Source organism: Sardina pilchardus, chromosome 13 (genome assembly GCF_963854185.1).
Source record: "Sardina pilchardus chromosome 13, fSarPil1.1, whole genome shotgun sequence".
Taxonomy (NCBI): Eukaryota; Metazoa; Chordata; class Actinopteri; order Clupeiformes; family Clupeidae; genus Sardina; species Sardina pilchardus.
Genome location: NC_085006.1, coordinates 7,232,424 through 7,367,423, shown reverse-complemented (window position 1 = coordinate 7,367,423; position 135,000 = coordinate 7,232,424). Strand labels below are relative to the sequence as shown.

At 42.9% G+C, this 135,000-nt stretch overlaps 9 protein-coding genes across 15 annotated transcripts in view; 8 read left to right on the top strand and 1 right to left on the bottom strand.

Moving 5' to 3' along the window:
• The window catches only part of lrrc75a (leucine rich repeat containing 75A), a 19,646-nt gene extending 7,216 nt beyond the window's left edge, over positions 1 to 12,430 (top strand). The window contains exons 4-5 of the mRNA XM_062553030.1: positions 1,265 to 1,377; positions 9,608 to 12,430. Coding sequence (XP_062409014.1) covers positions 1,265 to 1,377; positions 9,608 to 10,460 — 966 coding nt within the window. The 3' untranslated portion in view covers positions 10,461 to 12,430. The remainder of the gene's footprint in view (positions 1 to 1,264; positions 1,378 to 9,607) is intronic.
• A 1,078-nt stretch (positions 12,431 to 13,508) lies between these two features.
• On the top strand, positions 13,509 to 20,109 carry crk (v-crk avian sarcoma virus CT10 oncogene homolog). Its single transcript, XM_062552400.1, has 3 exons — positions 13,509 to 14,030; positions 15,261 to 15,835; positions 17,379 to 20,109. The coding sequence occupies exons 1-3, from the start codon at positions 13,811 to 13,813 to the stop codon at positions 17,514 to 17,516; spliced, it is 933 nt and encodes a 310-aa protein (XP_062408384.1). The 5' UTR covers positions 13,509 to 13,810; the 3' UTR covers positions 17,517 to 20,109.
• Positions 20,110 to 27,238: 7,129 nt separating this feature from the next.
• On the top strand, positions 27,239 to 39,457 carry LOC134099751 (von Willebrand factor A domain-containing protein 5A-like). Of its 2 annotated transcripts, XM_062552738.1 has the most exons (20): positions 27,239 to 27,276; positions 27,433 to 27,503; positions 28,577 to 28,779; positions 29,082 to 29,304; positions 29,481 to 29,650; positions 29,749 to 29,863; positions 30,454 to 30,629; positions 30,804 to 30,892; positions 31,013 to 31,157; positions 31,498 to 31,577; positions 31,706 to 31,820; positions 33,249 to 33,407; positions 34,226 to 34,329; positions 35,106 to 35,323; positions 35,431 to 35,586; positions 36,632 to 36,676; positions 37,170 to 37,199; positions 37,331 to 37,470; positions 38,713 to 38,836; positions 39,153 to 39,457. In XM_062552738.1, exons 2-20 carry the CDS (start codon positions 27,461 to 27,463, stop codon positions 39,230 to 39,232), a joined length of 2,415 nt encoding a protein of 804 aa, XP_062408722.1. In that variant the 5' UTR covers positions 27,239 to 27,276; positions 27,433 to 27,460; the 3' UTR covers positions 39,233 to 39,457. The 2 variants fall into 2 exon arrangements, with proteins under 2 accessions (XP_062408722.1, XP_062408723.1); XM_062552739.1 differs by lacking the exons at positions 27,239 to 27,276; positions 37,170 to 37,199.
• A 20,701-nt stretch (positions 39,458 to 60,158) lies between these two features.
• Positions 60,159 to 74,528, top strand: LOC134099611 (von Willebrand factor A domain-containing protein 5A-like). Its single transcript, XM_062552547.1, has 21 exons — positions 60,159 to 61,451; positions 61,826 to 62,028; positions 62,539 to 62,761; positions 63,308 to 63,477; positions 63,576 to 63,690; positions 63,853 to 64,028; positions 64,225 to 64,313; positions 64,500 to 64,644; positions 64,805 to 64,884; positions 65,453 to 65,567; positions 65,700 to 66,002; positions 66,227 to 66,330; positions 67,835 to 68,052; positions 68,156 to 68,239; positions 68,960 to 69,001; positions 69,232 to 69,339; positions 70,571 to 70,678; positions 70,867 to 70,935; positions 73,541 to 73,674; positions 73,890 to 74,013; positions 74,203 to 74,528. Exons 1-21 carry the CDS (start codon positions 61,409 to 61,411, stop codon positions 74,280 to 74,282), a joined length of 2,733 nt encoding a protein of 910 aa, XP_062408531.1. The 5' UTR covers positions 60,159 to 61,408; the 3' UTR covers positions 74,283 to 74,528.
• A 1,438-nt stretch (positions 74,529 to 75,966) lies between these two features.
• On the top strand, positions 75,967 to 93,542 carry LOC134099609 (von Willebrand factor A domain-containing protein 5A-like). Of its 4 annotated transcripts, none has more exons than XM_062552545.1 (22): positions 75,967 to 76,065; positions 76,611 to 76,681; positions 78,142 to 78,344; positions 81,094 to 81,316; positions 81,499 to 81,668; positions 81,770 to 81,884; positions 82,042 to 82,217; positions 82,414 to 82,502; positions 82,960 to 83,104; positions 83,260 to 83,339; positions 83,882 to 83,996; positions 84,136 to 84,435; positions 84,704 to 84,807; positions 85,766 to 86,010; positions 86,936 to 87,016; positions 89,036 to 89,155; positions 89,730 to 89,852; positions 90,363 to 90,455; positions 91,331 to 91,420; positions 92,445 to 92,581; positions 92,827 to 92,950; positions 93,045 to 93,542. In XM_062552545.1, exons 2-22 carry the CDS (start codon positions 76,639 to 76,641, stop codon positions 93,122 to 93,124), a joined length of 2,856 nt encoding a protein of 951 aa, XP_062408529.1. In that variant the 5' UTR covers positions 75,967 to 76,065; positions 76,611 to 76,638; the 3' UTR covers positions 93,125 to 93,542. The 4 variants fall into 4 exon arrangements, with proteins under 4 accessions (XP_062408529.1, XP_062408528.1, XP_062408527.1 ...); XM_062552544.1 differs by having other exon boundaries at positions 81,094 to 81,355; positions 85,793 to 86,010; XM_062552543.1 differs by having other exon boundaries at positions 81,094 to 81,355.
• Positions 93,543 to 96,718: 3,176 nt separating this feature from the next.
• On the top strand, positions 96,719 to 113,665 carry itpkcb (inositol-trisphosphate 3-kinase Cb). The gene is made up of 7 exons (XM_062551801.1): positions 96,719 to 97,809; positions 105,660 to 105,759; positions 106,798 to 107,011; positions 108,325 to 108,529; positions 109,785 to 109,886; positions 110,242 to 110,313; positions 111,114 to 113,665. Exons 1-7 carry the CDS (start codon positions 96,745 to 96,747, stop codon positions 111,330 to 111,332), a joined length of 1,977 nt encoding a protein of 658 aa, XP_062407785.1. The 5' UTR covers positions 96,719 to 96,744; the 3' UTR covers positions 111,333 to 113,665.
• Positions 113,666 to 115,446: 1,781 nt separating this feature from the next.
• Positions 115,447 to 119,201, bottom strand: actmap (actin maturation protease). 2 transcript variants are annotated; one of them, XM_062551802.1, is made up of 7 exons: positions 118,916 to 119,201; positions 118,445 to 118,636; positions 117,932 to 118,000; positions 117,180 to 117,304; positions 116,595 to 116,724; positions 116,428 to 116,498; positions 115,447 to 116,070 (listed from the first exon to the last, which is right to left on the bottom strand). In XM_062551802.1, exons 2-7 carry the CDS (start codon positions 118,633 to 118,635, stop codon positions 115,736 to 115,738), a joined length of 921 nt encoding a protein of 306 aa, XP_062407786.1. In that variant the 5' UTR covers position 118,636; positions 118,916 to 119,201; the 3' UTR covers positions 115,447 to 115,735. The 2 variants fall into 2 exon arrangements, with proteins under 2 accessions (XP_062407786.1, XP_062407787.1); XM_062551803.1 differs by having other exon boundaries at positions 118,925 to 119,201.
• Positions 119,202 to 119,320: 119 nt separating this feature from the next.
• On the top strand, positions 119,321 to 122,684 carry snrpa (small nuclear ribonucleoprotein polypeptide A). The gene is made up of 7 exons (XM_062552251.1): positions 119,321 to 119,431; positions 119,960 to 120,035; positions 120,149 to 120,321; positions 120,828 to 121,013; positions 121,396 to 121,578; positions 121,664 to 121,752; positions 122,065 to 122,684. Exons 1-7 carry the CDS (start codon positions 119,333 to 119,335, stop codon positions 122,222 to 122,224), a joined length of 966 nt encoding a protein of 321 aa, XP_062408235.1. The 5' UTR covers positions 119,321 to 119,332; the 3' UTR covers positions 122,225 to 122,684.
• Positions 122,685 to 126,066: 3,382 nt separating this feature from the next.
• Positions 126,067 to 135,000, top strand: part of LOC134099858 (protein jagged-1b) — a 35,795-nt gene continuing 26,861 nt past the window's right edge. For both annotated transcript variants that reach the window (XM_062552880.1, XM_062552879.1), the window contains exons 1-2: positions 126,067 to 126,695; positions 130,908 to 131,225. In XM_062552880.1, the coding sequence (XP_062408864.1) occupies positions 126,474 to 126,695; positions 130,908 to 131,225 (540 nt within the window). In that variant the 5' untranslated portion in view covers positions 126,067 to 126,473. The remainder of the gene's footprint in view (positions 126,696 to 130,907; positions 131,226 to 135,000) is intronic.

Genomic DNA, 135,000 nt, shown 5'->3' with positions numbered 1-135,000 from the left:
TGTGTATGTGTGTGTGTGTGTGTGTGTGTGTGTGTGTGTGTGTGTATGTGTGTGTGTGTGTGTGTGTGTGTGTGTGTGTGTGCGTGCGTGTGTGTGTGTATGTGTGTGTGTGTGTGTGTGTGTGTGTGGTGTGTTGTGTTGTGTTGTGTTGTGTTGTGTTGTGTTGTGTTGTGTTGTGGTGTGGTGTGGTGTGGTGTGGTGTGGTGTGGTGTTGTGTGTGTGTGTGTGTGCGTGTGTGTGATGAGCCTTCCTGTTAAGCATGCAGGATTGATTTGTTGTTTGGCCAGCGATGAATGGGGAGTGGGAATTAATGGAGATCTCAGTGCAGGGACTGGCAGCACAGCACACAGCTGCCCACATGCATTCTAATATGGGTGAGGGGGGGTGGAGGTGGGTTGGTGGGGGGCACATTCAGATGTCTTGGCAAGGGCCAGCGTGTCTTATGTGGAGAAGTAGAGAGAGGAGGGGGGGGGGGGGTAGAGGGGTGGCCAGGAACAGAGACTTTGACGTTGTGCGGCACAACACCTCTCACAGATCATTGTGTGACTGTCATGTCGTTTGCGGGGGAAATGAAGTGTTTGTGCTGCGGGGCTCGTCCTGTCATTTGATCTCTTGTCAGTGCTCATTAACCTGCTGTGTCTGCAGTATGATGGACACACACTGACTCCCCCCACACACACTGAGACACACACACACTGCCTCTGTTTGTGGCCTTTGCCTTTCTCGCTTTCTCCTCCTCTCCCCCTCCCCTCTCCTCTCTTTCTGTAGTTTGTGTTTTTGTTACTTGGTCTCTCTGCATCTGTTTGGGTCTCTGAGCTGTTTGATTTGCTGTTTGTCCCTCTCCCACGCCCCCTCTTTTTCCCTTGTGTGTGAGTGTGTGTTTGTGTGTTCCATTTGTAGCCTACATGCTGACGGCTTGTGACCACTCGTAACTTGTGAAATGACGTAACTTTCTTGTCATAGCAACACGCGGTTAACGGGGGGTCCTTTGACGTTTAGAGGGCGTGCCGTCGCATCATTATGCATAACTGCTGTTATTTCAGACAGCTTAATGCTCGTAAGACAAGCACATTGGACAAATAGATCACACCGTATATGTGTGTGTGTGTGTGTGTGTGTGTGTGTGTGTGTGTGTGTGCGAGCGCGCTATTGTGTGTCTGTGAGGGGTGTGTGTGTGGGGGGGTCACAGTGTTTGAGTTAAAGTCTCATCGCTTCTCTGTCTTTCTCTGTCTCTCTCTCTCTCTCTGTTTCTCTTAACACGTAGGAGGGTGACTCGCTGGGTGCCATGGAGAAGGTTTGCCGGCAGCTGACGTACCACCTGAGCCCGCATTCCCACTGGAGGCGGCAGGGTCTGCTGAAGAGGAAGCCTCAGGCCTGGTGAGGATTGTAAGCGGGCTGATGGGATAGGGGTGGTGGTGGTGGCGGTGGTTGTGGTGGAGAGGGGGGACACCAGCGTGCAACGTGGCCAGGGCACAGCACCACGGCGTGGGCATCTGCTGCCTCCTACTCCCATGGAGCCTGGAGCCGGGCAGGAGCGCCATCCGTGTCCTTCACACGCCAGCAGAGCGCTGGCGAGTGCCAGCCAGAGCCCCAGTCACCTGCTGCCAGGGTCACCGTCCAATCAAACTGGCCAAAAAAGAAAAAAGAAAAAGAGAAAAAGTCCGAGTCACTGCTCTTGTGGCGCGTGAGCACTCACTTCTCTTTCACCATCAAAATCCCTTTAATGGACATGACTGCGTAGGGGAAAAAAGATCACTAATCCCACATAATTGAATTGACGTGAGCTTTTTGCACACACAGGGATTGGGGCCTTCTTTCATTAATTAAAGTGATTAGTTCCTCTGAAATAAAAGAGTGTTTTTGCTTCTCCGGGGGAGCAGTCGCACTGAATCATCAGTCTCCCAGCTGTCCCTCCCCTCCCTTCCCTCCCAGGACTGTCAGTGCAGTCAGCACTGGGGAACTAATGAACAAGTAAAAAAGCCACGGCATCACTACTGATTCTGACTCGCCAGACTCCCGAGTGGTGGTGGTGGTGGCGGCGGTTGGTGTTTTTATGAGTCAGGCTTAGTCGGCTGTGTCAGTGCCACTTCCGTATACAGAGCCGCCTTATTTCATTTTTTTCTGAACGCCTGCCATCTCTCACTCCTATCGATGAATAAGAGCTGTGTTTACTCAACTAAATGAATCAGGCCGCACTGGTGGCTTCCCAAGGCCTGGGCTCTCCTCCTCATGATAGCGGCTGCTGCTTGTGTGGTATTTCAGTGACTGCTATGCACTGCCTGCCTTTTGTGGCTTTTTTCTGTGGCCTTTGTTAATAATTGTGTGTGTGTGTCAGTGAGGGAAAGGGAATGTGTGTGTTTTGTGTGTGTGTGTGTGTGTGTGTGTGTGTGTGCGTGTCAGTGTATTGATGCATATGATGGCAATGTGCAGCATGCAAAGCCTATTTATAGACAGCTGTGGTAGTCTGACAGTCTGGAGTGGGAGCGGAGTGCTTCGAGCTGGTTTCCGTGGTGCTGAAGCCCCGTTGCTGCCACTGAAGCCCCCATAGCCGTGTTGGGGAATGTAGGGATCAGAACCCCCGAATGTTCCAGAACGTTCCCCTCTCATCCCCCCCTGCATTCCTCCCGTAGCCAGAGATTGTTTCCACCATGTAATCAAGCTGGAATGTCAGGACATCATCGTTCCTATTGTAATGCTGCACGGACCTGGTTTATTGTTGTCTTTTTTTCCAGGGTGGTTGCATTGTTTTTTTGTTTTTTTTTGCCTAGTCAGACTTGGTTCTCGATAGTGGCTTTAATGATGTGAATTTGTGTTTTTGCTTTGGCCTGATTTTACTCACTCATCAAGAACAGGGTGTTCTGATGTGGAAAGCAGCACTGTTACGGTGTCTTGCTGTGAGAAACTCTGGCTCTGTTCTTTATTGCCACCCTTATCTGGAAACCCCTTGTTGCTTTTGATTGGCTGTAATCCCCAGTCCCCAAGCAACCAAGGATCTAATAATGAATAAAGATGTAATGCTGAATGTTGGGCTAACAGCAGTAACTCATTTTAATTCACGACACAGTACGGCTCTTTAATGAAACAGTGTGTGGAGATTACTGCTAATAAGTGTTTGTTTAGAGGAAAGGGGAGGGGTATCATTATGATCATCTTGGACAGGCATTTTGCGATTTACACTAAGGCCAGAGATATTTGTGTTACAAGATGCATTTCAAGATAAAGCTTGTAAGCACATCATATCAGAGGATAGCAAGGCCTCACTGTTTTACATTTGCTAGTTGCATGTGCTCACATTCCAGAGTCTCTGTGTAACAGATAGGGAGTGGCCCAGTCCGACATCAGGGCTGAAGCCACACACGCTCACTCGTGTCCTCATCCTCTCCCACTAGCAGCCTCTTCACCGACAATGACTCACTTCCATTAATCTGTTTTGGCACTGTTTCAGCAGAGGAGCTAATTAGCGAGGGGACAGAGCCACTAGAGAGGAGGGCTCTCCTGGCCGTCGTCTGCGCCGCATCAAGCGCTTGCTTCTCGGTGACCTTTGTGCACTCCGTGCTGTGCTGGTACTCGTGGGACGCTCGCACGTCAGGCAGAAGTGCCCCATTTTCCTCTCAGGCTATAGCCCGCGATGAATCAACGTGCTGCGGCTGCTTTAGGAGTTGGAAACTCCTCTAAATCCACTGGATGAGTTTTGTCAAACCAAAACAAACAAAAAACAAGCCAATGTGACCCAGTTTCATATTTGTTTATGAACCGGGTGAATTCTCTCTTTGACATTCTTTGATTTCAAATTGAAAGGCTGTTGTTTTTTCTGGGTAATGTCTGTGGATTGGGGTTGGTGTGGATTTGTCATTTTTATGTGCATATTTCAGCTGCCATTAGAGCCGAGGCTGTCCAAGAGGGAAATGTCTCAAAGTCAGTATTTCCTGAGAGTATTGCAAGCCTGGGGTGTATTTAATTTCCACTAAGAGAGGAGAAAGTGAATCTCTTTGCAGTTTAGAGGCTTGAGCCATGCCTTCTCCCATGCATTTGCATTAGGAAATTGTGTAACTTTTAAAAGCTCTGGTAATAAGGTAATGGGTAATAAAAGCGCTGTAGGGTTTATAGAAATATTTACATTTTTTCACAGGTCCGGAGCCTCAGTCCTTTTTGATATTCATTAAAAAGCTACAATGCAAAAGCAACAATGCTTGCTAGTTTGCTACAGTACATTAGTAAATGAATTTGATGAAAATGATTTACTGTGTTAGTTGGCAGAATGAATTCATAACATTTAGCAATGGACATTATGTGAAGGGGCTTTGTGACCTTAACCTTAGAGTAATCCCACAATGGATAATGGTAGCCCATAAAGAGAACTGTCTGAACTTAAGAGACCTTTAGCAGAACCCAGATGAGAGGGGGTTGGGGGCAGCCTAGAAAGAGAAGATTGCTAAATTTGAACTAAACAGCCTAGCTGCCGTGTACAGCAGCAGATGTTACATAGATAAGATGTACTGTAGCTCCAGATAAAGGTACAGTAACTTGGCGTGCACTCTAGTTATGCGGCATGGCCGTTATAGAGGTGTGAACCTACGGTTTGTTTACACAATGCAGATTGTTTTCCCATGGTAACGACTGCAGCGTTGTACATATCGTTCATGGGTATTTGACGTAAAATGACACTAAGTGGCTAATGCGAAACACAGCGCTGCGCGTCCAGACGGTGGTGGTGTGAGAGCCGGTGTGTGTGTGTGTGTGGGAGGGAGCAGGTGAGCGCCGTGCTGTTTTGGAGGACATGGCGTTTGGTTCCTGTCTGTCTGCTCCCGCTCGGCTGCACTGGGATTTGGTTTCCCGTCTCAGCAGCTGCCTGCTCAGCCCCATCTGCCGTCAGCTCAGCTGGGCTCAGGCAGGAGACGAGCAGGACGGGAGATCTGCTGCCGTCAGTGACGGCCCAGGAGGGCCCGGCAGCTCCAGCTCAGGTCTCTCAGTGCCAGATGACTTGCCGGTGGCAAGACACACACACACACACACACACACACACACACACACACACACACACACACACACACACACACACACACACACACCTTGATCGAATGTCTTGTCCTTCAGTGCACCTCCGATGTTTTCCCCTTTTATTGTCTGCATTCAGACGTTACTAGTTTGAGTCATTCAAAAGGCCCAATTTTTTTTCTCTCTCGCTCGCTCTCTGTGTGTGTGAATGACTTAATGTGAAAAATATTTTATAACTGTGGGTGGAGAACAGACCATGCACACTGGAGGATGACATAAGGCGTAACATATACATCCTCTTGTCCTGAACCCATAAAGGGTAACCTAATGTAAAGGAATTTTATGTGTGTGTGTGTGTGTGTGAATATGAGAGAGAGAGAGAGAGAAAGAGGATAGGAGAAATTTGCAGGAGGGTGGGTATGTGTTTGTCTGTGTCTGTGTCTGTATGTGTGTGTGTGTGTGTGTGTGTGTGTGTGTGTGTGTGTGTGTCAGGATGAAGTAGTAGGAATCAGAAGGAGGGTGTGTGTGTGGGTTGTGTGTGTGGGTTGCATTATGGGGCTGTGATGGCGTCATCTCTGAGGCATGTCTCAGGATTCTCTCACGTGCGTTCCCTCTCCAGACGCTCCAGACTCCCGCGTCCAAACCCTGCTCCCGCGTCCACACGCTCTCCCCGCGCCCAAACCGTCCGCCCTGTCTTCCACCCGCGTCTTCCAACGCCAGTACCTTTATTTGCTCCGAGATAGAGAACCCCTGTGTCTCTCGATCCATTCTCTGCTGTGTCTCTCTCTGTTCTCTGTCTGAACTCCGATGCCGGGTCAAACTGTGAGATTGATGCGGCACGTCTGAATCAATAGTCTTCGTTCTCACCTGCTGTTGTGTTTTCCAGCTGCTGCGCAGACGTGCTCAGTCTACGCACGGCGTCCTCTTCCATCTGAACTCTATCACACTCACTCCAAAACCAGGGTCTGGTTAGTGTGCGTGCGTGTGTGTGTGTGTGAGTGTGTGCGTGCGTGCGTGCGTGCGTGCGTGCGTGCGTGCGCGCGTGTGCGTGTGTGGAGATGTGTGTGTGTGGAGATGTGTGATTCTTATCATCAGACACCAGTTATAGCGCCTGCAGCACTTTGCACCTCTGTGTGACTGAAGTAATATTTCATGAAATGAGGATTCTGAGTTGAATTTCAAATCAATTAACATGTGGACTGAATACAGCTGGGAGGCCAGCCTTGCTTGCATGTTTGCAGTATTTATAAAAACAGTGTTGCCTGTACTCACATCAGAGCTATACACTGTTAATATATAGCTTTGATATACTGATGTACTACAAGACAAGTGTGTATCCTGTCAAATCATTCACTCTAAACATATGCATACTTACTGGTCTGAATGTTTAATCCACCAATCAAATCAAATACTGACATGTCTTTCATGTCTTTTCTCGTTATGTATGTGCAGAGGACAAGTCTGACAGTGATTGGATTGCAGCAGTTATTAATATCCAAACCTGACTCTTTTTCACCGCCCCCCCCTCCTCCCCGAAAAGATGGCAAAAAAGGGGGAAAGTGAGAAAAGACTTTCATTTGTCATCTAGCGTGCGCTCTCCTGCTGCCTGGGTGATAATTGATCTCAAGAGGAGGAGTGAGTGAGAGAGAGAGCGAGAGAGAGGGAGAGAGAGAGAGAGAGGAAGGGAGGGAGAGAGATGCAAAACAGAAAAGTGTAGCAGTGGAGAGCATAACTGTAGAAATTGTGACACAAGAAGGATGAGACAAGAGGGTGAAAAAAGGAGCTGTGGCCAAAGCCCAGGATTATGCTGAGTTTGAGAATGACAGGGGGGCCTTGAATGCATGTTTGCTGTAATTAACAGACACAAGGTCGAGAGTGCCTTTCTGTCAGTGTGACTTCCACGAACCCGTCTCATTACTCCATGTTGTTACGCTGCTTCCCTGAAGAATGGCCTGATGACCCTGGAATTTGACAATCTCAGAAGTGGCCTGTCCCTCACGGACACTGGTCTATGTCAGTTCTCTGGCAGACTTATACAGTCGGTCAATTACACACTTAGTTAGCCAAGCCACTGCCGAAAGCAGAAGAAAGAGGCATGCAGTGTATATTGTCATCACTGTCAGATGATGAACAGATCTGAGATAAAAAAAAAGAGACTGTCTCTCAGTGCAGACTGCAGAGCTCTCAAGCCCTGCGGAGTGCCATTAGCCACCAGACAGACACCGGTGGCTGATCTTGATATCACCAACGAGCCTTTTTAGAGAAACACTCTCCTGTTGGCCAACACAGAGGAGGGGGCTGAAACTTGAGTCCAAACAACAGGAGATGATTCACAAGGCAGACAATGGCCCAGCTTTCAGAGGTTGCTCATCAGTAACCTATACAATCACATTATCACCAAGAGCCCACAGATGCACTGTATGCAGTTTCTTTCACATTGTAGATTAGCCTCTAATTCGAGGGTTCTGTATCACATTTTAAACAGGATGCTTGCTTGTTGAAAAAAAAAAGATACTGAAATACTGCCTTTGCTCTAAATAGCTTTCGTTACTGTCATTTGTTTGGGAAATAGTATTTTTGGAAGTTTCCACTTTCTCATACCGTTTCATGTTTACGTCTTTTCAACATTTTTAAAAACTAGTATGGCAGAGAAGCAATGGTCATGTATCCAGTCCATTAACAAGCATGGGTGACTGAGGTGGTCTCGTGTTTTAAAGGAAGTGGGTTGTGAGGCCGTAGTGCATAGAGGCCCCCAGAGGGGCCGAGGAACGTGGGATTTTGAGCGCAAGCCAATGGGAGAGTGCAGAATCGATATCCTGTGCTCTGTTTTATTCATTTCCACTTGCCTTCTGCGGCTGTTTATGTTTGATAGTTCACTGGAAGGGGCGGAGGACGCAAGGGGTGAGTCCACCGAGGGAGAGGCGAGTGTGAGATCATACTCACATGACCGCTGATTGTTTAAATATGGGGCTCCAAATAAAACCCAACTGCTGCAACTCTCCCCAAGTGGAATATATTGCCACTTAAGCCCAGCTATTAACTGTTATGAACAGCCTGTACTGACAGTGCTGCTGGCTCACTAGCATATTTGGCCATGTCATTACGAGATGATCTTTCCTTTAGAGTTGATTTGCCTGTTTTTTTTTTCACCGCTTTGCTTGAGGGTTCTCTCTGTGTTTTGTGCTATAATATTGGCCATTTTGAGCCAATTCAGTGCCCGGTTCTTTTCTTTTTCCTCCCTCTTTTGTTTTTGAAGGAAAGAAAAGCAGGAGAGAGGGAGGAGTATTCAGTAAGAATACTTAACAATAGTTTTTTTCTGCCCTGCGTTGTTTTCTGTTTTCATTTGCACCTGGACAATATTCAAGTCTGATCCAAGCTTTGCTTTTTATGGCGTTAAATGCAGTGCAGACTCTCTGTGCTCATTCACTGCCAATTCCATCTTCCTACTAGGTTTATTTTTAGCGTAGTATACCATGTGTATGAACTGCCTAGTTTCAACTCTTTTTTTTTTCATTTTGTGCTCATTTCCCCCTCCCAGATATGTAGGTCTAGACATGCATCTGCACGATCAGCCTTCAGCAATCTTTAGCTGACTTGTTGATGAAGGGTTTCATATTTGAGTCCATCTATTCTATATAAATGTCTTGGATTGGACCTCTCATGGTGGATAGAGCAAGGAAAGTATACAGCTTTTGTATCTGATGATGGCAGTAAGAATAATGTATGAATGCAAAATACAAGTTATCTCATTTGTGGTTGTTTGTTTGTTATGTTTTCATTTCTGTTACAACATATACAGTAGAACATATAAATATGTTTTTACTTTCAGCTTGACCCTCACTAAGTGACAGACTACTGTACACTTATAAAACACACTAGAACAGATGCCCAGTCCTGTTGCGGTGAGCACGGCACATGAGGATTTCAGAAAGACCCTGGTTCAAAGCCATCAACAACCAGAAAACTAGATGATGCTGGAACATTAAGTGGCTGATGCCTAGCTCAACACATTTTGTTAATAGTGGGGAAGATAAGCAAAAGTGGGGTCATGGCCCAAACATCTTAAGAGTCATCTCTGGAAGACAGGGATCAGGCATTTGTCCAGAAAGTTATTCATCAGCAGCACTGTGGATAGTCCAAAGAACTCTGCCTTATGTAGTTTGCTGTTTAGAAAAGATTTAGCTGAAATAATGAATGGTCTGCACATTACTCTAATAGTACTTTAATTTCTTTAGGGCATAATTTACATAGCCCATAAAAGCAGAGAACTTGTAATGCTGTTCAGAATTATGGTTATTATAAGAGCTGTGTCTGGCTGAAGGCTTCTTCCTTTTTACATCCAGACCTCAACACAATTAGTTAATCATATTTTCTTCTCTCTCTCTCTCTGTCTCTCTGTAGTCAAACACTGCCTGCTAGGAGCTAAGATCCTTTAGTCTCAGAATGGTCTTATCATTACTTCCCATCCTTTAATTGGTGTTATCTCTGCAAGGAGTTAAAATAAATTCAATGTCATGACTCACTCCCCCTCTCCTCTGTTTATTGCCTTTTCTTTTCTTTTTGTTCTGCATTTCCCTAACATGTCCGCCTGTCTTTTTCTCTTATTCTCCAGCTTGAAGTCTGTTTTGTCCGCCCCCCCGGCCAGCGGGGCCTTGGACCTGTCGGGCATTCCTCTGGCCGTGCGGGACATGGAGCGCCTGTGCGCTCACCTCCAGCGCCACGCCTCGCGCATCTGCAGCCTGGAGCTGGGCTTCACCGAGCTCACGGACGACGCCTTCCTGCTGCTGCTGCCCACGCTGGCCGTGCTGCCGCGCCTCGAGACGCTGGCCCTCAACGGCAACCGCCTGACGCGCGCCGTCCTCAAGGAGCTCACAGACACCCTGAAGGACCCGGACAGCTTCCCCAGTGTCACGTGGATCGACCTGGGCAACAACGTGGACATCTTCTCCCTGCCGCAGCCCTTCCTGGTGAGCCTGCGCAAGCGCTGCCCCAAGCAAGGCAACCTGCCCACCATCTTGGAGTTCGGAGAGAGCCAGGCCAGTGAGCCCGAGTACAGGGTGGACGGCGACGACGAGGGCGACGACACCAACCGGACAGAGAGCACGGGCGAGCTGCGGTCCGAAGTTGAGGGAGAGCTGGAGGGGGAGATGGACGGAGAGATGGAGATTGAGGAGATGATGGAAGAACTGCTGGATTTTGACCGAGAGGTGCAGGGCAAGGAGGACGAGGATGAGAGCATGTGGACCATGGAAGACCAACGAGTCGGTCGAAAAGTGGCACAGGAGAAGCCGAGCAAAGGGAAGAGGGGAAAGGAGGCGGTGAAAGCGGAGGAAGAGGACGACACCCAGAGTCAGTCCTCACATTTGTCTGGCTCCAGTCCGTCCCACAATTCCTCTGGGGCCTTTGAACTACACAAAGAGGACAGTGGGAATGGGGCAGCACCTGCCTCAGACAGCCTCACTTGAGATCCACGTGTCGATTATCTGTGCCATTCTCTGTAATGGGTGTGTCGTTTAGAGAGAGAACGACAGAGAGAGAGAGAGAGAACACGACAAACCTTGTCATCTCCAGTTGTAGCTTTGGTTGGGAGATTGCCTAAACCAAAAAGACTGGGAGTGGTCATTGATGGTTCATTCTGAGGAAATGACAATCAGCAAATGACAGCAACATGTATGATTTCATTAGCCCTAACATATAACCTAACGTGTAATATAGCACTGCAGTCTGAACCACTCGTTAAATACAAAGATTATATTTTACCGTAAACTGGTATGTTTTTAATATATCATTCAGGTGTCTCTCCCCTTTATCCTGTCCAGCTGTGGACATATGCCTATGTGCCTGTGACATTGCTACCTTGCTGTTGAATGGATTGTGTACTTGCAGAGTTGGAAAGTGAGGATGAGACAGAGCGAGGCAGACATGTCTTCACCCCCCCCCCCCCCCTCTAATTCTCTGCCTTCAAATCTATGCACCCAGCTCTTAGAAATAACCAGCACTCCCCAGGCCATGTGCTCCTGCCCAGTATTTCCTAATCAATAAATACCGCCCAGAGCTTTTGCTTGACAGCAGGCGGATGTGCTGAGAGCAGCTTTAATGAAGTGTTACCTTTTGAAGAGGGGACAAACCAAAAAAGAAAAAAGAGAGAAAGAAAACACACTGAAAAGGAACAGACTAGTGAGAGAGGACGTCCCTCTTTGACAGAATTTAAGAGCTGTACAAAAGCAAGCTGTCACTGTGATGGGAAACAGTGCCTGAGGAAGGGAAGGGAATGAACTAAAGAGACTCCTCTCCATAGCTGTCTTAAGAGGCACAGCTTTTGGGCAACAGACTGACGAGGGGAGTTTCAGCTTAAAGGTGCAGTACGTGGGATTTAGTGGCATCTAGTGGGGAGGCTGCAGATTGGCTTCTTTCGAGCATGTGGCAGAAGCTATGGTAGCCACCAGGTGTCATAAAGAAATGTGAAAGGGCCTCTTGAGTTTCAGCGGTTCTGTGCTACTTTATAAACATGTCCGTGCAACATGATGGAGTCTATGTTGATACGGACCACTTATTGTAAGCTAAAGAAAACAACGATTAGTCATAGGTGATTATACACTGATGAAAACATAGTTATGATTATTATATTTCGATTTCTACTAACCAATCTCCCTACATCCTACATTCTGCACTGTTGCAAATTAGGACATTTTGATATGTAATTACCAGAGCCATCCTAGCCTCGCTTGCCCCTTTATTCATACATAACCTCTCACAAATAGTATTTCTTTTCATTTCTAGGAATATTTACACATACTTAAATGTACCTTATATAATTGAATATCTTTCATAATTGTACAGTTATGAAGGAAGCGTGTTGTTCAATTACTTTAGAGTGGGATAAGAATCTGCTTTAAACACATGTAAATGTATTTTGCTAATTAGATGCTGCTATCTCTGTTTGCTTAGAGGTTGTACAACTACCAAAATCGTATTGTGAATATAATTATATCCCTTACAAGCTAAATTACAGTATTTGTGTCAATCTTTCCCCTTATATTGGAGCCTCTTTTAAATGAATTAAACAGATACCCAGTGTGCACTTTAATGAAATATGTTTTTCATTCTCAGGTCCTCATATCATAAGGAGTGCTTTCATCTCAGAGAAAGACATTCTGATAATGTCATTGTGGGTTTGTCAAATAATCATTAGTTAACCTCAATTAATCATTAGTTTAAATGTTCAATGAATCTGTGATTCCAGATTTAGTGTAGCTGACTGATAATAATGATCTACTTCCGACATGTTTGCACCATGCCTATAGTCGGTCTGGACCTATCTGCATCTAAAATGAGTTGACACGAAGTAAAACTACAAATGTAATGTGAAGTAACATGAACCTGATGCAAACAATTTTCAAAATTGTTAATTAACATAATAAAAAGACTACATTTACCCTCTTTAGTCTCTATTTCTGGGAACAACTGTTAAAACTATGCATTGCATTTCTCCAAATAATGGTCACACATGTTAGCCTCAAAGATGATCAGGCTCATTAAAAAAAATAAAAAAAAAGGCCTACGTTGTGATTGGACTGTATAAGACACCAGATGCCATGTTTACTTTGCTCTTCATCCTCTGGTCAAATGAGCATGATTAGGGAGGTTGTTTAAGACACCTTTTATCCAAAAAGAACAACTCTATATCATTACCCTGTACAAATGTATAACGTCTTGCCAAAAAAAGAATGAATGTCATGTCTAACAATGATTTAAAAAAGAAAATGAATTCATATATTTTTGGTGATGTGTAAAGTGGACAAATTCGGGGGAAGTTCAAATAGGCCTAAATGCATCTGGCTGGGACAACCAATGAACTTTCATTTGCCAACTGTTGATATCTGAACAAGTGAATGCTTGATGGTATGGTCTGGCTGCCAATGGTTCACAAATGATTTCAAATACGGCCTATCACCTGCAAGATTGACAGCCCATACATAGGCCTACTCCTTCAGGTTAAGTGAATCAATTGCTAGGTTATGAGTTGGCTAGGCCTACCTATTATTGATCATTTCAAATTAGTCAATGTAACAATTTAATAAAGAAAGGACAATAGGTAGTAGGATACCTTTCTTGGAAGGAAAGACGTTTGTTTGTTCTATATTCATGGTCATATTTTATCTCATGGTAGTATATTGGCATCTAGTGGCAACAGATAGACCCTACCATAAATCCCGCGCCATTGAAGCGTTAGAACTGCCTTGCCTACTTTGAGAAGGAATGCAGGACACAGCAAAACATAAATAAATAAAACCGACCCCTCAATGAATAGGCTATGTTGTGTTTAAAATGTTTTAGGTAATGTGAAATAGAATGTAATTTAATTCTACAATGATTTTACATTTGTATCATCAAACTTAAGCCCCTGACCGTCTCAACATGGATACCGCACTTGCTGCTATCCCATCAATCCACAAAGCATGAATTTACGTCATATCCGGTTAGTAAGGTCGTTTTGTTTCTCGGGTCCGCCATTTCAATTTTTTGAACTTACTTGTGCCAACTTCCAGGATTTGATTCAAAATTACGTAGAGGAATTGTGCGATAGTTGGGGGATTTACTGTGTTACTTCGTCAAATTTGATTCTGCAACACTAATACGGACACATTGGCTGCAAATCTGAAGTTAGCACGTCGAAACGCGATTCAGATGCCGTACAATTTCTGAACGTGTTCATCGGGAACGCGGTAAAGTTTTTTGTATGAGTTGAATGCTGGTTGCGGATAAGGGGAGGCGAAGGGAAGGCCCGTGAAGCCTCGGCTGTGGAGTGGCAATCATGGCCGGAAATTTTGACGCTGAAGACCGTGGAAGCTGGTTTTGGGGTAGATTAAGTCGACAAGAGGCTGTTTCTCTGTTGCAAGGACAAAGGCATGGGGTTTTCTTGGTGAGAGACTCAATTACATGCCCTGGCGACTACGTGCTGTCCGTTTCAGAGAATTCAAAAGTCTCGCATTATATAATCAACAGCATCAACAACAATCGTCAGTCTGGTCCAGGTAAGGCATGCAGGGGCGTTCTAACAGACGTGCCACCGGGGAGGGATGCAATGAGACTGGCTAACGTTACAGTAACCCGGCTGTAGTGTGACTTGCTAGCTAGTTAGCTAACGTAAAGCATTGCTAGTACGCTATATCGTTTCTAAATCACGCCCTCATGAAATCACACTGCCATACATTCATCATCAGGTGTGCCTAACAGTGTCAGTGTCGCCTCCTCAGTCTCCATTTACTGCATTATCTATAGTACAGTTGAAATAATGGCACCATTTAATATTGAAAAAGTTCTATCTGCCAGTCGAATAGAGCAGGTTTTGCTAAGCCTAGCGATACGACTAGCTAGCGTTAGCTGTTTAGTATTGGCTATAAAGCTCCTTGACAGTGTTGTTATTTTAGTTTTTTATTGTCTGTTTCTAGCCTTTCGTTTTCACAATCAAGATTGGAAATGTGTGGCAGCTGTATGTTAACAGTGCTTGTCTCTTGCATTTAGAAGTCGATCACTCTAACCTCCAGTCCTTAATGACATCCTTCTAGAGCCTAGGATAGTGCTGCAGAGGCATTTTATAGTGAAATTTGCATGGATTCCTTGAAACCCCTCTCGCTGTAATATCTAGGTTGAGCAGTTGTAGTTTGTGAAATAACAGCATTTGCCATTGCCATTGTGATATCACTGGCCACATAAATTGAAGCGATCAGTTCTGTACAAGTCTTCCCCTCAAGTCATTATGTGTTGTATGTATTCAATATGGAAGCAGTTTGAGTCGAGACAGAAATGTTGCGCAAATCAAATTCACCAGCATATTGAAAGACTAAACTCTGTTTTCTTACTGAGATGTCAGTAAGTTTGCCTCTTCACCAAGAAGGCCTAATTGTTTTGGACCCGCTTGTTAAATTACTCTGGTACAAGTTGGACATGTGAGTCATAATCAGTGGCTTAGACTGTATATCACACCGATCCTTTAAATGTGAAAAGACTCTGTCAGTGTAGAGCAGTATAAGATTGTTGGTGTCAAGAGGGCAACATCTCTAGTGTCCCACTGTGATGTTGGTTGGCTGAGAAAAGAACTGGGCTGCTTGCAGCGGAAACAAACAAAAAATACAGTGAAATGATGCCATGTATCCTATAACAATGACTTCAAGCCCTCACAAACTCCGATAATTCACTTGTGCACATTGTAGAGAGCAGAACCATGGATGTCTGTGTGATTCTGTGTTCTTCCATGCTCTCAGGTCTGGCACCTCCTCGCTTTCGCATCGGGGACCAGGAGTTCGATGCCCTGCCTGCTCTCCTGGAGTTTTATAAGATCCACTACCTTGATACCACCACACTAATTGAGCCCATCAACAAGGCCAAGCACTCGTCTTACATCAGCAGCGCTGGGTGTGGGCCGCCCCTTCGCCAAGAGGAGGAGCTGGTGCGGGCGCTCTTCGACTTCCCCGGCAATGACGAGGAGGATCTTCCATTCCGTAAGGGGGACATTTTGCGGGTGCTAGAGAAGCCCGAGGAGCAGTGGTGGAATGCCTCCAACAGCGAGGGCCGTGTGGGCATGATCCCCGTGCCGTACGTGGAAAAGTACCGCTCCGCTTCGCCCACCTCGGCCGCGCTGGGCGGAGGGGGACCGGGTGGGGTGCCAAACACGGGCACCAACGATGGCCAAAACAGCCAGGCCCCTCCTCTGCTTGGCGAACCTGGTCCCTATGCCCAGCCCACGCCCCTACCCAACCTCCAGAACGGGCCGGTCTTTGCCAGGGCCATCCAGAAGAGAGTGCCCAATGCCTATGACAAGACTGCCCTGGCTCTTGAGGTAAATGTGTGGCCTGTTAACTCTGTGATGTTTTCTCTGTGCACGTCTCTCTTGAGCTCCACACACTGCTCATTTTCCATTCCGTACCTCCTCATTTGGCCATAATGTTTCCCTTGGTGAGGCTCTATTCTCCTCTACTTCTGTGCTGATATTTAGAATCGCAACAAGATTAACCAGATACACAAATTATATATTGACAAGGATATTAGTTCCAAGTAAGTAATATGTAGAATTAGTTTTAAGCGCATAAATATATTATGAAAGTGTACACTACTCATAAAAAGTCAGTAATATTCGGCTTTTGGGTGAAATTTCAGGATGAACTTCAAATACACTATAACCTTTACATGTGACCTGCTCTAAACTTTTGAATGTGCATGTCCAGCAGTTCAATGTTTCAGTACTCTCTCTACTGAAACATTTAAATTTCACCCAAAACTAGATATCCCCAACTTTTTGTGAGCAGTAAAAAATCCCTGTGAGAAATTGGATGGTGGACTTTTGGTGGTCTGGGTGGACTTTGACCTGTTATATCTCTAAAATATGACCTACTATGCTTCTACCAGTGAAAAGCACCAAAGTACAAAGCATGGCTCTTACATCATTTGTTACAAGGCAAGCAGAAGTTAAACTAAACATATCGATCACAGAAGGGTTCAGTTGCCACAGTCAGTTAGAAACAATACAAGCATCCTATTTGACCTCTAGACATCAAGCCCTGGGGGTCATGCCAGTTAACCTAGCTATGGACTACCCTTGCTATCTCTAGTTTGAATTACCACCTTAACAGTTAGTGCTTAGCAGCCTGAGGATCCCTGACTTTTCCTATTATAACTGTGTAACATTTGATCAGGTTATTTAAGACCTCTGGTGGAAATGTACCATCTCACAATCCGCTTCCAAACCCACACGCCAATAACAGTAAAACTGCGAAAAAAATGTCTTTCAGTATGAGTGGGGATGACTTGCCTCTCTCGTCCTCCTCCCTCACCCTCCTTCTTGCTCTCCCTTCACCTGTGGAGTCCTGTGGCAGGGTAGTCAGTGTGGTCTTTGGGGACGCCCCTTTCTAGGGCTAGCCAGGCAGCAAAATGGCCTTTCTGCGAGCGGAAGGGGAAGAGGGCTTCCGAAACGGAGGTCGTTGAGGGGAGGAAATGCTTCATGTGGAGGAACATTTCCTCTCATTTCCATGTGGATGCGACCCTGAGCCAAAGCCAAAGAGGGACCAGGGACTTTAGCAGACGTCCACCCCCCAAACATTCTCTCTTCTATCAAAGACTGATCATAACTGCTCCCCAGCATTAGGATTATTTATGCATTATTACCCTCCTTTCTCTGTTTGTAATCACCAGACCGGCTTCTGGGGCTAGTCTTGCTGAGGTTTGCTGCCTCCCAGTGGACATAGAAGTTGGTTGCAGTTAGTTCAGGAAAAGGAGCCAGCATTTGAACCTAAATAAAACGGATGCATCTGTGCATATTTGGCCAATATAAGTGTATCCCAGTGTGCAAGTTGTCTGTCACTCATAGCTGGCTTCTCTCCTTGCAGGTGGGTGACATGGTTAAGGTGACCAAGATCAATGTGAACGGCCAGTGGGAGGGTGAGTGCAAGGGCAAGCGTGGCCACTTCCCCTTCACACACGTCCGGCTGCTGGACCAGCACAACCCCGAAGATGAACTAAGCTGAGGCTACTGCGTGGACCCTTCCCCTTTCCTGTGACACCCCCCCTCCCCCCTTCTTCCCCACCCCTCCCCCCTCATGCTCCCACTCCTCCACTGTCACTCCCCACCATCCTCCTTGCCCCCCTCCCTCATGGCCCACACTCACTGCCTTCTCCCCCGCACCACGCACTCACTGCGTCACACGTGTGCGCCCTCACCTTAACGTCCGCCGCCTCACATGTGTTTTATCTGCTTCGGGTCTGCGCTCTAGCCTGGCCCCCATAACTCACACACTTTGCGTAGAAGCTTAGGCGTCCACTTAGGCGTGTTTTGGAGCCCCCTGATGGATTGATGTATTATCCAATGAGAGGTAAGAGAAACATAAGAGGGGTGGAGTGTGGAGTGCACCTCAAGACTGGGGACGAGTGCGGCTGGGGACTGAGGTAAGCCGTTCCTCCTGTGACTGTAAACGCTGAAGAAACGCCACACACTACATGTGCCGGCCTACTGGAAGGAGACATTACAACCAGAGGCTTTGTCCTACACTACAAGCTCACAACCAAGTTCAGACAAGGTTCTAATGATCTTGCGCAAAAAAGAAGTAACACAAGGATGTACTGTCATGAAACATTAGGTATTAATATGTTTACCATTGAGCTAAAGAAGAGTCCCATTTCCTTCATTCTGACTTGTTCACTCTAAAAGTGTTCAGTTTTGATGCACTGCTCTGTGTTTTTTTTCTTTTCTTTTAATCTTGTGGATAAAAATTGAGCCCTGAACAATGAGAAATACCTGGGGGGTGGGGGGGAAGAGCTGTTTATGATTCAGCGTTGGACAATACTGGGAAAGATAATTCTGAAGTCGTATTGCGGTCGCAAATGTGCTGCAATGAAAAGTGCACACAAGTCATATTAAAAGATCTCGGAACTGATTGCCTGGCAGATACGGAAGGCTATTGCTCAGGTTGAATGTAAGGCAATGAGGTTTTGTTTTGTGTGAACTTCCTTCCCTTGGCGTTGGCTTTCCTGGACTCATTTGTACACGTTATAGGAAATAATCTTCCCAACTCACAATACATGATGTAGGATTTCATGAAGTTTGAAAATAACAACTGTTATGTCACTCATACACTACTTAACCCCTCACTCCCTTTTTATTTGCACATATAACATTTCTTTTGAGTGATACAAAGCACCCTGTGGTCTGACCAATCACATTTGTTTCTGCCATGGTGTTCTTTCACGCCTGTCAAGTGCAGTAGTGGCTCGTCATTGTAAGTGCCAGCTTGTGGAAGCCGGACATTTTGTGGTTTGTCCTGGTACATGTTAGAAGATCTCAGCGGTCCTAGATTTGCGGCATGGCTAAATTCATCCGACATAAAATCATTAAATGTGCTTGTTCTACAATTTGAAAAATAAATTAGACAATCACTTGGTTGTAATCACAGAAACAAATGTGATATAATCTGATAGACCGCGTAGATTATCTGCCCTTTTTTTTTGCCTTTTTAATGATATAGTATGGATATTTGGAACTTAAATGTCAAAGGTTAATATTAAGTTTAAGGTTGATGTTAATATGAACACTATCTGATGAAAAGTCTTTCAGAAACCAATTATGGACGTCCTCATCAGTCATTTGTAGCGTTTTGCCTACCCCCAATCTTGGCAAATTATTTGTAATTGAATTTTGAGTGAGAATCTTGCCCTGAGAGTAATGTGTGCTGCTTTGTTTATCGTGACATGAAGATCGAAAGGGCTTGAGAGACTGCTTTATCAAGTGAATCTTTCCACTGAACTTAGTTGTGTTGTCTGTCAATTAATCTGAAGGAAACAGAATGAAAAACGCTTTTTTTTTGTCCTCACAGTTTACAACCTTTTTGTTTTCACTTAAATATGTCACCTATTTGTGCCAATGTCTTTATGGTAGACATCTTTTTGTTGCCATATACCCTGAACTTATGTGACCTTGGTGTTGTCAATGATCATCTAACCCTTATCACCGCAGATTCTTTCTCTTGCTAGTGGCAGCCTGAATCTCCTTAGTGCTGAACCATGCTACATTTTTGTAAAGAAATTGTGCCTAATATTTTATTTTTTATTTTCCATTCCTAAAGAAAGCAGTCACAACCTGCTTTATGGCACAGTACCTTTAACATAATTAATTTATCTGAGAATTATGGAACATACAGTAATACATTAATTCCAGTTTCTGGTGACAAGGATTCACTTGTGACAAAGAACACAGAAGGCACAGACCAGAGAGTCCTAAATTCAGCAGCAACTGACCAAGAACAGTTACGTTGACTCCTTTTATTTGTGGCGGACACATTTTCATGCATGCCCATGTTTCTTGTAATCATTTTATTCCTTCTGTACCTGTCAATCATGCCTACAATTTAAATATGTTAAAGCATCATATTTTAATTATGTGTTTATGTAAGTTCATTACATTTGGAGGGATGGGGAAGAGTTAACCTTAAAAATGTCAGTATGTTAATATCAAAATGTGCCATTGTATTAAACACTATATTCTTTCAAAACAATTTTAATTTGACCCGTTTGTTTTCTGTATCATGTAATTTGTTCAAATACATAGTTAATAAAGTGTTGCTAATGAGCAGATTTTGCCCTCTTGTTTAAATCAGTTTGAGTTCAGCTGTGTGGCGAAAATAATCTAGGCTTAGTGTATCTCCTCAGGGGCACAGAACTATATGTAGAGCAAGAAACTTTGTATTTCTGTGCGAACCCTATTGGGCTTGCTTGTAGCTCCTAGGTAACTTGTCTGACTTGTTAGTATGATTCCGTCAGATGTATTTTAAACCTTTAAACCTTTACCTTCATAACACAACCCTATGTGGAACAGTATTCCAGCTCAGTCTCATTCCCAGAAGTGTCTCGGACCCATGGGATAAATTCAAGTGTTCAATATTCCGAATCAGCATTGAATTAAATGGTTGCCACATCTTGGAGTAGGCCTACAGTTAGGAGCAAAATTATTCATACCCCTGGCAAATATGGATTTAATGTTGGTTTTATCTTGACCAATATGTTTGTCCTGACTGAAAATGACATTGCCACATGCTAAAAGGTAACAAAATGTGGTATAAACATGGAATAAGAAAAATAAGTGTTTTCATCTTATATATAAAGAAAAATGAAAAATTGCGTGGAAAAGGTATCAATCACTCTAAATAAAATTCCTCAATCACATACCACGTTTAGCCACAAGATGATGCACAAGATGCAGGGTTATTTCTAAGGGGTGGTGCTAGACTGTAATGCACAAACTATGTGATCATACAGTTGCTGGTGAAGTGAAGGTTTTCTGGCAATGTTCTTGACTTTCCTTCTTGGCTTAGGATATACTGAAGAGCTGAAGTGCCAAAATGGTGAGATGCTGTGGTTTGATTACTGTCAAGAATGAACCAGGTAAGTGAACACGATGCATAACTGGCTTTTAGTAGCAAGCTCTTTACTGGAGACTTAGTGATGCACTTTGGCAAGAATATGTGGTCTTGTGTACAGGTGTGGGGTTTCTGGCCCACTGGACAGTGAGAGCCAGTGCAGCAGAAAGGTTCCTCTGTGTGTGCTGGTCACGTGTGCATGCAGGGCCACATACAGTGGTGACTTAAACAATGTGGGGCTGAGACATATTGGCAATACATTGACCCTGGGAATTTGAGGTGTGCGGCCCGTAAAATAGTGACCGTAACAAGAGCTTCATGAACTGTACGCTGGGTCTTCCGCTTATGTTAACTTATATCTCACATTGTGCACTTATAGAAATGATACTGCCAATAGTTTAGTTACAATATATCAGCTGTACACTTGGTTCACCAATACCCATGTACAGCTCATGGTGCAATGAAGTATGGAGGAAGGTGTGATCTCGATTCATGCTATATCACATCTTTATTACAACTGTTAATATACACTAAATAGTGCTTAACAGTGCTAGGTTTGATGAAGATTAACCTGTTTTGGAGATATTTTGTAAACAATTTCAAGACCGAAACCACAACGTGCACTTAATCACTTTACTGAGTATACCTAATCACTTCATTTAGCCCTTATAGTGAGCAAGAGCCAAGATTAATGAAGGCCTTTCAACCGGCTTTGGAGATACAGTATTTGGTCATGATGTTGAAAACATGGCCACCATCTTGAAATCCAATATGACAACCATTCTCCATACACATTGAATTTCAAGCTTGATGGTAGACTAATTGCATTTAATGTTGACAGCAATATAGGCTATAGATAAAACGATTGCCATATTTAAAATCATGATGGTGGCCACTAGGAGGCACATTTTTCGGATCTGTTTTTTTCTCTCTGGCCCAGTGGTACCCCTCTGCCAAGTTTCATGTTTTCTGAAAAAACTGTATGCTTCTTGTGAAAATCTTGCCTTGGTTGCCTGCGCTAATTCTTATTTTAAAATGACCCGTACATCTCTGTACCACATCTGTGGTATATATTTTCTTAGGCATATCATCTCAGCAAAGCAAAATGTCTGTCAAATCAACGAAATTCATTCGACAGACTTGCTTTCAGAATGCAACTCTTTAACAATGTCTACAACTTTGTCCTGTCAATCCTGTCACATATGAAAATGGGCAACTGTCGCTCACTCTAAATAGCCTTACAACACACTCCACACGCACTGACAGTCAAAAGCAGTATAGGAGAAATGCAGGAATGGCAATGTTGGGCAGTTGTGGGGACACACTCATAGGCCTACAGCAGTATAAAGGAGTCATTTAACATACCTACGAATACACCTTTACAACAGAGACTTGTGTGGTAGAAGCAGGCTTCACTAAGTTTCTTATTTCTTTTTTAGAATGCTGGGTCAAACAAGTGACATCAAGGAAGAAAAAAAAGGCCGGACTTTGCATTCAAACGTGTTTATTTCACATGTTTATTGACGCATTTCAGCTTAGCGCCTTCCTCAGTGTGCTCAATTTACAAACTCACTCATATACCCACACCCTCACATACTGCTCCACAATCAACCAATGTGTGTTATCCCACACAATAATTCAATCAAAGCAGTCCACTTTTTAGTTTCAACACGTTTTTAACAGAATAACATCATACACAGGCCAATTAAATCAATAACAACTTTACAAAAAAACAATCAGCAGGTCTTAATTTATAGGTGCATGTATTCGAATTAAATATGTATCAAGCCTCTCTCTAGGCAGTCCTCACGATCTCCTCTGTTAGGACGACAGTTTCCAGGCCCATATAGGTCTAAGTCAATTGGCATCATGGCCTACAGTGTTGAAATGCCTTGCAACTGACAACTGTTGTTCATCATTCTTTCTAATGGTATAGATAGACCCACTTATGTTCGCAAATTCTAGTTTTCTAAGTTTTCACCACATAAAATAACCAACAATGGCACGTCAGTAAATTACACTTTACTTGAAGGTAGGCTATCTACATAAAAGTGTCACGACACTGTCATGAACGTGTCATCACAGTATAACTCACCAAGCTTCCCACACTGTGTTGCTCACACAGTTCGAGTTGAACACACCTTCCCACCTAATTCCTAGGTATACCCTTTGACTACACCACACTATGAGATTGCTCAAAATGTTATTTAAAATTAGGGAACGCATTTTAACACATTCACAAAGTGACTAGATACACCTCCACCCCCCTATTTGGGGGACTTCTTTCCATTCTTTCCATCGTTTTTTTATGTGTCTGTTTTGATTATCTGCTGAAGCTTGAAAGAGATACCGAGTATAGCCATTGGGTCATTCCACCTCAATTCAACGCATTTTAGACAAACTTTCTGCTTGACCACCTCAGATTGAGACCATCTCACACAGGGGCGGAGTGGGACACTAAAATCCACCGGGAATATTCTGACCACACCGGCCCCCTACCCGCAGCCAGCCCACTGCCGGCCCAACCTACCCATGCCTTGAGCACGACCACCTTCCGTATATTATAAACACAAACAAAATGTTGGCAAAATGTTGGCTAAATGTAGGCCTAATAGTCAATCTATTATTTAAATCTGGATGAAGGTCCAGGTCCAGTTTTACGGGCATTTGCATGCAAAACATGCAATACACCATTTTTACAATACATTTCTTGGTTGGGAACTGTATGTCCACATATACTGTAATCTTTACATTCAAAAGCATTCCAGTAAAAAGCATTTTTCCCTTTACTGTTTACTACAGGAGGTACAGTAGAAATACTGTTTACAGGACTAATAGAACGGTAAAAGTTTTACAGAAGGCTATTGCTTACAGTGAACAAAATATCCATGAAACACACAAGAGCATTCTGAACAAAAAAACAACAGCAAAAAGCCCAGATAAAAAGGGGGAGCTAAAAAAAAATGCCACCACCACGCATTCTTACATCTCTACCTTGCCCTCTCCTTGGGCCTGCTCCTCTCACTGCTCCTGCACCTCCTGCACCTCTCACTGCTCTCGCTGAGTCTGCTCTTCTCCCTGGGCCCCTTGTTCTTACTCTACCTCATCCAGACATTACAGTATTTGTCTTTTTCTGTTTCTGTTTCCAAAAACATCACCTCCTCCTTTTACTGTGTAAGTGTAATGTAGGCTAATAGAGAGAAATAACCCCTGCCACTGAGTCTAGTTACCCAACATGAATTATCTGTGCCAATTATTCAATTGCTTGTTTATTATCAGATAGATTGTTTTTGAACTGATACCATTGCAGAAGCAGAGGTTTGGAATTGTTTTAACTATTGTGGGGTGTCGTGTGTTAACAAGTATACAATCAATTTACTAATCGGTACACAAAAAGTAAGCTATACGTATGCTTAGTCCAAAATAGACCAACATTAAGTAGCCTACACTTTTTTTTGCTAAGGGTGGGCCAGTGTAACATTCCTAACACACCTATACACCATAAACAAGCAACACATTTGTGGGTTTGCTTGGTAAGCTTATGTTACACTGTCCCTTCCCTGTGAGCACACAAAATGATTGACAAGAATGTATGTTTGTTTGGAAGATTGTATATTGGACTAGTTCCAGCAAAGGTAGACCTCTCCCTTACTCTCTGTAGTTAAAATACTCTCCTGCCCTGGGTCCTGCCATGAGACATTTCAGAATGTTCTGGCATGTTAAGGGAAATATATTGAAACATAGCCTATATTCTACAAAAGTGCATTTGAATACAAAAACACATTGATTGTTGTTGCATAGCTCAGCTGACACCTAGCTTGCGTCATAGCTTATAAATCGCGTTTCGTAAATGGCGAACTAGGGCACCTTTGGCCTTCCATACTTTCGGTTCAGGTTTTTATTCTGGTTTTAATGCGTATTTTAACCATAACATTAGCATTCGTGTCTGGAAACACTTGAAATGTAGCCTACATTCAGTCCTCTAGCACAGGCATTCGAATCGGATGTAGAATAACTCTCAATTCGCATAAGGTAAAACGATTAAAGTTGATGGAAACAATTTCGCATAATTTGTTGCATTTCTGCTTAGGCCTACTTCCGTAAACATTTCACTGTCGATCCGCCACTAGGCTATAGCTGATCTGATCAGAACTATTCTGTAGATTAGGAAAATGTCTGTTGTAACTCGCACATATTCTGGAACCGAATTATTATGAACCCCTCATAGAATAGCCTATGCAAATGAGCTGACTCGAAACTTATTGATGACAGAAAAGTGGTGAGCGGATTGATGGGCTAGGGCAGGTTCACCGCGAGCGCAGCGAGTGAAAAGTAAAGAGGAGGATCTTACACCGCCGTCATGTCATCCGGCACAAGCTTCCTTGGTACACTGCTGTCATATGCATTACGGTTCCCCATTGACTCCCATTGATTCTGACTGACCATTTCGAAGGAAAACGTCAATTATGTGCTGAAACAAACGCCGCTGACATATGATAGTAACCATTTCACTTTGATAATAACCTACATTTTTGTCCGACATAATACAGCAAGAATGTCGAAATTTTATCGACGCAACGTGGAGAAACTTAAGGGAGAACAAAAACATCCGTGACCGACGGTCAATGGGATTCCCCATTGACCATGGATCACGAAAAACGGCAGCCGTTATTTCTTGAATGTCAGAGTAATGACATTCTAAATGGTACCTAAATAATACACCACCATTCATAAAGTAACGAAGTATGAAAAGAAAAACACAATTCATCACATGGATCACCCAAACGACTTTGTGTCAATTTTCAACCGCGCGGCTTTTAATATCATAATAATGGGTGTGAAATATTCCTTAACCACTAGATGGCGGCATGGCACAGCGCACTTTGCATGACACAGCAACTACGTCACAGCACTTTACTTCCTGTTTCATGGTTGTGATGTCATCAAAGTGCGCTGTGCCATGCTTCCATCTAGTGGTTAAGGAATATTTCACACCCATTATTATGATATTAAAGGGATATTCCGCCATTTTTGGAAATACGCTCATTTTCCACGTTCCCTCGAGCAAAACAATCGATATTTACCTTGTTCCCGTTCATCCAGCCATTCTGTGAGTCTGGCGATACAACTTTTAGCTTCAGCCTAGCATAGATCATTGAATCGGATTAGACCATTAGCTTCTCGCCTGCTAGCTTCATGTTTAAAAGTGACTAAGATTTCTGGTAATTTTCCCATTTAAAACGTGTCTCCTCTCAAGTTAGAAAGTGCAATAAGACCAACTGAAAATGAAACCTGGCGTTTTTCTAGGCTGATTTGACATGGAACTACACTCTCATCTGGCGTAATAATGAAGGCAACTTGCAGCTACTGGCACTACTACTGCTTGTTGTCTATGGGGACTATTTTCAGATGTCGCGTAAGATATCACTGCGCCTATGGTACGTTTGCAAGTTGCCTTGATTATTACGCCAGATGAGAGTGTAGTTCCATGTCAAATCAGCCTAGAAAAACACCAGGTTTCATTTTCAGTTGGTCTTATTGCACTTTCTAACTTGAGAGGAGACACCTTTTAAATGGAAAAATTACCAGAAATCTTAGTCACTTTTAAACATGAAGCTAGCAGGCGAGAAGCTAATGGTCTAATCCGATTCAATGATCTATGCTAGGCTGAAGCTAAAAGTTGTATCGCCAGACTCACAGAATGGCTGGATGAACGGGGAACAAGGTAAATATCGATTATTTTGCTCGAGGGGAGGTGGAAAATGAGCGTAGGCCTACTTCCAAAAATGGCGGAATATCCCTTTAAAAGCCGCGCGGTTGAAAATTGACACAAAGTCGTTTGGGTGATCCATGTGATGAATTGTGTTTTTCTTTTCATACTTCGTTACTTTATGAATGGTGGTGTAGCCTATTATTTAGGTACCATTTAGAATGTCATTACTCTGACATTCAAGAAATAACGGCTGCCGTTTTTCGTGATCCATGGTCAATGGGGAATCCCATTGACCGTCGGTCACGGATAATGTTTTTGTTCTCCCTTAAGTTTCTCCACGTTGCGTCGATAAAATTTCGAAATTCTTGCTGTATTATGTCGGACAAAAATGTATGTTATTATCAAAGTGAAATGGTTACTATCATATGTCAGCGGCGTTTGTTTCAGCACATAATTGACGTTTTCCTTCGAAATGGTCAGTCAGAATCAATGGGAGTCAATGGGGAACCGTAATGCATATGACAGCAGTGTACCAAGGAAGCTTGTGCCGGATGACATGACGGCGGTGGATCTTACTAGGTAAACTGCACCCACCCAAGTTAATCCACTGTCTTCTCGGTCCTCCCGACGATAGGCTACCATTAAGAGCTGTTAGGCCTATTAATTGTAGGTAAAACTATATCTAACCGTTCTAGTTTGTTTGATTTACATTCACTTGAAGTCCATAGGCTATGTCTTCCGGAGGAATCTCCCACTGGTAAGTGTAATAAATGTATGTTAGCCTACCTTGTTTAAATAGGCTATCTTGGCTTTTCCATCTAGGCTTGAATCAAACAGCTGAAGCATCGACATGAAGAGCTGCTGTGGTTTGGTGACTGTCAATAATGAGCCAGGCAAGTGAATGGTCCTCACTTATTGATGTAGGCTAGGCCTAGGTTCATACTTTTATAGTGTCTGATTGTGATTGGTGAATTGTGGTTAGGTTGGACTTTTCCAGTGTCTGTGTATACACACATAAAGAAAGTCTGGTAGAAAGATTCACTTTAGTCTTGATGAGCACACCTTTAGGCCTATCAGCAGTCTTAAACAATTTCATAATGACAAGACAAGATAATTTCTTGTAAATGTGGCAATAGGCATCTCTCTCTCTCAGTAAGCAGAATTTAGAGCCATGTCAATCAATTCACTGACAGTCAGAAGCAAGACGCTGACACAGCAATGTCATGGGGTGGGTGATCTCTGAACTAGGGTAACAGGTCTTACAGATGTATGCAATGCTTTTTGTCAATGTGGGTGTTGTCTCCCTGTGCACATGGAAAAAGATTGTCAGGAATTTGCACATGTTTGTCTGAAACATTCCTAACTACTTAACACTTAAGATGACAAATGTTCCCAGCTTTTGACAGAACTCATAAGAGTTGAGTTTCTGCTATAGTTATTAGATTAGATTAGAAGTCTTTATTGTCCACTACTGTGGAAATTCATCTTTGCCCCTACAACATATAGCACACACAAGCAAGACTACACAGTGTATAACATAAAGCAAACACAGACAAAGACTACACATCAAGTACAACATAAGGCAAACACAAACAAAGACTACACAGCAAGTACAACATACTGTAAGGCAGTAGGCCTACAACTTAAACTTTAAGGCATAGCCTACATAACTATCGCAAAAACTCAACTCAACTCTAAGCCTTAAAGCATGTACGTAATCATTGTTTGAACACTGATGGACTTTGATCAGAATCTGTCAAAAAAGGATTGATAAGTAATTTTAATATATGTATTTTTTTCATGGGATGCATCTTTGTAGTTAGCTAAAATCATCCCTTTCCCTGTACTTACATGGGTTGTTTTTGTATTTGAGCTTCTATGCAGTGCAAATTGCTGTATTTAAATTGGTCATAACATCTCTAAAGATTCAGTCAGTTTCATGAGCATCAACAATGTCCTCTTCCAGTTCCTCTGAAGAGTGTGGAGGTAGATGTGCATGTAAAGGGACATGTAGCCACAGTGACCTCCACTCTAGGGTATGTAAATGGAGAAGAGCGCCCCCTGGAGGCTGTGTTTGTGTTCCCTCTGCCTGGAGAATGTGCCGTCTGCCACCTCAGCGCCAAGATAGGAGACACAGAGGTGGTGGCAAAGCTGCAGGACAAGCAGAAGGTGAGTTTTAATGACATACAAATATATTTGCAAGGGCAATTTTACAGTTTAACCTACTATTATTTAACAATAGCCCACCTGCCTGAAAGTAATCCATTAATCCATCTATAATCATTTATAATTTATACACAACAATAATCCATCGGTAATTGTTCCAAAAATAGTCTCATCTACTGACTGTTTAATGAAATTGGTGTTTTGTTATAATGACAGAACTGGAGTTATAAAGGTTAACAGTTGTCCCCTTCCTTGAGGCATTGGAGCAGTATGATGATTGATGTGTCTGCTCTCTCCTGTTCCAGGCACGGGAGAAATATGATGATGCGTTGAGCTCGGGCCACCAGGCCTTCCTGTTGGAGGAGAGTGCTCAGAGCCCAGACGTGTTCCAGCTGAACGTGGGCAGCCTGCCTCCAGGAGAGAGTGCTGCCATCACTCTGGTCTACATCTCAGAGCTGGCCATGCAAGCTGATGACGCCCTGCGCTTCTGTCTGCCTGCTGTGCTCAACCCCCGCTACACACCCCAGGGTGAGGCCCAGAAACATGGAGGCTTGTGGGATATAAAGCCTCCCTCTTCTGACATGTCCGAACATGCTAATGTTCTGACTAATGTGTGTTCTATACTAGCCTAAGAGTGCCACAGGTATGACACCATTAAAATAAAAAGAAAAGAAAAAGTAGCATCTTCCCAACTGTCTTCTCAGACATGGACAGGAGTCAAATGGCCACCGTGACTTCAGTCCCAGCTGATACGGTGCCCTACACGTTGGCTCTCAGTGCTCAGCTGTCCTCCCCCCAGCCCATCTCTAAAGTGGAGTCCAACTGTCATCTGGAGCCACTGGCTTACCTCAACCCAGACAAAACACAAGCCACGGTACGGAGGGCTGGACATTATGAATGTGTGATTACAAGCACTAGGTGCTTATGGTGTGTTTGTGTGGCATAATATTATATTCCTCTCTGATCCTCCAGGTGAGTCTCTCTCCAGGCCACCTGTTTGATCGAGATGTGGAGCTGCTGCTGTATTACCAGGATGCTCATAAGCCCACTGCCATAGTGGAGGCTGGACTGGACAGTGCTGAGCCAGGTGAGGGCTTGTGCTCTTCATGCTGATAATCTGGACATTTATGTGGAGCTCATATGAAGGCTGTGGTTGAAAAATAATGTATTTACCCATTTTGTATAGAGAAATGTAGTCAAGTTAAAGAGACCCTATGCAACTTTCTGCAGGAGACGACCGCTCCTTGTTTACATCTGTCTGAGACGAAGAACCACGCTTGCAATTTATATATTTAAATATAGCCTATACATGTATAATAATAATAATTATAAGCTAAAGCTGTCGGGGAAGGTCTGCAGAGAAGCATAAAACGAGCGAAAACGAAAAACGACACCGAAACCAGAGATGAAATCGCCAATCCTGCATAGTTCCTCTTTTTTTTTTTTAAGATTATTTTTTATGGGGCTTTTTATGCCTTTAATTGGACAGGACAGTAGAGAGTATGACAGGAAGCGAGAGGGAGAGAGAACTGGGGTGGGATCCGGAAAGGACCACGGGGCGGGAATCGAACCCGGGTCGCCGGTGTGCGGTGCAGGTGCCCCAGCCAGTCGCGCCACGACTGGGGCCATAGTTCCTCTTTAATACAAATTAAATTCCCCTCTCTGTTTCTCCCTCAGGCTCCTTAATGGGTGACCCTGTTGTAATGATCAGCATTTACCCAGAGTTCCCTGCTGCAGCAACATCCTCTCTTGCCACTTGTGGAGAGTTTATTTTTGTGGTGGACCGATCAGGGAGTATGGACTGCAAGATGCACTCAGGAAAAGATGCAAAGATGCGCATAGAGAGTGCCAAGGTACCATGACTGCAGATGTAGTACAAGAGAGAACCTAAACTCTGATAAAGCCTGCCAAGTAGTCTGTGTCAATCCTTGTTCTCTTTGGTACTATTACAATTGTTGCATGCTTGTGTATAATGCCTTGGCTAGACCCAGGGTTTGCTCAGTCTTATCCCTGTTATTGGTCTTCAGGACACTCTGCTCCTGCTCTTGAAGAGCCTACCCATGGGCTGCTACTTCAACATCTGCGGCTTTGGTTCTCATTATGAACATTTCTTCCCGTCAGTATGCTTTTACATTTATCTATGTCTCACATTTGCCTATTTTTATAATGCTTCAGATTAGTTTTTGGAATAGCTCAGGTTGATCCTTGTAACATGATTGCTGTTGTCTTCTTGCAGAAAGAGTGTTGAGTACAACCAGAAGACAATGGATGATGCTCTTAAGAAAGTGAAGGGAATGGGTGCAGACATGGGGGGCACTGAGATTCTTCGGCCTCTGAAACACATCTACAGCCAGCCCTGCATCCCCAGTCACCCCAGACAGGTAAACAAACACCTCACTGTGAGTACTAGGCACTGGACTACTACAGTAGGTCTGCTAAAATGTCCACCTGCCCTTCTGTGGTAGGGAAGCAGAAGCAGAAGAAGAGGAACTGCTGCAGTCCAGAAGTCCTAATCAATATGAGAAGAATGTTACCAAATATTGATATTGCCAAAATACATTAATTATTCAGCTAGTTATTATATTCATTGCTAACTGTGCTTTCACAAATTTTAGACCAAAACATTGTGAAGGCACAAAATCCATGTCAAGAGAACAAAAGCAAGACCTCTTTCATACAGAACATTTAGCATTCAGTCTTTCCTCTTTTATTTCATGTCAGCTCTTCATTTTCACTGATGGAGAGGTGGGGAACACTAAGCAGGTTTTGGACTTGGTGAAGATCAATGGAAATTCTCACCGGTATGTGATGGGTCATATGACAAAATAATTACTTGAACAATACGAACAGATTCTGATGTTTATTAGTGCACATAAAGAAATGTTTCTACTAAAACTGTTTGAAACTAATCTCCGTATGAGGCGTGCAGGTGCTTCTCTTTTGGAATCGGAGAGGGTGCCAGCACTGCTTTAATCACAGGCCTGGCCAAGGAGGGCTCTGGGCATGCTCAGTTTATCACAGGAACAGACCGCATGCAGCCCAAGGTAGGAGGAGATGGACCTGGTGGTATCTTTTGGTATCTTTTGTCTTATACCTACAGTGCCTATAGAAAGTCATCATACCCTTTTGAAACAGTTACTTTTTTTGTCTTACAGGCTGAAATCAAAACCCATTTTTTAAAAAAACCTTTTGCCAGTTTTATTTACAAATGTAGCTGTACAACATCAAAATGATGGGAAAAAAAGTCAGCAGTTCTGAAAATTAATTAAAAAAATTAAAAACTAGAATAACAGGGTTGGAAAAGTCATCATACCCCTGACTTAATACTTTGTAGAGCTTCCTTTTGCTTTCATTACAGCCATCAATCTGTTTGGATATGTCTCTATTATAGCTTTGCGCACCTAGATAGGGGAATATTTTCTGTGCAGAATTGTTCAAATTCAGTCAAATTATGTAGGGAATGGCGATGGACTGCTCTCTTCAAGTCAATCCACAGATTTTCTATAGGATTTACATGTAAGTCAGGGCTCTGACTTTGCCACTCAAGGATATTCACCATCCTATCCTTAAGCCACTGCTTTGTTCTTTTGGCAGTATGTCTAGGATCATTGTCGTGTTGGAAGGCGAATTACCTACTCATCTTCAGCTGTCTAGGAGAGGGATGCAGGTTTTCCTTAAGAATTTGGGTGTACTTGGCAGCATCCATTTTCCCTTCTATTTGATTTCAGGCTGTAAGACAAAAAAATAAACTATTTCAAAAGGGTATGATGACATTCTATAGGCACTGTATATGTTAATGTAACATTCTAGTAAAATCAAGTCTAGTTTATCCGTGCATGTACATGTTTTCTGGAGAGGTTTCTGTGTGAAAGAAGACACATTAAACCAAGTTTGCTCCAACTTCGGTTCTTTTGAATCTGCTTTTGGCTCCAATCTACATTCTTGGCCTGCTGGTCGTGAGAAGGAGGAGATGGAGCTGGTAGGCAGATTTGAGAAACAAAGACAGGGATTTATTATCTACTCAGAGGATCATTGTCCTGAACAATGACTTTGCACAAAATGAATTGTAGGATCGGCAAGTCATAGTGTGTGTTGTATCAGAATAAAAGAGTAAGACAAAAATGGTAAAAGAAAAGTAGCAATGAAGCAGGCTGGTGTCACAATTAGACATGACCAAAATAAATAATGATATTAAGATAAACATGAATGAATGACTTTTAATATTTAAAGATAATGAACACAACAGGACAGTAATGGAAAAGATATTGAAATGGGTCGTAGTACTATGCAGCAGATCCAATAGGTCAGTTGACACACCTACGTTTTATCTGTGATTCAGTTATTCATTCACTTTAATATCATTTTTTTTGTAACAGATCAACAGGTTCACACTTTTGTTTGTCTTGGTGCCTGGTGGTTAGCAATATTTTGTCCGTTATCCTCACAGACATTGTTCATCTGTCTACACACAGGTGATGCAGTCTCTCCGCTATGCACTGCAGCCAGCAGTGAAGGACATCTCTGTCCACTGGAACCTTCCAGATGGTGGGTCAGTCACCACTTTGTCTCCTCCACTCAAAGTGCTCTTCCATGGTCAAAGGGCCCTGCTGTATGCCCAGCTCAAAGGAGAGGTGAGAGGACGTCTTTACATTTCCCGAGACACAAGCACGCGACGCATGCAGTAAAAATGACGCAATTCTCGTGCGCGGAACGCAGACGCAGGAGCCCCTAGTCATGTCTACATGGGTTTGATTTGATCCAGAAAATGTTGTGTGTGGGGGGGGGAGGCTCTGCACTCATTGGGTAGACCTAACCAAACAGAGCAACGAAATAGCCAATAGCGTAGTGTAGTGTTTCTGTTGCAATCAAAATCAACCTAAGCGTGAGCTGTTGTTCATCTGTCCATCATCACTTAAAGCCTGCCCTGAAAATTTGATTGGTCTGTACAGATCTATACAGAGAATCAGAATGGTGTGATGTACTGACACAGGGTTACAGAGTCTAGAATATTGTTTACTGTATTCTTCCGGATAATATGCATCTCTGAACTGAAACACAACTGAGCCTAGCACCAGGTCTTGTGAAGCTTTGTGCAAAAGTTGGTCAATATAGAATGAAAAATGAGTACTTTAAAACAAATGTATTCAATGTTATTCATTTGAAAATATGGACTTAGATGGTTGTTCGTCTCGAGGTCTCAAGTGTCAAGGAGTTTTAGACAGCGTGCACTGTTTTTAATGTACCACTTTGTCCTGTTCTGACTTTTTGAGGGAGCGAATGGTCAACTATAAAAGATCTAGAAAGGTATTCCTTACATGTCAAGGTGCAGACAACATTAATGGCTGATGTATGCTTTTGATATTTTTCCTGCTTATTACACTTTGCATTCTACATGATTCTACACCAACATCTAACTTCCCCGTATCAAATGTGTGATTCCTGATCTCAGAATGCTGCGACTCCTGAAGGATCTGTGACAATACAGTACAACCTGTTGGAGGAGACGGTCAAGAACCAACTCAGCTTCTGCCTCAGACCCACAGGAGACACAGGGTAAACTTTTAAAAGTGTGATTCAACGTTTTTTTCACAAGGAAGTTGCTGCAGCTTGTGTCACACATTCATCTGTACCACCCACTGGGAACTGTGTGTCATTTCCCAATCCCATCCCCATCTTTTTCTCCCGCTTGCTTCCTGTCCCTCTTCACTGTGTGTTATGAGACCGTTCTTTTTTTAATTGGATCAACATAACATAAGAAGCCGTAGAAACGATTTAGTACAAGATGAATAAATGTAATAAAGTAATGCACTCAGACAGACTAAGAACGCCACAATGAACATAATACAAAAGAGAAAAGGAAACCCTTAGACCTCTTTCTATTACACTATCGAACCTAAAATAACAAAGTCATTTACCTACCACCAAACCACTGCTAGCGCAAAACTATTTACAAACACATAAAACAGAAGCTTATCCCATGTGAGTCAAACGGCAAAAAGTAGCTAAGCAACAAATAAGGAATAGCAAAGGTGAACAAGGTGCCATCGAGAGACGTTCGTCCTGTGTGCTGACTAGAGCGGCGAGGGAAAGCGAGAGCCGTTGGACACAGGTGACTTAAATAGCAGGAGGCCCAGCCCCCTGAATCTATCACCTGCAGAGGAGCTGAGAGAGAAACGAAGGAACCACGCAAGCACCGTTCTACTCCCGCCGTAACACTGTGCCATCTGAATAAAGACAAAAGGTTTTTCAGGACGTCGTTTTAATGTTGTAGCTGATTTGCGCACCCTGCATTATTCACACGACCCCTGGTCTCCCTCCTCCCACTTCAGACTGACTCTCCACCGGCTGGGGGCTCGAGCCCTGATCCGCTCACTGGAGACGGAGGAGAGGGCAGCAGGACCAGAGGTGAAGGCCCTGAGAGAGAAGCTGCTGCAGCTCAGCCTGCAGTCTGGAGTCAGCTGCACACACACCGCCTTCATCGCCATCCACAAGGGCAGCGGACAGACTGTGCAGGGACCTCTGCTCCACAGACCTGTGCCAACGGCAGGTTAGAGTGGGGCTCTATATTGGGTGTCTTCTGATGTCCCAGTGATTTTGTGTTCAGGTCAGGAAAATATCATACAGGTTGCTCTGATATTTGTATGCTTTTATTAGGAATGTTTTTTGGTGCACCTATGCCTATGGCTATGTGCTGTTCAATGCCACCCCCCCAAATGGCTCCAATGGCTAGAATGGCCCGAATGGCTCCAATGGTTGAATTGTGTGGAATGGCTCCAATGGCTAGAATGGCGGCAGCGCCTCCAATGCCTCGTAAGTATTTGGCCTCACATTCTCCTTTCTCTTTTCCACACATTAAAATGCACAAGAAAGATTTTGCCTTCTGAAACTTTTTTGAACTGTTGATCAGGAAAATCAACTTAAAACCATTGCTTCACATACTGGCATTTTGTTATAGTCTATTTCTGTAATATTATATTGTACAGGTAGTATAGTTCACTAATATCAACATCTTAAAGCAACACTGAAGCACTTTCCCTCTGTCACACACACTATTTGTTTATCCAGCAAATAACGATGTCCACAGACAAGGTTGAGTATGTTGCATGATTTTGCAAAAGTATGATGTATTGCGACATCAAAGCAAGTCAAATTTGTAGACTATGTCTCATTTCATGAACTACAGATACGCTAACCAATCTGGTAAAATTACAAAGTGTGGTTATAGCCAATAGAGGGCCACAAAGTGAAAGCATTAGTGCCGATCACCCTGTTACGAGTTGATGAACTGCTGAAATGATTTTGGAAACCTTATTTTAAGGTGCGAAAAACTCTTTAGTGTTGCTTTAAACTTCAATATTGTATGTTGTAAATTAAGTACAATAAACTAAATATGTTGGTTTTGACTGTAATCCATTTAGCAACAGCAGCAAATGAAGCTCTTTGACATCATTTATTAATGAAGCCTATGACTGCACTTATAAACTAAAGGGCAGTTCACACCAGGAACTATGACGATAACTTCCACATTGACCAACCGTTAGAAAAGTCTCTCCGTGATGATGAGAGTGATGGCTAAAATTTGATAGATTGTGATTGGCTGCCAGCTTTTTATCATTCTCAAAATCTCTCTGAAAGTGATCCCCAACAGTATTGTTCCTCATGTTGTTATAGTTATAGGGCTCTATTTTAGTGGTCTGAAATGCACAGTTTAATAAATACCTGTAGGTGTGGCCAGTTTAAAATCTCTATCTCTGTTCTATAGTAGGCTACATTAAAATGTATTTGCTCATGAACATTCAGTCTCTCAATTGTTAATTTATCAATGAGTTCATAGTATTTTATTAATTTTTTGCAGAAATGTTCTGCGATTCTGCAGAAGATGATGATGGGACTTTTGAAGGTATGACATTTCCTATGTGTCGTGTCTTTTTTTGCATTGGTGCTTTTATTGTAATGTAGACCTGTAATAGGCATCAAAGTCATGTGGGCATACTGTAGGTGGTGTAATGAATGACTGAATATATGCACCTGGGAATTGGTATGGTGGTATGGAGAAGGGGGTGAGAAGAGAGGGCACATTCTTTGTTCACTGGATCTTATCACATTGGAAACAAGGGACTCTATTGCATCTTTGCACACCTCACAAGCACTTTAAGTCTGTCCCACACACATACACCGACACACGCACTCACACACTCATCTAACACTGCATTGCGAAGATTGAGATGCTCATATTTGTCAGATACCCTAACAGATGCCAATCAGCTGTGGTCCCCCACAGATCATACGCTGTGCTCGTCTAGTACAAATATCTGGATATCTAAATGATGTCTGTTGCTGATGAATGGCTTTAGAGTATTTTCATTTATTTATTTATTTTGCGGCTTTGCCAGATGATGACGATATGTATGAAATGGCCCGAGGTACAGTATATTAAAACTATTGAAGATCTATTAGTTTAATGTATATTTTCCATATACTCTTATATTCTTACATTTACATCGTACCCTATCATTTATGTCTATTCTGCTGCTTTTTTTTTATTTGAATTAAGCTCCACCAGAGTCTCCCACAGATCCCCTCCTTCAGCTGATCTCTCTCCAGAAAGCCTCGGGGTCATGGGAAATGGAGTCCTCCATGGCCAAGGTGTTGGAGAAGACAGACGATGAGTTGGACAAACTGATGCCAGTGGGGGTAAGGATGACCGTGAAGCTAAGGCTCAGACAAAGATAGAGATGAAATTAATAACTTGACCTTTGGCTGTAGCAAGCAACCATTTAGAAGTAGAACTAGTAATGGAAATTTGTCCTGTACATTTTAAGAGTTGGTGTATGACCAAAAGAAGTAGTTCTACAAACAAGACACCCTTAGCGTTCAGAATGTGCAAGTTATATTACCAAATTTATGCAATGCAAGAGTAGTTTTTTTGCTTGACTGTTTTTGCATTAACAACGAAATCAAGTCAAGTCGTGCCGTTCAGGCAACGGTGAACATCCCCGTCGTCGTCTGCAGGCATAGTGGTTTAGGCTCCGCCCCTAAGGCTATACTGGAACCAAAACACACAGTGGCTCAGTCAACGCCTCCACTGAGCAGTAGGCAAAGGTTATGATGGTGCTGAAGTATCGACTTGTAAGAACAAAGACTTCCCTTTCTCTCGGAATAGAGAGCGATGAGAGTTGTCTGGAATGGAGATATCCTTGCACCTCTCCCAGTGTATAGGCTTCCCCTTGCACCTCTGCCAGTGTATAGGCTTCCCCTTGCACCTCTCCCAGTGTATAGGCTTCCCCTTGCACCTCTCCCAGTGTATAGGCTTCCCCTTGCACCTCTCCCAGTCTATAGGCTTCCCCTTGCACCTCTCCCAGTCTATAGGCTTCCCCTTGCACCTCTCCCAGTGTATAGGCTTCCCCTTGCACCTCTCCCAGTGTATAGGCTTCCCCTTGTCAGCTGTTGGCCTCCTCTGGCAACACTTCCCCTTCATTAGCTCGCGTGAATGTCACCCCGGTGTTGACCGTTTAGCCGTCTGCCCTCACAGCCAGCAGTCGGCACCTCCATCCTGCTCCACCATTCCAGACTGCCCGTTTTATCTAGAGGGGGAACCTATCCCATTCCTAAGTTTATCTCAGACATCAAGCAACTATAGCGTCATTGGCAATTAGACCAGTTTAGTTCACCAAAACAAATGCAACAGTCCCATAGTTTCTATAGTCCATCATATACAGAACAGTCGTTACATTCCCAATCAACCAGTGAACATTATAAAAAAATACACACAGTATAACATCAGGAGCCAGTATTCAAGCACAGTCCACAATTGTACCGGACTCAAATTTTGAATAGAATTTAGTATGTCAAGCTAATATATCTGTGTTTAGGCAGACAAGGTTGATTAAGGATAAACTTGTTTTTTGACTGACTTGAATTGTTTTTTATGTTTAGGCAGACAAGGCTGTGTGGGCTACAGTTCTGGCTCTGCTTTGGCTCTATGGTTTCCGTCTTGATGCCAAGGATGAATGGCAGTTTGTAGCCATGAAGGCAGCATCCTGGATTCAAGCTCAGAAAGGTAAACTGTCCTCCTCTTAGCTCAAAAGTGTGTGTGTGTGTGTGTGTGTGTGTGTGTGTGTGTGTGTGTGTGTGTGTGTGTGTGTGTGTGTGTGTGTGTGTGTGTGTGTGTGTGTGTGTACGTGCACGCTCATGTGTGTCTCTTGTGTTGCAGTGGACTGTGTGTGTGTGTGTGTGTGTGTGTGTGTGTGTGTGTGTGTGTGTGTGTGTGTGTGTGTATTTCTGCTCACATGTGTCTTGTGTGTGTGTGTGTGTGTGTGTGTGTGTGTGTGTGTGTGTGTGTGTGTTTCTGCTCACATGTGTCTCTTGTGTTGCAGTGGACTGTGTGTCTCAGTGTGTGCAGGCTGGAAATGCTCTGCTGGGATGTCAGCTGCAGCAGGAGACTCTGGGCCTCTGAGGACTTCACCACCTTACGTCATGTGTGCTAGAGCTTTCATTTGCTTCTGTCTGTGTAATGGAACTAATATGCCCTCATGTTTTTTTAAAGTTGTATGTTTTAGCTTTTTAGCCTTTATGTGAACAGTGAAGAGATGACAGAAAATGAGCTGTACAGAGGTGGGCACAAATGTAACAAACTAAAAATACTTGCTCATGCAACATAACATAATAAAATGCAAAATAATGGTGTGAAAATTGTATTTCATTAAGATACAAGTAATTAGTCATTTGAAAATATCAATTCACACAGACACACACACAATAATCTTTAGTCTATTTGATTACTGAAAGATCACAAAGTCCTTGTTTGACCATCAGTTACACGGTCATTCTCCAAGGAATAATAATGTGAGTAGACTGGTCTGCTGTCAAAGTCTGTGAAGCAAAGTCATACTTCAGATGCAGGTGATTTATGTGCATCTATCCAGAAGATTATTAACTACTCCTAGTAGGGCTGTACAATTAATCAAATTAATCGATTAATTGTGATTATGACTTCCAACAACATACGTACAATATAATGATTATTTGGCTACATTTAGTTTCATAGCAATGCTCTCCTTTTCTCTTCAGTTGTCGTGTGCATTATCTTTTTTCATGATTTTTTCCCTGTTGTATTATATTTAAGATTAAATTAGGTTATTGAATATGGATGATAGTTCCAAAATCACTGAGTGATCACGATTAATAATTGTGATCTCAATATTGAACAAAATAATCATGATGATGATTTTTTACCATAACCGAGCAGCCCTAACTCCTAGTCAATCTGCCAACAATGGTGATGGCACCAAGCACCGCCAAGCACACTAGGAATTGCCCCCAGTGAGAGGCTAATAGTCTTTATCTACTGTAAGTAATGACATCTTGTCTCATTTGAGAATAATATTACATATTTTTTTTTATTGAGGGCCAAATTCTCCCATTCACATCAAAATCCTTTATTACACATCCAGTCACGCACATTCTTGAGCAAATTATTATTTAGCCTACCTAGCTTGTTTGCAAGTCAAGGTGATTTGAACGTTGAAAGGGATATTCTGCCATTTTTGGAAATAAACTCATTTTCCACCTCCCCTCGAGCAAAGCAATCGACCTTTTTCCCGTTCATCCAGCTACTCTGTGAGTCTGGAGTTACAACTTTTAGCACACACTACTTACTGCTTGTTGCCTATGGGGACTATTTTCAGATATCGCATGCGCCCATGGTAGCCTACGTTTGCAGCTTCCCTTGATTATTACGCCAGATGAGAGTGTAGTTCCATGTCAAATCAGCCTAGAAAAACGCCAGGTTTCATTTTTAGTTGGTCTTATTGCACTTTCTAACTTGAGAAGAGACACGTTTTAAATGGGAAAATTAACGGAAATCTTAGTCACTTTTAAGCATGTTGCTAGCAGGCGAGAAGCTAATGGTCTAATCCGATTCAATGATCTGTGCTAGGCTGAAGCTAAAGGTTGTATCGCCAGACTCACACAGTGGCTGGATGGACGGGAAAAGGGTAAATATCGATTGTTTTGCTCGAGGGGAGGTGTAAAATGAGCTTATTTCCAAAAATGGCGGAATATCCCTTTAACTTTTTTTTACCTTAATGTCATTCCACCATTATGACACTAATGGGAATGCCATTTTGGCACATCAAGCATCAAATTTGATACTTGAATGTTATTTTGTAAAGTTCTTTGTACATGTTTCCTACATGTTCTCAGGAGTTGGCCGGCAACATGCTGTTTCACCCATATTGTGTTTTAGCCAGCCTACTCTTGAAAGTAGCCCCTTTGTCGTTTTCCTCATACAACGTCTAGTCCTTACAGGTTACAATGTTTTATATGTTTCAGGTTACACATATTTAGCAAGGATCTTATAATGGTTTCACTGGCATATAAAAATCTATCAGGTTCACTTTTTATATGACAGTGAAACCATTATAAGATCCTTGCTAAATCTGTGTAACCTGAAACATATAAAACATTGTAGGCTAACCTGTAAGGACTATAGACGCTGTATGAGGAAAACGAGAAAGGGGCCACTTTCAAGAGTAGGCCTAAATCATACAAGTTTTGTATATAAAACACATCGCTGGCATATACGTTTTTTCTATATCTTTTCCATAATGGATCACCTTGTAGTGACACTTGACAATACTCAGAAAAAGTTTGATCTTGATGGCAGAAAGGGGCTGAAACGTGTGTCGTTGAATGCTTTTTTGACTAAAGCACATGGAGAATGTGACCAATCAAAATAGTATTTATTTTCTTTGCATGATAAATACATATGACACAAGTCTGAATTGATCCCATATTTCCCAAATTTTCAAGTGCTTCCAAGTGTTCAGCAATTGTGCATGCAGGTGAGGTGACTCGAGAGTACTGCGGAATACCCCCCAACTCTTCCGCTAATGGAAACATAGAAAAAGTACCAGAGACTGTACCGATACATTTCACAAAACCACCCACATTGGATTATTGATTCCATCTTTAACTTGACATCTATAAGACATTTTCGTTCCCCACTCCTGTTGAAGTTACTTTTCTCTTATGGCATGCTATCACATGCTTTCACCCTGATCAATGCACATTATATTTCACCAAAATCTGAAGTGTTCTTACAGTAAAAGTAACTTCACACAATGAATTGTGGGGTGATTTCCCAGCCAGTAAAGGAAGTGGCAGCAGTGGGTAGGGGTGGGTAGATGCATGCAGATGCTTGCACCTGAAGAAAGGCCACTGGTGTGCTACATCTGAAGAACTGAAGAAGCATAATAACTGGCATAACCTTTCATTTGCTCCTAGTAGGCTAGTGTTGTAAAAGTGCAACATACTGTATCCTTATTGTCTGAAACCCTTTTTCTGTTCAAATACAACTGAACCAATTTATAAGGCTATTACATCATGTCTGTTATTATTACAGGATATGTTTTCTTACTGTTAGCCTATATAAGAGAGTATTATAAGTGTTTGTTGTAAGTAAGAGAACATGAACTTTGAGTGACTTTATTGTTTTTCATGATCTAATTTGAAATATTTTCTCAATAGCTAGCGTTTCTTGCAAAGCAGTGAAGCGTCATTAGGCCTAGCCTACTCTATGCATTTTCGACTTTCAGTTTAGCTATTCAGAAAACTATATCCAAGTCTTCATTTCTATCAGGGCAAGAAATAAGTGCCCCACTGTGGTGTTCCACTATTCACAGAGATTATGATAATGTAGAATCTACACAGTGTAGGTTCTGGAGACTAAGGTGATAGTGGAAACACTGAGGCAACAAGGCAAGTTGCCTGCTGTTCAAATCGGATCTCTGGTGAGAGTGTTGGTGACTAGAGACTTCCAAGGGGAGAGTGGTGGCTAACAACTCTGCCAAAAAATTCAGAATGCTACTACTTCTACTGATGAAAGGGTCAGTACAGTCAGTAGCCCCGTTTATACTATGGGCCATTGGCCCAGGAACTTAAGCCCAGGAACTTAAGCCCAGGGCACAAGCACCAGGGCTAGAGTTCTCGGTGCGTTTATACTGGGGTGGCCGGGTGGCTCTGGGGTGGGCCATGTAGCCAACTGTCAAACTTGGATCCATAGAAACGTGAACAACATTCTACAGGCAGCAGGCACGGGCAGTTAGTAAATAGAACGGTAGCCGTAGTAACCAGTTCGACGTGACCTGTAAGCACTGGGGCTTGGATCGTGGCTCTGACCGTTGAGGTGGGCTTGTTGTCAGGGCAATAGTTCCAGGTTAAGCCCCGTTTCAGCCCAGCCCCGTCTAGTATAAACTCCTACCTGGGCTGGGCTTAAGTTCCAGCACCGGGTTCAGCCCATAGTATAAGTACGGGATAATGGACGACACGCTGTGCGGTTATTCAAAGTTAATGCACGTTCTAGACGGTAATACGGCCCGACGCGAAGCGGAGGGACGTTCCGTCTAGAACGCGTTGTGTTCGTTTCCGGTGCTAATTTTAAATGTTTTAATCGCTAGAACTGTATTGTTTGTAGAACTACTTTTCCCAGACACATTTCAACTCATTTCTCAAACTGCGGTTACTAGTTCTAAATGGATGGTTGCTATGGCCAAAAGCCAGTCGTTAGTTCTGATCTCCCGTTGTCAAGCTGGCATATCCCAGGATTCTGAACGTTAACTTTGAAAGATTGCTATTTTTCTTAGCCTACTGCCACCTAACTAGCTAAATGACACCTCTGTCATATGCTAAACGTTACTCTGAACGTCTGTATTTTACAGCTTGTATGTAACGTGACAGTGCATTTAAACTTCACAACGAGTTTGGCGAATTAATATTCAAGTGCGATAAGGTCAAAAACAATGGAACTACTTCATAGCCGTGCGTATATCTAAAGTTAATGCACACCCTTATAGAACGCAGGACAATGGGGAACTCAACCGAGCAGTGGAATAAACGGGGCTAGTAAGTGGCACGCTGTATTCTATAGTTTCAATCACGTGATTATTATGACGCGCCACGGCGGGACGATTTGAGATGGAGGGCAGGAAGTAAACAATCGACCACCGTCTACCGTTGCAGACAGTCTGTATTGTACTGATATAGACCCAATAAAAGAAGGCAATGAAGCCAAATTGGCCAGAGGACGAAAAAATAATCCTGCTAGAGGAATACAACAAATGAAAAACTATATTGAAAAGCAAATTTGGCTCACATATAATGGTAAAACAAAGAAATTGGGAGGAAATCGCCGCAAAAGTGCAAGACGTACGGTGGTGAGGTGGTGGCTACACGAAGTAGGCTACAACAAAGTTAGAAAATCTAACGGTTATGGCCAAGAAGGAGATGTCCTGCCTTGGGAGTGAATCAAATGGAAAAGGTAAGTTTTTTTAAAAAAACGCTTACGCTATGTTTATTAGCTGCATAGGCTACAAATTTCAATCTGGTTTTAGACCACTTCATAGTACAGAGTCTGCATTACTTAAGGTCCATAATGATTTAATGCTCTCTGTTGACTCTGGTTCCTGTGCCCTTCTGGTCCTATTAGATCTTAGTGCTGCTTTTGACACTATTGACCACAATATCCTTTTAAAACGCCTGGATGTTGAAGTCGGTCTGCAAGGCACTGTATTAACTTGGTTCAGATCCTATCTAACTGATAGATCTTTTTCAGTGCATTTAGGTAATGCTTTGTCATCATCTGCTCCCATTAAGTGTGGTGTCCCCCAGGGTTCTATTTAAGGGCCTCTGTTATTTTCTTTATATATGCTTCCCCTGGGGTCCATTTTTAACCGTCACAATATTCGTTACCACTGCTATGCGGATGATACCCAATTTTATATACCAGTGGCACCTGAAAATTCCTGTTCATTGACCAACCTTTTTCTTTGTCTCAGTGACATTAAGAATTGGATGGCTAACAATTTTTTACAGCTTAATGAAAATAAAACAGAAGTGATCATTTTTGGACCATCAAACTCTGTCAACACTCTTAGCCAGGCTCTTGGCCCTCTGTCTGTTAACCACCACAGTGTTGTTAAAAACCTAGGTGTTTTCCTAGACTCTGCTTTGACTTTTAACAAGCAAGTCAACAGCGTGGTCAAAGGGAGTTTCTTCCAGCTTCGATTAATAGCCAAACTTAAGTCCTGTCTTTCCAACAGTGATTTAGAAGTCCTTATACATGCCTTCATATCATCTAGACTTGATTACTGCAACTCATTGTATGTAGGTTTAACTAAGTCAACCCTGCACAGACTCCAGGTTGTCCAAAATGCTGCAGCAAGATTGCTAACTGGATCTAAGAAACGTGACCACATTACACCTGTGTTGGCTAAACTTCACTGGCTCCCTGTTGAACAAAGAATTAATTTTAAAATTCTGCTCTTTGTTTATAAAGCCTTACATGACTTAGCACCTCAATACATCTGTGATCTCTTAATTCCTTACTGTCCTCCTAGACCTCTTCGTTCTTCCTCACAATGTCTTCTTTCTATTCCCTCTGCTTCACTTAAATCCAAAGGTGACAGAGCTTTTTCTGTCTATGCCCCCCAACTCTGGAATAGCCTTCCTGATACTGTCAAATCTTGCCCCACTATTACTAGCTTTAAATCCAACTTAAAGACTTACCTCTTCTCCCTAGCTTTTAACACTCCCTGACCTCTCCACCTCTCCCTCAAATGTTTCCTATTTGTTTATCTCCACTGTTGTGTTAACTTCTTAATTTTTCTTTAATTTCTTATTTGTTTTTATTTTTAGTTTCTATGTTTCATTAATATTATCACAATGCCCATCCTTTTGCCTACTAATATTGTATTATTATTATTATTGTTATTATTATTGATGATTATTATTATTGTTATTTATTTGTTCTATGTAAAGCACTTTGGTGCAATGCTGTTGCTTTTAAATGTGCTATATAAATAAAATTTGACTTGACTTGACTTGACAAAAGATGACGTTAACTATCTAGGCCTAACTCATGCTTAGGTTGCCCATAAAGGTTATCGTTATACAGACTTGGTAGGCCTAATAGCTTGGTTTCAATCACGTGATTATTATGACGCGCCACGGCGGGACGATTTGAGATGGAGGGCAGGAAGTAAACAATGGACCACCGTCTACCGTTGCAGACAGTCTGTATTGTACTGATATAGACCCAATAAAAGAAGGCAATGAAGCCAAATTGGCCAGAGGACGAAAAAATAATCCTGCTAGAGGAATACAACAAATGAAAAACTATATTGAAAAGCAAATTTGGCTCATAATGGTGAAAAAAATGCAAGACGTACGGTGGTGAGGTGGCTAGCTACACGAAGTAGGCTACAACAAAGTTAGAAAATCTAACGGTTATGGCCAAGAAGGAGATGTCCTGCCTTGGGAGTGAATCAAATGGAAAAGGTAAGGTTTTTTTTTTTTTTTTTTTTTTTTAAAAACCGTTTACGCTATGTTTATTAGCTGCATAGGCTACAAAAGATGACGTTAACTATCTAGGCCTTACTCATGCTTAGATTGCCCATAAAAGTTATCGTTACAGACTTGGTAGGCCTAATTGACATAGATCATTCTCTTCTTAATTTGTCTTTTGTAATCAGTAATGGCGATTACATTGTTCTCTAACGAACTTTTAACCTGATATTGCTTTCATTCTTTATGCTATGGATATGAATTATAATAATAGCCTATGATCAGCCGTTAACGTTAACGTTAGCTAGTCAACGTTAGCTAACTGACGTCCGTTTAAAACTTGCTGGCTTAGCCTATAACCCGATTCTGGTTACCTAATGTTGGGCCTGCTAACGACGTTTATTCCATAATTATGAATATATTTTATTCAGGGGGTGTCCTAGCTCCAGCTGCAATGGTCGCTGACATGCATTGGACGCACCTAGGTCTATGGACGCACCCAGTGATGGGTAGTGCTGGTGGACAGGATCTGCGCGTCCTATCAGAAAGGTAGCCTAGTCTGATAACAATATATTTTCAGTTGAGTCTAGCAGCTAATTAAATGCGTTAGTGGCCGTAGTGTTATGACTGTATAGCTAACCATCAAAACCTTCTGCAGTGAGTCAGACCTTCGGCAGTGAGCCAGTCAAAGAAATGAGTGAAGCGATAGTGCCCGTCATCCTGTCTATCCTCCGCCAGCCCAGCGGAAAAGAGACGGAGAGCGGAAAAGTAAGTTATTGGTGCTACTGTGTTTCCTATTAAAATGTTAAGCCTACATATTATAATCCTAAACATATTGTAACCGAGCGTTAGTACTTATTAATATATTGGTAATAATTCGCCAGCCAAGACTTGTTGAGAAGAACAGTTTACTTCACGAACTCATCAGATTCATCAGTAACCAGCATAGCGCTCTCTACCGCCAGAGCAGGAATATATCTTTTCACTACGGAAAGCCCCGAGGGGATATAATACATTCACTATAACATTCTGTTACATACGTCCCCCCCTCCAAGAGTAAACGTCCTCGTTTGCAAAAAGAACAACCGCTAACAGTGTAGGTATAAAGACATTAAGCAACTCCACACAGCGATGTAGAAAACCACACACATAATCCCTGAAAATTCAAACAGCATTCCAAACACATACAGTAGGTCAGATAAGCAGTATACATCATACATGGCCCTGTATTGCACACACACACAACCCTAACAACATACAGTGTTTGAGTGAATATTGGTCCTCTTTTTTTTTTGTTTTTCTTTACACAATCTCAAAAAAAAAACAACCGTTGACCAGAACTACAGGTCACACAAATTCAGTAGATAACAAAACCACTGAAATGTCCAGGGGCCTTCAGTGCTCTCCCGTGCCGACTCATGGTAGGGCCAGGTGGCGCAGCGTTGTCCGTCGAACACGGCACTTCAGCTGCATCAGACAGTCCATCCTGATCCAGGCCCGAAAACACAATCCCAGAAGAACAAGGGACTGGGGACAAAGGAGGACTGGGCATTTGTGGCTGTGTAGGCAGGTGAACTGGCAGTGTATACGGCCTCAATCTGTCATAATGCACCACCTGCTGCCGCTCATCACAGTCAAAGGGGTTGGTAATACGGTAGGTGAGGCCCGGCACATCACCTGAGTTCAATACCTGCGAGACCTGATAAGGCCCTTTCCAGTGTGGGGCTAACTTCATGCGGCTTTCCACAGGGTTGTTGAGCCACACCATCGCACCCACCTTGTAGGGTTTGTGTCGAGATCGCTCGTCATGATACAGTTTCTGCCGCTCATGAGCATCCTCGCTACTCATTCTGGCTCTGCTGAAGGCAGACTCCAGTTTGTCTCGCAATGAGGAGACAAACTCACTGTGAGATCCAGGCACCTGTGACGCCAAGGCACGGGAAGGCATCAGAACGTCGACAGGAACTCTCGCTTCACGTCCGTGGGCAAGGTAGTAAGGAGTGAAACGTGTGCTGGCATGTACTGAGGTATTGTAAGCGAAGGACACCTGCTTCACATATTCATCCCATTCACCCCCACACTCCAGCAGAGTTTTAGCGAGCTGATCAATTAAAGTCCTGTTAAAACGCTCTACCATTCCATCTGATTTCGGATTGTAGGGAGTGGTGCGTGTTTTTGTGATTCCCAGCAGCTGACAGAGGCTTTGTATCACCTCTGCTTCAAACTGACGCCCTTGATCACTGTGCAAGCGCTCCGGTACACCGTGCACTAACACATAATCCTCAAAGAGGCATCGCGCTACTGTTTGTGCCGTCTGGTTTTTCAGAGGATATAAATTAACAAATTTTGTAAAATAATCCTCGACCACCAGCACATACCGGTTCCCTTTTGTTGTCAATGGCAACTCCACAATGTCAGTGGCCACTCTCTCAAATGGGCGGGTCGCACAAGAGCCCCCCATTGGTGCACGATGTGGTGGCACTGGGGAACGGCGTGTCTGACATGCTTTACACTGTTCACACCAGTTCTTGATGTCTCTGAACATGGAGGGCCAGAAGCAGATTTGGCGTGCTTGCTCCCACACGCGCTCAGCTGAGAAGTGGGCAGAGGCCGGGCCACCATGTAGTTGCTGCAGGAGATCCGGTATGAGAGCAGAGGGGACAACAATTTGATTTATTTTGTCACCAGTGAGGGAGGAGGCAACAGACCGACATAATAGTCCATCTTGCATAATCAGCCGATCAAATTCTGTCCACAGCTTCCTCAAACTGTAAGAGGCCCCCCTCAGTCGTGCTCGAGACGGCCTCCGGGACATCTCCATCCAGCTGAGAACAACTCCAATGTCCACATCTGCCTCCTGTTGCGCTTTAATGTCCGCCACATCATGTCCCAGGGTGGACAGCGATGGTAGGATGCCTGTTCCTACCTCCCTTGGTGCATCCGCCGTGAGTGCTGGTGATGATGGGCAGACCCCTGCGTCAGGTTGTGGATTAGTTGGGTCTGATTGCATTGAGTGTATGGCGTTAACCCTCATGATGGTGTCTGAGTGGCTTGTTATGCTGTCAGCCAGGCTGTCTCTCTCCGGCCGCCGGGAGAGAGCGTCTGCGTTCATATGACGTTGACCATCTTTGTACACAATGTCCCAATTGAGGGGGTCTAGCTCCAAAATCCATCTACCTCGCCTGCCTGTTGGGTCATTATCGAGAGCCATGCGTCTGAGTCCCAACAGAGGGCGGTGGTCTGTAACAATGGTAAAGGATGTAAGGCCAATGTAATGCCTGAACTCACGCACAGCCCAAACGACTGCCCACAGTTCACGGTCAAACGTGGACCAGCGACGCTGCGTCTGATTTAATGTTTGGCTAGCGTATGCCACCACATGCTCCACCCCTTCCTTAACCTGGGCTAAAACGGCACCAACAGCCTCCTTTGAGGCATCTGTGAACACTTTAAAGGGCACATTAAAGTCCGGTAGGGCCACAATGGGAGCAGAGGACAGCACATTTTTCAGATAATTAAATGATGTTTCACAGTCTATAGTCCAGTCAAAAGGCACAAAATTGTGTACAAAGCGCCTGTAATATGAGCATAAGCCCACAAAGGCTCTGATTTCAGATGGAGACTGAGGAGTAGGCCATTTCCGGACCTTATCAGTGTTCTTTGGATCAGGCTGCAGACCATGTTGAGAAATTATGTGGCCCAAAAACAGCACATGATTCCTGGCAAGGTGACACTTTGAGGGATTTAATTTTAATCCGGCCGTCTGGATTCTTGAAAACACCTCGCCAAGGCTGGAAAGATGTTCCTCAAAAGTGGCACTGTAAAGTAGGACATCATCCAGGTACACCATACAGATGTTCCAAGGCAGACCCCTGAGGACAAGCTCCATCATTCTTTGGAATGTGGCAGGCGAGTTCGAAAGGCCCATGGGCATAGATCGCCACTGGTAAAGGCCCCGCCCAGTGGTAAACGCTGTTTTGTCGCGATCTTCCTCTGCAACTTCAACTTGCCAAAATCCATTCGAAAAATCTAATGTGCTGAACCATACAGCACCTGCCAGTGCATCCAGCGTGTCATCTACCCGCGGCAGAGGATGACAGTCCTTCACGGTCACACTGTTGAGGCGTCTGTAGTCAACGCAAAATCTCCATTGACCATTCTTTTTCTTAACTAAAACAACTGGAGAGGCCCAGGGGCTGCAGCTCTCTTCAATGACACCATCTGCGAGCAGCTCTGCTACCTGTTTCTCAATCTCAGCTCTTTTCTCAGGGGACGTTCGGTATGCACGTTGTTTGAGTGGGGGATGGCTTCCTGTGTGAATGCGGTGTTTGACTTGTGTGCATTTGCCGGTGTTCCTATTAGTGGTGCTGAAAACGTCCCCATGCTGCCTCAGCAATGCAGATAGTGCTGCCTTCTGTGTTTCTGAGATGGGGGAATCCTCTAATGACACAGGCGGCAAAACACAGAGGGAAGACAGGGGGGGTGTAGTATCAGCCGTCACTGCAGCCACCTCGTGTGGTAATGAATTCAAGTCAGCCTCACTCACAGAGTAGAATTCCCCTAAATGAGTGCCCTGCTGTAAAACAACATCATTTTTAGTAGGGTTTAGAACCCGAGCACATGTCAGTCCATTCTTTACTGAGGTGACTGTGTGAGCCACCACTAGATTTGAAGTGTCAGGGATATTAGGCTCTAGATAGCCAACAAAGTCACATGAATAGGCTCCAGATAAGTTAGGTGGATGGACATTGACAGGCACAATAATCTCACTGAGAGGGGGGAAGGCCATCGTGTTGGCAATAGACACATTACAGCACACAGGGGTTAGGTCTCTCCCCTTGAGTAGAGGAATTGTGGTGCCCCACAGTTGTAATCTGGCATTAGCAATGTCCAAAAGGGCATGATTCTTCAACAAAAAGTCCCAGCCCAATAACACTGCTTGTGTAGTTTCCCTCAACACGTGGAAAGTGTGCTGCCATGAGTGTGTGCCTAGGCATAAAACAACAGAGATTGTGCCCAACGTGTCTAACATTTGTCCATTCACTGCACGAGCAGTCACATAGTTTTTCTTCAAGGGGCGGATGCGGAGTGCAGGGACAGACATGCGGAAATCAGCACTAATAAGAGATACGCTTGATCCTGAATCTAGTAACACAGGAACCACTGTGCCCTCAATCACACCTTTGACATAAGAAACAGGCATCTCACATTCAGTGTTGTTCCCAGACACATTCATAACTGAGTCATTGTCCCCTGTGTCAGTCTGTGGGCCCAAAGAGAATGCAGCTGGCGTTTGGGCCGCAACATCAGCTACATACCGTTTCCCTGTCGGCTGAGCTGGCGCTCATCGTGTGGCGAGTAAAAGCGTACTCCCCGTCTCCTGGGTGTCTCCTCCTCGTAGTGGGTGCGATGGCCTGGGCTGGGGCTGCGTCTCCCCGGTGACGAGGCAGGACCAGGACTCCCATGGCTGCGGGATGACATGAACGACCTCCGGTCTCCCCCAGGTGACGGGAATCTCCTATCCGGTGAACGGCCTCGCTGTGGCTCACGGGAGGTCCGCGATTGACATCCAGAACCCCCACAGGTGCAATAACATGGGCTCCTCCCTGATGGAGGAGAGCTGCGCCATCCACCTGCACTTGTCCGCAGTCGAAGATTGTCCTCGGCCATCATTTTCATCTCTACTCTCATATTCCTCAGCTCCTCTGCAAGGCTGTGTACTGTTTTGTGTAAACTCCCATAATCAGTCACTGAGTGAACAGAGGCTACAGGACCCCCAACAGCGGCGGCCAAGCCAGTCGTGCCTCCTTTCATTGCATAGTCCAGTTTAACAGCCTCTCTAGCATTCTCACACCGTTCAGCAATCACCAATGCCTCCTCCATGTCTGTCGCCCCTTGTTCATGACACTTTACTCTCAACTCAGGATCCAGACCAGCGAGGAAACGGCGAAACTTCTCCTCTTTAGTAGCATTTTCCCCATAGTCAGGGAATGCCTCTTGCACAAGCCTGGTGATATCAGCAGCATAGACTACTAGGCTCTCATGTGGAGCGCGAGGGCGGGTAGAGAGATTGGCTTTGAAACGGTCCAAAAACTGTTTGCGGCCAAAGGCTTCTTTAAGTCTCTCTTTAACAGTCTTATAATCAGCTTGAACTGTAGCAGGAAGGCTATCCCACAACAAGAATGCTGCATTGCTCAAACGAGTTGGTAGAATTCTCACCAGTTCATAATGATAGTCTCTTCCTTCGTTTCCCTCCACAAGAGCGCGGACTGCTACTTCAAATTGACGTGCCCAGCAGAGAAAACTTTGTTTGTCATCCTCCCCAGAAAACGGAGGTGGCAAGTCAATCTTCACTCTGGCAGTTTGATAATCTTTCTCCCGTCGAGCATTAAACAGCAACGAATCCTCTTCTTGTTTGCACCACATGTTGAATCTGAGTTTTTATCCTGTCCTTTATGCTGTTAGCCGTGGAACCGGCTACGCGAAGCTAGACAAACGATGGCCACACTAACTAGCCTAAGTTAACACGTTCACTAAACTACACACTATCAAAAGAAAACGACTACAATAAACAAAACTCGAATGACACAAAGATCCCACCGCTGTCACCAATGTAACCGAGCGTTAGTACTTATTAATATATTGGTAATAATTCGCCAGCCAAGACTTGTTGAGAAGAACAGTTTACTTCACGAACTCATCAGATTCATCAGTAACCAGCATAGCGCTCTCTACCGCCAGAGCAGGAATATATCTTTTCACTACGGAAAGCCCCGAGGGGATATAATACATTCACTATAACATTCTGTTACAATATCGTATCAAATACAGATGTTCTCACTAAGTCGGCATATGCGATTTAGGCTTGGGTGGACTGGGTAGACCCAGGCTTAACTTTTGTGCTCACACATAATGTCAAACAAACTTATACCCCGCTGGCCACTTCGCACATTCCTACATCTCGTTGCAGTGCAGCTACAAGCTAATGTCACCAGACCTAATTAGGCTCTATGTTTCCTTTTCTTTTCATTACAGGAACAACGACGAACCATTGAATCAACAGAGGACGTGTTGGCTCTCCAATAAGAAGTTTTGCTGTATCAGAGATGTAGAAATAGATACATTGCTTCAGAAAATTAGTAATAGATAAATTCGAAATAGAAGTTACATTGACATTGACTGACGAGGTCCTTCCATTTAATAAATACTATTCGTCATTAAATGTGTATTGCCATTTCATTTATGACATGCAATCAAATGAGTCGGACTGACTGTGATTCATAATAGTAATTTAATCATCTTCTGCAATTTAGTTGTTGACCATGGCGTAGCGCTCAGTGGATAGCCTAGGCTCGCAGTAGCCTACTGTAGCCTACGTCGTTCATTGACTGCACGAGTTTTGCACAGACTGAAGTTATAGCTCTCCTGTTGTATGGAATTGAAGATTAACACAATGATATCACTCACAACTAATAGGCTAGCCTACATATTTAGGTCAAACAGCCTCAGGCCTACAATTTAGACAACTTGCCTGAGGTCTGTCCCCGTTCCTGAAAGGTGTTTCTTTCATCCAGAAGAGGCGCGTCATGCGTGCTTTCAGGCCACTGTGCCACAACGTTGATTATCTTGCTTTCGTGATTACAAATGAACTGTATTGATGTATTTATTATTTACAAATTAATGATCGCCAACAGGCGTTTGAGACGGTGCATTATAGACGTTATGAATTACGCTGCAGACTGTGGAAGACGTCTGCCACCACAGACTGATCCTGTTGCATTAAAAACAGATAGCTGTAGCCTACGGCTGGTAGCGCACAGTTGCGGAAAGTACGGTGGTCCAACTCGAGACGGTAAGATAACTCACAAATTGACTGCCGGTGAAATCAGTAGCCTGACCGCGCATCAATGTATCAGCGGGTCAGTGTCGGCTGAATAGGCTGTATACGTTCGTTATGATGAATTGGACTCGGCCATAATTTGATTACGCCCTAACTGATAGCCCCAAACTGTTTGTGCAAACGATTTAATGGTCCTTAAATCAGATTTTAAGGGAACTTGTTAACTGAAGGTGTTTTGTGCAACCGGCTCCTGATCCAGCGATTTCAGTCCCTGCCCTCCATCTGAATTTCGAACGCTATTTTCGAATTTTGAAGTAGCATTGTGACACAGAGTGAAACCAAGCTATTGACATAGATCATTCTCTTCTTAATTTGTCTTTTGTAATCAGTAATGGCGATTACATTTTTCTCTAACGAACTTTTAACCTGATATTGCTTTCATTCTTTATGCTATGGATATGAATTATAATAATAGCCTATGATCAGCCGTTAACGTTAACGTTAGCTAGTCAACGTTAGCTAACTGACGTCCGTTTAAAACTTGCTGGCTTATAACCCGATTCTGGTTACCTAATGTTGGGCCTGCTAACGACGTTTATTCCATAATTATGAATATATTTTATTCAGGGGGTGTCCTAGCTCCAGCTGCAATTGGTCGCTGACATGCATTGGACGCACCCATGATGGGGAGTGCTGGTGGACAGGATCTGCGCGTCCTATCAGAAAGGTAGCCTAGTCTGATAACAATATATTTTCAGTTGAGTCTAGCAGCTAATTAAATGCGTTAGTGACCGTAGTGTTATGACTGTATAGCTTGTAACATTTGAATGAAATGAAATAAGCTCAGGCGTGCCAGAGGCACCTTAGAATGTCAATAGGGTCCTAAGGGCGTGACCACGCACCTTACACTGAGCGCATCCTGATTGACAGTTCAGTCTATGTATTAGCTCCAAGTAACCGTTCAATAAACGAGGCTCCTTTTAGCAAGTCATCTCAGTGGTTATTTACTTCTACAAAGTGTGGAATACGACATGGTGTCAGAATAGAGGATGGACGTCGCTGGAGTACCTTCGCCGAAAATTAACTGGGAATCGCAGAATTTGCCAGGAGAGTGGAAAAAGTTTAAGCAGCATGTGGAACTCATGTTTTCAGGACCGTTTCGGAGCAAGAACCAAGCGGAGAAATGCAGCTACCTACTTCTTTGGGTTGGTGAGAAGGGAAGAGACATTTATAATACTTGGACATTGACAGCAGATGCTGCAAAAGAGCTTAAAACGTACTACGATCGTTATGAAGCATATGTGTTGCCTAAAAAAAATACCATATTTGCCCGATATAAGTTTCATGAGAAGGTTCAGGGTGCTAACGAAACCCTCGAACAATTCGCCACTGAGTTAAAATTACTTGTGAAAGACTGTGCTTATGCAAACGAGGACGAAATGGTCAGAGACCGCATTGTATTCGGCATACAATCGTCCAAAGTCAGAGAGAAACTTTTGAGTGTAGGCTCGGATTTAACGCTCGATAAAACTATGGATATTGCTAGGTCACACGAACTAGCATTAGCACAGACGCGCACCATTGGAAATGGCGCCACGAGCTGCGCTCGTGATCAGGTCGTGCACGCTGTACACAGGCAGCAGCAGCACACAACCAGAGAGGCAACGAGAGGAGCTCGCAAACCGGACAAAGTGAGCAGAGATTGGAAGCCAGCTGGGACAGGAAAGACGTACGGCAAGAACTGTGGCTATTGTGGTGGACGAGCACATAGAGACAATGAACACTGTCCTGCTAGAGGCAAGCAATGTGCTAAATGTGGCAAACTCAACCACTTCGCGAAAGTATGCAAATCCACAAGCAGGAGATCCGTGCATGCAGTGAACCAAGATGAAAACGGTGAGACAGATGAACTGTTTATTGATGCAATTACAAAGCGTGGGCACTTGTCAGACTCTGAGCAGGCGTTTGCCGATATTAAACTGGGGGAACACGGCACTGTTACCAAATTTAAGTTAGACACTGGTGCACAAGTTAACGTTATACCCCTGAGTCTATACCACCAGTTGCACGAGACATGTAGGCTGCAACTACAACCTACAACACGCATGCTGACAGGATATGGTGGACAGCCACTTGCTGTTAAAGGCATGTGCAAAATAATTAGTGCATACAAAGAGCGTGGCATGACATTGGATTTTTACATAGTGGACACAAAGGCCCCGCCGGTCCTGGGCTTAAATGCATGTCTAGATTTAGACTTGATTAAGCTAGTACTGTCCGTCACTGCTGCTGTGGATCAAAAGTCCATATTAGACGAGTTTGCAGACGTCTTTCAGGGAATTGGGCTTTTCCCAGGAGAGTGTACTATTCACCTCGACCCAGCAGCAACACCTGTCGTTTGCCCGCCTAGAAGAGTTCCAATAGCGCTACGCAGTCGCCTGCAGAAGGAACTACACCACATGGAAAACACAGGAATCATCGCTAGGGTAACTGAGCCGTCTGAGTGGGCCAATGCATTAGTAGTAGTAGAGAAGCCGCGCACAGGAAAGCTAAGGGTTTGTCTCGACCCTAGGGACTTAAACAAAGCCATTAAAAGGCCACACTACCCGCTACCCACACTGGAGGATATCACACATAAGCTGGCAGGCGCTAAGTACTTCAGTGTCTTGGATGCACGTTCAGGGTACTGGGCAATCAAGCTCACCACAGCCTCGTCCAAGCTCACTACTTTCAACACGCCATTCGGGCGATACCGCTTTCTGAGACTCCCTTTCGGATTAATATCAGCTCAAGACGAATTTCAGCGAAAAATTGATGAGACCTACCAGGGCCTCGAGGGCGTGGTGGCTATCGTGGATGATGTCCTCGTATATGGTCCAACCAAGGATGCTCACGACAGAAACTTGCGCGCCATGCTCCAGAGGTCTCGTGAGAAAGGAGTCCGGCTCAACCCAGAAAAAAGCGTCATAGCTTCTACGGAAGTCAGTTACTTTGGTCACTGCCTCTCACAGGAAGGCATCAAGCCTGACCCAGATAAAGTCAATGCAATCAGGATGATGCAACCTCCAAAAAACCGTGCCGAGCTGGAAACGGTGCTGGGTATGGTGAACTATCTGGCAAAGTTTGCACCTGGGTTGTCAGAAATCAATGCACCGATGCGCCAGCTGCTCAAGCAGTCCAGTGAATTCCTGTGGGACAGCCAACACGACGCTGCGTTCCAGAAGATGAAGGACGTCATCACCAGGGAACCGGGACCGGTCCTCGCCTACTTCGATCCTGACAAAGAGCTCAGCTTGCAAGTGGACGCATCTAAATATGGCTTAGGTGCTGTATTGCTTCAAGAAGGTAGGCCAGTCAGTTATGCATCTAGGTCTCTCACAGAGACCGAGGTAAATTATGCCCAGATCGAGAAAGAGATGTATGCAATACTGTTCGGTCTCAAACGTTTCCACCAATATGCCTATGGTCGTCACGTCCATGTGGAATCAGACCACAAGCCCTTGGAGTCGATCATCAGGAAGCCACTAGCTGCAGCACCGCCAAGGTTACAAAGAATGATCCTCCAACTGCAAAAATACTGTTTCACGATCACGCACCGTCCAGGCAAGGACATACCTGTCGCCGACACACTGTCGAGGAAATCACTTGCCGCTACTGATAGCAGCCTGAGCGAAGGCATGGACGTACAGGTGCACACTGTGTTCAGCAGCATGCCTGTGAGTGATGATAGACTGTCTGAGATCCGAAAAGAAACAGAAAACGACGAACAACTCACAGTGCTAAAGAAGGTTGTTCAAGACGGGTGGCCTGGTGACCGAAAGAACTGCCCTCTCAGCGTGAGAGAGTTTTGGAATCACCGTGACGAGCTCTCCGAAATGAATGGCATCTTCTTCAAGGGGGAGAAAATCATCATTCCTTCTAAGATGCGAGGTAGGATGCTAGAGAAAATCCATACAGGTCACATGGGCATAGAAAAATGTAAACAAAGAGCCCGTGACATTATGTTTTGGCCTGGAATGTCCAAAAGCATAGAGACAATGGTAATGAATTGCAGCACATGTCAAGAACACCAACCAGCAAACACGAAAGAGCCCATGATTCCTCACCGCATCCCTGACAGACCGTGGCAGGTCGTGGCAACAGACATCTTCGCATGGCAAGGTGAGAATTACCTCATTACCGTGGATTACTACAGTAGATTTTTTGAACTAGACAGACTTACAAGCACCACTTCGGCATCAGTTGCACACAAGCTAAAAGCTGCCTTTGCCAGGCATGGCATCCCAGAGACTGTCGTCTCAGACAATGGCCCCCAATATGCAGCAAAAGAGTTCGAGGCATTTGCTCAGTCTTGGGAATTTGAACATGTCACGTCCAGTCCGTATTACCCCCAGGCAAATGGTCTTGCGGAGAGGACTGTGAAGACAGCAAAAGCTCTAATGGAGAAGGCCAAAGCAGATGGACGAGACCCCTACCTCGGTCTCCTGGAATATCGAAACACGCCGGTGGACAGCTTCAAGTCTCCTGCACAGCTGCTGATGAGTCGTAGGCTCAGGTCAGTCTTGCCAAGCACAAACATGCAGCTGCAGCCAGAGGTTGTTAGCTACAAGGATGGTCATACAAAACGACAGCAAAGGCAACAGCAGCAAAAGAAGTACTACGATAGGTTTGCCAGACCGCTACCGCCGCTACACATCGGACAGTCCATCAGGCTCCAGGAACAGGGCCGATGGAGGCCAGCAGTCGTTGTCCAGCCAGCTGACACACAGCGGTCATACATCCTTCGCACCCAGGAGGGTCAGGTGTATCGCCGCAACCGCAGACACCTTCGGACCACCAAGGAGAACTGGTCTGAAAGCAGAGCCAGCTCAGGTGATGCTGAGCTCCAAGAACAAAACAGTCAACAACAACAAACACCAACACCATACTTACCTACAGAGCACACACCAGAGGAAACATCACACTCACTTACACAATGCACACATGAAGAAACACCAGACTTACCTGACTCACACACTACGGAAATCACAAACACAGAGTCATACCGCACAAAGTCGGGACGAGAGGTCAAGACACGATCTGTCCTGAATCTGTGAATTGTAAAGGGTGTAGGCGGATCGCTGCCCTATGTCAAAAAAAAAAAAGAAAAAAAAAAAAAAAAAAAGAAAGACAACGAAAATGTTATGTTCATGGTAATGTTGAAATGTAAAAAAAAAAAAAAAAAAAAGAGTGAGAAAAATGATGTTCATGGTAATGTTGAAATGTTGTGATATGAGATGGATATATTGAAACAGCTCTGATAGTTCAAACAATGTTTTAGTCATAAGAATAGAAAACATACCGTTGTTGTTTATGTCACAGGAATAGAAATTATATGAAATGATATGAGATGGATATATTGAAACAGCTCTGATTGTTCAAACAATGTTTTAATCTCAAGAATAGGAATTATTCGGAACATGTAAGTCATTCAAAGTAATGTATTTCAAACTGTATGCATTAGGAACAATTCCAATCCATTACATTGTCATTCTTTCAAAAAGAGGGAGATGTAACATTTGAATGAAATGAAATAAGCTCAGGCGTGCCAGAGGCACCTTAGAATGTCAATAGGGTCCTAAGGGCGTGACCACGCACCTTACACTGAGCGCATCCTGATTGACAGTTCAGTCTATGTATTAGCTCCAAGTAACCGTTCAATAAACGAGGCTCCTTTTAGCAAGTCATCTCAGTGGTTATTTACTTCTACAAAGTGTGGAATACGACATAGCTAACCATCAAAACCTTCTGCAGTGAGTCAGACCTTCGGCAGTGAGCCAGTCAAAGAAATGAGTGAAGCGATAGTGCCCGTCTATCCTCCGCCAGCCCAACGTAAAAGAGACGGAGAGCGGAAAAGTAGTTATTGATGCTATAGCCTACTGTGTTTCCTATTAAAATGTTAAGCCTACATATTATAATCCTAAACATATTGTAGGCCTATCAAATACAGATGTTCTCACTTAGTCGGCATATGCGATTTAGGCTTGGGTGGACTGGGTAGACCCAGGCCTAACTTTTGTGCTCACACATAATGTCAAACAAACTTATACCCCGCTGGCCACTTCGCACATTTCTACATCTCGTTGCAGTGCAGCTACAAGCTATGTCACCAGACCTAATTAGGCTCTTGTTTCCTTTTCTTTTCATTACAGGAACAACGACGAACCATTGAATCAACAGAGGACGTGTTGGCTCTCCAATAAGAAGTTTTGCTGTATCAGAGATGTAGAAATAGATAGGCCTACATTGCTTCAGAAAATTAGAAATAGATAAATTCGAAATAGAAGTTACATTGACATTGACTGACGAGGTCCTTCCATTTAATAAATACTATTCGTCATTAAATGTGTATTGCCATTTCATTTATGACATGCAATCAAATGAGTCGGACTGACTGTGATTCATAATAGTGATTTAATCATCTTCTGCAATTTAGTTGTTGACCATGGCGTAGCGCTGAGTGGATAGCCTAGGCTTGCAGTACTGTAGCCTACGTCGTTCATTGACTGCACGAGTTTTGCACAGACTGAAGTTATAGCTCTCCTGTTGTATGGAATTGAAGATTAACACAATGATATCACTCACAACTAATAGGCTAGCCTACATATTTAAGTCAAACAGCCTCAGGCCTACAATTTAGACAACTTGCCTGAGGTCTGTCCCCGTTCCTGAAAGGTGTTTCTTTCATCCAGAAGAGGCGCGTCATGCGTGCTTTCAGGCCACTGTGCCACAACGTTGATTATCTTGCTTTCGTGATTACAAATGAACTGTATTGATGTATTTATTATTTATAAATTAATGATCGCCAACAGGCGTTTGAGACGGTGCATAGACGTTATGAATTATTACGCTGCAGACTGTGTGGAAGACGTCTGCCACCACAGACTGATCCTGTTGCATTAAAAACAGATAGATACGTCTGGTAGCGCACAGTTGCGGAAAGTACGGTGGTCGAACTCGAGACGGTAAGATAACTCACAAATTGACTGCCGGTGAAATTAGTAGCCTGACCGTGCATCAATGTATCAACGGGGGAATATACGGGTCAGTGTCGGCTGAATAGGCTGTATACGTTCGTTATGATGAATTGGACTCGGACATATTTTGATTACGCCCTAACTGATAGCCCCAAATTGTTTGTGCTAACGATTTAATGGTCCTTAAATCAGATTTTAAGGGAACATGTTAACTAAGGTGCTTTGTGCAACCGGCTCCTGATCCAGCTGTTCAGTCCCTGCCCTCCATCTGAATTTCGAACGCTATTTTCGAATTTTGAAGTAGCATTGTGACACAGAGTGAAACCAAGCTATTGGACTGTAGGCTATTGTACTTTACTAGCCTGCACTGCCTGTTTGTTTTTGCCCTCTTTTTCTATTCAGGTTTGAAATCATCCTTTGAAAAGGCACTACTATGGAGTACAGCTGTGGTCTGGTCACCAAAAACAGGAAGCCAGGTCTGAATATGAGGCATTTACCACTCCAATTCCCTTGTTACGTAATGTTGAGAGAATGATCATTTCCAACCTATGGATACGTGAAAACTTCAGCATTACTGTTCTGTCTGTTTTATAAGGAAAATATTATAATAAATATTATTAAGGGTTACATATGGAGCAGTCTGGTTCCAATGGTTATACTACTACTACTTCAATTAATGATGATGATGATGCAAGAATATTAAATTATGCTGGATGAAGTCAAGAAGGCCATATAACAGTAGATAACATTGGAAATACACCTAACATGGTCTGAAGTTGCATCAGTAAAGTGGAGCCCAAGTTCAGTGGCTTCTTTGATCATTTTGACATCATCTTGATTCCTTTTGCAGTTCCTCTGAAGAGTGTGGAGGTAGATGTGCATGTAAAAGGTCATGTAGCCACAGTGACCTCCACACTACGTTATGTGAATGAAGAAGAGCGCCCCCTGGAGGCTGTGTTTGTGTTCCCTCTGCCTGGCGAATGTGCCGTCTGCCACCTCAGTGCCAAGATAGGAGACACAGAGGTGGTGGCAAAGCTGCAGGACAAACAGAAGGTGAGGTGATTGGACAGCTGAGATATAATATATGATGTAGAAATGAGGTGCAATTGATTACTTTGTTTGCAATTGATTGCATTTGTTTATGTTTTTATTTAAATTTCGTGCATGCATTTGTACAAAACAGCATATATTTTAACCCAAGAATCAAACAAAACACCAGAGGTATCTCACTCGTCCCTTCAGTATTCCCAGAGAAACTTTACAGTGTTTTGTTTTTGTTTAGGTTACAGGTTGCCCCCACTTTGTTTGTTTCCAGTTGTCGGAACTTGACCTGCTTACAGAGACCGTGTTTTTTTACAATGTACTTGGGCAACTATCAGATTGTGAGGAGACATTTGCTGATTGTGACAAAAAATGTCATGGGCTTGAAATTGCAACTGATCGCTGATTGCACCTTGCCTATTAGTGTGTTTCTTGGTCTCTGTGCACTTTACTCAAGACAATGGCAGTCTCCCATGGTCCAGGCAGCAGTATGATGATGCCTCGAGCTCTTCCTTTGTCCAGGCACGGGATAAATATGATGATGCGTTGAGCTCGGGCCACCAGGCCTTCCTGTTGGAGGAGAGTGCTCAGAGCCCAGATGTGTTCCAGCTGAACGTGGGCAGCCTGCCTCCAGGAGAGAGTGCTGCCATCACTCTGGTCTACATCTCAGAGCTGGCCATGCAAGCTGATGACGCCCTGCGCTTCTGTCTGCCCGCTGTGCTCAACCCCCGCTACACACCCCTGGGTGAGGCCCAGAAACATGGAGGCTTGTGGGAAATAAAGCCTCCCTCTTCTGACATGTTCGAATGTATTGCTGTTCTGACTAATGTGTGTTTGGAAAAAGTACTGTACATGTCCATTTGAGACCAATGTCAATACTAGCCTAACTGTACGTATACACCGCCAGCGACTTGAGCTTCCAAGAAGCTCTGGACGCCCTGCCAAGGACTCCGTGGGAAGCTTTTGACGCTTTGGCTGCTCTGACGTGGTAGCACTCTATGTTCGTTGCTGATCGTTTGATCGCTGAACCGCGTCATAGCTCATTACCATAAAGTTGAGCCACTTTCAACTTTCTCTAGTCGCTCAAGACGCCCAAAACGCGACGCAGACGGATTTGCCGCTGCTGGCAGCTGAGAGAAACCGGCTTCCATTGAAAATGAATTAATCTTTCATTCCGGAATCTTTGGAAGCTCAAGTCGGCGGCGGTGTGAACGTACAGTAAGAGTGCCACAGGTATGACACCATTAGAATAAAAAGAAAAGAAAAAGCATCTTCCCAACTGTCTTCTCAGACATGGACAGGAGTCAAATGGCCACTGTGACATCAGTCCCAGCTGGTACGGTGCCCTACACGTTGGCTCTCAGTGCTCAGCTGTCCTCCCCCCAGCCCATCTCTAAAGTGGAGTCCAACTGTCATCTGGAGCCACTGGCTTACCTCAACCCAGACAAAACACAGGCCACGGTACGGAGGGCTGGACATTATGAATGTGTGATTATAAGCACTAGGTGCTTATGGTGTGTTTGTGTGGCATAATATTATATTCCTCTCTGATCCTCCAGGTGAGTCTCTCTCCAGGCCACCTGTTTGATCGAGATGTGGAGCTGCTGCTGTATTACCAGGATGCTCATAAGCCCACTGCCATAGTGGAGGCTGGACTGGACAGTGCTGAGCCAGGTGAGGGCTTGTGCTCTTCACATGCTGATAATCTGGACATTTGTGTGGAGCTCAGCTCATATGTTAAAGACTGTGGTTGAAAAATAATGTATCTTACCCATTTTGTATAAAAGTTTTGTCAAGTTAATACAAATTAAGTTCCCCTCTCTGTTTCTCCCTCAGGCTCCTTAATGGGTGACCCTGTTGTAATGATCAGCTTATACCCAGAGTTCCCTGCTGCAGCAACATCCTCTCTTGCCACATGTGGAGAGTTTATTTTTGTGGTGGACCGATCAGGGAGTATGGACTGCAAGATGCACTCAGGAAAAGATGCAAAGACGCGCATAGAGAGTGCCAAGGTACCATGATTGCAGTGGTCCTAGAGAGAACCCACATGGTGCTCTTCTCAGTACACTGAGGAGATAAGGCACGCACGCTGATGTTGTCCTCTGGGCTGCTCTCAACGCTTGACTCCTCCCATGTTTAACCTGCACACTACACCCTGAGACTTCTCAATGAGCTTCGTACTGTAATTTTCACTGATTTTACTTCCAGGACACTCTGCTCCTGCTCTTGAAGAGTCTCCCCATGGGTTGCTACTTCAACATTTACAGCTTTGGCTCTCATCATGACCATTTCTTCCCGTTAAGTTTACTTTTTCATTACACTACACTTGATGGTAACAGTTGTGTAATCTTCATATCAGATTAGTGCAGTGTGATGACTTTTGTCCTCTTGCAAGAGGATATTGCAGTAATCTTTATTAATCCTTCAATGAAATGAGTGATTCCATGACTTGAGTAACATTATTAACATGATGACCTCTTCAGGAAGAGCGTCAAGTATGACCAGAAGTCAATGGACGATGCTCTTGAGAAAGTGAAGGGGATGAGAGCAGACATGGGGGGCACTGAGATTCTTCAGCCTCTGAAACACATCTACAGCCAGCCCTGCATCCCCAGTCACCCCAGACAGGTGGGAATTAGTGACTCATTGTATAATGGTCACATGTCTCCAGTTCTGGCAGCATAGTCTAGATTTTCTTGTCTGAAATTTCAAGTATGACAGTTATGAGACTTCTTAGTTCTGCCTCTCTTGTCCTATCTTATGCGAGTTCTTCTTGTATGTTCTTCAGCTGTTCATTTTTACTGATGGAGAGGTGGGGAATACCAAGGAGGTTTTGGACCTGGTGAAGAAAAATGTTCACTCCCACAGGTTGGTATAGCCTACTACATTATAACATGATGACAGTTGTATTTTCAATTTTTTTATGTACATGTACAACGTTTAAGTTTAATTTTTCAGTTGTTGGACACAGATCTGCATTAGTGTTCTGTATGTCTGTCATAATATTCCTTCTTAGCAGTGACGTGGGAGGTCTATGAAATTAAGAGGACTGGAAGAAAGAAATGTCTTAGCCAATGTCTCTGTATCATGCTAAGTAGAACTGAATTTCTTTTTTGCAGAGTATTTGCACATATTTTATGTATCTTTTGTAGTCTGGAATCTCTGGATGATACGTTAATGTCATATTGCTTTCATTTATTTTGTCCGTAATTATGTAAAAGTACCTATTTATTTATTTATTGCCTTTTTATGTTTTCTTTTTGGGAGAATATGTTTAGTTTTAGACCTTCAAATACTTATTCTTCTTCTATGTGAACTAGTTCCTGTTTGTCAGTCAGGTTGGATGTCTTGATGATAGGTTGTTATTCCAAAGATTGGACTATAATTTGCACAGTTTTGAGGTATTATTTTGCCATTTATTCTGTATTGTGTGCAGGTGCTTCTCTTTTGGAATCGGAGAGGGTGCCAGCACGGCTTTAATAACAGGCCTGGCCAAGGAGGGCTCTGGGCATGCTCAGTTTATCACAGAAACAGACCGCATGCAGCCCAAGGTAGGAGGAGATGGAGACAACAGAAGGCTTGAATTCTGAGAGAGAGAATACTTCTGCATCTTCATTATCTAATCTGAGATCTATTATGTGTCAGTAAACTGTGATTGGTCTATTTTTCTTCCTGTCTTATAGGTGATGCAGTCTCTCCCCTTTGCTCTTCAGCCAGCAGTCAAAAATATCTCAGTCAAATGGAATCTTTCAGATGGTGTCACGTCAGGGGTCCTTCAGACCCAAAGTATAGTCCACAACCGAATATCATTCTTTCAAAAACTTGGCCACGTGAAAGCTTTTTTTCAAAGAAGGAAGAGGACCCAGGAACCTGGCCAGTCTGGAGGAGATGGCCTAAATCCACTTTCAGTCATCCCTTTATCTCCACCAATCACTGTGCTCTTCCGGGGTCAAAGGGCACTGCTCTATGCCCAGCTCAATGGAGTGGTAGTACTTTTTCTTGGTTCAGCTGACTTAAATGTTCATTCCCAGTCCTTAATGTTCCTAATGTTCATTTTTCAAATAACATGTTTTACCTTTGGACTTCTTTCAGACAGTACTAGTTAAATATATTTAAATCACAATTTTTTCCTCAGAGTTTCATTTCAAAGAGCAACATATAGTTATATAGGTTTCCAACTTCATATTTTATCTTCCTGTCTTGTCTTCAGAGTTCAGAGTATTCCGAAGGGTCTGTGACAATACAATACAACATAAAAAAAGACTTGATTGAGGAGCAACTGAACTTCTGTCTGAAACCCACTCAAGATACTGGGTAACAATCACACACACACACGCGCACGCACGCACACGCACACGCACGCACACGCACACACACACACACACACACACACACACACACACACACACACACACACACACACACACACATTGTACGCACACACTTGATTATTTTATTTGGAATGAGTAATACTGATTAAAATGCCAAATCATCAAAAAAGCCAGTTAAATTCCACATCGCAATACAGACACTGTGCTAGTCACAATCATAGATACATAGATGAGTTCTATAAGCAGGAATATCTCAACGCAGAGAAAAATGAAGAAAAACAATAAACTAACAACAATAAAAAAAAAACCACACCCATTACAATATTTCATATATACCAGTTATATTAAAAAATGATGATTTGATGGTTTAGAATAGGAGATGAGTCATGATCACCATTCATTTTGGCCACTTCGAACGTTACCATTTCACTACTGCACTACGGCATTAAAATAGCCCCACATCATCACATACTGTACCCTTCACCATACCTAGAGATTGGCATGGTGTTTTTTTTTCTTGTTTTTCTGTTAGACTATTAGCTGGTTTGATTTGCATTGAGCTCAATGAGCAATGAGCATGAAACCACAGCTGAGCCACAGGGTGGTTTCTCGTAGAAAGAGGAACTATTCCTAGGATTCTTGCCGTCTCTGTGGACTGCTGTGAAGGCTCCAATCCTGTTGTATACTCCACATAGCCTAGCTGGTTATTAGTTTGGTCTGTGATGTGGGACACTTTCAGACCGTGCAGTTTCTGATGATCACCACTAGATGGAGACCTGAGATGAGATTCATCTGGGTTCACTTGGTGGACACTTGACTCATTAGCTGGATATTTAAAGAGACCCTATGCAACTTTTTCATAGTCATAAAATCGCTTAGAAATCGTTGTTTTGCTTGACTGACCAGTTTTATCGAAAACAGTCACATTTCCTCCCGCCCCTAGTGTCCCTCTCCGCTATTACAACCTTGCAACTTTCTGATAAACGATCGTTTGCTGTTTACATCTGGAAGTCAGAGACGCGAAAGGAACAAGAAGAACCACGCTTGCAATTTATATATTTATATATAGCCTATATATGTATAAATATACACGCTAAAGCTGTCGGGGAAGCTCTGCAGAGAAATATGCAAGCATAAAACGAGCGAAAACGAAAAACGAAACCGAAACCAGAGATGAAATCGCCAATCCTGCATTATTCCTCTTTAAATATAAAATGATCATATTTACAGTATATAGCCAGACCTCATCTAAATCTACAACATTTTTTGATTTGGGGTCTGGGAACCACACATTAATTTTCTCGTATTTGAGGCTTGGTTTACGAATGCTCAGAGCGCTACGAATGTATATCAAATGCGTTTGTAGGTAGCTTATAGACAATCATATAAATTATACCAGATGACGTAGAGTGTGTTATACTGTAGACACAATCGTCTGCTAGTGCTAATACATAAACAAATATTCTACTGATCCCACCCCACTTCAGACTGACTCTCCACCGGCTGGGGGCTCGAGCCCTGATCCGCTCACTGGAGACGGAGGAGAGGGCAGCAGGACCAGAGGCGAAGGCCCTGAGAGAGAAGCTGCTGCAGCTCAGCCTGCAGTCTGGAGTCAGCTGCACACACACCGCCTTCATCGCCATCCACAAGGGCAGTGGACAGACTGTGCAGGGACCTCTGCTCCACAGACCTGTGCCAACGCCAGGTTAGAGTGGGGCTCTATATTGGGTGTCTTCTAATGTCCCAGTGATTTTGTGTTCAGGAAAATAACATACAAGTTACTTATTGACATTTTATGCTTTTTCTAGAAATATTTTACCAGTGTCTTGCTGATTCCTATGCAGTGCTAAGAAAGCCTAGAAAGGCTCGATTTGGTAGAATTTCCCCAGCTGGTAAGTGTTTGGCCAAACATCATTGTTGTATCATCTCCTCTCTGCCCCCCATATTACGCTGCACAACAAAGACTTTGCCACCAGAAAAATTGTATTGGCTGCTGAGCATGAAAGTCGACCTAAAGATATTGCATGACGGACTGTTGTTATTATTATAGCCTATTTCTGTAATTCCCCATTATGCTGCAGTACATTGCCAATATTGCCGGTTCAAACCCAATTCTGAACCTGTCGAAGTGTCCTTGAGCACAAGTAGCCTACACATAGGCTAGAGTTTTAGGAGTAGGGGATTAAGTAAGGGATGTTGAGATACTCACATGTTGATGTTGAAATCGACTTTTTGCTGAGAGAAAATACCACCAATTACCTTTTTTAATGAAAAAGATACATATTAAAGGTAGGCTACTTTATTAGTAATATAATACATTTGTCAATAGGAGTAGCCTATTGGCCTAATAGTAAACACAATGGAACGTTATTATGTGTCATGGAACATTGCGCTTCCCAACACACAAAAGGTTGGATTCGCTCCACAGTGTTTCACAGGAATGGTAGTATTTTGCCACACATCACTTTGTATAATATATGGCAAGCCCTTTTAACATTTAATAGGTTGTCTGACTATGTATTTGTAATTGAATTATTCCTAGTCAAAATAAACATTTCAGATATCCTAAAGTGGCTGACAGGTGCAAATAACGTTGTTCTGTGTTCTGTAAGGTACGGCTGATTGCTATACAACGCTAATGGCCCCAACAGCTGGTAAGTGTTTGGCCTTACATCATTGTTGTATCTTCTCCTCTGTTCCACATATTACGCTGCACAGCGAACACTTGAAGACTTGCCACCAGAAAACTCTTGATTTGAATTGGCTGCTGAACGTACATGAAATTGAATCATACTTTCTGCATACATTCTGGATCCATCTATATTTTGTGTCTTCTAATATCCCAGTTTTTCTGTTTTCCTGTTGTTCTGTGTTCTGTATGCAGGTACGGTTGAATTATCAGCAGGACGTAGTGATAGAGATGACTACTGTGGAGTTGACTATGGATGCATTAGTGCTAGACGCAGTTACAGCAGGCGCAGAGATGAGACGGGTATGTATCCTCTTATCTACCTCTGGGGGAGATGGTGAATAAGCTAAATTCCCAAAATGACCAGTTCCTTTACCATGTTGACATAACCTATATCCTAACAGTAGGCCTACATGTATTTTATTAAAAGATACCTGTTTTTGTGGAAAGCCCTCTCACCAAAGTCAAGGTACCAGCCCACAGGGAGGTTTTTGTGGAAAAATACCGGAAAAACGACAACTGGCAGCCATCCGACATTAACAAGCTAGCTACACCGGATCAGGCCTGATTTTTTAGTGTTGGAACCGTGTCGATAGCTCAAACGCTCTAGGAGAAGCTGGTGTCTTAAAAAAGTGGGTGAAAGGAATAATAAACTAGAAATGTGCATGTCCGAGGACCTGCAAGAGTGGGCTTGCAAAATGCTAACTATGCTAACAATGCTATCTAAGCTAACAATGCTAACTAGGTTGTTTAGCTAACTTAGCTGATGATTTCTAGCAGCTATGCTAAAAATGCTAACTATGCTAACAATGCTATCTTAGCTAATGACTTCTGTTATGTCAACAATGCTTCAAAAAAGGCTGCCAATTTAATTAGGTGAACTGGAACCATGAATGTGGATAAAAATGAGCATCCCAGAGAGACTGAAGTAAAGATGTGGAATCACTCCATGTAAATCTGCGGCCAAATGATGAAACAATAGAAGAAAATGTTCCTTATCATGAAATTGCAAAGGATACAATTTCATCATCTACAGTAGCCTACATAAAAATATCATTAAAATATTCAGAAAATCCAAAGAAACCTATAAAAGGGTCGGGCTGAAAAACATATTGGATGGCCATTGTCTTCAGGAACCTCAGATGGAACTGCATAAAGCCAGACTTTTTTCTGTGAAGAAAATCATTGTATGGGCTCGCAGGAAAACGCATTGTCATAGTTTAATGCTTCCTTAAGAGTAAACTCTGCCATGCGAAGAAGACATATTTATTTAGACAAGATACAGAAATCTAAGCCTGAGCTCATTTAACATGGACTGTTAAGTGGAAAGGGGTCCTGTGAGTGTACATGAACTTCAATGTACATGTACTTGAATGTACATGAAATTGAATCATACATTCTGCATCCATCTTCACACCCATTCTTCTTGGTGGAATATCTCTTGAACAACCAAAATCAAAATAAACAACTATATTTTGTGTCTTCTAATATCCCAGTTATTCTGTTTTCCTGTTGTTCTGTGTTCTGTGTGCAGGTACGGCGGAATTGTCAGCAGGACGTAGTGATAGAGATGACTACAGTGGAGTTGACTATGGATGCATTAGTGCTAGACGCAGTTACAGCACGCCCAGAGACGTGACGGGTATGTATCCTCTTATCTACCTCTGGGGGAGATGGTGAATAAGCTCATTTCCCAAAATGTTGACCAGTTCCTTTACCATGTTGACATAGCCAGTCCTAACAGTAGCCTACATGCATGTTATTAAAATATACCTGTCTTCTAATATCCCAGTTATTCTGTTTTCCTGTTGTTCTGTGTTCTGTATGAAGGTACGGCTGAATGCTATCAGTATCCAGCGCTACATTTATACACAAAGGCTAGAATGGCCCCAATGGCTGGTAAGTGTTTGGCCTTACATCATTGTTGTATCTTCTCCTCTGTTCCACACATTACACTGCACAACGAACACTTGAAGACTTGCCACCAGAAAAGTCTTGATTGAATTGGCTGCTGAGTGCGAAAGCGTCCACAAAAAGTGTTGCATTACATACAGTAGCCTACTGTTGTTTTTTGTTGTTGTTAGTGTAATTCCCCCATTATATTGTATTATATTGCCCACATAGCAAGCATCTTTATGCTGTTTGGGTGATATAGCTAATTTAGTGTCAGAGATTATAGCACAGTTTACAATCCAACATTTTCTATTTGTTTTACAGTTTCAATTTAACTGTGTTTTTGTCAGCAGGACATAGTCAAGTCAAGTCAAGTTTATTTATATAGCGCATTTCATACACAGAGGTCATTCAATGTGCTTTACATAAACAGTAATAGCAGATAAAGCAGAGATGGGCAAAGAGTAATAATAATAATAATAATAATAATAATAGTAATAATAATAAAATAAAAACTAAAAAGAAAGCAATAAAGAATAATTAACATAACTTAAGGTGGAATAATTAGAAGACAGATACAGGTCTGTTTTTAACAGATACTTTGCTAGAATCTAATTTAGCAGTGATAGTGATCCTTCTCAAACACCCAGAGCTGTTGCCACTCTTTGGAGATTCGTTGACGTACAGTAGGCCCATCTGTGTGCGTACACAATATTTCCTTTCTTACTGGGGAGACCTTAATGTCCAGGGCCAATAGCCCAGCGGTCACTGACGCTGACTATACCACCCAACAAAAACTATCCCCAAACAAATGCTGTCTATTCGGTTAAGAAAGACAGGGGCCTTACTCACCTGAATCTCCCTTTGCCCAACCAAGGGCAGAATGTACTACTTAAAAGGAACAAACCAGTACTACTCACCATGAGTGCAATTCTCCGGCATGTTGAGGGATCACACACATCAGGTTTCAATTTCCAAAACATAATAGAATTAGTGATAGAGATGACTACAATGGAGTTGATGGTGGATGCTTTAGACACAGTTACAGCACGCCCAGAGACGTGACGGGTATGTATCCTCTTATCTACCTCTGGGGGAGATGGTGAATAAGCTCATTTCCCAAAATGTTGATCAGTTCCTTTACCATGTTGACATAACCTATATCCTAACAGTACATGCATTTTATTAAAAGATACCTGTTTTTGTAGAAAGTCTTCTCACCAAAGTCAAGGTACCAGCCCACAGGGAGTTTTTTGTGGAAAAACAGAAATGAAATAAAATAAAATTGAATATTCAATTATTCAACATTTTAGTGAACATAATACCACATTGGATACTGATATGCTAGCTGTTATATGAATATTGTTTAAGAGTGCTCTGGTTTGGTGAATGGGACAATCCGTGCCAAATCAGACAAAATCCAGAAAAATGATTGTTGCAACATCTCAGTTTTGCTCAAAGTCTGTCTACCTAATATTTAGGTCCCAAAATCAAGACTTGTACAATATTTTTGCTACATTCCAATGTTTTCATACATTTTGACATTTTGTATCATTTTTACTCTCAGAAATGCCTTATCTTGGAGTCCACGTTTGGGCATTAATATATTGAAAAGCATTATTCCTAGCCTGCCCAAACTTTGGGTGGAAGACAGACATGTTCTCAGTATGGTCGGACCATTAAAAGTTTGTTCTCTTGGGGCTTATTGCTTAATTTAGCCATTTGTACCTGGGAACATTTTCCCAAACCTTTGGATATTTGAACAAAATGTTCTTTTCTTTTCAAAAGTTTGTTTTATTTAGTAAATTGAACCAATGAGCCAATTTCACAGTGTCCAGGTGTCTGGCCTAGTTGATGTTAATGATGCCTTAATTGGCAGGGTAAAACATCTTCATGTTTCTGTCTTTGAGCTGTTCCAGAGGAAGTTAGTTTACACAGTGACGACATCTTGTCAAATAGGTTAATAAGCATTGCGCAGACCAATGTTGACTAATACTTTTTAAAAAATACTGACCAATACACTTTTCATGGGAATAATGTTGTTGAACTGTAACTTATAATGCAATTGATGTAAGTAAGACGTATGAAAGAACATAAACACATAACACAATCAACCAACAATTATTTAAAAGTATTCATAACATCAATAGTAATGAAAACATCAGACCAACTTTTTAAAAACGTATTTCAAATCGATTTGTGCAAACTCACAAGATGGCAGTGACCTCAAGAACAGTCTGTATAAGCAGTCTTGTTTAATATATTTTCTTTACAATTACAAAGGTAAAAGTACTTCAGCTGCTCTACAGCGACCCTCTTTTTTTTAGTGTAGTTAACAAGGCCAACTGTGTGGCTTCCTTAATCAGGGGCAGAGTTGACAGCTGAAGGGATGATGAAGATATAGCATTAGTGTTTTAAACATGGATTAGCAAACACAACATGCCACTGGAACACAGGCCAAGTGGTTGTCATTAACGGCCCACTGTATGCTGATGTAGGCCAAGATATTGCAACTACAACGTTGTGCATGTGAATATGAATGGGATTTCAAGATATCTGTCTCTATGCACAGTCTTAGTGAAGGTGCCTTTTATGTCTATTTGTATCATAGTTCCCCAGACCTGTGAGGACCCTCTTATAGAACTAATTTCCCTCCAGAAGGCTGATGGGTCTTGGGAAATGGAGTCAGCTCTGGCCAAGATACTTGGGAGGACAGATGAAGAGGCTCAGTCGATGCCAATGAGGGTATAATTTTGTTGCATAATTACTGATGAAAAATTTTTGAGGTTATTTTTTTGTAATCTCTTATTGGGAAAATAATTATTGCATATACTGTTGATTTGATAACATTTCTGTAGAGCTCAAACCTGACATTTGCAGTGATGCAGGTAGCTTCTCTTTGGTTCATGTTTTGTAAGTTGTACTGATTAACACCAAAGATATTCATAGTTGTTTTTTAGGCAAACAATTCAGTGTGGGCTACAGTTCTGGCTCTGCTTTGGCTCTATGGTTTCCGTCTGGATGCCAAGGATGAATGGCAGTTTGTAGCCATGAAGGCAGCATCCTGGATTCAAGCTCAGAAAGGTAAACTATCCTCCTCTCAGTCACTGTTTTAAAATATGTGTGTATGCCAGCGTGTGCGTGCGTGTGTGTGTGTGTGTGTGTGTGTGTGTGTGTGTGTGTGTGTGTGTGTGTGTGTGTGTGTGTGTGTGTGTGTGTGTGTGTGTGTGTGTGTGTGTGTATTTCTGCTCACACGTGTCTCTTGTGTTGCAGTGGACTGTGTGTCTCAGTGTGTGCAGGCTGGAAATGCTCTGCTGGGATGTCAGCTGCAGCAGGAGACTCTGGGCCTCTGAGGACTTCACCACCTTACGTCATGTGTGCTGGAGCTTATTGATATCACAATATTCTGTCAATGTGATGGAATTACTTTGCCCTTTTTGAGTTATGTGTTTGGGCTTTTTAGCCTGTATTTGAAAGAATATAATGAGTAGGAGAGAGCAGAGGTGGGCACAAGTACATGTAGGCTACATCAGAACCTGTTCTGTTGCAAACTGCAAATACTTGTAATGTAAGAAAATAAAATGCAAAATACTGGTGTGAAAAAATGTATTTGCACAGAAATGTAAGTAGATAATTAATCATTTGAATACAAAAATAGACTTTGTCTTTCTGATAACTGAAAGGTCAACACACATGAAATTCTTGGTAGACATTTACACTGACACAGACTAGTCTGCTGTAAAAGTATGTGAAGCAAAGTCTTAGATCAGATGCATGATTATAGAGTCTTTATTGTCCTATAAGGATATTCTTCTTCACACATCATCAATTAACATTCCATAAAAGAGCAGCAATCAATTTACGTGCATCTGTCCAGAACATTGCAGCGTACTCCTAGTCAATTAGCCAACGATGGTGATAGAACATAGGCCCTTGGGACATAGGGCTGACCCCGGTGAGAGGCTAATAGTCTTTAAATGAGTGATGAAAGTTTTGGTCTTATTTGAGAATAAAATGACATATTTGTTTTTAATTAAGGACCAAATTCTCCCATTCACGCCTTATTCCTAAGGCCTTTATTCCCAAGCCCACTTCCAGGAATGCACTTTTGAGTTATGCACATTTTTGAGCAAATTATGTATTTAGCTTGTTTGCAAGATATTGTGAAATAACGGTTATTTTGTCTGTTTAACCATGAAGCCTTATAGGGAAATGTCATGCCACCTTGTGACACTGGGACAGAGACATAATGCCACATTAAGCATCAAATTCGAAACTGGAAGGTTATTTTGTAAAGTTCATTGCACATGCAGCCTACATGTTCCGGGACTATACTGTCTAGTCTAGACTACATCAAACTACATCTGCCTAGACTACATGAAATGCAATATGCTGTTTCATCTTGTAGTGGTGCTTGACTTGATGATATAGTACAGCCTTCAGAAATGGTTAACAAAAAGTGTTCAAGTCAGTGGCAGAATGTGCATTGTTTGCGTAAGAAACGCTGAGGTTTTGGAGTAGCTCCTCTCAAAGTGTGTAACTGCCTCCATGTCGTTTACGACTTATGTCAATGGCAGAATGCTCGTTGCGAATTGCAAGTGCTTCCAAGTGTGCAACAATTGTGCAAAAAAGAGGCTATACCAGTGTATTTCACATAACCACCCACATTGGATTATTGATTCCAGTTTTGTCTTAAAATCTATGAGACACTTTGCACCTTCCCTACTCCTATTATAGTTATGTCTGTCTTTTGGCATGTCTTCACTCAACTCAATTTCAATCAATGATCAATACTCATTTTATATCACCGGAAATCTGAAGTGTTCTTACAGTAGCAGAAAAGTAAGAGAAAGGTAATTTCACACGATCAATCACTGGGTTATTTCCCCACCACAATGGAAAGGAAGTGGCTGCAGTGGGTAGAGGAGGGTAGATGCATGCAGAAGCTTGCACCTGAAGAAAGGCCCATGTAGGTCACTGTGGTTCTGTACGTTTGAAGAATCGTCTGAATATCAAGTTAGCATCTCTAAAGAACCTGTTCATTCGTTCCTTGTGTTGTAAAAGTCAGACGTATCCTTATTGTCCGAAACTGTTTATCTGTTCAAATGTTTTTTAACAACTGAGCCAAATTATAAGGTAGGATATTACATACATTCATATTGTATTATCAAGTGCTTGCTGTAAGAAAACAAAAACAAAACATTGTGTTTTTCATTTCTAATATTAAATATATACTCAATAGTTTCAGTCTCTTGCAAACCATGCGCTAAAGCATACTTATTTTATGCATTTTCGACTATCAGAATATTAGAAAACAGACTATTCAGAAAACACACACTATATGCAGGTCTTCATTTCTATCAGGGCAAGTAATACGTTTGTCCTGACTCTGTGGTGTTCCACTATTCATAAAGAAGATGATACGGTAAAACCTACATAGTGTGGGTTCTGGAGACTGAGGTGGAAACACTGAGGCAACAAGGTAGTTGTCTGCTGTTCAAATCAGACCCATGGTGTGCCAGTGTTGGTAACTTAGAGACTTCCAAGCAGACAACTCTGCCAAAAAATGTCTGGCAGAATGATAAATGGGTCAGTAGTCAGTAAGTGGCACACTGTATTCTATTGAACTAGACTACTGTACTTTTACTGCCTGTTTGTTTTTGCCCTCTTTTTCTATTCAGGTTTGAAATCATCCTTTGAAAAGGCACTATGGAGTACAGCTGTGGTCTGGTCACTAAAAACAAGAAGCCAGGTCTGAATATGAGGCATTCACCACTCCAATTCCCTTGTTACTTAATATTGAGAGAATGATCATTTCAAACCTATGTGAAAACTTCAGTATTACTGTACTGTCTCACAATTTAGTTAGCATGCTTAAAAGATTTAGGTAATTGAAATGCTGTTAAGGTCACCTACTGTAGGAGCAGCATGTTTCCAAAGGTTTTACTACTAGACTACTGCTACTACAATTACTGGCAATGATGATGATGATAATAAGACTAAGAATGAGAATAATGAATCATGCTGGATGAAGGGTAAGGGTCCGTGTATGTTTAAAGATTAACTGAACTTTGGTAAGGGTACTGTTAAAAGAAATGGCTTCATGGTCCGTGTATGTTTCGTTCATTTGATATTCAATTGAGAATCCAAAATCAAAAAATCAAAAAATGACACAATCATAAACAAATAATGAAATAACAAGTAATTTTTTTTATTTTTTTATTTTTGATTCTCAATTGAAATTCAAATGAACAAAACATACACGGACTATGAAGCCACTTCTTTTAAAAGTACCCTTACCAAAGTTCAGTTAATCTTTAAAGTTGATTTTATTAAGTAAACTTGAGTAGTTGATATATAATTCCCAAGTTATGTAGTAAGTGTATTAGTATAAATGTGCTTGTGTTATACTTGTAAATATTTTAATAGTTCTTCAGACTAAATTAGCCCACTTTCAGTTTATAATAGCAAACTCGTAAGCACTGAGAATTATACTGTAACTGTAGAAGTAACTAATAAAGATTGAAGTAACTAGCAAAGATACTAGTTACTTTAGCATTTTTAAATGCAGTAAAGTATTAGGTGCACTAAAAGTGTACTGTTAGTTTAGTATAAGTATATATAAGTATATATACTTTTTTGATCCTGTGAGGGAAATTTAGTCTCTGCATTTATCCCACTTTGTGAATTAGTGAACACACACAGTGAATACACACTAACCCAGAGCAGTGAGCTGCCTACCCAACAGCAGCGCTCGGGGAGTAGTGAGGGTATAGGTGCCTTGCTCAAGGGCACTTCAGCTGTGGACTGGTCAGGGATCGTACTGACAACCCTCCGGTTACAAGCTCGAAGCCCAAACCAGTAGGCCACGGCTGCCCATGTATGGTATGCCCATGGTACTGCAATTATATAGCACTTTTCCTCTCGTCTGAGCACTCAAAGCTCTTTACACTCTCACACACCAATAGCGTAGGTCCCACCGAGAGCACTATTGGGGTTGAGTGTCTTGTGAGGAGGAGTTGGGGGTCAAACCTGCAACATTCCAGTTGCGTGGGTGACTCATCTACCTCTAGTCGACCAACGACCAACAGGACTTTTCAAACAACACTGGAAATACACCTGACATAGCCTAGTTAAAAGTTGTAATTTTTAGCCTCTCAATGTTCAATGGTTTCTTTGATTATTTTGACATTATCTTGATTTCTTTTGCAGTTCCTCTGAAGAGTGTGGAGGTAGATGTGCATGTAAAGGGACATGTAGCCACAGTGACCTCCACTCTACGGTATGTGAATGGAGAAGAGCGCCCCCTGGAGGCTGTGTTTGTGTTCCCTCTGCCTGGAGAAAGTGCCGTCTGCCACCTCAGTGCCAAGATAGGAGACACAGAGGTGGTGGCAAAGCTGCAGGACAAACAGAAGGTGAGGTGATTGGACAGCTGAGATATAATATATGATGTAGAAATTAGGTGCAATTGATTACTTCACTGTATCGTAATAGATAAAAGAAAATACAGTGCCTATAGAAAGTTATCATACCCTTTTGAAATAGTTACTTATTTTGTCTTACAGCCTGAAATCAAAACCCATTTTTAAAAAAATCTTTTCCAGTTTTATTAACAAATCTAGCTGTACAAGATCAAAATAATGAAAAAAAAGTCAACAGTTCTGAAAATTAATAAAAAATTAAAAACTAGAATAACAGGGTTGGAAAAGTCATCATACCCCTGACTTAATACTTTGTAAAGCTTGCTTTTGCTTTCATTACAGCCATCAATCTGTTTGGATATATCTCTATTATAGCTTTGCACACCTAGATAGGGGAATATTTGCCCAATTTTCTGTGCAGAAATGTTAAAATGTAGTCAAATTCTGTAAGGAATGGCGATGGACTGCTCTCTTCAAGTCAATCCACAGATTTTCTATAGGATTTAAGTCAGGGCTCTGACTTTGTCACTCAAGGATATTCACCATCCTATCCTTAAGCCACTGCTTTGTTCTTTTGGCAGTATATGTTTAGGATTATTGTCGTGTTGGAAGGCGAATGACCTCCCCATCCTCAGCTGTCTAGGAGAGGGACACAGGTTTTCCTTAAGAATGTGGGTGTACTTGGCAGCATCCACTTTCCCTTCTATCCTGACCAATTGCCAAGTTCCCGCTGAAAATAAACATCCCCACAACATAATGTTGCCCCCACCATGCTTCACACTAGGTATGGTGTGTTTTGGGTGGTGTACTGTGTTGGTTTTCGCCAAACATTGCGCTTGGAGTTCAGTGCAAAAACACATCTGGAATATTCTGCTACCATGTGGAAAAAGCTTTTATGGTCAGATGAGACTAAGATTGAACTTTTTGGAGACTAAGATTGAAGTTTTTGGACTGAGCTCCAGGCGCTAACCAAACACAGTATACACACCCAAACACACCCAAAACACACCATACCTAGTGTGAAGCATGGTGGGGGCAACATTATGTTTTGGGGATGTTTCTCATCAGCGGGGACTGGGCAATTGGTCAGGATAGAAGGGAAAATGGGTGCTGCCAAGTACACCCAAATTCTTGAGGAAAACCTGCGTCCCCCCCTAGACAGCTGAGGATGGGGAGGTCATTCGCCTTCCAACACGACAATAATCCTAAACATATACTGCCAAAAGAACAAAGCAGTGGCTTAAGGATAGGATGGTGAATATCCTTGAGTGGCAAAGTCAGAGCCCTGACTTAAATCCTATAGAAAATCTGTGGATTGACTTGAAGAGAGCAGTCCATCGCCATTCCCTACAGAATTTGACTAAATTTTAACATTTCTGCACAGAAAATTGGGCAAATATTCCCCTATCTAGGTATGCAAAGCTATAATAGAGGCATATCTAAACAGATTGATGGCTGTAATGAAAGCAAAAGGAAGCTTTACAAAGTATTAAGTCAGGGGTATGATGACTTTTCCAACCCTGTTATTCTAGTTTTTAATTTTTTATTAATTTTCAGAACTGTTGACTTTTTTTCATTATTTTGATCTTGTACAGCTAGATTTGTTAATAAAACTGGAAAAGATTTTTTTAAAAATGGGTTTTGATTTCAGGCTGTAAGACAAAATAAGTAACTATTTCAAAAGGGTATGATAACTTTCTATAGGCACTGTAGATGTATGCTTACATGCATTATTTGTAAATTTTAGACACATTTGAGTAGCTTCGAAATTGAGACACTGATGATGGGCTAGGCCCGAAACGTTTGTCTTTCTTTTTTGTTTGTCAGAGCCTATAATGTTGTTGTGGCTTTTTTAAATACAGTTTTCGTATGAATTCCAGCACCTGAGTGCGGTCTCTTGACGACTTGACTTAAAGAAAATCACATTTATGTGCAGAAAAGTTGTAGCCTGACCAGCCAGACCCACATCAAGATGTAGGGTCTGGGAACTCACCGTAGGGCTCAATCGGAGGGATGGGATAAACAGTTGTCTTTCAAATTCCATGCAATAGGATAACGCTAAACAAATAATCTTCAGGATAGCAGGATGCGTAACCGTCACAACTTCTGGTCGCATGGCATGTCAGTCACCATTATGTTAAGCCCGCCCCCCGACTACACGATGTGATTGGTCTGGTGATTCTGCCAAAGCCTGGCTCCCAAGCTCTACGGAGAGTTGCTAGACTGACCCGGACAACTGCTAGGGGCGTCTAGATTTCGAGGCTAGAAAAGTTGAGCATTGAGATTTCTTTTTTATTTAATCAATTTTATGTGAAAAACATTACAATAATAAGTGATATAGCAGACGCTTTTGTCCAAAACAGCATAGGCTATACTATATTTTCTTATAAGAACCAGGCAAAAGACACCAAAGAGTTAAGCTCACCCCCTCAGTGTTCCCAGAGAAACTTGTATTGTTTGGAGGACAGGCTGTCCTTTGTTCATTTCCAATCTTTGTAGCTTGAGCTGTAAGCCTATAGGCAGCAAGCGAATCATGAAGATGTTTGCTGAATGTGGCAAAAAAATGTAATGGGCTTGAAATTGCATATGGTTCCTGACTGTATTGACATATTACTGTACTGCTTCTATTATATGCTTATTAGTGTGTTTCTTGGTCTCGGTGCACTTTTGGACTCAAGACAATGGCACTCTCCCATGGTCCAGGCAGCAGTATGATGATGCCTTCAGCTTTTCCTTTGTCCAGGCCCGAGAGAAATATGATGATGCGTTGAGCTCGGGCCACCAGGCCTTCCTGTTGGAGGAGAGTGCTCAGAGCCCAGACGTGTTCCAGCTGAACGTGGGCAGCCTGCCTCCAGGAGAGAGTGCTGCCATCACTCTGGTCTACATCTCAGAGCTGGCCATGCAAGCTGATGACGCCCTGCGCTTCTGTCTGCCCGCTGTGCTCAACCCCCGCTACACACCCCAGGGTGAGAGGCCATGGGGGAGCACGGAGCCCTTCGGTTGCTGTTAGTTACTAATTCACTGATTGCTTTGAAGTTTGATTTCTGTATGGTTGAAGGCGGCACCTGAGCATTTGAGGGTAAATTAGTAAAAATGCAAAAAATAGCTCTGTAAAATTCCACATGCATCTTCCCAACTGTCTTCTCAGACATGGACAGGAGTCAAATGGCCACCGTGACTTCAGTCCCAGCTGGTACGGTGCCCTACACGTTGGCTCTCAGTGCTCAGCTGTCCTCCCCCCAGTCCATCTCTAAAGTGGAGTCCAACTGTCATCTGGAGCCACTGGCTTACCTCAACCCAGACAAAACACAGGCCACGGTACGGAGGGCTGGCCATTATGAATGTGTGATTATAAGCACTAGGTGCTTATGGTGTTGTGTTAGTGTGCTGTAATATTATATTCCTCTCTGATCCTCCAGGTGAGTCTCTCTCCAGGCCACCTGTTTGATCGAGATGTGGAGCTGCTGCTGTATTACCAGGATGCTCATAAGCCCACTGCCATAGTGGAGGCTGGACTGGACAGTGCTGAGCCAGGTGAGGGCTTGTGCTCTTCATGCTGATAATCTGGACATTTGTGTGGAGCTCATTTGTTAAAGGCTGTGGTTGAAAAATAATGCATCTTACCCATTTTGTATAGAGAAGTTTAGTCAAGTTAATACAAATTAAGTTCCCCTCTCTGTTTCTCCCCCAGGCTCTTTAATGGGTGACCCTGTTGTAATGATCAGCATTTACCCAGAGTTCCCTGCTGCAGCAACATCCTCACTTGCCACATGTGGAGAGTTTATTTTTGTGGTGGACCGATCAGGGAGTATGGACTGCAAGATGCACTCAGGAAAAGATGCAAAGATGCGCATAGAGAGTGCCAAGGTACCATGATTGCAGTGGTGGTAGAGAGAACCTAAATGGTGCTCTTCTCAGTGCACTCAGGAGATAAGGCACGCACGCTGATGGGCTGCTCTGGGCTGCTCTCAACGCTTGACTTCTCCCATGTTTAACCTGCACACTACACCCTGAGACTTCTCAATGAGCTTCATACTGTAACTTTCACTGATTTTACCTCCAGGACACTCTGCTCCTGCTCTTGAAGAGTCTCCCCATGGGTTGCTACTTCAACATTTACAGCTTTGGCTCTCATCATGACCATTTCTTCCCGTTAAGTTTACTTTTTCATTACACTACATCTGATGTTAACAGTTGTGTATCTTCATATCAGATTAGTGCAGTGTGATGACTTTTGTCTGCTTGAAAGAGGATATTACAGTAATCTTTATTAATCAATCAAATTAGTCATTCCTAGCCTGGGTGTTCCCATCCTGCCTTGCACTATGATTTCACGCTGCTAAGGCAATCTGGAAACTACCACCCTGATTTTTGACTGAGATAGGGGACCAATCGCAGAACAGGGGGAAAGCAAAACCATGATAAGCTATGCACAGACGCATTTGATAGACATCCGTGGCGCCCAATGAACGGATCTGGGCATTTTTTCAAATACTAGAAAATGAACGTCTGGTTGCCAGACCACGTCTCATTTGAGAAGTGGTTGGCGCTAGCCAGGCTAAGTGATTCCATGACTTGAGTAACATTATTAACATGATGACCTCTTCAGGAAAAGCGTCAAGTACAACCAGAAGACGATGGACGATGCTCTTGAGAAAGTGAAGGGAATGAGAGCAGACATGGGGGGCACTGAGATTCTTCAGCCTCTGAAACACATCTACAGCCAGCCCTGCATCCCCAGTCACCCCAGACAGGTGGGAATTACTGACTCATTGTATTATCACCTGTCTCCAGTTCTGGCAGCAGTGTAGATTTTCTTGTCTGAAATTTCAGGTATAAAAGTTTTGAGACTTCTGAGTTCTGCCTCTCTTGTCCTATCGTATACGAGTTCTTCTTGTATGTTCTTCAGCTGTTCATTTTTACTGATGGAGAGGTGGGGAATACCAAGGAGGTTTTGGACCTGGTGAAAAAAAATCTTCACTCCCACAGGTTGGTATAGCCTATAAAATGACAGTTGTATTTTCAAGTTATTTATGTACATGTAGGACATTTAAGTTTCATTTTTCAGTTGATGGACACAGATCTGCATTAGTGTGCTGTATGTCTGTCATAATATTCCTTCTTAACCAGTGACATGGAAGATCTGTGAAATTAAGAGGACTGGAAGAAAGAAATGTCTTAGCTAATGTCTCAAGTAGAACTGAATTTCTTTTTTCGCAGTGTCAGGTCTGTGGCAAAGGATTATCACATATTTTATGCATCTTTTGTAGTCTGGATTATACGTTAATGTCATATTGCTTTCATTTATTTTGTCCGTAATTATGTAAAAGTATTTCTTTATGTTGCCTTTTTATATTTTCTTTTTGGGAGAATAGTACTTATTCTTCTTCTAAGTGAACTAGTTCCTGTTGGTCGAGGTTGGATGTCTTGATGATAGGTTGTAATTCCAAAGATTGGTACTAATTTGCACAGTTTGAAATTGAGGTAGAATCTTTTCTATTATTGTTACAATAAATTTGTATTGTGTGCAGGTGCTTCTCTTTTGGAATCGGAGAGGGTGCCAGCACTGCTTTAATCACAGGCCTGGCCAAGGAGGGCTCTGGGCATGCTCAGTTTATCACAGGAACAGACCGCATGCAGCCCAAGGTAGGAGGACATGGAGACAACAGAAGGCTTGAATTCTGAGAGAGAGAAGAAATCACCTCTTCTGCATCTATTATCTTTATCTTACTTGAAATCTATTATGGTTCAGTAAACTGTGATTGGTCTATTTTTCTTCCTATAGGTGATGCAGTCTCTCCGCTTTGCTCTTCAGCCAGTCGTCAAAAATATCTCAGTCAAATGGAACCTTTCAGATGGTTTCACAGGGGCCCTTCAGATCAAAAATACAGTCCACAACCGAATATCATTCTTTCAAAAACTTGGCAATGTGAAAGCTTTTTTTCAAAGAAGGAAGAGGACCCAGGAACCTGGCCAGTCTGGAGGAGATGGCCTAAATCCACTTTCAGTCATCCCTTTATCTCCACCAATCACTGTGCTCTTCCAGGGTCAAAGGGCACTGCTCTATGCCCAGCTCAATGGAGTGGTAGTACTTTTTCTTGGTTCAGTGCTGCACTAACTTAAATGTTCATTAGCGGTCCTTCCAGATTAATGTTAATTTTTCCATTTGTTTCTATTATTATTGTTTTTAGTTTTGGACTTCTTATAGACAATATTAGTTAAATATATGTAAATAGCAATTTGACTTCAGAGTTCTATTTGAAAGCACAACATTCATCTTGAATCATATCATATTAACATACAAGGTTTCCAACCTCATATAATAATATTTTATCTGCCTGTCTTGTCCTTAGAATTCAGAGCATTCTGAAGGGTCTGTGACAATACAATACAACCTGAAAGAAGACTTGATTGAGGAGCAACTGAACTTCTGTCTAAAACCCACACAACATACTGGGTAACAGTCACACGCATGCACGCATACACACACATGTATATACACATGTATATACGCCTATAAGATGAGATTCAATGAGTGGATTCACTGTGTGGTCATATGACGTGTTGGTTGGATTTTTAAATAGTTAAAATGATAATTTATTCAATTTATTAACATAACATGATAACTAATATATTTTGATTGCCAAAATAGATTTCTTTCTTTGATTTGAAAAAATGGTCTGTCAGAAAAGTTTACAGGAAAGTACGACGTCGTATTAGGGCCACGTATAAATATATATTTTTCCAAGGAGAAATAAACTTGTATATTTGCCACATGATAAAGTCGCAAATTTGCCACATTATAGAGTCGCAAATTTGCCACATTATTAAGTCGCAAATTTGCCACATTATTAAGTCGCAAATTTACGATTTATTCAGTAAACCAGATAACTCAGTCGCAAGTTAGGCTACTGTTTAGTGTGCATAATGTATACGGTAGACAAACTATATCATTATTTTAGCCCAGAATCACCAAATCACCATACAGTATCACCATACCATCTAAGTATTTGGATTTTGAAGAGACGCTGCAAGAAACTTGGCCTGTTTCAAAGAAAAAACCATAGCAGTCTGAGGCGGTGATGGCTTTTGTCCACCAGCAACTAACTGAACAGATGCAAGGTTACAGGTGGTTACATTTGAGGGCAGTTCAGATGGGCTTTGTAGTTCAGCTTTATAATGTGGCAAATGTGAAACTTTATAATGTGGCAAATTTGTGACTTTTTTCTCGCAAATTTGCGACTTTATAATATATTTATATTATTTTTAAATATATTTATTTATAAACATTTTTCTCAGAATATTGATATCATATTGCTTGGACCCCGTTAATTGCCGCACATTCATTTGATTCATGATATTTATGTCAATGTCTGTTATTATTCATTTTGTGATATGAAATACTGGAATTTTAGAAGTCTACTGGTCCTTCCCCACTTCAGGCTGACTCTCCACCGGCTGGGGGCTCGAGCCCTGATCCGCTCACTGGAGACGGAGGAGAGGGCAGCAGGACCAGAGGCGAAGGCCCTGAGAGAGAAGCTGCTGCAGCTCAGCCTGCAGTCTGGAGTCAGCTGCACACACACCGCCTTCATCGCCATCCACAAGGGCAGCGGACAGACTGTGCAGGGACCTCTGCTCCACAGACCTGTGCCAACGCCAGGTTAGAGTGGATCTCAATATATAGCCAATGTGACTCTGTGTTCAGGAAAATAATTGCTCTTTTAGCCAGTTTTCCCCTACATTTTGTGCAAAAATGTTGACACCATTTATCACACTAAATGGAGTAATGACCATTTTGGGGGCTGCTGATCACAAAATTCTCCCTAGATATGCTTTGTCACATATGTTTTTTTTTAGCCTATTTTTGTAATTATTTATTTTTGTAATTATATTGTCGTATATTAAAGCAAGCATCCTTTGGCACTTCAAATAATGTTTTTTTTCTTATCAATTACTGATTGCTGATCATGAAAATCACCTTGAAAATGTATCATACATCGCTTTAGAGAAATTACCAACACAAAATTGAGGGATTTTCCTTTTCAAGCTGTTTTGGCCTGTTTGTCCTCTATTTCAAACTTGATTCCTGCTCTTCAGAAAAGATATGACCTCACTTAGGGTTTGTCACTTATTAGTCTGTGAATCAATACTGAAAGTTTGAATGTTAAGACATTCATTGATGGACGAAAGCATCGCAATCAAGGGTGGACAGTAACTAAGTACATTTACTTGATTACTGTTACTTACTTTTCTACTTAAACTTTAGTAAAAATCTGACTTGTATTGGAGTAATATTTCACTTTAAGTAAAAGCATTGTTCTGCACCTCAAAGCTTTATGGTAATGAAATTGGTTTAGATGTGACTGTACCTTTACAACGGATAAAACAGATGTCACTTAATCAGTGATTTATTGCATTGGTGGGAAGTTAATGTAATAACATTCCCACCAACATAATAACTTAATTCAGACTGTGCAGGGACCACTGTGCCAACGCCAGGTTAGAGTGTGTCTCTACTTCTGTCCTCAGAAAAACAAGAAGTTGCTGTTAACCTGTTTTTTTCTGATGTTTTATGCTTCTACCAGGAACGTTTTTTGGTGCCTGTTCACTGCCAATCCCAAGGGGTGGAATGGCCCCAGTGGCTGCATCGCTTGCCATGTCTCCTGGTAAGCATTTGCTCCACACATTACACTACACTAACACAACAAAGATTTTGCTTCCTGAAAACTCTTGATTGTATAGTAATTTTGATACTGTCATTAATCCCCATTGAAGAATAGGTAGGTGATCATGAAAATCACTTTGACATTTTTGTTTCATGTTTGTTTTATAGATTACACCTATTTTGATAAGATGATATCATATTTAATTCGTATTTGAAACCTATTAGTATATTATTCTCCAACTATGCTGTTTTGGCAGCAGTACAGTGCTACTCTGGGGGGCCTGATTGTAAAGATGCCCCCAGTTTGTGACAATTTAGCTGCCTGGCTTTTCTAGCTGTTGGCTGCAGCAACTTGAGTTAGTTAGGTAGCACTGACTGTATTGTTTGTTTTGTGTGTCTGTCAATTATGATAGAATTGGACAACTTTGCTATGTTGCCCATCCAAAAATAATTGACCTGCTCATCCACATAGACGAACACATTATTTTTTTGTATCACTGCCTCTCTATTCCACACAAGACTTTTCCATTACATTACATTTCATTTGGCTGATGCTTTTTAACCAAAGCGACTTACAACATGAAAAAACATTTAGGTTTTAAGAGCACTTCTAACAACAAATAAAAAGTCAAGTAGGCAAGTGTTAGAGTCTTGAATTTGATGCTTTTCCACTATTTCTGTAATTCTCCACACTGTAGTATGACCCACATAGGACGCATATTTTGGCAGCTGAAAATCACCTTGAAATGTTTGTATCATGCACCACTCTAAAAAAACTATTTTGAGGACACACACACACACACACACACACACACACACACACACACACACACACACACACACACACACACACACACACACACACACACACACACACACACACACACACACACACACACACACACACACACACACACACACACACACACACAGATACAGACACACGAAGGTTTGCCAGTTCAACCCCAACTCTTCATGACCAAGTGTCTTTGAGCAAGTACTCAAACTCAAGAGTTTCAGGTTATGAAGTAAGGGATGTTGAGAAATTGAGATGTTGATGTTGAAATGTACTTTCTGCTAAGAGAAAATGCAGGACTGTCACTTTGTTGCTTTGAAACACCATACCATTCACTACGATGCTAAACTACAAAATTATTTTATAAATACGCCGTTAGCCCAAAATGTATGCTTGGAAGTGCATTGTCAAGGCTATCCAATAAGCCTTGTCATGGATGGCATGGTGTTCTCAGTGCGTATAGCAGAAAGGATCCTATAGGAATCCCATTAGCTCTCTTTGGGTGGTGTTCCCGTTTGTCATAAAAGTAGAGAAGGTATTCAACATATTGAATGGTACTTCACCCTAAAGTGCTGTTGTGCTAATGGCTATGGTAAGAACCGTGTGTTCCCTGCCATCCACAACTTTGCATAATTGATTGCTTCACCTGCATGCTTCGGTTCCGGCGCCGACGAGAGAGGCAGCAATCCTAAGTAGCTCGTGTTGTTTTGTGCTTCAACGTGTTTTTTGTTTAGTTTAGCTTTACTTTCTTTACTACTGCTCCTTTAGTCATGTTGACTTATTGATTTGCTTTGTATTTTCCTGTTTACATTGTACTGTATGTTGTGTGTGGTGTCTTAAGCTGCTGGGACCTTGAATTTCCCCTTGGGGATCAATAAAGTATCTATCTATCTATCTATCTATCTATGCCTAAATTCCCTGTGACGTGCCAAACTGCACCAGTTCTCCCCCAAGTGGCTAAAATAGCTAAATGAACAAACTAAAAGTGGATATAAATGGCTCCTGCATGAATATGATTATGAGAGATGATTTTTTGTTGTTGAGGGTGAACGTAACCCTACCACTCCATTAGCTCCAACTAATGTCATTTATCCCATTGTTGGTGGTTTTGGACAATATGACACATTTAGTGTCAGAGATCAATATCACAAGTTTCAATTGGATCCAACATTTTCTGTTTGTTTTACCATTTCAAATTAAATTGTTTTTTTTTTATTATTTCAGAATCTGATGACGATGACTACGAGAATATTCGCAATAGTGGAGAACATGACTACATAGTTTGTATACCCAACGTTGAACAATTAAAATGTACACAGACTAAAACATCATCTGGATGTCATGGTAAGCCTCCACAGAAACCTTCCTTAAATCCTACACACACACACACACATGCACGTGCACATTACAAGATCTGTCAGAGCGAATTAAGATTTAAACTGCAGGCAAAATGTCCCTGATGCATTTTATAGGCCTAGCAAGCTACCTGTTTTGACAGCACAAATGAAAAAAAAAACATGGAAGAAAGTTTCATCAGATAGAAAAGACACACTTGTAATAATTGGTACAATGACATGATAGATTGAACAAAGCAAACAGATGCATACATTTTATTAAGAAATGCCTGTTTCTGTGGAGAGTCCTACACCAAAGGTCAAGGTACAGTCCACAGGACGTTTTTTGTGGAAAAACAGAAGGTTCAAATTGAATATTCAATTGTTGAATATTCAACATTTTAGAGATACTCAATACCATACCACAACCTGGATACTGATATTCTAGATTTTGTGGGGATGTTGTCTAGGAGAAGTAGGTCCCGGTTTAGTGAACATATTACACATTTAGCATCAGAGAACATATCAAGTAGTTTCCAATCCAACATTTTCAATTTCAAATTTAACTGTATTTCTGCCTTCAGAATGTAGTGATGATAATGATTACCTAAACTGGAAAGATGCCGTAGTTGATTCCGATAGCGATGAAGACTGTGCCTACGTGAATGAGATTGACGTGAATTGCCTTAAAGATGGAAAGTTGAACGGTAGGTACTTTACCAGTCATACATTTCAACAGTACAGAAACCTTTCTAAATCCTCCACACACACACACACACACACACACACACACACACACACACACACACACACACACACACACACACAGAGAGAGAGAGAGAGAGCAGAGAGATCCAATGTGACACAGATAGGCAATGTGATACAGACAAAAACATCTTCTGGATGTCGTGGTATACGTTGGGTGATGAATCTCGCAATATTTAAGGAGGTGCAATGTGGAGATGAATGAGGCAATGTGGAAAAGCATGTATTTCCCAATAAGTACAGTGCTCTCTAGACAAGCAATACAGCAACGGTCCTCAAGTGTAATTGCTTCTCCTGGAGCAGGATTCTGTTCATGCGTAGTCCATGCATCATGAATGCATAGACACAAACATTTTGGAGGTATCTGACAGCCCCACATGCCACATTGATGATACAGTTTTGGCCAGCACCACATGCGTGGAGCACAGATGAAATTGTGTTTCTGTCATCAGGATGTAGTGGTGACGATGACTACGAGAATTGTCATAGTCATTGTGAAGAGCGTGACAACATAGATTGTGTACCCAATGATGAACGATTCAACGGTAGGTACTTTATTAGTGATACATTCCTTAAATCCTACACACACACACACACACACACACACACACACACACACACACACACACACACACACACACACACACACACACACACACACACACACACACACTCACACACACAGACAAAAGCATCTTCTGGATGTTGTGGTATGTGATGGGTGACTATTCTTGCAATATTTAAGGACATGCTGAGAATGAGATTAGCCTTACGTGTAGAATAAATATGGCTATGTAGTATGGACAATGTATGAACAACATGAACAGATATGTGCAGTGTAGTAGCAGTAATATAAATACTGTATATGCAGTGTATTAACAGAATATAAGAAAAACAGAATAATATGGATATCATGATAATATGGATAATGGCTATATAATTGAACAACACAGACAAAGGTATCAAGAAATATTATTGAATATACAGTGGGGAGAATAAGTATTTATAGTATGTATAATGTATAGTATTTTTAGTATGCTAAAGTTGACTAAAAAAGGAATATAAAATCATCTTTTGGACATTGATCTTAATGCCTTATTAAGAAAATGAGCTGGTTTGATTTGCATTGAGCTTATATTCCTCATTTTAGTCAACTTGCATGGGTTCAAGTGCTTATTCTCCCCACTAGAGGGCCCTCTCATCAAAGTCAAGGTGTGGCCCACAGGGAGTTTATTTGTGGAGAATCAGAAAATAGTTTTAATGAACACATTCCACAACTTGTGTTGTCTAAGAGAAGTATGGCCTGGTTTGGTGAACATAATATTACACGTTTGGTGTCAGAGAACCCATCAAACATTATACAATCCAACATTTTCAATTTGTTTTACAATTTCAAATGAGAACTGTTTTTTGTGTTCAGGATGTAGCCATCCCGATTTGGATAGTGATGAAGATTGTGATGAGCAAAGCTATGTAAATTGTGAACAATTCAAAAGTAATGTGATTAAAGGTAAGCTACTTTATCAGTAATACATTTCAAAAGTATACATAAAAACAGCAGGAGTTGATCCAAAGTGCCAAGTATAAACAATATATTACACATTTCGTTCCAGAGAACATATCAAACAGTTTACAAACCAATATTTTGCGCTCTATTTTGATTATCAGAAACACAGTACAAAGCCTGACGCAAATTACTTCTATCTTACAGCCAGTCAGTGGTGGATTCCATACGCTTTGTGTTCACTGTGTGCTGTGTGTGTTCACTAATTCGGTTAAATTGGGTTAAATGCAGAATTTCCCTCACGGGATCAAAAAAGTATATATACTTATATATACTTACTTATATTTTCTATGAAACAGACAATTGTAAGATGACATAAGCTTAGTTTAGAATTGTTTAAGAACAGTAGACCTCTGAAGTTTGCCTAGAAAAAAGATACCATCTTTGAGGTCCGGTTCTATGGGAAAATAACAAGGGGATTTTGGCAGAGGATAAAGCGTGTTCAGGAAAACGTCTGCATTTCCGATTTCGTCGTCCCCGCGAGAGTTTAACAGGTGTGATAATTCCAAATCCCCATGTTATTTTCCCATTGTAAAAATCTCAAAGCATCAGATCCTTATCCAAGCAAACGGCGAACTTCAGAAATCTAGGCTATTTAAAGGTGGAAAAATCCAATTTAGAGGATGAAAGATCAAAAGTTTGAACACATCTATTGATGTACAGTATGTGTCTTTTTTTTGGAAGAACAAAATTGAAAACTGATTTTAATACCTAGGAGTGAGTCAGTTGAGATCACAAGAGCCCAAGGGTCATAGCTTACCGACTAGAAATGGGCTTGCCTTGTCAGTTTTTGGTTGACACAATGAACTCCAATGAAACCACTAAATAACAACATATGCTAGGCCAATATATTGCATTTCATCTGCCAAACAACAACTACAACTTTGTGATTGTGAATAGAATGGGATTTCAAGATTTCTGTTTCTATGCACAGTCTTGAAAGTGCCTTTTATGTCTATTTGTATTATAGTTCCCCAGACCTGTGAGGACCCTTATTTAGAACTAATTTCCCTCCAGAAGGCTGATGGGTCTTGGGAAATGGAGTCAGCTCTGGCCAAGATACTTGGGAGGACATATGAAAAGGCCTATCAGTTGATGCCAATCGGGGTATGTGACTGCACTTAATGAAAACTTAAAACTTGTGAGCTGGAAAATTCAGTGTTTGAGGTTATTTTGTATCTTTCATTGGGGAAAATCTTCGTCATTATTATGCTGTTGATTTGACAACATTTCTCAATGAGCTAAAACCTGACATCTGCACATTGTAAAATCACCACAACTTCTCTTTGGTTCGTGTTTTACTGATTAACACTATGGAGATATTCGTAGCTCAGTGTTTTTTTTATGCATAGGCCAACAGGTCTGTTTCAGCTACAGTTCTGGCTCTGATTTGGCTCTATGGTTTCTGCCTGGAGGCCCGCGATGAATGGCAGTTTGTAGCCATGAAGGCAGCATCCTGGATTCAAGCTCAGAAAGGTAAACTGCCCTCCTCTCACTGTCAGTTTAAAGACAGAAAGAACTGTGTGTGTGTGTGTGTGCGCGCTCTCATTATGTGTATCTTATGTTGCAGTGGACTGTGTGTCTCAGTGTGTTCAGGCTGGAAATGCTCTGCTGGGATGTCAGCTGCAGCAGGAGACTCTGGGCCTCTGAGGACTTGAGGATGTTTTTGACAGTGTTCTTACTTCTCAAATCTACTGGGCAAGAATGTGCTTTGCCAGGGCCTCAAGGAAGGCTTGTTGATTTCTAGCCTGGAAAACCCAGACGAACTTCCGGCATATTGGGATTGGCTCTGCAGTTGCAACTGAGAAGGGCCTGGCCATGTTGATTTCAGAAATAAAGGGATCATGCAGCTAAAAGTTGTGTATACCTGAGAAAAGTTATGGAATCTACCACCATGATTCTTAACCTGTCACAGTTAATCTGTGTAATGGTGAAAGTGACAGATAAGTTTAGTTATCAATATGAAAGAGCAACCCATTTTAAACTAGATGTACAAAATATGGCCGCTGCCCAGTCCTGCACATTCTCTGCAAAAAATAAATCATGCTTGTCTATTTGTCTCCATCTACTCCATCCCCTACTTTTGTGTATGTAAATGAGTGTGTGAAAAAAGTTGACATTGACAATTGGCATTTCGATATATATTCACAGAAAACTGTGAATTACCCTCCTTTCGGAGGGCCTGGTGCGACAGGTGCAATGGATCAAAGCGAAAAACAATGGTTCCGTGTCATCCTTGTGGGGCTACATGCCCACCAAGTTTTGTGCACCCCAGTCTTTCAGTGTCCTGGGAATTGTTGACATAAAAATTACAGAGAAAAAAAATACAAATCCAGAAGGGGAAAAAATCGGACTATATACACCTACTGTATACGACCGCCGCTGCACCACAGTTAAATAGGGCACACTTTTGTCAACCAACCAGTTCTCAGGAAAGTGTGTTGCAGGATAAACTACGACAACTAAATGTGTTGAAACCTGATTCAATACTTGGCACATGGACACAAATACAGTCATGCTGTATAACGAAGAACCGAAGAATGTGGTTGACATTACTGTTTTCTTCCACACTGTTACATTCCAATGTTATGTCCAATGTCGGAGATAGCAATGTATTTCAATAGACAGCTTGTCTGGAATAGATCATGGGTGTTTGTCACTTAAAATTGCTGATATTAATGTAATTTGAACCAAAACACTATAGAGTGAGCTGCCCCCTTTGGTGATTGGCTGAAACGGTTTGGTTAAGGTCTGGGGACAGGCTTGCTCCACTTTTTGTTTCCAGTTGACAGAGCCAGTACTGTGTGCGCAGAAAAGGCATTTTTTCTAGAGAATACTCAATGTATTCAATAGAATACAAAACAACACAAAATGGACAGCTACCAGATTCTGAGGAGATTCTGAGGAGAAAAAGTTATCCTGGAAATTTCACAATTTCAATTGTGTCTGCAAGATACTCTGGCCACGAGCAATGATGCAAGTTACTTTTACCCCAACCATTGGGGGTAAAATTCTAATCGGTGTATCTGATATAGGTGGGGCAAAGGCGAGCTAAGCTGATGAAGACAATGCTGCATCGTTCAAACTCATTACACATTGGTCATAGTGTTATCCAATTGCGTCGAAGTCCGGAATCAATCAGAGTAAATATTGGTCGTACTGTTATCCAATTGCGTGCAGTGACATTTTCAAATGCACGCCTGATGCCTCCCCTCGAGTTGGGCCACATTAGTCGTGGCCAGACCCTTAATCTGAAAGACTCCAGGGTCTGGTTTACAACTAGGCTAAGAAAAAGTGCTACAGGTTAGGAATCGCTTTGAGTCACATACTAGCCTGGGTATTCCCATCCTGCCTTGCGCGGTGATTTCATTCACGCTGCTAAGGCAGTCTGGAAACTAACACCCACATTTTCGCCTGATGTTGGCAACCAATCACATTCACAGAACAGGGGAGAAAGCAAGACCATGATGAGCTATGCACACACAGACGCATTTGACATCCGTGGCGCCCAATGAACGGATCTGGCCATTTTTTCAAATACGAGAAAATGAACGTCTGGTTGCCAGACCACGTCTCATTTGAGAAGTGGTAGGCGCTAGCCAGGCTAATCACATACAGTCTCTTGAGGTTAAAAACCATCCGTGTGTTGATTGTTTGGGTCTGAAATTAAATAGTTTAAAGGTTCAGTAGGCATACTCAATGCTGATGTTGATATTTGATCTTCTGCCAATGAAATGACTTGCCTGCAATGCTCCTGGAAGAACATTTTGATTGGCTATAGTGCATGTCAGCCTGAGCTAATTTGTTTAACTTGTACAGAGAGAGAACACACTGGTCAGAGATAAGAAGAGTGCAGGCAATTAGCGTCCCCCCTTAGTCACTAAGTGTTCGAGTTGCAGAAACCAGTGGGATGGGCTGGTTTACAATCCCTGGGAATATGTGTCATGTTTTTTGTAACCTTGTCATGAGTTAGTCATCCTCAAAGCTGAAGGTAACAGCAATAGTCACTGTACGTGCAGACACCTCACCAGTGGGATGGGCTGGTTTACAGTCCCTGAGAATAAGTGGGGTTTTTTGTAACCTTGTCAGTCATCCTCAAAGCTGGAGTTAACGGCAATAGGTCACAGACAGCTAAAATTATTAAAGACCAACTTCCCTTATACCTTTCATGCCATGGACTGGACCATTTATCAATGGTGCTAAAACACTTTGGATAAAACAATCTCTAGTCTTAAATCTAAAAATGTAAATTGTATTGAAATAAATTGTATTGAAATAAAATATGGTAGAATCAAATCAATATAATAAACACAATGTCAGTGGTGAACATAAAACTGCATGAAACAAATGTTTGCTAAACCAGCAATTGGTGACAACAGTACAGGGTATTGAGGTGTATGGCTATAAATTATATGGTCATTCTGCCCTATCACCATCACTCAATTTGATATTTGATATAGGCCTATCTAATCAAACTCATCCATGTTCTTGAATATGCCTACATTGGAGAGTCTGTTTTACTTAGTAGGCTAGGCTAGACTATTGTTTGAAGCTGTGTGTAGTGCTGCAGTCTCTGTAACACTGGAGGGCAGCAAATAGGCATATATCTCTGATCATGCATTAAACTTAAGCCTAGCTTAAACGCTCAACAACCTATGCTGTTCCCTAAAATAGATCAAATTGTTAATATAAGTATCTATCTATCTATCTATCTATCTATCTATCTAGCATATTTAAAACTGTCTGACACAAAAAGCAACCCCAAAATATTTGATAAGAAGACCTTTTTAGGATGTTTGCACAGGTAAATATAGGTTCAGTTTAATTAGCAGCATCTTAGAAAAATAACTAGGAATCTTGTTTAGGGACAAAATAGGCAATGTGTTTCTATTACAACAAGGAATCTTTGGCGACCCTACTGGGCCAAATATTTTTAGTCTAGGCTACCAGGTGAACTAGGGCTATCTTACGCCTACTAGTAGGCTAGCCAATAGTTCTTTTTCGTATTAGATTGTCCAGAATTTCGGCTACCTTTCACATGGGCCGTCGTTGCCTAGAGAAGCAGCTAGAAACAAGAGTCTCTCCCTAAGAAAAGTGCAATGCAAATTTACGTGAGTATTTTAACGTCGGGTGCGTGACGTCGTGAAAAAACGAGAAAAATGCATTCATAACTCCACCTACACCACGCGGGCCTAGAAGTACGGCATGCGGAATGGTTCAGTCGCATTTTTCATTGAGAGTGTTGTTAAGCACGTTCCACAGCAGAGCGAATGCGAATACGGCGGAGTTTAGACCTGGAGCAAGGAGGGTACTGGTTTGACAGGGACAGAAAGCGTAAGTCGCCCAGGCTTTCTCATAATCGACCAAACTCAGAACCGAACGTGACGTTCTTTAGCGGCAGGAAGTTGGAAGTAACTTTGGAGCAACTTTTACTAAACTACCAGACTGGTCAGGGAATCGACGCCGATGAAAGCCCATCCGGTAATCATGTGCTCACTCGGATTATTGGAGAGTCGGCTCTAACCACACGAGCTGAAAAAAACTTAGATGCGCCCGGTTTTGGCACATCGTTCAACGGGCTTGCTTGCTCTGAACCCTTACACTTTCAATGTGTCAATTCAAAAACAGCCGGAAAGGACAATGATTGGAATGTCTCACGCTGGACCATGGAAAAAAAGTTTGGAGAGAACTGTGAAAGAGGTGCAGCTAAGAGCAGGACCCAGTCGGATGTCGCGTTACCGGTCAGATCAGTCCCGTTTACAGCGACAAATGAGACGCAGCCCTCGTCAGATTTGACTTTACTACTGGAAGACCCTATTCATACTTATGCTAATAACAGCTTTCCTCTTGAAAGTACTAATATGACAAAAACTAACACGAACGTGACATGTTCTCCCAAATCGACGTGTCTGAGCGAGCGAAACACCAGTTGTATAAGGCCCATGGGGAGCCGCAACCAGGAATGTTCTCATTCTCAAGACTCGCAAGAATGTCCTATTCAGAGTAGTTCATCTGTTAGTTACCCAGGAACTATTCCTCGACTTATCATCACCCCAAGTCCTGGTCCTGGACCACAAACTAGTGACATAGGAGTCGGCAGAGAATCTCTTGATCAACACCAAGATGAGGAGTCCCCCTGCTCGGACAGTGGATGTGGAGGCTCCCCTGTGCCATCACTGTCTCTACGAAAACTCTCAAGTTCTTCCTCTACGTGCCTGTCCTCTGCTTCATCTTTTGAGGAATCCGAGGACGACCTTACTGGTAGCGACCTCGAACCGAACAGTCTCTCCCCAAGTTCATACAATATGCTGGGCGGCCCAGACGATGTTACAGGCGTGAGTATTAAGTTTTCCTAAGCCATGTTTGTCCCCTCCCCTGCACTTGTGTGGAAGGTATTATTCATGTTTCTGTAAGCCTGTGGTAATGCCTTTGTCTGCTGATGTAGCCTACTAAATTCACATGATCACCGATTGGACCTCTTGTCATCAACCAGATTCCTTAAAACACTGTAGTTCTAGGCCGATTGTAGCCTACAAATGATGCAAGTGAACACTGAACAGTCCAGATATTGCCATAATTGAGAAGTTATATTTTCACTCAGGAGGCCAAGTGCATCTTGTTCTTTGAGTGAACTGTGGCGGCCAGTGTGCTTCGGGTTCTTTTTTTTTTCAGTGTAGTCTATGTGGGATTAGGCTACTCTCAAAGGTTACTGGAGAGCATTTAACAGCAGCTCTGAGTAACACTGCATAACTGGGCAACAATAATCTGTGGGGTGTAAGGGGTTGTTGATTGCCATGCATCCACACATAATGGCCCAACATTTCCACTGTTTTATAGGAAAGGAGGAAGGACACTCTGGCTTTGATAGTCTTATAGTCATAATTCATGTATGGAACATTTCTTGAACAGCAATCAAAGTATAATTAGGCTACTTCCTAACCTCTGCCACAGTCATAAATATTCCAGCTCATGTCATACTCAGCAGGTCTATGCACAGCATGCGTTATCATTTAGGATAGTGTAATGTACATTATGTGCAAACTTTTAAAAGTTTGAAGCTACCTTTTGTTCATTATTATTGCCATGATTATATAGCTGTTTGCTCTTGTTCTAAATGGAATTGAACATCCTACCATGTTCTTCAGAAGCTGATGCCACTTGTACAGGTTCACACCTTAGATATTTGTGTATAGTGCAGCCACATGAATATTTCTTCTGAGACTGATCTCTAAATTGAACATGTCCCCACATCTCCTTCAGTCAGAACTGTTTGTCCAGCGCTTGTCTGACACCTCACTTAGCCCATTAAAAGTCAGTGATTAATTAATCCACGTAGCCAAAGACGAGCTTGTGAGCGCACAGAGCTGAGAACGAGGGCTTGCTCTCTTCTGGACGCTCTCTCATCCTGAAAACTGTTTTCCCAAGAGTCTCATGCTGAAATCTCCTTGAGATCCTCTTATCTTTCCGCCTTGATGAATCAGACTGGGAACATAACAACCCCACTGATAACGTGGTTTTATTAGTGGGCCATTAACATGTATGTATATGAGACTGTGTTTCGGTTTTATGGGATGTCTGGTACATCTAAATGAGGTGGAAGTTTCTCGTGATGATCTTGGCTATAAACTGGCTTTGCTGTCATCCTGAACTGTGTGTGTTACTCCAGGAACGGGCAATCGAGGGTCAGATTCGTGTGACTGCGCTATTCAAAGGAGTGCTTTTCTGATTACTAGGCTATCGCTTATAGACGCTTGTCGGGAAATGTGCTTGTGTTTTCTTTTTGTTTGTCTGTCAGATTCTCAGGGAATCTTGCTCTCTGTTTCCCTTCCCAGTGGGAAGGTTTTCTGTGGTGGTGTGTGGATGGTGGGAGAGGGGATTGAAGGAGGAGGCGGAGAGGGACGCATGTCTGAGGGATGACTGTTGACGACTGTTTGCCTGCAGTGTCTGAGTCACTGTGAATCAATCTGGAGAAAATGAGTGTGAGGAAGTTCTGCCTCTGTGTTCTGGCTGACTCTGAGGAAAGACTGGCTGATGTCAGCGTTCCTGTAAACAGCCTGTGTGTCTCTTTCTGCTTATCTATTCCTGTGTATTTCTTTTTTGGTCTTCTGAAGCCTTTTGTTATCTTTGCTTCTGTGTCTTTGGTATATTGGCATGTGCTTTGTTTTTTCCTTGCATTCTTTTCTGATGGTGTCAGTGTCAGTGTCTTTGAACCAAACATGGAGGAAGTCCTCTGCAACTTCCACTGCACAGTGTTTTAGCTAGTGGTGTTGTCCGGGGAGCGCCATATGAGCTAGCTGCTTAACATGCTTACACCTCAGGGAACAGAACCATACAGGCTTGCATATATGTTTTCGAGAGATGAAAAACCAGCACAGCCTCTCTGACATACTGTATCTACACACGCACACACACACAGACACACACACAAATGTAAAAACTTGCACAAATACCTACGCACATACTGATGGCATCTCTGTCACGGTCGACAGTGTGTAATGGAAAATTGGGCTGAAGGCGGTTCCGTTGCTATGCAACATTGTTTCCATATATGGAGTTGCTTCTCTTTTTTTTTCTCTCTCTCTCTCCCCTCTCTCACTCTTACTCCCTCTCACCCTTACATGCACGAGTACAAAAACAAACTGTCAAGGCGGTCAGCCTGAAGCTTCTCTTGGCACTTGACAGTACGGGTCGGAGTCAGAGCAAATCATGAATCGATACGGTCACAATACTTTGCCCACATCAAGGGTAATATAACAATTCAGCAATTTAGTTTACGATGCATCACGCTATCTGTGCGAATGAAAAAGAAAGGGCAAAAATATGAAAACATGTGTTTATTCACTGCACTGAAACAGTGTACAAAGTGCATATGTTGAGCTTGATGCCTCTTAAATATCTAAACATATTTTATAGAAGGCCCAAAAATGTAATTCTTCTACATTAAGTGTTTCTGACATTTTAGTGTTTATGCAAATGTTTATGTGTGAAGGATTGACTCACAAGTGTGAATAAATGAATGGGTCCATTTAGATAATTGTACAATTAGTAAGAAAATATTGGTATTTGATGCCAGTATATCAGTAGCATATTGCAAACAGAAGTAATGTGATAAAACAGTCATGGCATGCATACACTCATTTGTTCTAATGTGATTGCATCTTGTAGATCCCTACAAAGTTGAACCTTACAACTCACTATGTCACAATTTTTGTCACAATCACTAGCCTACATTATGAAAGCCGTTCCAAAATTAAAGAAGGAACAGGTCTCTATTCTCAGGTCTCAGAAGGGGCTTGCTGGCTCACGGTATGACTTTGAGAAGTGCATAGCATAAACACTGAAACAACTGGAAGGTCCGCACTTAAAAGAATGTCTCTGTGAAATGCAGAGAGAGAGAGAGAGAGAGAGAGAGAGAGAGAGAGAGATTTTGGTGTAAACAATACTGACATGTAGCTTTCCACATGCCAGCCAGAAACTAGACATCACTTTCGACAGCAACTGGGATCGACTTGTTTCTGAACCCCTCAAGACCTGATCACAAAAGACTGTTGTGATATGAAAAGACTTATTTCTTTTCAGCGACATTCTCGTCCTTTTAAATAGAAAAGTGTATTCAAATATAAAATATTTTTAATGTAGCATATATTCTATGTAATATTCTTTCATATTATTTGTTACCCTTGAACTCTAGATGTTGTTGATTTGTTTCGTAGTGCTTTGTACTGTAACACACCCAGAGTTCTCTCTCTTCGTCTCTCTCCCTCCCTCCCTCCCTCCCTCCCTTCGAGTCTCTATTTTACTTGAAGATACAGTAGTTGCTCGACTGGTTTAGCCTCCCCCGGTTTAGTGCAGTAGGCCTGTATTCGCCTCAAGGAATTTCTCAGAGATGGGGTAGAATGAGGAAGGGTGTAATTATGGGTCGCAGAGGTGTGTAAGGAAGGGAGGGAGGGAGGGAGAGAGGCAAGGCAAGCCCAGGACAGACAAGAAAGGTTGGAGTTGCAACAACAGAGCGGAGCCTATGTTTAAAAGTTGTTACAGTATAGTCAAGTGTTCAGGCTGTGTGAACTGGTGATGAATGTGTATGACATTACTTTTGCATCAGATACAGAGCTCTGTAGCGATAAGGGTAACTGCTGTTGAATGGTATGAATAGGAAATCCTCAGTCCCCTAAAACTGAAACTGAATTTGACAAGTTTCTGTATCTTGCTTTACACACTTGGCTTTGGCAAGAGCTCAGCAGCTTGTCATCGAGGCGTCTCTTCAATGTCATTGATTTTTAAATATGTATCAGGACAGACCCATTTGAGGCTCTACATGAATGTGTCTGTTTCTTTGCCAGTGCACAAATGTGTGAGTGCGCATGTGTGAAAGGTTGCTGTGTTAACACTAAGCACAGTGTTGTGGTGAGCGTGATTGAGAGCAGGTCAGTGGCCATGGTCACTGACCTGATGTATAGGGGGGTGGAGGGAGGAGTGAAGAGATAGAAGAGAGACTGGCCCCTGTGAAAGCAGAGGAAGAGGAATGAGGATGAGCAGGCGTTGGATTTATGCATTGTGCAACCAAAGGTAGTTTGTATTTGACTGTACTGTGTTATAATCGTCAAAGTCACAAAAGGTCACAGGTCACTGTTCTCAGGTCTCAGAAGGGGCTGGCTCATGGTATAACTTTGAGGAGTTCATAACGTAAACACTAAAGCAGCTGGAAGGTCTGCACTTAAAGACGTTTTCTCTGTGAAATGCAGCTTTGATGAGAGCGTTCTGTGTTCATCAAATTTTCAGACCTCTAGTGATCCTTATCGGTCATTTTGTCGCTGACGTTGCAGGAATAGAATAACACTGTTTTCCCATTTCACATTCGAAGGACAAGTATATGGGTTCATCTTGGCACTGGAATACTTTATTACATCTGCTGCATTAAGGCCTTTGCACAAATGAGTGGAAACGGTGTGAGTGAGTGCACAGTACAATATTGTTCACTGTACTACTGCTGGCCAAAGCCTATCAGGACACTTCCAGAGGAGATGTACTGGAACCCTGAAAGCACTGGAATCCTGAAATGCTACTCCTCAGCAGAAAATTATTTTAACAGCCTACACCTGTATAGCACTGATGTGAATAAAGAGGCTGCTGGAATCCAGTGGCTTTGAAAGCTGCTGCCTACTTTCTACGTGCCAACATTGCCTACTAGGCTATATGCCATGCACTTCCTGGAAGGCTTTTCAGCAAGCACAACTTTTTCTGGCCATCACCTGTATGGTTCACCTGCCTGTTTACATGACATGGTTGGGTGTTGCACCTAATGAATGAGCATGTTAAAATGCTGAAGGATTTATGCGAGTGTCGAAGTTGAATAAAGAATTGGGCATAAACAAGATCTGCGCTGTTGGGCTTTAACAAAATCGGAGTAGCCTGACGTAGCCTGACGAAAGGTAGCCTGACTCAATTTCCCAACCTCAAGTTTTGAAGGCGGGGGTTTAATTCGGCCTGGCTTCCAGACTACACAAAAGGATCAGAAAATGACCGAAAATGCCATTGCTGGCGCTCCACCGGGAATACATGTGCTGTCTGAAACAGCCCTCCGTGGCATATAGGCCATCGGTCATGCTGAAAGAGTGAGAGAGCAGCTAGCCTCACCCGCTGGCCATGCCAGCCCACTCAAACAAGCCAGTGGCACAAACCGCACACCCAGCACACGTTCATGTTGCAAATGCATCACGGGTTGTCGAGTAGTCAGCTTGTAAGTTTCTAGCTCAATTGTTTCTGTCTGTCACCATTTGGCTGAAGTACAAGTCTCTCTCTCTCTCTCTCTCTCCCTCTTCCTGAGTCAGTGTGAATCATAAATTAATGCATACAAGTTGTCTAGCCAGTAACCACTAGCAGGGTGACCTTTGACTGCAGGCAGACCTAAATCCGCCTGCCGTCACTATGACGAAAGCCAGACATTCCTGCCATTTCTAAAGCGTAGGGGACAGTTGAATAGATGTGGAATCTGGAGATCTCTGTCTGCTCCACGACAAGCCTGAAAATGAAAATGAAAACAGTCAAATTGGTGGTGAAGCATCACGTTGACTCAGTCTCTTCCTATCTACAAACTGTAATTTCATTGTTTGAAATGAGCTATGCATTGTATTATAGAACATGCAAAACTAGCACGCTAACCTACAGACTTGCCTTGGGGCATTGCATTGTGCTTCTTAGTTTGGCTTTATGAGTACAAAACTAGGGTCTAGTGAACAGCCTGGATGGGTAGTTTGTGTCTATGTGATCGCCATCAAAATTCAATTTAAGGATGTTATTTAAAAACTAGGCTGCCCACAAAAACAACCAACATAATGTTTTGAATCTAAACGTTAAAAACGATGTCTGGGCGTGTGGTGCTTTGTTGGGTAGGATGTGATGGTGGTTAAAGTGTTGGTATATGTGGTGGTGACGGTTGTTAGCTTGCCACGGGGGCAGGTGTTGCCACAGCCAGATGCCCCAGCTACTGTAAATAGTCATCCATCCAGAGGAGACTTCACTTCACACACAACATGCTCAGGCCTCTGGACAAAAGCCTTGGTCCTCCAGCTTTGTGTGCCGCGTACACGGACAACTACAATGTATTGCACAGAACTGTTTTTGTACAGGGTGTACTTAACGGGGATTTTTTTTTTAGCATTCCAGGTTGAGAAGTTGATGTCTGTGGCAGTGCTTTTTGTACTCGGGTATGACAGTGACCCTAGTTACAGCAGTTGAAGTTGGTTGGAAAGCGGTGACCGTGAGTGGTGTATGAGGAGGTTTTGGGCAGTGCATGGAGAGCCACATTGTGACGTGACGCGACGCGACCTCACCTCTCTGCTGTGCGTCATCATGGGGCCTGAGTGACGGCCCTCTTGTTTACACGCCGAATAAGAAATGAGATGAGAGGAGTTCTTGTTTTCTCCCTCCTTTTGTCTCTACTTATTCTCACTAACTCCCCTCCCCCTCTCCTGTTTACACACACACACACACACACACACACACACACACACACACACACACACACACACACACACACACAAGGGTCTGTGCAGTAGCCTAGATGACTAGTTGCTGAGCTCTTGCCAAAGCCAAGTGTGGCCATTTTCTCTGGTTAGAGTGATGTGTGTTGCACTGGGTTCATCCAGGTTTCTTCTCTTTACAGGCCAGTGCTTATGTCCTAAAGCAATATCTGCTCTACTGGAAAAACAAGACTGCCCCCCTTTGCCCCTTCACCATCTGTTTCTAACATACACACGCACACACGCGCGCGCACACACACACACATGCACACAGTCAATAACTAGGGTCATTCACAGGCAGGTGTAGGTTGTGGTTTGATAATCCAATCTGTTTGAAAAGGAGTGGGTTGCTCTGCTCAGAGACTTAATCTGGTCAAGCAAGACCACTCTTTCTCTCTTGCATCAGATAGTGTGTGATGTGAAACCAACACATCCAGGTGACCTTATCAATTACTTTGGTGTGTAATCAGGACCTATGTGTTGTGTTTACGTCAGAACCCCCAGGCAGTGACGGGGGTGACCTTGTTTTGTTCCCTGGACATTGGTTTTACTCCCCATCCTCCTACACACAAAGTCCCACAGCCCCTCTTCACACAAATTACACACACTCCTGCCTCCCCCCACCCACCCTCTCTACACTCCCACACTCCCTCCACCCTGCTTTCACCTCCACCTCCGACCACACCCCCACATATACACCCCCCACACACAGACACACACACACTCAAACTCGCACAGCCCTGAGGCCTGGGAAAAGCTCGACAAACACAGTGGCCACTCTGTGTACAGATGACTCGTCTGTTTGGAAAATCGTGTTAATCTTATCTCTGCCCCATCCAGCCTGGCGTTCCATTCCTGCTGATCAATAAAGATCCTGGCAGAGAGAAAGCGAGAGAGGGGGAGCGGGGGAGAAAAGAGAAAAAGAGAAAGAAAGAGAGAGCAAGGGGCAGAGCTACCTTGTGGGCCCGCTGTGATTTCAGACGTGCGGCTGTCGAGCCGAGCTGACTCTGAGGTGTGGCCGCCAGGATAATGTTTAATCCATTGCAGCTCGGGTTGCTCTTTGTGCCCCCCCATGCGCTCTGAGTTTATTTAAAGTCCAAAGGTGTTGACTTGGATTTCTTACGCTTTGTTTGATTCTCTCGTCATGTGATGTGCTCGCCATGCAGACAAAGTCGTGGAGGAAGCTGAAGACGATGGTCCACTGGTCGCCGTTCGTGGTGTCCTTCAAGAAGCGCTACCCCTGGGTACAGCTCGCTGGACATGCAGGTAAACTCGATGATCCGCTCGGAAATGTGTTTCTCCGTTGTCCATCTGTGTTCCTTTTTTATCCTCTTCTGTCTGTCTTCGCCCTCTCTTTTGTCTCTCACTCACAAACACACACAAAGACTCACACAGAGGCATGAATAGAAATTCACACCTCAATGTCTGTCTCCCTCTCTTAATTTAAGACCAAACACAACCTTTAGTTTCCTGTTCTCATTTCCTGACTGCTTAGATACACTTCCTGTCAAGATAGCTCATCCTCACAGCATTCACTGGTCTCTCCCTGGTTCAGAGCTCAAATTAAATGTCAGCTGTTTAGAATGAAATGTTTTCCTCATTTATGGTGCATGTGCAGGGAACCGCTGCTAGACCCTCTGTGAACTTTAACTCCGTTCAGCTTGCAAATCTTCTGAGTTCTTCAGTTCTTATGTGAGCAAATCGAATATGTCCCTTCCTTAGAGCAGAGCCCCTGGCCTACAAAGCGTGAGCAAATTAAATTTAGTGGCAAGATTTCCATCTCTGTTTTTGCCCTCCACATTGAGCAATGTTTAAACGGATGACCGAGGAAGTGAACTGATAAGGCTGATGAAATTTAGATCATTGGGAGTTTGTTTTTTGAGGTGGTAAGGCTGGTTTGACAGTGTTTAGTTTCAGCATGAATCTTTTCAAATTGTACAATGCTAAGGCTACCAGTCAAAAGGCACCATTAGTATCGTTCAGTACTCTATTGTCCTCTTGAGCAGTTGTGCAGTCTGGCCATTTGCACCTTCCCTCCCCCCTCTCTCACTCTTCTCACACATTCTCACAGCAGTTCACATGGAAATAAGCTGTCTTGTCACATTTGCACATCAACATACTGAACCAGTCAGGCAGAAGCATATGACACCAGTAAAAAAAGCATGTCAAAGTTGTGAGTGTGTGAGGAATTTTGTGTGGAAACAACCACAAAAAAAAAGCATAGACAATGACCAGTACAGGACAAAAAAAAAGCTTCTCCTATGTCCATCTCAGTTTATTTATTTCTCTGTCTCTCTCTCACAGGTAGTTTCCAGGCAGGCGAGTACGGGAAGCTGCTGAAGAAGTACTGCGAGTGCGAGCAGCTGTGCCTGGAGGAGCTGATGAGCGATGTGCTGCGCCCGTTCGTCCCCGGCTACTACGGGGTGGTGCAGCGGGACGAGCAGGACTACAACCTGATGGACGACCTGCTGGCCGACTTCGACTCGCCCTCCATCATGGACTGCAAGATGGGCAGCCGGTGAGTACAGTGCCTGAGGAGCTACAGTAATTTCCCGCATATAAGCCGCATTGTGTATAAGCCACAGTGTTTTATGCAAGTTAAAAGAAACAAAACCATATTAACACCTTATTAACTGCCCCCCTGTATAAACCTCATAGCTGAAGAAATGTTGCACAATCAATGTATAAGCCGCGGCTAATAGTCGGGAAATTACGGTGAAAGGATGTGACCGAGTTACAACTACAGCTGGTGGTCTGTGGTCCACAAGCTCTGTGTGCTTTGGGGCTGCTTTGACTAGCGTATACCTCAGAACAAAGGTGAAATGGCTAACCTGGTAGGAAGAACAGAATAGAAATGATATACTGTATGTAGGGTAGAATTTTCCATACAATCTGGGGTTGTATTGTAAAATTGATTGGTGGCTGAGTGCTTGTTATGACCTGTTGGTGCTGTTTCAGCTTAGCTAGTGTTAAAATCCTTGTCAGCATAATCAAGGCCATAAATGGAAATATAAGCAAATGAAATTCTCCTTGACTGTTTTACTTATCCAGCGCTGTCCAGATCTGACGGGTCATTTCCATCAATTGAATTTACGTTTGTTTGTTATGTGGACATTATCAGACAGTGGGACGGTTATACCTGCTGGCCAATATCCTGGCGTCAAACTGTTGTCTGACTTCAGCTAGCCTCAGGACTTGTGCTTACGGCGTCGGTTGATGCTGCTGTTTTTAACACAGTGTGACCACAAGTATTTGTTAGTATTTTTGTCATGTGTATTTGAAGCATCTAATGTATCTATGTAACTATTATTCATTTCTGTTATCAATTTGCATTAGCTCTTACAATGACTCCGTTCATAATATAGCCATGTTGATGTTGACGGCTATTCAAATTCTTCTATGCCATGCCTCTGTGGATCTTACTTTGTGCACTTTATGACAGTACCACACTTGAACTCACTGAGCTCTTCTGAACAACCCGTTCTTTCTCCAATGTTTGTGAATGCAGACTGCACGACTAGGTGCTTTGTTTTATACACCTCTTAGGCAATGGGTCTGAATGAAACACATGAACTCAGAGATTAAGTTTCCCAGAACATATAGGTTATGTACAGTAATTTCCCGCATATAAGCCACACTGTGTATAAGCCGCAGGACAGTGTTTTATTCAAGTTAAAAGAAGCAAAACCATATTAACACCATATTAACTGTCCCCCTGTGTTAACTTCATAGCGGAAGAAATTTAGCAAAATCAATGTATAATCCGTAGCTAATAGTCTAATAGCTAATATATATATATATATACCCATATTTGTCCTCCCTGTCCTGCAGCACGTACCTGGAGGAGGAGCTGGTGAAGGCGCGTGAGCGGCCGCGCCTCAGGAAGGACATGTATGAGAAGATGGTGGCGGTGGACCCGTGCGCCCCCAACGAGGAGGAGCACTCCCAGCAGGCCGTGCTCAAGCCGCGCTACATGCAGTGGAGGGAGACGCTGAGCTCCACGGCCACCCTCGGCTTCCGCATCGAGGGCATCAAGGTGGGCCACGTCTCCATCTCGGCAACCCTCCGCAGTCATGCTTTGGGTGTCTGTTCTCTCCCCAATGAGATGTAGTATTTTGAGAAAGTTATGGCTTTGACTACTCCCAGAGGAAATGGAACGGTGAATTCGGCAGGCTTTTCCAGTCAAGACAAACTGTTGATTTTCTCCTTGTTGTCAAGGATGTTGTTGACACACGTGGTGTAGTTATCATCTTGGAACGATTCTTAAAATCCTGCTTTGGCACTCCTCAGGGCTTTTCACAGCTGCACTCGTGCAGTTCTGCTGGCCCTGAAATACCCTTTGTATCGTTACATACTTCATCTGAAAAGGCTTTTCACTGAAAAATCCTTCAAAAAAACCCTGAAAGGTTTCCACATTTCATATCTGTTGTCTGGGAATATGGCCTCATTCAGGTTCCAGAAATGATTCTCTTAAAAAAAAAAATTACTTTGATATGAAACAACACTGGAAAGCTGTCTTGACCGCCAAAACCTCTCGTGCTCTCTCACTTTTGCTGACCCATGTATTGGCCTTCTGTCTCTGTGTTAGGATAGCATTCCTGGATAAATGAATCATTTAGGTTCCAGAGATTATGACTCTAAAAACATTGACTTTGATATGGAAAACAGCACTGGAAAGCCATAGCAAAGCTGTCTTGACTGCCTTGACTGTCTTGCCAAGTCCTCTCGTGCATGTGCTTTCCCACATATTATCCTGTCTGGGTGGTAGGATAGCATTCCTGGGTAAATGAATATATGTAAATGATGATGGACGCATGCTGAATTCCTCCAGGGCCAGCACTGACCTATTCACACTGGCGTGGTTAATGTCATCTATCACTTACAAACATGTATCACTCGCCGTAATCTGTGATGGAATGGAACCTCGGTGAGGTTGCGCCATCTCCGCTCAAGTGTTGACGCAGTCAGCCATGAATGCAATAACAGACTTTCAGAGATTGCCTGAAACAAGCCTAGACTGAGGGCTTGTGCGTTCTGTTTATTTTTCTCATGGTTCAGTGCAGGAGACATTATACTTGCAAATGAGTGCGTATCTAAAAAAAAATAACTGTAGGTATTATTGTTGGTTTAATTATTGTACCTGTGGTCAGTCAACCATAGCATTTAACCTTTTTGAAAGAGCCGTCCGTGCCAGGTAACAGAATGTATGTTTATACTGTGGTTGCTGTTTAACATTTAATGCATTCATGCTATGGTTAAAAATAATCTTGCTGTGTTTTTGTGTGGAACAGAAGGCTGATGGGACGTGCAACACCAACTTCAAAAAGACCAAAGACCAAGAGCAGGTGATGAAGGCTCTGGAGGACTTTGTGGATGGGAACATGCAGATTCTAGTAAGTCTTAGTGCCCCAACGAAGTCTGATTCACAGTAATGTACACAGCATGAATACAGGAGGAAAGAATTCCACTTAGAGAGACAAAGACCACATTGTTCTGAAGGAAACAAAACAAAACTAAACCAGTTCCTTGTCAGCTATTAACTAAGCCCTTTCCCAAAGGTGCACTTTTGTGGTCTGTAGTGTCTGCAGTGATTTGCCTGTTGTAAAAGTCGCAGGGTCATCTGAAGGTTTTAAAATCTGCTCTTAAGTATATGATTGGCCAGGAGGGGTGTTATGGAGTGTTTGTGTACAAGTACATGTGCACAGGTGTGTTTTGCACAGACATTGACTATGTCTCTGGTGCCTGCAGAGAACGTATCTCCAGAGACTGGAGGAGCTGCGCTCAGTGTTGGAGACGTCAGTGTTCTTCAGGACCCATGAGGTAAGATCTAAACACTGCACAGAGGACTCGTGCCCCTTTAAAGCTGTACTATTGTATGTAGACAGAGCCTGTGTTGTTCACCAAGATGGTTTAAAGTCTTCCTAAAGCTGGATTTGGATTTTACTTGGATTTATACTGTAAACTCTATGAGCTCAACCCCACTTTAGTCAGCATTCTGTTATGATTTACTTCATGATAGTGTTATTAATCCAGGACAAACAAGCAAGTCTGTATATTGAGGGTTTACACAAACTTACCGTAAACTACATTAGTCCGTCAGTTAGGATGAACTGATGGCCTAAAGCCCAAACTATAGAAATGAAACAAAATGCAAAATGCAAAGCTAGCCACACACTCAGCTAGATTTTGCTTATCCGTGCATTTTTATAAACCGACTGGCAGTTGTTGGGTAACAGTACACTGTGGTTGTTTACTGTTGACTCGTACTCATTTTGGAGAGGAACTTCACCCCACTGTGATGTTTTGTTTGGTTGTTCGTAATGGAGTGTGAACTGTGAATCTTCATTATCGCATCCAACTCGGCAGTAGTATTTTTAGAGAAAGTGAAGGGTTACTCTATCTTCTACCAAGTGAATTATGAAATCACTTACGCTGACTAAGCCAAACAGAGTTATCTAAAGTGCTAACATGGAGAAGATCCCTACAGAGATATGCATTCATCTGTTTACCTCTAGTAGTGTTAAGAAACTTCATTTGTTTTTTTAAAAAATGCCGTGTTCTCGTGTAAGCATCATCTGGGCAGGCCTGACCCCCCCCCTCTCTCTCTCTGGTGTGTGCAGGTGGTGGGCAGCTCCCTGCTATTTGTGCATGATGCCTCTGGGCAGGCGCGCGTGTGGATGATCGACTTTGGCAAGACCGTGCCGCTTCCCCCGCCCCTCACTCTGGACCACCGCACACCTTGGCAGGAGGGCAACCGCGAGGACGGCTACATGTGGGGCCTGGACAACCTCATCCACATCTTCAGTGCCATGCTGCCCAGCTCTGCCTCCAAGCCCTGAGGCCGCCCCCCTCCTAGCCCCACCACCACCATCACCACCTCCTCAGCCAAGGGAGGCTGGTTGGAGAACCTGATCTCCTAGCTAGATGAACAGCAACAGGGCATTACACTGTGGACACTCAGGGGGAAGCAAATAAGAAGAAACCACGGTAGAGATGAAGAGACTGGGGGGAAAAAAGGATGAGTGTGAACTATTTAAAGGGATATGCTTAACCACTTGTGCCTTTCTCCTGGGAATATCCTTACGCACACTGCCTATGAACGATTTGACACCTATGTTGGACATATAGGTTGACACTCACCCTTCCACTGCCTTCAACAGACACTTTGTGGTGGTTCTCAACTTCTCACCAGCACTGCTCTCTGGTAGTCTGCCCTCTGGTGGGGAGAAGAGGGAACACACTTAAATGCTCTGGCTGCCTTAGTAGCGACACAAACAGAAGTGACCTTAAGGAGAAGATGGACAACCTGGAGACCCTTTTGTGATATACAGACTCAACCTCTTTTACTTTTTTATATTACAGCCGAATACGCTACAACACTAGTGCACACTGGATCTTATCTGGTGTATTTTTTTTTAAAAATGTAAATAAGTTTGTATTTAATTTTACTTGCTTAAGAGCATATCCTTTTTTAGATGAGATTCTGCAGGAAGAAGAATTTTCAAACAGTTTTACACTATAGCTGTGGTTTGTCAAGTTTTTCCATTACCCAAGTGTGAATCTGAGCTCTGTGTAACTAAGAGAAGTATCAGGCCTTTACTGGAAGAGGAGACCCTCAAATGGGGCCTTTTCAGCTCACTGGCGTGGCACAGTCCAGCTGTTCAGGCAGGCGTTTATTTTCCGCAACACTGCAGGTAACCAGGAAGTTACGGCCAGGTACTAGCGTGTCTGATGGGAGAGACAGCGTGAAAGAAGCACCACTGTTCAAGAAGATGATATCAGTGCCTGAGAGCTTGCTGCCTTAATCATGGTTCATGAATGCCTCAGTTATAAGCCTACTATGTTAGATGCTGGTTTGATTTCTCAGTAGCCTTAGTCGATAGTCCTTCTTTTGAAAGAGATGAAAATCAGCTCAGGTGAAAACGTCAGCTCTGAGGATCAGAATGTATTGACCCAGAACTAAATCTAAGCTGCAGGACAAGATGGAACAAAACCTCAATCAACTAGACAGGGATCATCTGCCATTTTAGAAGCCTCAGAACAAATTGAATTAGGGTCTTACAGCAGGTGTAGATACCTTGGGAGAAGGGTAGTTTGTGGGTATCATATTTAGCTGTACAGGCTACATTAGGAAACATTATTGGTTGAAATACCATCTAGGTTTGCATACTTTGAGCACTCACTGCATATTTTTCTGGTTATTGGTGGATGTTCTACTAGGCTAAAGTTATTACCCTCTTAACATGAAATTCTTTTATTTATTCAGCTATGCAATGGTCTTACAGGCTCAAGTCTGGCATAGAACTCAAGTCTCACTAAAACTGCACTAATAACTTTAAAACTGGAATGAACTTCTTTCGGCTGCCAGTGAAATATCTGTATATGGAAACAGTGGTCCTCCAAAAATGCAGAGTCGTTTATAGACTGGAAGGTTTTTCTCATTGTTCTTTAATGTGCCATGATGCTGGGTATGTTTTCAGTGCAGTTTGATCAGTCTGCACTGGCCCTATGGGATCTATTCATCTATTCACAATTCATTTGTTTGGCTGTCATTGCAGTTGTGGAACACCACTAACATATTTACAGTTCTTTTTTTGTTTAATGGGACATGACCTCCTTCAGCATGCTTGGCAGGGACAGAAGTTTGAATATGCTTTAGATATTAACAATGTACACCCCTCACACAGAGTTGAAACTTGTATTGCATTGCCAGCTCCAAGTCTTTTCAGAACTTGGTATAGATTTATTTTATTTTATTTTTGTATTTTTCTGCATTAGTTGGTCTGTCATGCAGCATTCCAATACTTGAAGATTTCCATTAACATTCCTTAAACCAAGTCAAAGGAATCAAATCTTACCATTTCTATGCTTTGTACTTCTGTTTTCTTTTCCCCTGGAGCTGATGATGTATTGTTTACAGATGATGCTAAGTATTATATTTCTTATGTATCTTTACTGGTCTTAATTGCAATAAGTTGATTGTATATTTTCTATCAAGAACTAACCACAGACCTATGCTTTCTTTTTTGACATTCCTGAATATTTTGGTGCAAGTTTAGAAGCTGGTGGTTGGCTGTATTGAGATGATTTGCACAAGTCTCAGTTAAGGACATACTGAGCCTGGTTCTACTATCTCTGACTGCCAATGCAATAAACTGGAATTGTAAGCTTTGCATGGATTTCAATTCATTCTAATACCACAATACAGGCACTGGTAGTGCTTCAGGAATTCTGACACATATTTATTGCTTTTTGTGTCTACACCATTCCTCTGAAATATTTGGACTGCCATCTATCGAGGCAACTAAGTTATCATATTTGTTATACATAAACTGTAACGTCATTAGATATGATGGCTGCCACCAGTCGTCTTATACATTTAGGTGCAGAAATATTATTTATGGCATATGCTGTTAATGACTAAAATTCATCCATTTATCTTACAACTGAGCTTGGAGATACAATTGTCAAAGGCTTTTGTAGGCATATTTCCTTGTATTTCGAAAACCAGATGGATTTGGATTCCAACTTTAGTTACTAATTTAGTCCATCACATGAATAAAGTGCCATTAATGTAATAATAAAAAAGAGTATAACCAACAGATTCTTTTATGGGGAGAGGAGGGGGATAAATCCATACTGCCATATTCATCGACCTCTTCACCATGACATGCAAACAATTAAATCCTTGCATTTAGAATTGGAATGCATTTTGCAATGCACTTAGTCGGCCAAGGTCAATTCCGAGGTTGAAATCTGGGCCATTTAAACATACTTTTGTGATCTAGTTACAGTGCATGAAAATGCACTGTACTGTTCTTCCTAGGCTTCATCTTTTTCCTATTCCGCTTACCACTTTTTCCATACACTATTTTTCGCGCACTGCTTAACTTGGAAACTTCATTCAAACTATGTAACGTAGGTCTTCTTATGTACCAGGTTGGTATGACTTTTCAACTTTGTAACTTTTATACTTTTAAAACTATAAATTAAAAACTATTTAAATTTCCCCCATAGACTTAACATTGCCCTTCATGACATCACAATCAGGCCATTAAGCCAAACGCAGCAAGTCTCACAACTTATCCTAACCGGACGCGATGCGAGCGAACATTAGCGATAAAATCATGTGATGCAACGCAACAATTTTGAGAGAACTTTTGTCGGACGTCCTAGAATCCTGCAATCTGATTGGCTCCCAGTATGTTGGAATCCAGCAATCTGATTGTCTGTTGGAATTCTGCAATCTGATTGGCTCCCAGAATCCTGCAATTTGATTGGCTGTTGGAATCCTGCAATATGATTGGCTGTTGGAATCCTGCAATTTGATTGGCTCCCAGAATCCCGCAATCTAATTGCAGGATTCCAAATATGACAGTTTAAAAATGTTGAAGTTTTGGGCTGTTAAAAGTTGTAAAAAGTCAACCATTCCAACTGTTATTTGTCATCAACTATGACTCCCGTCAACTGTTTCCTCTGCTCACAACTGTTTCTAAATAAAAGTTTCGCATTTTATGTTAATATATGTTTTGCATTTTCATGCACTCGTAATTTCCTCGAAATTATATTTTCTAGTTTTAGAGATTGTTCCTTTTTCCTGTAATTAATCGAAGATTCATTTTGCTAAATTCCTTCAGCTATAAGTTAATATGGGTGGGCTATGTGAATGTATTTCTTTTCTTTATGATTAACGCACAATCTGATTCTGATTTATTGGGCTATTGGACACCGTTTAATTCACAGGTGTGGTTCATACATGGTTTTGTTTCATTTGCATAAAACATATATCAAACTATTATCTCTCCCATTGGCTTAATGTCTCTCTTCACTGTCCTCTGTCAGTAAAAGGCAAAAAGCCCCCAAAATATGATTAAAAAACAAAATGTAGAATTTTTAGTTGAAGACATGTTTTCAAAACAATGTAGAGAATGCCAGTCTTTGAATTAAACAATATTCATTGAATATTCACTTTTAATATACAGATTGAGTCAACAAATGTTGGAAAAAGACACTGGATATGTTGAATAGGTGAACAAAGATCCTCCAATATTTATACAATTTTAAACAAGACCACAGCACTTTAATATTAGTCCAAACTTAGCCTTTTACTTTGAAAAAGGTATGTTCCACTTAATCTATGAAGGTATGCATTGATATGATGCAGGAGAGTAATAAAACTATCAAACATTACTACTGCAACTTCTTTTGGGGTGTGTCCTTTTTGTTTTAGTTGACTGGACTCTCAGGAAGCTGGTGTTTTGGTGTGGAGAAGCACCACCTGGCCAGCTAATCCCACTTCCACACCACCAGGGGGCAGCACATAGCTTGTCCCATCTTTTGCCCGCTGCGGATCCAACTCTCGGAGTTGCCGATTGCTTTCAGTCACAACTCCAAGGTTCCACAACTGATATCGTAGGCTTTTGCCCTGCTTAGCTAACACATACACATCTTGCACACTGTCCATGGACCATACAGGAGGAGGGTCTCCTTCACGAGGCATGAAGACCCAGGGAAGAGATGGGTCCGAGAGGAGCTGCCTGATGTCCAAGCTGTTAATGGTCAAACCCACCAATATACCTAAGGGTCAGAGAAGTAAAACGCATTAAAAAAACGGAGAAAGTAACTACCAGGGTGAAGTTTGCAAAGGCATGTTTGGTGAATATTATTGAATACATTATCTACTGAATACACCCCTCCCAGGGTGGGGTGACCAGACGTCCCCGGTTTCAGGGGACAGTCCCCGTTTTTGGTTGCCTGTCCCCGGGAAAATACAGAAAAACTACCTATGTTTTTTTAATATAAAACTTGTATATATTTCAGTCAGATTGATGGTCAAACTGGAAATGTCCCCGTTTTTTGGGATTATGTCCCCGATATTGGTCTCGGACATCTGGTCACCTTATCCTGGGGTGCACCATCGGCCCAGTGTCTCACCTGATGCCGCTGCCCAGTGCGCTCTGTGACCACTGCGCTGACAGGGCTCATGGTTGAAGTCCTCATCATATCTGTGACAAAGCTGTCAAGGCACACTGTGCAAAGGCACATACTAATCTCATGCTCTAATAAGACATTAAGCAACACAGAGAGACTCTCCAGGATACGGTATGAGAACAGGCTGTCCCTCGATGAGATGCCTCAGGATTCGGGGGCCGTTGACCCCATCCATCCCCCCTCTCAGAAGCTCTGCTTTACACCCGCTGACCTCCTGTGCAAGTGAGGCCATGTCCTTGGCTGATGGGCAGATACACACACTGCACTTTACATTACTGCATTGGACCTTCTTCAGACATCTATCTACTGTAAACTGCCAACTCAACAAATGCATCATTAACAACAACAAAAATGTTCCCTTCGTGTTTTTGATCCAATAGAGACCAGTGTGTTGCGCTCAAAAATAATTTGGAAAATATGCAAGACGTACATTATCAGTTCTTCAACTGGAACATGTTCACATACATGATGACACTACACATTTCTAGAATAACAGATCATTTCATTTGGTTGGTTGCAATAAGAATGAAAATAAAGCTCCAGTGTATAGTGATTTGACAGTCTATTCATAGAGTGAATACATAAACAGGAGCAGCATGGCCAAATACATAGTTTTAAAAATGAATTGACAGACAAACGGAAAAATAATATCACTGTGGAGCAGACTTCATAAACAACCTATTAACGTTATTCACCTGAAAACATCTCCCCTTGCACAGTATAACCCTTCGTCAGTGCTGTTTCAACTACCACATCCATGGAAATGTTCCTTGCTGGCTGCAGCAATTGTGATGCCATCCACAAGGCCACTAAACCACACCTTGGAAGAAAAGGAAATATGTATTTTTAGGAAAAAATTATTAACCTTTTGTATCGTTTCCAAAGGCTTATTTGACACTTTCGGACCACTTTCGGAAAACCTCTTAATTTCCACCTCTTAATGCCAGACTTTGTTCTTTAAACCCTTCTATAATTAAGTAGTTTTTAAAATAGAAATGTGCATAGATTATGGTCAATCAAGGAGAAAAACCTACTGAATTTACCCCTTACTTTTTCGATTTCCCCTTAATCAAGGAGTCCCTAAATTAACACCGTAAGTAAAATTAAGATATACTTAAATTGTCATTTATTAGCCCCTTAATCACAACAAATAAAGGGAACCTCTGACCTGACATCTTAAATGTATATTGACATTTTGTGAACACTCCATATAAATTAAGTAGTTTTGGTATGTTTTTCTGGGGTAATTTAAGGTAAATGTGAGTTTCACGTTTCGTACTGATAAGAGGTTCACCAGAAAGAAAACACAAGACATTCTGTTTCAGGTTATGTGTTGTCTTGTTATATAAAGTCTTCTTGCACGTGGTCACAAATGTCAGATAACTACAATCTGTGAGACATCTTACATAGTGCTCCATGATAGAGGAGAATAACGATGACTACTCACTGCGGGCCATCCTGAATAAGAGAAGGCACATATTTGTTGAGCAGCAACCACTGTAGGTCCTTCCTAAAGCTAAGGGAAAGACACAAGTTTGAGTTGTCACTGTCAGTGTGGTTTATAACCAATGTATGACTGCTTAATGACCAAAGAATGATTGCTCAATGCAAGAGGAGATCAGTTGGGAAAAGTAATGGGTTAACCTGTCCCAAAGAAAGTGAATTAAATGTTTAAAGCAGTCCCAACTGCCACTTCACAACAGCAGAGGACATGTTTGACATTTGTGGAAACATGAACTATTCCCTTTAGTGGTCTGTTCATTGGTGTGAATGCATAACCCATAGACTGTATGTCTATATAGCCTTCAGTCTATGGCATAACGTAACCTATAAAGTCATCATGGACAAAACAATCACTATCCTCTCTTAGCAAGAGATGAGTGTCTAAAAAGTGCAGTGTATGTCATCAATGTCAATTCTCTCTCTCTCTCTCTCTCTCTCTCTCTGAATTGACACTTACCCAGTGTCCCTTTGCTTGAGAAGGCACAGAGCCTCCTCATGGTCCCCCTCTACAGGGGCCTTTCCCTCAGCTATGGCCTGATAGAGCTTCTTCTTCCCAGGCACTGAAGGTCCTGGCACTGGAGGAGGAGGTGGTGGAGGAGGAGGAGGCAGCAGTGGTGGAGGTGGCAAATTAGGATGTTCCATTGACATACTATAAACACAAAACACAAATGTGCTGAAAAGTTCAGTCCATATTATGTCAAAATAGGCTACTGTTGAATCATACAATGTTGAACTGTTTTCCACCAACCACTCCACCATGAAGCCCTTAGAAGCAAAATAGCCTAGTAGCCTACTAGGTTTAAAAATGTAGCCTCCTAGACCAATTATTGAGCAACATTGTGCATATGTTTGACAATTGGTCAAAGTAACGTAGGCAAGCCGCAATAGCTGAATAACACCATGTTTTGAAGGAAAACAACAAACTTACACTAATCACCTTGTCACACTGTATCACGTAAGGCAATCATCAATACCCGACTGGAAATGAAGGACCAAAGGGTTGAGTTTACAGGACTAGCAAACTATTAAGGGGACGATTCCCAAATAAGGCAATATGGGCCCCCATAGGATCCCAACACTAAAAATCGTCGTCCTACTTTCATCGACATTAAAGGACTTCCCATTCGGGAATCGACGTTCAACTAACGATAACAAACGCACATATTTGAATGTTCATTTCAGCTGACAGCAAACTACTACTTATTACATTTTGATCACATGTACGGAATAGCATGGTTGTTATACTGTCCAATTAAAAGAGGTTTAATTCAATAGCTAACCGGAAATTTAACCATTAACCAATCCGTGAAGTCACAACTGAAAATGTGTCCAATCAAGATAGTCCATGTTCAAATTTGTTTCTACCTCATTTCCTGCTCCTTCTGTGTTCTTTACTCGGCGGTCTCATTGTGGTAGCAGTCCATTCAAACGCTGGAGCGGAATCGTAAGTTTATTTCAAAATCCGTTGGAAATTGTAAGAAATAGGTAATCTTGCAAGAGTGAAAACATAATGGTAGTCTGTTTTAATGTTTGGTCTTCGCACTCTTGAAGCTGTGGATTAACGTTTACGTTTGTCGGGGAAGCTAGTTACTGTTAGCTAATCAGTAGCTAGCTTACCAACGTTAACGAGAAAACTGGTTGTAGATAGAACACTCACTAAATAGCTTCCACAAGTTGCAGTCTTTTGTGAATCTTGTAATTGTATTTGTGTGTAGGTTCTACAGTAGCGTATTATTAAATAACAAACTATAGATAAGAGACGTTGTGAGTGGAAGGGTCTCTAATGTTTGTTGTCGTTCACGTGCAAGCAGTCAGATTTACCTAACCAGTGTCCCGTTTCAGAGCAGCTAGTAGTAGCCAATAAGTAGTAGTACTGGTAGTTACGTTAACTGTAGTAAGTTACATATCCTTAGTCTGGCATTGGAACAAGAAAGGCACAAAACCTTAAGCGTCTGTTCCTTTTTCCACGCAGGAAATGGCTGCCCAGGACGTCAGGCTCAACCATACCATCTACATCAACAATCTAAACGAGAAGATTAAAAAAGATGGTAAGATGTGTGGAGATTGTAAGAAATTGGCATTGCACTCCCATCATAAATACAGTATAGCTACCTGCTGCAAATTAAGTCACATATTTCCCCCACTGTTTGTTTTTCCCCAGAGCTGAAGAAGTCTCTATACGCCATCTTCTCCCAGTTTGGGCAAATTCTCGACATCTTGGTCTCCCGGACCGTCAAACTGAGGGGTCAAGCTTTTGTTATATTCAAGGAAATCAACAGTGCCTCCAATGCTCTGCGATCTATGCAGGGTTTCCCTTTCTACGATAAACCTATGGTATGAACCAGTTCCATCATTTTGGCACAGCACTTTCAAAGCTTCATAAACTAGGTCCTTAAAGACAGACTCCAGCAGTTTATTATAGTCCTAAATCTCTTCTCTGTTCCTCTAGCGTAAAATCCCCTCATGATTTTAAAGTGGGATAAATGTCACTGTACACACTGTACACTCTTTTGTTTTGGGATCTATTTGTCCCTCAAGATGGTTCTGTACCCTTAAGACGGTCTTAAAGGGCTGCAGTTAAATTGGCATTCTGAGTCTGTGATTTGTTGATGGTAGATCCACAGCTGAAATCCACAGCAATGACTCTTTCTGCTTATTTCACTCGTACGTCTTGTAAAGCATATCATACAAGCATATCATACGGACTTGTTAACATGGTTAAAACGTGATTCTCCTCAAAGGCAACTTTTCATGGGCGTTATGTAATTTTCATACTTTTTAATATTTTTAAAATTGGCCCATTATTCTGTGTTAAACGGTCTTAATATAATCTCTAACAGCGTATCCAGTATTCCAAACTGGACTCCGACATCATAGCTAAGATGAAGGGAACGTATGTGGAGCGGGACCGCAAGAAGGAGAAAAGAAAGCCCAAACCAGCCGAGGCTCCTGGAGGAAAGAAGGGCGTTGGTGCAGTTGCAGCTGCTGCTGCTGCTATGGGCCCTGGTGTACCTGCTGCTATGCCTGTAAGTGTGTCTAAACTTTGGCTGTTTGTTTTTTTCACAGCTACCTTGAGCTCTGCTGTTAATACTCTGGATTGGGTATACTTCTTATCTGACCGTTGACTCTCCCATAGCACTGCAGACATGGCTTAAATGTATGTATACGTATACAAGACTCGTCTGGATATCACTTAAGTAGCAAATTACTGTAGGATCCAACAGTGTACTGTCTGACAAACCAATCCTTAAACTGTGTCTATTTGATTACCTGAATGACCATGGTCTTAAACCCATAGAGGAGGTTGTTCATCTGACGTTTATGCAAAGTAACATCAGATCTGCTGTAGAGTGAAGGTGCCATCTTGGAATGGCCATGTCATTAATCTTCCTGTTTTGTATCCGTCAGGGTATGCCACCCATGAGCCAGGCGCCCAGAATGATGCCAATGCCAGGACAGCCTCCTTATATGCCACCGCCTGGTATGATGCCTCCCCCTGGCATGGGCCCTGGGCAGATGCCCCCTGGTGCCATGCCCCCTGGTCAGATGATGCCTGGACAGATGCCAGGCCAGATGCCCCATGCCCAGGCAGTAAGGATACAACAGACTTCTTGCTATATTACCAGCCTGAGGGCTATTGACACGTGCTGATGCTGAGGCTTTTTTTTGTCAACAGGTGTCCGAGAACCCTCCCAATCATATCCTTTTCCTTACCAACCTTCCAGAAGAGACAAACGAGCTTATGTTGTCTATGCTCTTCAATCAGTAAGTAGCTGTTTTCTACCTGTTTTTTTTTTTTCTCAAAAGAGTCAATGTATGTTTTAGCCTTTGATACTCAGGACTTGGAAGCTCACTATTGAAATGAAGCAGAAAAGAAAGTTGATGAATATTTGAAGTTTCAAGACTTACAGTATTCTTCCACAAAACTCATCCTAACCAGTTGGCTATTATCTGAATCAAACGTTAGACATTTGTGACCTGTGTTTGTCCTCTCGGCACTCATTCAGTAGTCCGTTGTCCTCAATAATTGCAACATTTAGTTGTCGACAGTAATGACAATTGCTGTTTTCCGTCTAGGTTTCCTGGATTCAAAGAAGTGCGTCTGGTCCCAGGACGCCACGACATCGCCTTTGTGGAGTTTGATAACGAGGTGCAGGCGGGCGCAGCCCGAGAGGCCCTCCAGGGCTTCAAGATCACACAGACCAATGCAATGAAGATCTCCTTTGCCAAGAAATAATTCATAGCACACACAAACAATAACACAGATTTTTTTCAAGAAAACTTTTCCAAACCATAGTTTTTAATTCGTTCACCTCAGCCTGTGCTCTACTACTACTCTACTACTCTTCATCTAAGACTGATCTAGTCTGCAAGGACACTTCTGTGGAACAGGTAAAATGAAATTCTTCTCAAAGTAATACTGTGGGCAAATCTGCTGCAGTCGTTTGGTGGATAGATTCAGCAGGCAACCACTGGTATTGTCTAGGTAATTATAAAAGAAGCTGTCTGTCTGGCCTCGTCTCTATCATGGAGAACAGCATCTATGGTATGATTTGTAAGTACAGATTTATTTTAGGTTTTCGTACTTGATTCTGTTTTGATTCTACAAGCATTGCACCCAGAGTCTGGTTCGCCCGACATTGAACCTGGAGCTTTTCTGTTTTTTTTAATTAAAAATATTTTGTGTTTTTACCATGGTTTCTGGTGTTAAAATCATTGTCTTTTGTTAAGTGTTTTCTAGAACACTTTCTATGGTATTGTACACTGACACCAAGGTGGTACAGGTGCACCTATGTGATTAGTCACCGTCTTCACCATACCATAATATTGCCATTGGTTTTGCAGTAAGGTTACACTAATGTATGTCAAGTATCCAACGGTTTTATCACCGCATAGATAATTCAAATTTGTCCAAACAACAAATCACCCCACAATTAAGATTTGAGCCGACTTTTGACATGGGTTAAAATGTTAAATGTTCTCCTAAAAAGGCTGAAGGATTATGTCCTGCATTGCAGGGTCTTGCTACAACGCTGGCTGAGCTTAGCCCTGTGCTTTCATCTTCCTCTTGTTCGTCTTTACCCCTGTCTAGCATTTTCAGTTGGGGTTTGCTGTTCCATTTTTCTCCATTCAAGAACCGTGTGTGAATGCACCATTCCTAAGTGGCCCAGTAGCTCAGGACTGATTTCATTAGCGCTCTCTGACCTTCTGGACTTCTGCTCTCATTTACTTAGTGCCAACGTGGAGTTTGGGATGACCTGAAGCAAGAGAATGTTCCGAGATGATTCAGTGTAGCACTCCCAGTTTATATCACGTAGCCATGTGACCTTGTTTCTCATTAGTGTTTTGGGTGTTGAGGGAGGCAAGTTTGAAGGCCATCCTGTTCCACTGCCCTCAAAAGCAGCTTGGAAATGGGTCTAGAGACTCTCCAGTCGCGTGGAGTGTGGAAGATCATCCTGAATTGAATATCTGTAACAGAGCAACAACCTTCCTTGAAGAGACTGTTCCTGTTTTGAGCATCATAGTTTAAGGATGTCTTGAACTGTGGTGGCAGTATGGGAACTATTGAACAAAGGCAGTCAATGATCGATCTTTCACCCTCAGGCACGACTGCGACTATAGAGTGGGAGAGTGCCCGTATATTAAGATGTTGAGGTACAGAGTATGGATAGGATGGATAAGACATGATTTTATAAAGCAAGGAGGAAAAAAGGAAAAATGCCCATGAAACTTTTAAATGTGTATGTTACGGCATTTCTGCTTAAGAGCTGACTGGTGGTATGGTCGCCTTAAGTTTGTAGTTAATGTAAATGAGAGTGCATGTAGATTGTGCATGTAGACAAAAGCTGTTCTAAAACATCTCGGGATGACATTTTGACGGAAATCACTTTTATCAGTGAACAGGGAAAGTTCAGTCTTCCCCAGTACAGTATAATCGTGCACATTAATGTGCATTCCTCCACATTTTCCCAAGGCCTGCTCAGTCCCCTATTTTGCCTTGAGAAAACGCTGACCTTAACTGCTGGGGCGGCAAGAGAGTTGGTGTGTGTGTGTGTGTGTGTGTTTCTGTGTCCCAAGCTCTTGGCGACATGCCTGGTCACTTTTGGTCCTCCAACACAGCAGTCTTTGAGTTGAGTTGAGCACGAGGTAGTAGTGCGTAGGATAATGACAGTGTAGGATGTTACATTTGCAATGAAGTTAGATAAGAAATGGAGACCAATTGCACTCCAGGGAAGAAAGTGACACTACACAATGTGTATTTGATGTGGTAGATATTAATTCTAGGCATATGCGGACTCAGGCAGTAGGCTATAAGGATGTTTACTCATTTACTATTTTAGTATGCATCAGTAGGCCTATTCTTCCCATTCTTGTCATTAGTAGGCTATGTCCTAATCTAATGTTAAAATATTTGGATGAGAAAAGAAGCAATAACGTGTCTGATCTCAGTTACGACTTCTGATACCGTGCATAAAAGTTGTCAGGCTGTCGTTAGTATCGTTTCACACGATGGGTGCTGGATCTGACAGGTGCTGTGTAAACGCCCCCTAATTAGACTACATCTCCGCGCGATTTACTGAGTGTCCATGAGATGGCGACAATTACAGACCAGCTCGTATCTCCCTGGACAGAGCCTCTCCGCACTGATTGACCATTATTGGCCTATTTGTGACGGATGTCTAACCTGTCTCGTCTGCGCTCTGGTCTCTTGGAAAAAGGAAAAAAAACATCTGTGATCTACTCCCACATGGTTTGGTTCAGAGCGAGTGGCCATTAAAATTCAGACCATGTCCGAGGTCAGTGCCGCTATATGCTAATCACCGCTGGCTGCTTGAAGAGCCCTCTGTTCTGACCATGGGTCACCACTCTCAGAAACAAGCGGTTGCCAGGGACGTCAGCGTCAGCAACAAGTCCATCCCAGGAGTCAGAGAGAGAGAGAGAGAGAGAGAGAGAGAGACGGAAAAAGGGGAGAGGGATTGTGAAAGAGTGAGGGGGTGGGTGTGGAGAGTCTATAAAATTGGCTCATTATTTCAAGCATAAAGCCGTTACATTGTGCATGGACTTTGGACTGACACACAGTCCAGAGACAGGAGGAACTGCGCGGTAATTGAAAGGAAAAACATCTGACCATTCCAAAAATAGGAAACGTTAAAGTGTAATTTTAATTGGATACCCTCTTCTGCCATGCTGTTTGTCCGAGACCCGGTGATCAGAGTGTGGTCAGTCACATAGCCAACGAGCGTCCAACGGAAGCAGGCTACAATGTTGCGCTGCCGACTCCCTCCATGACCACGCGTCACGATTGTTGCGCACTGTTCCCATTAATGTCGGGTGAGGGGGTGGTAGTTCGGCGTCCACTAGTAAAATGCTCAATCAAGCGTCTTAGGGCCATTAAGAGGGGCCCTCAATCCTTAGAATGGCAACGAAGTAACCCAGTTCTGCTGGTCTTTGTTTTCACCCAGACCTAATAGTTGAGTCAGTGAAAGAATTCCCTCTCAACTTTTATGATGCGGTGATAACAAGCTGTTTCATAACTGTGCTCCCCCCATTGAAAGCGTAGTAACGAGCTGCTGCCAGTGTCTTTGTCTACTCTTTGACAGGGACTTAATTGGCGCGGCAGCTCTTTGATCTAAACCAAAGATTAACCAGAGCTTGCGACTAAGACGGACCCATTATTCCATAATAGGACAACACACCCGTGAAAAACGTATTGAGACTTTAGATGATAGTCCATAGTCTTCGTGGTTCGAACTGGTTTGAACCCAGTTTAAGTATATGTGTCTAATTAAATTAGGTCAACTGGAAATTGTGTGGCTTATTATTTTAAAATAAAGAGACTCCCTTTGTTCTTCATAAGGCCTGACTGCATCGATGTGATCCTGACAGTTTTGTCAGGCACTGTGCCACAATCTATGCCTACCTGTGACATGACATTTTAAAAGATGTCACCCGAGCGCAGCTGACAGCACACAGCCAGTGTCCGAGGACACACCCTCCTCACACTCACACACGAAACGCTCCGCACCGCTTTTCCCACAAAGTGCACCGTCCAGACTCTCACTTCCACAGTAGCGCACGCCCGCACTCAGCACAGCTCCGCTTTCATGCTGTGGGGATCTGTTCCGTTCTCTGGCTCTGTCTACTCTATGAATCTTCTGGGCGCGCCGAGTGAAAGCTGCAGCGTGCGGGGGTTAACCGTAGGGGGAAAAGTCGCGTTGTAAAGAGTGAGCGAGTAAATGGGATGAGAGCTCAAGTCACTGAACCAGCAGGTCGGACGCTCAAAGCTTCTTAACGGCAGGTGGAGGGAACAGAGAAGGCAGTGGTGGGGGCAGTGTTTTCCCTAGAGAAGACCCACCCTGGATACTGCTAAGTGTAGGTTTCAGGCAACCAGGCAGATTGACCACCTCTGCAGACAATTTCTACGGCCTCACCTCTACCGCCACTATTTCTTTGACCATCACGATGACCAGACCGTAAGTGAACCGATGAGAACCAACCAAGGAAACGGGACTCTCCACCCTTCCAGAACGCACGGTTTAAGTCCACCAAGCTTAACCCTTGTTATGGAAAGAGACGCAGAGAGGGGTCAAATCAGGGGGGAAAGGAGGGGAAGAGGTTTGGGAAATAGCTTAAGAACAACAAGACACCCGGAACGAGGACAGACGAGGACCATGCTTTTTCTTGTCTCTCTCGCTTTACAGTCACAGGTAAGCCGCCGATTAAGCGCTATTTTCAGCCGTCGTTTAACCCTATCGTGACTTTTGTTAGTTAGTGTGTGTGTATTTTTTTTGCAAACTGTGGACTTACAGAAAAAAGCCATTCTTATGTTCTTCCTTTTCGGATTTTTTTGTGTGGACTTGGACCGATGGCACCTGTTGTAGCGCCAGCTTGTTTATCATGCGTTGCACTTGTTGCTCCATAGACGGGCATACCTCTTGTTTTGCACGTTAGCGTTTCATTGAATGCACCAGGTCTGCTGTATATATCAGTTAAAAAATCAAATTTTATAGTCTACCTAAAATGTAGAAATTACAACCTTGAAGCCGAAAAACAGCACGCATTTAACCACTATATTGCGTAACTGAGTTAAAGGATTAAATGGCCAAATAATATTTTTACCTGTTCAGTTTTATTTTGGTACTTCGTGATGTTTTCTCTGCATTTTATTTTATGTACGGTTATTGTTTTTTTTTTTAGCTTTGCTCAAGGTAGTCATTGTCTATGTTGAGATGTAATGTGAGAAGGCAATTACATTGCATTTGCATCATTACCGGTCTAAGGTAGTGTCCAGTAAAAATCCATGTAGCCTATCTGATGAACAGGAATACAGAAGCGGATATTTCACAAAATAAAAATCCATCCAATCCAATCCAATCATAACACAAAATAACAATCCATCATTATTTTATACTAATACATAATTGCATTGCACACAGGTTATGGAGATGTCAGTGGATTCACCACAGACGTGTGTGTGTGTGTGTGTGTGTTTCCTGGCCCCGTGTACTATTTTCGGTCCTGGGCTCCCCCCCAGCCAGTGCCTGTGTTCAATTGTTGAGACAACCAGCGCCTCACGGCAGGGGCACAGTCTGAGGCAGGAGTTGCCTTTGAGGGCAGCGATGGCATATGTGTATGCTTAGAAGCTCACCGCTGTGCAGGCATACCTCTCCAAAGTACAAGGAGCGTGTGAATGTGGCCCTCCCATAGCCCAATGTGCTCCCTTTGTGCAGTCCATAGCAGCACACACGGTCTGTCGACTACACCAGAGAAGCCTCTGTGCTGGTCAGGGATTTCACATTTCTGTCATTATCCGTTAGCCGCACTTCACTACACCTCTTCCATTTTTGAGGCACTAAAGCGTTTAGATGTTGGGTTACTGCATAAAATAATTGAGCGTCCATTATGTAGGGAGTTGCTGGACAATGAACACCTCTCCAATGCGGTGGTGCACACACTGCAGAGGTAGGAGCCAGCCAAGTGAGCATCAGAGAGTTCTGATAAAAGGCTTAACAGAGCACATCTGACTGTGACACTATGAATGAGACCGAGCAGTGCATATCGACGCATCTCTGTGAACTGTAGCATTATGCCGTCTCAATTGATAATCGTATTTCAGAAGACATTGTGTGAGGAAGAATAGAACTGGATGGACAATTAAAGGCATGTTGAAACATTGGAATTGGTGAAGTTATTTAGATACTGTAGAATTCACAGTAATGTAAGGGTAAGTCATTAATTGGTTATTGTACAGCGAGCGTAACACAAGATTGATGTCTAGAGCAATATCAGTAGCTAGTTTGCATTGTGTAATTGCATTTTGAACAAAGACAGGAGAGATTTGGAGTGACATTACATTGCTCAGAAATGAATGAACCGAATGTTGCCATTTAAATTCTTGTGTAAGGCTACATAGTCTGAATAGGGCACAGTTGAATAAAGCCCAACCGTCTGGAGTCAGTGTCAAGTTCAAGTGCTATTTGCTGGTGTTGGCTCAAAAGGAATCTGTAGTCACAGCACGGTCGAATGTTGCCGTGCTCAGTTTTGAGTTAAGCACAGTCTAGAGAATTGGGGAGCTGGAACACTGTAGCCAGTGTGTGACATTAGAAGGGTTTAATGGCCCCTAATGGACTCAGCTTCTGAGCTTGGAGACACTGAAGAGAGGAGAGAGGGACAGGGCGGAGAGGAGGAGGAGGGAGAGAGGAGGGAGGGAGGGAGGGGGGTGTTGAAACTCAGGTATGATGGGAATGGCCATGGCAGGGGGGCAAACGGAGAGGAAGAAAGGGAGATGGAGAGTGATGCCCTGGCCGCTCTGTCCACCGCTCGTTTGAAGTGGCCGCGGTGAGGAGCTGGAGTTGGACAGCGTTCCGTGCGGCAACGGAGAGCTGACAGCCCACGCATTCAGCGGAGCCCTCTGTGATTCTCTCTATGGGTGTGTGCTGGTGGGCTACACCAACGTGTGTGTGTGTGTGTGTGTGTGTTTGTGTGTGTGTGTGTGTGTGTGTGTGTATGTGCTTGTTTTCAAAAAGCCTCCAAATGAGAGTGTATTGGTGTTGTGTTTGTTCCCAGTCTAGGTGTCTGACCATGACCGTGATCCATGTAGGTGTCCAAGTGTGCTGGTGTAGCTGCCAAGGGCTTTGGGCTCTCAAAAGTCTCAGTGGAGCTTATTAGCAGAAAGAACTGTGTGTGTGTGTGTGTGTGAGTGTGTGTGTGTGTGTGTGTGTGTGTGTGTGTGTGTGTGTGTGTGTGTGTGTGTGTGTGTGTGTGTGTGTGTGTGTGTGTGTGTGTGTGTGTGTGTGTGTGTGTGTGTGTGTGTGTGTGTGTGTGTGTGTGTGTGTGTGTGTGTGTGTGTGTGTGTGTGCGCGCATGTCTTGACCTCTTATCTGTGAGATCGAGAGATGAAAAGAGAAATGACAACAATGGGGAAAGGAGAGCACACAGAGGGAGAGTTTGGGCACGCTATTCAAACAAAGGCAGAGAATAGCGGAGCGAGAGAAAGAAAGAAAGAGAGAGAGAAAGAAAGAGATGGAAGGAGAGGTGGCGACCATGTTCCCAGTGGTTACTGTCCCCTGGGAGACGGGCCAAAAAAGGAGGGAGTGATATCAATACAGACCAACAATAAAGACAGAAGTGCAGAGGAGATGGGGAGGAAGTGACAACCACTGGAGAAAAGAACAGACTGAGAGAGAAGACAAAGAGGAGGGAGGGAGGGAGGGAGGGAGAAGAGAAGAGAAAGAGAGGGATGAGGATGTAAATAACCTACGGGGAGAAGATGGAGACAGATAAAGCACAGATAGAGACACAGATGGAGAGGATGATGGCAGCAGCGGGAGTGTAACTGTCCATTTGGACGGAGCGATTCGATTTTTCCCTCCTGCTCTTGTGGGCAGACAGTGCCGTGAATCGATAGGATCTGCCGCCTCTGTTTCCCCGCGTCCTGCTGCGACTCTGGTCTCTGCAGCCTGTCTGCGAGGAGGAGAACGGCATTGAGTTTTAACTTTAACCAGACTGGAGAGGTTGACCTCATGTGGCTCACACGTGGGATGGGTGTCGCTCCGTGAAATGTAACGTTGCACTCCTGAGACTGCTGCTGCATGCCACAGATGGATACATCCACAAAGTGGATAAATCTGCCTCTGCCCCCCCCCCCCCCCCCCACACCCCACATGGCCTGTTCCTTCAGGCGGGTTCATCGTCCTGTACAGACATGACCTCACTTCTCTTTCAATGAAGTGGCTTTTCATTCATCTAAAATAAACATGGCATGTATAGAAAAGTGTGTTTGTTTGTGTGTGTGTGTGTGTGTGTGTGTGTGTGTGTGTGTGTGTGTGTGTGTGTGTGTGTGTGTGTGTGTGTGTGTGTGTGTTTGTTGGTATCTTTGTGTTGTGCTGTGTGTGTCTGCAGAGAGAGGGCTTGAGAAAGACAAATTGGTTTTTTTTCTAATGGGTGTGACCCTCCTGCGGGCTAAAGAGGACCATTATATAAATCTTCCCAGTTTAAGGGGGCGCTGCGGTTCTGCAGCATCCCATCAATCCTCCAGCAAAGCTCATGATTTATCCGCACATTCTCCACCGCCCAGACCGCACTCATCATTAATATTTTTCGGCTATTCCCTGTGGTGAAGTGGGATCTGGGTGGTAGAACTACCAACATGGTTGAATTGTGGGCTCCCAAACGAGGAGCTTTTAAGTTCAAATATCTTTGTCAAACCGCTGATGGTAGGTTGGCCTGTCCTCCTGAATATGTGTGATGAATTGGAGAAAATGTTGAAATGTGGCATCTCTCACAGTTACATCTCTTGCAGTGATTTGGTTGCTGATAAATCTGCTGAAAACATCAATTGATTTACTGTTTCCATGTTATTGTAAGAGAAAACAACAATCTTTTGTATTAGTTACAAAATGCTGTCTTGTCTCTTTCAGCTGGTGTGTGCGGTGGGTATGTTTGAGGTACAGATCAGACAGTTCCAGAACCCTCAGGGCCTTCTGCAGAGTGGGGAGTGCTGTGACCTCCCGTTCAACAGGGGACAGCGCTGCCCCATCAGTGACCAGTGTGACACCTTCTTCCGGGCTTGCCTGAAGGAGTACCAGGCCCGGGTGGCCCCCACTGGATCGTGTACGTTTGGGTCGGGCAGCACGGCAGTCCTTGGCGGCAACTCCCACTCTCTTCGCCACCACACGCATGACGGAGGAGAAGGAAACAATGGGCGCATCGTCATTCCATTTGCCTTCGCCTGGCCAGTGAGTAGCCTACCAATGCACCTTGGATGACTAGCATCCTCTTACTAACCTGATAACAACATCCTCTGTAGCTCAGTGTGGCGCAGTCGTGAGGAGATCAGCTCCATTGCCTGTTAATAAGGTATGATGGAGACACAATGGTATGTGGACAAACTTAACAGCTGCTCTGCTGAAGTTGGGTAGGAATCCATGGCAGCGCCAGAACTGTGATTGAGCAGAACCATCATGGAGAGAATCCTGTGTTGAAACCACCCTTACATAATGCTGTAATGGGATGAGATGAGGACCTAACATTACCCTCTTACATCATGTAGAAGTGAAGTGGGAATTCTTTGATTAGTTTATTGTCTGTCTGTGCTATCTGTCTACTGTGATATCATTCCCAGGTCTCCAATGGCAATCAAACACTTAATTAAATATGGAAATGTTTCAAGTTATGATTGTGCTATTCTTTTTAAGTCACACTGATGGTTAGTGATTAAAATATATGAGCTACAGACAAAACACCAATTATTCAATTCAAGGAGAAGCTAATGGTGTTTTACAACTGGACTACACACAGTGATTAATGGTGTTTTCTTTGCACTAATGGGTTTTGAATATTTGTGTTAGACTTACCGTCCACCAGCTCATTGTATTAGTATAAATGACTCGGCCATGAAAAACTGCACACTGCACAACATTTGCGCTTATCGTCCCCTGTTCCCAATTAGGGACAATTGATTTCTCTCCGTAGATAAGCAATAAAGACTTAAACATATCTGGGAAACCGTTGTATTGCCCGAGCTGATGGAAGTTTCCTATGAGGAATTGATTGTGTGACCGCATTAGGGATATGAACTTAATGTGTGACCGACCGCATTAGGGATGTTATTGTCTGAAGAAAGTTCAGTGCTCTGGTTAATTACTTTCTTTGCACGTGTTGTGCAGTCCCCTCAGGAACACGTCAGTGTTACATTCGGTTGACATTTGACGAGTCCAAATGTCACATCGTTAACGGGGCAAAGAGTTCGTCCCCTGCTCTCTGCGTTCCGGTGGCACAGAGCGGGCGCTAGTTGCTCCAACCTCCGGGCACTGAGACCTTGGGAGCCGGCGGAGTGATCATCTCAGCAGTTGGCTGTCCGTAGTGAGGGTCTTTAAGCTGATTAAACTGAGCCTCACACTCATTGATTAGAGTGGATTGGTGGGGCGAGCGAGAGTGAAACTCCCGAGAACTAAAGATAGCCGCGGGGGTCACTCCAAATAGAGTGGGAAGGTGTATTAGTGATCCCGTAGGGTGTCAGGGGAGATGAGTCAGGAGGTTCCTCTTGGAAAAGACGGGCAGAGGGAGAGAGAGAGAGAGAGGGAGGGAGGGAGGGAGGGAGGGATGAGAGGCAGAGAGAGAGAGAGGGCAGGATGAGAGGCAGAGAGAGAGAGAGAGAGAGAGAGAGGGCAGGATGAAGTGATATGTGCCAGGATAGACATGAGCCAAACACCTACTTTATCTGAAATGATGTCATGCTATTCTCTCAGTAGGGCTGACGTAATGCGAAACGGTTCTGATCCAATGGCTTTATGACCCAGACTTAATGATGGGACTCAATGAGTTCACGCTTAGATCTACCTGCCTTTGAATCGCTGCGGAGAGTGATTTTTATGCCATGAAATCCATTCAGTCTGTCCTTGAAACTCTGGAGTTTGTACATAGGCTTTAATGATTGATTTTCATCCAGGCAAATAGTGCTCGCCATGCCAGCCTGGGACAGCCTGCAGTGGAAGACATGGCCAGTGCATTTGCTTTTCAAATGCCTCGCTCCCTTCATTGTCTCTCGCCCTCACCTCACCGTAGTTGTTATCTCAAAGGCATCCACAGGCTGTGTTTGTGTGTCCTTGGTCATCGCTTGGGTGCCTGTTCTTCCCCTTGGCACTTTGGAATTCATTTGCCTTCTGTGCGGCTCTCTCACTGTATCACGTTCCCTGCTTAGCATCCATTACCAGGCGCCTTTCTCCGTTTTATTAGATGTTGTTTCATCGAGTCTCCTCCTTATTCTAATCCTTGAATCCGTGTCTTGCCTCTTTGCTACTCTCTTCAAAGTCTTTTCTGAGGCTCAGTGTTTGTGTTTGTTATTAGCAGTCCCGTTGTGTTTGGTGGTGGTTGTATCGATCCCGCTGGCTTCTTATCAGGCCTCCGCAGCACTAGGCTCCTCATTACACTGTCAGGCTATTAATTCTACAGTTTGGCCCTAATGGCCGAGGCTGGCCGTGGCCCAGGGGTTGTGCATCGATACTTGCCCCGTTTTCTCGCCACCAGAGCCCTTTCCCCTTTGGCCCGCTCGCTCAGTGGAGCCAAGAGAAGGCAGAGACACCGCACGGAACAATCAACAAATTAACCAAAGGAATTCCACCACTGCGGAGTTGAATTAGGAACCCCCCCTACACACATTTTAATACTTTTATTTGGATCTCAACACAAGGGAGGAATTACACACACACACACACACACACACACACACACACACACACTACTCTCCACTCCCATGCCTTTCACACGCACACACACCCAAATAAAGCATCCTGCCCAAACAGTAGACCCCTATGTTGGTTTTGGCTCTGCAGCTCCTTGTGGTAAACGTCTCTAATGCATTGTTGTAAGCCCTTGTGATTAGCCCAAAGGAGGGCTGGACGGGAGGAGTGGTGGCTGGTGGTGGTGGTCGTGTTGGCGGCTGGTGGGGGTGGAGGGAGGAATGAAGTGCATCTCTCCCCCCCCGTGCCTGGTTGGCTGGAGGAGACACAAACGCTCCCAGTGTGCTGGCCCGGGGGAGCCTCATCCCTCCGGCCGCACCCATCTGAAGCATTCTGCTGGCTCTCCTCCTGTAATTAATGTCTACGGCTCTGGAGCCATGCGCCAGTCGCGGAGGGCACCCAATCCCCTGGAAATGACTCGGCCGCCAAAGCCCCAGACTGATGTCCTATTGTGTTGTGGCCTTTTCAGGGGGCTTGTTTGTGTCTCCCCCTCACCACTGTTTTACTTCCTTGTTTTGAGAAGTCATTATTATTGTCTGGGACGGGTTGTTTTTTATGACCTCTGGGTTTTGGGGGCGAATTCGTCTGCTCATAAGGAAGGGATCAGAGCGAGTGGTGCGAAAGCTGATATTACGTGCATAATTGTGTTTATATTGGGTTGTAATAATGTTTTCAATAATGTTCAAAGCTGACTGGAGCTTTGCTCGAATGCTGGGGACTTAATCTGTTGCAGGCCAGCTGTCCAGCCGCTGCAGCACTCAGGTCTGTGTGTCCCCACAGAGGCCCTCCGGCATTCAGATGCAGAAACACACACACACACACACACACACACACACACACACACACACACACACACACACACACACACACACAGTCAGACACACACACACACACACACACACACAGACACAGTCAGACACACACACACATACACAGACAGACAGACATACACACACACACACACACACACACACACACACACACTCTTACCTGATCTATACACAATAACACAGAACAAGTCAACGAAAGACTAAAAGGACCTTCCAAAAAGGATCATCCTTCCCTCTGCTTATGAAACGTGGCCTTTGCTACTGCCTGAGTAATGTAATTAAATAGCAGACAATGAAATGTTTGGGAAAGCTTCGACATGATTTACCATTTCTTGCCTGTGGTTATTGTGTTTTTCAGTGAGAGTGTGTGTAAGGCTTGTGGGTGTGTGGGTATGCATATACCAATATATTTGTGGTCATCATTGCAAGACAGTGGTCTGTGA

Bases quoted from the DNA above. Each gene is read 5' to 3' on its own strand.
- crk (XM_062552400.1), top strand. From the start codon at position 13,811: ATGGCCGGAAATTTTGACGCTGAAGACCGTGGAAGCTGGTTTTGGGGT. The intron at 14,031-15,260 runs GTAAGGCATGCA...CCATGCTCTCAG, and splicing joins CAATCGTCAGTCTGGTCCAG to GTCTGGCACCTCCTCGCTTT. The intron at 15,836-17,378 runs GTAAATGTGTGG...CTCTCCTTGCAG, and splicing joins AGACTGCCCTGGCTCTTGAG to GTGGGTGACATGGTTAAGGT.
- LOC134099751 (XM_062552738.1), top strand. From the start codon at position 27,461: ATGAAGAGCTGCTGTGGTTTGGTGACTGTCAATAATGAGCCAG. The intron at 27,504-28,576 runs GCAAGTGAATGG...GTCCTCTTCCAG, and splicing joins GACTGTCAATAATGAGCCAG to TTCCTCTGAAGAGTGTGGAG. The intron at 35,324-35,430 runs GTTAGAGTGGGG...TGCTTTTATTAG, and splicing joins CAGACCTGTGCCAACGGCAG to GAATGTTTTTTGGTGCACCT.
- LOC134099611 (XM_062552547.1), top strand. From the start codon at position 61,409: ATGGAGTACAGCTGTGGTCTGGTCACCAAAAACAGGAAGCCAG. The intron at 62,762-63,307 runs GTGAGGCCCAGA...CTGTCTTCTCAG, and splicing joins CCCCCGCTACACACCCCTGG to ACATGGACAGGAGTCAAATG. The intron at 63,691-63,852 runs GTGAGGGCTTGT...TTTCTCCCTCAG, and splicing joins ACTGGACAGTGCTGAGCCAG to GCTCCTTAATGGGTGACCCT.
- LOC134099609 (XM_062552543.1), top strand. From the start codon at position 76,639: ATGGAGTACAGCTGTGGTCTGGTCACTAAAAACAAGAAGCCAG. The intron at 83,340-83,881 runs GTTGGTATAGCC...TATTGTGTGCAG, and splicing joins AAAAATCTTCACTCCCACAG to GTGCTTCTCTTTTGGAATCG. The intron at 92,951-93,044 runs GTAAACTGCCCT...CTTATGTTGCAG, and splicing joins CTGGATTCAAGCTCAGAAAG to TGGACTGTGTGTCTCAGTGT.
- itpkcb (XM_062551801.1), top strand. From the start codon at position 96,745: ATGCGAATACGGCGGAGTTTAGACCTGGAGCAAGGAGGGTACTGGTTT. The intron at 108,530-109,784 runs GTGGGCCACGTC...TGTGTGGAACAG, and splicing joins TCCGCATCGAGGGCATCAAG to AAGGCTGATGGGACGTGCAA. The intron at 109,887-110,241 runs GTAAGTCTTAGT...TGGTGCCTGCAG, and splicing joins ATGGGAACATGCAGATTCTA to AGAACGTATCTCCAGAGACT.
- actmap (XM_062551802.1), bottom strand. From the start codon at position 118,635: ATGTCAATGGAACATCCTAATTTGCCACCTCCACCACTGCTGCCTCCT. The intron at 118,001-118,444 runs GTAAGTGTCAAT...TCTTTCCCTTAG, and splicing joins CTCAAGCAAAGGGACACTGG to CTTTAGGAAGGACCTACAGT. The intron at 116,725-117,179 runs GTGAATAACGTT...TCTGCCCATCAG, and splicing joins GCAAGGGGAGATGTTTTCAG to CCAAGGACATGGCCTCACTT.
- snrpa (XM_062552251.1), top strand. From the start codon at position 119,333: ATGTTCAAATTTGTTTCTACCTCATTTCCTGCTCCTTCTGTGTTCTTT. The intron at 120,322-120,827 runs GTATGAACCAGT...AATCTCTAACAG, and splicing joins CTTTCTACGATAAACCTATG to CGTATCCAGTATTCCAAACT. The intron at 121,753-122,064 runs GTAAGTAGCTGT...TTTTCCGTCTAG, and splicing joins TTGTCTATGCTCTTCAATCA to GTTTCCTGGATTCAAAGAAG.